The 131,632-nt window shown below is 40.5% G+C and overlaps 4 protein-coding genes across 6 annotated transcripts in view; 1 reads left to right on the top strand and 3 right to left on the bottom strand.

Moving 5' to 3' along the window:
• neurl1b (neuralized E3 ubiquitin protein ligase 1B) overlaps nt 1-2,225 on the bottom strand; it is a 36,398-nt gene extending 34,173 nt beyond the window's left edge. The window contains exon 1 of the mRNA XM_061834995.1: nt 2,027-2,225. Coding sequence (XP_061690979.1) covers nt 2,027-2,123 — 97 coding nt within the window. The 5' untranslated portion in view covers nt 2,124-2,225. The remainder of the gene's footprint in view (nt 1-2,026) is intronic.
• Nucleotides 2,226-12,220: 9,995 nt separating this feature from the next.
• Nucleotides 12,221-15,118, bottom strand: dusp1 (dual specificity phosphatase 1). The gene is made up of 4 exons (XM_061835677.1): nt 14,477-15,118; nt 14,097-14,242; nt 13,778-13,997; nt 12,221-13,270 (listed from the first exon to the last, which is right to left on the bottom strand). The coding sequence occupies exons 1-4, from the start codon at nt 14,889-14,891 to the stop codon at nt 12,915-12,917; spliced, it is 1,137 nt and encodes a 378-aa protein (XP_061691661.1). The 5' UTR covers nt 14,892-15,118; the 3' UTR covers nt 12,221-12,914.
• A 5,582-nt stretch (nt 15,119-20,700) lies between these two features.
• On the top strand, nt 20,701-45,077 carry ergic1 (endoplasmic reticulum-golgi intermediate compartment 1). 3 transcript variants are annotated; one of them, XM_061835527.1, is made up of 10 exons: nt 20,701-20,867; nt 28,214-28,275; nt 32,030-32,102; nt 34,265-34,359; nt 36,470-36,594; nt 40,378-40,482; nt 40,586-40,646; nt 41,074-41,174; nt 41,805-41,927; nt 43,036-45,077. In XM_061835527.1, exons 1-10 carry the CDS (start codon nt 20,848-20,850, stop codon nt 43,141-43,143), a joined length of 873 nt encoding a protein of 290 aa, XP_061691511.1. In that variant the 5' UTR covers nt 20,701-20,847; the 3' UTR covers nt 43,144-45,077. The 3 variants fall into 3 exon arrangements, with proteins under 3 accessions (XP_061691511.1, XP_061691514.1, XP_061691513.1); XM_061835529.1 differs by lacking the exon at nt 28,214-28,275 and having other exon boundaries at nt 20,705-20,867; XM_061835530.1 differs by lacking the exons at nt 32,030-32,102; nt 34,265-34,359.
• Nucleotides 45,078-48,307: 3,230 nt separating this feature from the next.
• Nucleotides 48,308-109,123, bottom strand: flt4 (fms related receptor tyrosine kinase 4). Its single transcript, XM_061835525.1, has 30 exons — nt 108,936-109,123; nt 82,487-82,583; nt 81,185-81,459; nt 78,329-78,465; nt 78,080-78,245; nt 75,123-75,262; nt 74,855-75,026; nt 71,758-71,875; nt 71,416-71,600; nt 67,751-67,916; nt 66,806-66,932; nt 66,270-66,378; nt 63,928-64,278; nt 62,568-62,714; nt 60,443-60,574; nt 58,596-58,702; nt 58,059-58,194; nt 57,551-57,655; nt 54,233-54,346; nt 53,776-53,864; nt 53,528-53,690; nt 53,335-53,429; nt 50,895-51,017; nt 50,671-50,782; nt 50,367-50,466; nt 49,910-50,015; nt 49,715-49,839; nt 49,250-49,361; nt 48,923-49,008; nt 48,308-48,835 (listed from the first exon to the last, which is right to left on the bottom strand). The coding sequence occupies exons 1-30, from the start codon at nt 108,991-108,993 to the stop codon at nt 48,613-48,615; spliced, it is 4,176 nt and encodes a 1,391-aa protein (XP_061691509.1). The 5' UTR covers nt 108,994-109,123; the 3' UTR covers nt 48,308-48,612.
• Nucleotides 109,124-131,632: the final 22,509 nt, after the last annotated feature.

The following is a 131,632-nucleotide window of genomic DNA, read 5'->3' as shown; positions in this document are numbered from 1 at the left end:
GTTCGGCCGTGCTGGTGTCTGGGAAAATGATGACTTCATCTTTGTCAACCTCTCTCACCCACACAACACTCCAACCGACCCCAGATGAAGGACAGGCATTTCCTGCATGTCCTTAGCTTATAATAACAATGTTTAATTGTGATACCGCTGGTACTTGTCAGAACATGGCCTGGTTTAGATACAGTTTGACTGATAAATGGAATTGGGCGTAATTTCTAACAACAGTTGCAAAAATTCCTAACCCACCATAAAACTGTTACAGACTGTTTATAATTTTTTGGGAGTCATGATATCCCAGGAAGCCATTAAACATTTCTAGTACCATATTTGTTAGAATAGGTTAAATGTAAACTGTTTGACAAAATTTTGATATTAGTATAGGGTTTAAAAAGAGGAAGAAAAGTGATATACAATGGATATAAAAATTTCACCAAGCCCTCTTCAAATGCCAGGTTTTTAATCCTTCCATCTAGCCATTTTCTTTTGCTGCCTATCCTCACAAGGGTCACGGGAGTGTTGGAGCCTATCCCAGCTGTCAACAGGCAGTAAGCAGGATACACCCTGAACTGGTTGCCAGCCAATCACAGGGCACATGCAGACAGATAACAGTCGCACTCACAATCACACATTTATGAGTGTCCAATTAATGTTGTATGTTTTTGTGATGTGGGAGGAAACCAGAGTGCCTGGAGAAAACCCATGCAGGCACGGGGAGAACATGGAAACTCCACACATGGAGGGCCAGGATTGAACCTGTGTCCTCAGAACTGTGAGGCCAACGCTCTCCAGCTGCTCCACCATGCTGCCCCAGGTTTTTGTAATACAAAAAAAGTGAGACCAAGTTGAATCATTAAAAAAAAAACTCCCCCCACCACCCAATAATGTGATTGCTAGCCTGTACAACCCATTTGAAAAAAAGAGAAAAACATTTGTAAAACGTGAAGTAAAATTTATAATGTGGGGAAGTATTTTTGAACGAGTGTGATATGATAAAAGGGGATGTGGCTGTGATCACATTCAACCAATCACATTTGGCCTCATGTTAAATGGGAGTAAGGACATACCTACCACCATTTTAGTGCCTGTGATTAAATTCAAAGAAAGTTCAGATGCTGTGGTAGGCTTTTCCTGTCATTTTTGTCATTATATCTTACAGCACAAGTCATGTGTGGGCTGACTGGTATGTACAATGTTTGTTTTTTGTAGATTAGGAATACAGACAAACTACAAGTTAGAACAGGATGTACAAACTTGCAAAAATTGCTTTTTTTTACAACATAACCAGCTGTATGGGTTAAAGGTCACATTAATGGTGGTATTTTTTTTCAAAACTTTAGTCTTGGTCTCATTTGCATTCATTAATTATAAAAATCATTAGTGTAGTAGTATATACCTTTTAAAAATTGGATGCGATACCACTTTTTATGCAAAAAAAATACTAATTAATGAATTATTAGGAATTAATATAAATGTAATCCACTCATAATGGTTAGTGGAAATTTTAGGGGAAAACAATTAATGAACTATTTGTTTAACCCTTACCGGACAGGGATTGCAAATTTCCAACAGGTTTAATATAATCGAAAATTTTAAATCCAGAGTGTAATTTTCTGAAAGTATCAGATTTTTCTCTCTACAAAATTTTATTTGGTCCAGAGAGGGTTAAAGTATTAATTTTAAAAAATATAGTTGATGTGGTAAAAAAAAAACTCAGAAAATATTTTCATACATATACAATATTTACATAATATTAAATAACGTTGAATAATATTTTCATGATATAATAATACATATTACTTTTGTATACATAGTACTGTATATGCATGCCTATATACGCATTTTATTGATACTTTGTGCTTGATACACAAAGTAAATTTAAGACATACACGGGAAAATTATGACGTGCATGTATTTATAAACAGATAGTGTTGATCACTGCATTTAGCTAAGGCTGAAAATATCTTCAGCACTATTAGGATATGATGAGGAATCCTTTCGTGTACAAATGCAACAAAAACAGACTTACCATCCTCTCTGCATCTGTGCTGCTTTCCTCTGTTTGAAAACAACAGACTGATATGCTGAAAAAGTGACGGCTGTTTCTTTCCCATCTTGTGTCTCATTCAGAATTCGTCCACCAAACGTGTGAAGACGAGTTGTTTTCTTTTTTCCTGCGAGGCTGCTCATAAGAAATGCGGCTTTACCACTGTAAGCATGATTCTGCCCAAATCGCGCCCGAAATTTGAAGATGTGTAAACATGAGCACGTGGGCTGTATTATCTTGGTGTTCTAGCCAATGAAAGGCAAACCCGGAGGTTAACTTGGCACGTGTGTATTTCCTGGGGCGTGTTCGTGAGTGTGTGTGGACCGTTGAAAAAAAGACAGGACATGACAGGCTTCTGTTGTTGTAGTGTTTAAATCTGTGCCTCGGTGCTGCATGGAAGATTCAAATCAAAACGTTTCACCAAAGCGAAACAACACTTAACATTTCCTGCATAACTGATCAATGGTGTGGCTTGTAAAAGTTTTTGATCATTGTTTGACTAAACTGTGTTCTAATGCTTTTAATAGAACCTCCAGAATTGACGTGCAGCACATTTTAATTTCTACAAGTTCACCATGGTTCAGATTCACATTTGCAGTATATTTAAAAGAATAGTTATGACTGAGTGGATATTCAATCCCCATGTCCTAAACACGTATACATCCTGCAAAATGTGTAAACTTGCACTGAAATGGAATCTACAGTCACAAATTATTGAGGATTTCGTTCATCTTATTTGAAATTTAAGGAAGTGAGCCAATCATGTTTAAGAATGGCTCAGGTGACGTTTCCGTTTAGAGCAGTGTTACTTATTAACATTCCGGGTCAACGGTCAGCAACAGTTGGATCACATTCAAAGCCGGATGACCAATCGTAGACCTGGGTCATTTTCATCAACTAATATTTGCTCAATTTGAATTCAAATGAGATTGCGGTTGATGTGAGTCCCCTTTGTAAAAATTGAACACATCGTTCAGAGCAGGAGGAACTAGGTTTGAACTGCTCCAGAGCCCGATCAATCAGAATAATATTGCAGAAAAATGCCGGACTTGAGCCTTGGCTGACTTTGATCACGAGGGATGGGAAATGCTAAAGTCTGGCCATCATTATGTTTGTTTCATGCTATAGAGACAGGCAAAGGATTACAGTTCCCTCGTTTGTCTCATTCATCTTTTTAGTCAATATCACAATATCACACTCAGTCAAACTATAACAACAAAATACAACAGAATCTTTCTTGATTTGGTTCATCTCAGATGCTCAGTATTGTAATTATGTGTCATATTCGACTTTTCTAAATACAGCTAAAACTCTAAAGCCCTATTCATAAATGCATCATTTTAGTGATTTGTGAAGCCAATCTCCCCTGTGAACAACTGTTTATTGCTTTAAAGCACCAGAGCTTCCAGAAGAGGGCGCTTCCGACCCAAAAACTGTGCGTGTTTGAGTCCCAATCGTCACGTGGCTAGCCATCAAATATAACCAACCACTCACCTGATTCAACATCCCCTGCACAACTAGTTTATCAGGAAATGTAGTCTGTATCCACGCGCACTTTTTTTTATCCAGTCAATAGTCACAAAGTGCTTCAAGAGGTCAGTTACACCAGGTAGATATTTTCCCTCACTGGATCTATCTATCTATCTATCTATCTATCTATCTATCTATCTATCTATCTATCTATCTATCTATCTATCTATCTATCTATCTATCTATCTATCTATCTATCTATCTATCTATCTATCTATCTATCTATCTATCTATCTATCTATCTATCTATCTATCTATCTATCTATCTATCTATCTATCTATCTATCTATCTATCTATCTATCTATCTATCTATCTATCCATCCATCCATCCATCTATCTATCTATCTATCTATCTATCTATCTATCTATCTATCTATCTATCTATCTATCTATTTTTTTACAGAAATAGGACATGTAGTATGACGTCAATAACAACTGATTAAACAATCATTTGGAATTTCAAATAAGAAGAAAGGAGTGGTTTAAGACCGAGAAATGTAGTTCAAACATTACATCTCATTGCAGGTATACCAAACAAATAGTGTACACCACCCCAGGTGTGTAAACAGCATACGGATGACTTCAGATCAAGATTAAATACTTAGTCACTGTTTTGTAGTCATTCTCCTTTTCCAACACTTAGTGTGAGATATTGTGTTTATGAAGAGATGATCAAATTTCCATCCATCTACTGTATTTTTATATATATGTATATATATATATATATATATATATATATAATCCTGATCAGGGTCACGGTGAGCTGGGACCTATTCTGGCTGATTTTGGCCAACAGGCAAACCCCACCCTGGACTGGTCCCCAGTCAATCACGGAGTACGCAACCATTCATCATTTTCACTCTTACATCGTTAGTCAGTAGGAGCTGAACCCAAATTGTGCAAGTTAACCACTACATATCAACCTAATCACATACATACATACGCTGAATGTACAAATTTGTCATCAATCGAGCCACGATAATTTTTTCCCTAAGAAATCAATGTAAACTAAATGGTGTTATTATGGTTTTGTGAAAGCTGTGAATGATGATTTAACGAAGGGGGGGAAACTGAACAAAAAGAGCACTTTTTTCCATCTGAGGTGACTTGAATGTTTTGACAAACCGATGCAAGAAATGAATTCTTCTAGTGATCCAAAGAAAAGATTTCAAAGGTGCAAAACACAACAAAAAATTCTTTACCCTGCAGCCAGTGATATACATTTCTGTACATCAATCATCTCTCCTACGCATGATTTTGGCTGTGACATCAGCGCGCAGAAGATGCCAGACATTCCTTGAATGGGTCCGGGTTGGGATCACACTGCCGCTTGTGAAACAACCTCTCGGCCCGTGGCCCCGCAGTGGAAAAATACAAGCTTGCCTCTCCAGTCGAAGGGGGGGGAGAAAAGGCTCTCGTTGGGGTCTACCACAGGTCGAGCGCCTGCGGAATGGCTGTTGAGTTCTCATTGACGTCGTTCTTTTGTCACTTTGGTGCACATTGTGAGATGAAGCAGAGCAATGCGGCTTCAAGTACATATATACAATGATGAAACTGTTGATCAAGAAAGGAACAGTATGTGCATATAAACATCAGACTGCAGACACTGTATACTAAAAATAGGTCAATGACGACCTGTTTCTCTGCATTCATACGTAATGATGTGACGCGCCGCAGGCCTGTTCTTGTGTTGGGCTATCAAGTTCAAGATCTGGCCATACCTCAGGCCCCGTCATGCAATCGCAGCTCGTCTGCTTTCGGATTTATTTCTCCGGAATGTTGTGAAACAAAAGCCTTGATCGTCGGTAGCCAAAGACCTCAGGAAATTGTCCTATCTTTTAGACACGAAACCTGTGGTGCGTTATTGTCTTTCCAGGTTCAAGGTTAACTCTGTCTCGAAGGAGCAAGTAAGGCACAGCTCCGTACATAAATAAAAGCAATTGATTGCTTGCATTTACAGTATGTACATGGCCAAAAGAATGAAACACTCGATATATAAAAACATTTAAGTAATTTCTCACACCTAATGTTATAACTTCGACTCATGTAAATCGTTCATTTAGAGCAACATGAATTTTTACTTCATGTATCATTTTTTAATCTTGGAACCAACTACTTAAAAAAAGGTTTTCTCAAACATTTAAAGCTGTCATAATTTGTGTTTTCCATACAGCCTCATTACACTCAGATTCCCCACGGTGACAATTTAGTCTTCATTGAGCCGAATAGTGGGGCCAGTTTTAGGAGGACATAGGTGAAGTGGCAGTATTAAGGTGATGCCCACTAATGCTCAATTTTTCACAAAAAAAAAAAAACATGTATTTATTTTATTTTATTAAAACCATTGTTTTACTTGCACGGCACAGTGGATCAGCTGGTAAAGTGTTGGCCTCACAGTTCTGAGGACCCGGGTTCAATCCCGGCTCTGCCTGTGTGGATGCATGTTCTCCCAGTGCCTTCATGGGTTTTCTCCAGGCACATCCTAAAAACATGTAACATTAGTTGGACACTATAAATTGCCCCTAGGTGTGATTGTGAATGCGGCTGTTGGTCTCGATGTGCCCTGCGATTGGTTCGCAACCAGTTCAGGGTATACCCCGCCTCCTGCCTGTTGACAGCCGGGATAGGCACTCCCTGTGACCCTCGTGAGAATAAGCAGCAAAGAAAATGGATGGATGGATATTTAACTTGTCGATTCCTACACAGCATTTTTCAGTACTAAGTGTATTGTCATGTGAAATAATGATAATAAATAATGTACATGAACCCAACCGCTTAAGAAAAAAAAAAAAAACAAGAGTACACGAATAAAGAAATGCTTAAGGTATCTAAATTTAATAATTATTAACCCATCAGGCATTGAAAATACTTGTAAAATCACAATTTGTGTGACTTTTTCTTTTTCACTTTATTTTTTTCCTTGAATGGAATTACGGTCTCTTTGAGCACCTACAGGATATGTTTTTTTGGATTATTTTTGTGTCATATATATCATATTCATTTGCTGCCACCTGCTATCATATTACCTGAAGAATACAGTGAACATTTTTTTAAACTGATTGTGATACAACAAGCAAGAAGCCTTCCTGTCCCAGTAGTAATCTGCTTAAAGATTTACTGCAGGTGAGTATTACTCCATGACATCAACGTGTGGATTAAATCTTCTTGGTCAAGATATTACATGTGTCCTCACCTCAGAGTGGAACATATAATCCAGATCCAAGGTCCAGTGAGGTTAATTAATATGAACTACTCAAAAATGAAAAACCACTTCATCCACATGCACCATCGAGCACCGAGGCCCCCCAAGGATGTGTCCTTCCTCCACTGCTTTTCTCTCTCCGCACAAATGACTGCATCCCAACGCTGCCAAACTTAAAATTCCTGCTGTTTGCAGACGATGAGGTAGTAATCGTCTTCATCAAGGACGGTGAATAAACTTCAATGTACGACGTCACTGCCACAGGAGCTGTCATTTTTGGCTCTTTTCACACTTGCAAGCGTGCATGAGACGGTGACGTGTATCAGCGATTCCCGCGTGCTTTATTTACTAAACAAACAGACAGAGTTAGTAAATATTCAGCAACCACAAGATGCAAATCGGACAGATCCACTTATCAAGCTGACTAATGGCCAAATCCTGTGTGACGGCTGTTCCCTTATCGTTCAAGTGTTGCCACTACCATCAAGAAATCATGGGAAAAAAAAAAAGAATCAAAGAATCGTTAATCAATTACACTTTCCTTGATTAAAATTGTACAATACAGACAGATCACTGACATTAGCGGCTAGGTGTGAGAAACTAACTGCTGGACTCCCAGCCGGCAAGGCTTGCCCGTTGTTAGCGGTGAGTGACCAAGTTGTTATACAGAGATTACAAAATGTGCCATTTTTTTCAGTTTCAAGCTTAATTAATTGTGCTTTGTGACTTGGTAAATACAGACACTTCCTTTTCTTTTGGCTTGTCCCGTTAGGGGTCGCCACACCGTGTCATCTTTTTCCATCTAAGCCTATCTCCTGCAACCTCCTCTCTAGCACCCACTGTTCTCATGTCCTCCCTCACAAGATCCATCAACCTTTTCTTTGGTCGTCCTCTCACTCTTTTGCCTGGCAGCTCTATCCTCAGCCCCCTTCCACCAATATACTCACTCTCTCGCCTCTGGACATGTCCAAACCATCTAAGTCTGCTCTCTTGAAGCTTGTTTCCAAAACATCCAACTTTGGCTGTCCCTCTCATGAGCTTGTTTCTAATCCTATCCAACCTGTTCACTTCAAGCGAGAACCTCAGCATCTTCATTTCTGCTACCTCCAGTTCTGCTTCCTGTTGTTTCTTCACAGCCACCATCTCTAATCCGTACATCATGGCCAGCCTCACCACTGTTTTCTTCTATACTTGGTAAATGCAGAGACTAAAAATAATATCTTGAATAATTGCTGTGGAAGCACACATCCAGCTTTACTCTTTTTCAAGTCATCCACAAATGTTTATAAAGTTGAAAGCTAATATATCTGAGAGTGGCAACAAATTAACTTTAAGTTAGTCTGTTTTTTTTTCCATGTTCCGTTTGTTGTGGTACTCTGTGAACTGTAACTAAGAGGCGGCACGGGCCAGTTCCTCATCCGCAATTTTGTTTACGTTGATGTAAACCTAAAAAAGCCCTTTTGCCAACTACAGTTCAGCATAATTTCCTAAAGTATGATCATTTACAAAAACATGTGACATTTTTTTTCTTTGTTGATCTTACAAAATGTAATTTACTCTAAGCCTTTAATATGATTGATTAATGTATGCCTTGCATCATTATGCTTTAGAAAGGCCTGTAGCACTGCAGTGCTGGTTGTTTGGAACATACTGTACAAACAGCTCTTTTTCCACAATGTTTTAAATCCCTTTTTATTATTCTGTGGGGGGAACACATTTACTCGCACCTACAAATCTTAGAAACATTAATTTATCTTGTTAAAACTGTTCATTAACTCAGGGAAAACATGTTCATCAAATGAGACAAGAGTCTATATATGATTAATAGAATGGTAAGTGCTTGAATGTGGCTTTTATTTAATTTTGGAAAAGACTTTTTTCATATTTCTGTGTACAGTAAAATCCAACATTTTAGATGACTTCATGCTAAATTCTCCTGAGAACACGATGTTCCCAACCATCCCCTCTAGAAACCTTCAGGCCTTGTGTCACATTCACATGACATCACCGAGCAACAACATCATGATTCATTTTTTGTGGTACATATCCGTGAATTTCAAATTATGTCACTGGAGGACACGCGAGTTGTTTCACAGTGACTATTCAGTGTACAAACAAACTACTCCGTATGGATGCCAAAAATTGAAGATAGGATGTTAGACGCAAAAAGTCGCCTTCGCTCACTTCCTGTCATGGCTATAGCATCGGACGATGTGTTAACTACAAGGGCTTTGAAGTTTAGTCAGAGGTCTGTTGCAAAACGAAACAACCGCTTTGCGACACTGAAAGTGCCAAATGTCATTCAGACGTCTGACGGAAAAGACAACACAGCGGAGGAAAGACTTAAGAAACAGTGTCATTAGCTTCTTTGATGTGAACCTTCGCCCGGGTGTCGTAGCTCCATGTTGACGGCGTCCTGACACTTTCTCACCACACTGAGACAACAAGGGCGTTGACAGAGGCTTTTTTCAAGCGCTCATCACGAGTTACACACACACACACAGGAAGTTCAAGGGACACAAAGGGGAGTGGGCTTTTGGTTGTTGGGTGCGGGGGTCGTGCATATGTCAGCCATGGAGAGGTCATGGACGTTTCCCACGGAGGCGTCAACACGACTGACGCTCTGTCAGGTGATACACAATTTTTTATTTTAAAAGCGTTTTAGCATTTTTCATCACTCGTTCAGGGGACAGAAAGTGGTGTTGTGACAAATATTAATGTTTTTAAAGTGTGTAAAGCTGATGTTTATGTAAACATGTCAGTCCCATGCAAAGACATTTTTCTACATTGAATCCCACCAGTACTTCAAGTCAAGCTTGACTTGTCATATTCCATGAAGCATTTTTGTAACTTCCTCTTCGTCTTGCCCGATCAAGAGAAAATTTTGCATTCACTTCTCATCATCAGAGGTTGAATTCTATTTAAGGCACAGAACATTTTGGTTACTGTACATTGAGGAAGCTGGCTGAATTTCTATCTACAGAAGATTTTATTTCCATGGTCGCATTTCTTGTCTTTCCTTCGTTGTTAGCTCTTATAACGTCAGTAAGTGGCACACACACGACAATAGACCTGTAGTCCCACATCTATAAATAAGTACAGATCTATAATTGCACGTGAGGCCATCCTCATAAGATTTCATTTATTTTAATGTACAAAAGTTTAAATAAAGGACCCCTGTCGTGGAAAAACAAGTTACTGTACTCTATTCCTGACAGTTTGTGTTGTGAAGTTCATTGCAATGACTCATTGAGCTTATTAAGAAGACAAATAAAGACAAAGATAAACATTTGGGTGTCATGGCATGAGGTTGCCTGCTTTAAATATGAACTTTAAGATGAGTTCCATAAAATGGACATTTTTGGACGTCGAATTATGTTCAGTAGCCTGGGATCCTGCAAAGTAAGCAGAGCTGAAGAAGACATCACAAAACACACACAATGAATTGAAAATGTATGCATTGCTGGCATTAGTGTGAAGAAACTTACCCGTGTAGGCAGTATTGTCTATGCATGATATTTTTAGCAAACACTATGTTTGAGGTCGGGTTGCAGAAGTTATAAGTTAAATGTTTCCTATTTACCAACTGTCTGAAACATAACAAAAACCTGTGCAGGATTATTTCTTCACTATTGGGGATGCACAGAGTTGCTACACCCTGAACTGGTTGCCAGCCAATTGCAGGGCACATAGAGGCAAACAGCCGCACTCACAATCACACGTAGGGGCAATTTAGAGGGTCCAATTAATGTTGCATGTTTTGGGGATGTGGTAGGAAACCAGAGTGCCTGGAGAAAACCCACACAGGCACGGGGAGAACATGCAAACTCTACACAGGTGGTGCTCGAACCCGGGTCCTCAGCACTGTGAGGCGGAGCCAGGATCAAACCCAGGTCCTCAGAACTGTGAGGCCAACAATTTAAAATAAATTCAAGGTGGTTCTACATAGTAGTTCTACAAGACTTAACATCAAATATCACCTTTAAAAAAGCTGCCTGTCTATAATGAGTTCCTTTGAAGTGTTGATATTCTGATGCATCCGATCAGATGTGACCGAGTTGTATCGGTCTTCGGCACCAATGAGTGCAGATGGCCAGTCACTTTTTTCTCACACCCCACGAGAAGTCACAGCCAAAGTTGTGGCTAATTTGCAAACCAAACATATTGTTTTCCCTTTCACGGCCACCTCCCCCCACTTCCACACACACACCACCACCTTCACCCCCACCCCTCACCCATTCCCACCTAACCATTCCCTCTAACGCTATTGGCATGTGAAAACAGCGCACGACTGAGCCCTGAATGCTCTTTAGTGGTCACACTTTTCCCAAACGCCTTGCAGCTGCTCCTATTGTTGCTCCGTAGCGAGGGCTCCTTCGTTAATTCTTTGGGCCTCCTGTCGTTGTCTGGGCCCCACACAGGCTCAAACAGAGGGAGCGTGACCTCGACAATGGAGGACGCCATGACATCATGAGTCTTCTGTGCGTAAATAAATAATTTTAAAAAAATTCCATCGCATGAAAAAAGAGAGGCAGTTAGTTGAAGTTTGAAGGCTTGCATTGATCACGTTAAATATTTCGGTTTGCCTGTGAAAACTGTATTCTCCTTCATTCTCCGGGCATCGACTGGGCTGTTGTGTTTGTCTTGGAAAACGTTTGCCTCTCATCCACGCAACAAGGATAAGTTAGGAAACAGTCTTTGTGTTGAAGACTCAACTTTTTGTGCTCCAATTTATAGGCATGCCACAGATTAAACTATTTAAGTTTTGTTTGAATATTCACATCTTAGTTGGACTCTGTGTAAATTCTATTGACATATATACACAGTATTTTACTTCAGTGAAATATTTTTGCATCTCATTTTCAACTTTGAAATTGAAAATAGCGGCACAGAGGAGCAGCTGGAACGTGTTCGCCTCACAGTTTGGAGGTCCCAGGTTCAATTCCGGACTCGCCTGTGTGGAGTTTGCATGTTCTCCCCTTCCCTGCGTGGGTTTTCTCCAGGCACTCCGGTTTCCTCCCACATTCCAAAAACATGCAACATTAATTGGACACTCTAAATTGCGCCCAGGTCTGATAGTGAGTGTGACTGTTGTCTGTCTCCATGTGCCCTGCAATTGGCTGGCAACCAGTTCAGGGTGTACATTGCCTCCTGCCCCTTGACAGCTGGGATAGGCTCCAGCGCTCCTTGGGACCCTCGTGAGGATAAGTGGCAAAGAAAATAGATGGATGGATGAAATTGAAAATGTTTCGGTATATAATATCATTTTGTTATTCTTTTCTCACTGAGGTGTGGCAACACGATGATCCAAATCCAATCGTACTATATCTTTAAATAATACTTCCATGTTTTGTTGTTGGTTTGTCTTTGAAATATGCATTTATGTGGCTGTTGTGGAACACTGAGAATAATTTATGCAAGTATAAACGAAAGGATCAATGTACAAAGTCAAAGCACATTTATTCAAAGTGGTATAAAAAACATTTAAATGGACATTGCAAAAATAGGTATACTAGAGAAATATATTACTTTATTCAATAAATATGTCATATGGCAATCATTGCAGATGACCTGCCAAATGCAGGGCTTGCAGTACACAGTACATAAAAAATAAATGAGGTATTTAATGTTCACTTTCCCCATCGTGTCAGGATCGTCACAACTAGCAAAGGCAGACATTTGCATTAAAATTGGACTCTTCTGCCACATCAACAATAAACTGGGGATACATTCATTGTTCTTCTAATGAAGCAGTAACTTGTCAGCACGTGTTAATAATTACATTCCTTACCTAGGAAGCAAAATATAGACATTTGGGTTGTCATCCTTCCTGAGACTGCTGTTAGCCCCCTGATTTGTTTTTCATAATTGATTGTGATTATCAAAAGCATTTGCCGTCATGTAGCAGAATCCTTTGAATAATAAAAAAAAAATACACATCCAACTGCCTCGCGTTGCAGTTATGCATCAATACTGCTTGTTGGTAGCTGCCACATCTACCGTTGAACTGACGTTAGGAAAGAGGATTACAAAGTCAAATGCACATTTTGTGCGGTGATACCAGCACCACTGTTTAAGAGTCAGCAGTTGTTGATTTGTTGTTTAAGTCAAGACATGCGTGTCCTGTTGTTTATGCATCAGCAGCTAGGAGAGGTAGTGATGGGACTGTGGAGGAAGGAGAGCTGGCTGGTAGACGAGTGCACCGGGATGGACACCGGGAAATTAAAGACGGAGCTGCCGTTGCCGATGGCCGGACTTCCGGCCTCCGACGAGCAGGTGGAGGAGGCGAGCACCTGAGACTCAAACTGGAGGAGCTGTCCCATGAAGCTGAAGTTGGGTGAGATGATGCTGCGGCGCTGCTTCACAAACTCAAAGGCCTCGTCCAGTTTGACGCGGTTGGTGCGCATGAGGTAGGCGAGGCAGATGGTGGCCGACCGGGAGATGCCCGCTTGACAGTGGACGAACACACGGCCACCGTTATTCCTAACTGAGTCTGTAACGGAGAGAAGAGGCGGCAAAATTAGCACATTGCGATATGGAAGGTTATGCATGCAAGAAACATGATGACCCTCACAGTTGCTATTTAAACTCAACAGCCCATTAAGACACTGGAGCACAGTTAATGGCCCTCCTGGGGTGTCAGCCAGCGGGGGTCATACCCAAAGGGGTGGGGTGGCCCACATACACAAAGAAGGGGAACAACCCCCCACCCGCCCAGGCATATTGATCCAGGAGAAATTGCCTTTTGTGAAGCCACAACAAAAGCCGATCCCACTGTTGCCACCTCATTTAAAAAGGAGGTGTGTATGCGTTGCTACAGTGATGACGTAACCAAAAGGGCCATTGCTGAGCCAGCTGGTCAGTTTTTGGAGGGAACTTTTTCAAATTTAAATCGGCAAGCATAGGAGGGGGAGTTTTGTGGGTAGCAGCTGTGACAGGAACTCACTGTGCTATTAACAGAGCATGAAAGCAGCATTTAAAAAAAAGAAGAAGTACTGACCGATAAACTCAATCGCCTCGTTGAACCAGGAGCTTATATCTGCTTTGTGGTTATCCTCCACAGGGATGCTCTTGTACAAAAATGAGTCCTCAAAGTGGTTGGGGCAGTTGGCGGAGACGTTGATAAGGGCAGTGATCCCCAGCATGTCCAGCATGTCTTTTCGGGACGCATGGTAAGCACTACCCAAGTACAGGAAGGGCAAGATCTCCACAGGTCCTCCCTAGCAAGGGAAAACGTAGACACAATCAGTCAAGGAGGTGTCCAAAAAAAAAAAAAAAAAAAACTCTTCTGTGATAGTGTTAAAAGAAAAGACACAAACCTGGTCATAAAGCGGTGTGTTGCATGGACTACAGCTCGGGTCTGCACTTCCTGGGTGGCTGGAGCTCAAAGGCAAACTGAGCCCCGATGAGGGAGAAGGTTTGGTGCACATGTCTGGATACTCTTTGGAAAATGTGTCGAATCCACCTGAGGATCCCCCCCCAAAAAAAAACAATAACAATAAGATCACACGTTGTGGTAGCAGATCCCCCCCAAAAAGGGAACAGCCGTTTTGTAACAGAGAATCAGGCCTGTTTCTGAATTGTTTACAGCAGCACCAGGTGGTGTGGTGACAGCTGAAAACCGCATTTGTTGCCACGCACACACAAATACAACAAATGCGAGTGAGCCACTTTTTTTTTTAATTATTATTATTATTACCTTTAAGGATAAAGACACTTGCTCCGCAGGGGTCCCGGCAGAGGGCCGCCACAGCCAGCATCAAAGTCCCGTCTTTTTTGGCTTGGCTTAAGTCATAACTGTGATCGTCCAGAAGCACCACCGACTGGTACTCGCCGGACAGGAGCCGGCTCCTGGTGTCCTCGTTGGGAACAATGTGTTCTAGCCCCAGACCGCCCCTGGCTCGTCGTCGCACGATTGTGCTAAAGCGGACATTAGTGGAAGCCGCGATGTGGGACGCGTTAAAGGACAGGAAAGAGCGGCAGTCCAGCACCAGGCAGCCCGGAGCGTCGGCGTCGGCCTCCAACAGACCACGGAGGGACGCACAGTCGATGGCGGGGACCTCCATTATGACCATAGTAGGGCGACGGGACAGAAAAGTTAAATCCAAATACATATAGCTTGAACCTTGAGGCGATTGAAGAACTGCTGGTTTGTTCTCCTTGTTGTTTCGATTTAAAAAAAAATAATAATAAAGTTCAGATGAAAATAGCACCTAAAAGTGCTCGTGTCGTCTGTATCCGCAGTTGCAAGTTCTTCTTTCGTTGCGTGACGCCAAGAGTAGTCTGGGTCTCTGTAACTGCGGGACTCGCGTTTAAGCACTTTCTATATATACGGCCACAGCTTGTGAATGAGAGCCCACTGACGTCAACGAGCCCGCCCCAACTGGCGCGCTGACAGACTTAATGACGTCAAAGGCACGCGCCCGCCCGCAGCGAATTTACCCGCACGGTCGCGCGCATGCTTTCAAGAACATTTTGGCCTGAGGCGCGCGCACGTCGTCCTCGTTCGCCGTCCCAGCTCAGCGCGACCGGCACGTAGCGAGCGAGCGAAGGAGACGAAACTTTTGTCACACGTCTTCCATGCGCCGACATTTTTAGCTGAAAAAAAAAAAACAAACTGAAAAAGTAAAGTTGCTGATTCGACTCCTTCACTTCAAGTAAATGTTCTAAAAAGTACTCAAGTATAAAAAAATAGATACAATACCAGTTATGATTAAAAAAGAAAGTCGCTCGGATTGGCTAGGGCTGTCCTATCAAAATAGTGTTCCACAGCTGTTCCAATGTTGTGAACTGACAAAAATGCTCAGAGAGAGAAAGAGAGAGACCAAGGAAGCTATTTTTTTCCATTCCTTAGGAGATAATATATTGTCACAGCATAATGGATCGACATTAATACATATAAGAATAACCATGAAAAAAAGTTCGCTGGTCCTAATATATATTTATATATATATTGTCTAATGATGCAACATCCTTATTTAATGTGCAACTTGTACTGGATTGCAAATAGTGACACATCTTCATTTTTATGGAAGTACAAGCCTTTCTGTCGTGTTTACTAATATTGTATACCACTCTTTGCCATGATGGCCTGTACCAAGACAATCAGAGTGTGTCCTTTCACGTGATGACTTGGTGACTGAAAGTCACTTTAAACTTACGCCTGCTCAAACCACGTCTAACTTTTGGTATAAGGTAGGTTGCTGATATTAGGGCATTCTGAAAAATTTGCTCAAAATGGTATGGTAGAAAAACTGGTTGGAGCATCTGTCTCACAGTTCTGAGGACCGGGGTTCAAATCTCTGCCCCACCTGTGTGGAATTTGCATGTTTCCCCAAGTGCCCACGTGATCTCTCCAGGCATTACGGTTTCCTCTCACATCCCAAAACAAATGCGACACTCTAAATTACCCCTAAGCGTGATTCTAAGTGTGACTATTGTCTGTCTCAATGTGCCCTGCGATTGGCTGGCAACCAGTTCAGCCTGCCTCCTCCCCGATGACAGCTGGGATTGGATCCAGCACTCCCTAGGCCCTCATGAGGATAAGCGGCTCAGAAAATGGATAGATGGATGGAGAGTTAGGATTACACAGGACAATAAATACACCATAAATGATTGTTGCAGCCTTAAATCAGGCCATGGGTGGGGAATATCTTACTTTTCCAAATTTGTTGTCCTGAATGAGCCCAGATTCATGTTCTTCCATGTCACTGCTATCTGTGCTGTTTTTTTTTTTTATTTTGTTTTTGTTTTTTGTTTTTTTTTTCGTGTTATAAAACTTTCTCATCTCAATTGGTCAGGATTTCAATTCTGCTTGACTGTACAGGTTATTTATTTATTTATAAACTGGTACACCATGGTGCCATCTATGGAGGTTGATAAAAATAATGATTATTTCAACAAATTAAGGAGTGGAAAGTAAAGAAAAAGATGAAAAAATGAATGGTCAAAGTACAGATAAAAAGTATACAAAAATTCTGTTTATGTATAGGAATGAAACATTTGCATATGATGACTTCCCGCATCTGGCATTGACTCTTTTATGGTTAGTCATTTGATTCCTTTGGCGGTGACGTCATATCACGAACATGCTCGTTGTTACACAACTCGTGAAAAATACCATTCGTAATAGAATAGATCTGTTGTCTATGGTTAGTTGAAGACAAATATTACATTTACAGATTCAAATATGTAAAAATATTTGCGCTGGAGAGTTTTACACCTAATATAATCCAACTACACCACATTGTTTTAAGATACTGTACTGTATTTACTCACTGAAATTGATGGTTGTACAGTATGTATAGAATGAGAGTAAGAGTATAAACAAATGTTTTCCTTGACTATGAGGTAAATTATCCTATAAATGCAGTTACTTTTATGTGACATTGCTTTATTCATAGTTGACAATTTAAGTAATGTATTCCTTCCTCTCTGTTTTTTTTTGTTTTTTTGTTTTGCTTTGTAACTGGATGAAATACATACATAAATACACACACACACACACACACATATATATATATACACACACACACACACACATATATATATGTATATATGTATGTATATATATATATATGTATGTATATATATATATATATATATATATGTATATATATACATATGTATACAGAGAGAGAATATATATAGTTAAATTATATATATCTTATATATACAGTATTTTATATTTAAAACATTATATATATTTATATTATATATTATTATAATAAAGCTAAATGTTTTTTAAGTTGACGATTCTAAAACTTTCTTTTCCTATCCATGTATATTAACAGTTGTATAGTGACTATATGCTGTCCTGAATTTCGATGTTACAATCAGCACACCAGTAAATGAATTTTCCATGATGTTACTGAATAACTGGATTTCTGTTTCGCCTCTTGACAAATAAGAAAATAATATGTAAATATCTGGCACGGGGGCCATAAACATTAATTCTTTGTTTTTATTAGTCAGAGGTAAATAATGTTCAATGCCCCGAGAGGGAAGGCAAACCATAAAAGTTAATCACTGTATAGAAAACTCAAGTCCAGTAAATTTCCACACCCCGAGTACCAAAACATGGGTCTTCCAGGAAGACAACAGCAGATGGATATGTTTTCGACCTGTCAGCTGTGACCTAATTGAGACAGCCGAATGTAACCTCATTGTCCAGAATGAAGTTTTATTTAACATTGATGACAGTCACTTGGAGAAACCCTTTTCGTTTGCTGCGTCGATTACTCAGACTGAGCACTACTGTCTCATCATAGAGGAGGTTCATTTGTTGACAATAGCTGGAGGGTGTGTTTGATTTCATTATGACTTGAAACTGCATTTTTTTTTTTTGTAGTTGTGTAATGAATGTGAAGTGAGAAGACTCTTAAAACAGGTCTTGTGGCTGTTCATTGACTCCCTTTCAGCATAATTTTCAAGTTGTAGCTCAACGTGCCTCATGGATTGGTTCTGGAGTCATGCACCACTACTCATCCACCAGATGCCAATCCTTCCAAGTATTGAGCAGTATTTGCTATTGATTATCATCCCTGAATCAGGTGACATCTTGCAAAAGAAAACAATTACCTCTTGCCCATTAACCTCCACAATGAGCTATTAAGAAACATATTGCGGCTACCATATGTACAGTATAATATCGAAGCATCTACAATAATATTTTTCTGCAATTCTGTATTTATATAATCTACGAAATAGATTTTTATGTTCATTTGCTTTCCTGTATAATCATATTTTTCTTGCATCTGTCTCTTTTTATATATGTTATTTACACTAAAATACCTAAAAACGGTGGCGCTGTAAATATTACAAATGAAAAATGAAAAAAAGTGCAACATCAATTTAAAGCGAAAGAAGACACAAATTCAACAAATTGCAACGAAGATAAACACTCATGATTCATTTTTTGTTAATTCTGATTGATCATGAACATTCAGAATGAAAGTCTTAACCAAAATCCAATGATAAACTGGAAACTGTTGTTAATTACAGTTTAAATTCTTGGAGGTATTTTTCATTCATATCTTAATGGACGTGTACGTGTCTCAAGTTTATCTTATTTTTTCAAAGACTTAGGGTTATGACCACATTGTTACTTCAGAGAAACCCGAGTAGGAGTATCAACCCTCTGAATCCACATCCATTCTATATGACCCTGGGTTTTACCTCAGCAAAAGAAAGGATAATAGACCTGTTTTGTGAGAAAAGGGATGTGGGCTGGAAGGAAACCTAAAGGCCAAAACGGAACTAATCACAACAGAGTGCAAAAACTCTCTAGCCGGTTTAACCTAACGCTCCCGTGAGATGAGTCAACAGCAAACCAAATGCAACAGAGTAGGAATGTTACACAGTTTCCAGGGGAGGAGGGGCTGGAGACAGGCTGTATCCAAACATTTTGTCCTAAATGAATGTCTTCCGCCAAGTCATGATGATTTGGGTACTGTAAGCAAAGAAAGAAAGAAAGAAAAAAGAAAATGTATCCAGCCACAGAGTGCAAAGTTTAAATTAGCTTTATGTTTCAATGAGAAATAATAATAAAAAGGAAAAAAAAACCCATTGAGTTTAAACCAAGGTCTGAAAATTGAGTTGATCCTTCCAATCCTAATAATTACTGTCCGTAAACTCAAGTCTTCAAAGCAGAAAGGGAAGTGAGACAGGCGACAGCCCCATTCTTGCAGTCACTTGCTGTCATCCCAACTCGTTTACTGACATTGTCGCTATAGGCAACCCCTGAGCAATCATGGGAAAGCACACAGCCTATATCCGACAAATGACACTTTTTCTGGTGGGAATGTGTTTAATTCCCTGCATTGCAATTACGTAGAATTAAACAAATAAATAAATAAATTATATAATCTTTTTTTTAGATAATGAAGAGGATGACATTGTTTGGTCATTTAAATCATCACAAGGGAACTTTTTACTTCTGCTTCGTGGTGGTAAAGTGAAAAAGTATACATCTGTACATATAAAATACAAGCAGCACATGTCATTGTTTAATACTGTAAAGTGAACAGTGATAATGTGAGTATTTAATAGGAGCCTGGATACAAGATTCCAATTAAAATGAGTACTATCTTATTTTTTAGATGAATATTCACAAAAAATAAAAAAGTAAAATCGTCAATGGCAGCATTTCCCAACTTGAAGCCAAGAACACATTTCACATTTTAAAAATCTCAACTATGTACTGTGTACAACTATGGGAAAATGGTAAATGGAATGCACTCATAGGAGCAGTTTATCTACACTATACAGTGTCCAAGGTGTTTTATAATGCCTCAACTATTTATACTTACATTCATTAACCAATGAATGGAGAGTCCCATGGAAGAAAAAAGCAAATAATGTTGAAACAAAAATGTCACAAAAAGCATGAAAACAGTGATCATGATGATCTTGCCTCGATTCCCTGCAAATATACATTTATTTACTGTAAAAGCTGGGCTCTTTTAATTAACACATAACTTAGTTATTCACAAGAAGCCATGAATGATTCTGCTGTGTGAATGGCAAGGTAGACATGTAGCTTTCGTGCACATTCTGCCATCTAATGAAATAGAATTCAGTTGTTTTATGTCACTGTACATCGTTGGCATAGATTTGAAAATATGTCATAAAAATTGTTTTAATTATTATCATTGAAAATAATTTTACGGGGGAAAAAATCTGTGTCATTGGATTACATCACGGAATTGATGGTCCATTGATCTAAAATTTACATTAAAAAAGACATATATCTTCCTCCTTGATACTGATGACACAAGATCTACTTCAGTCAGTCGTTATGTAGACGAGCTTTATTTACATATTTATTTTTGAAATTGACATCATTTTATAATTAGAGTTTTAGTCCCGAGTTCAGCGATCCTTGCCACAGGAAGTGAAATCGCGACCACCCGGAAGCAGCCCCCCGCCAATCACATCGAACAAAGCGTCCTAAGATGACGTCATCCCCGGTACCGATGAGCAACCGGTAGCTTTTGAGAAGACTAGTGTGCTTTCTGTCGTTTCTGACTTTGTCCGTTAATACCCCTACCCGGAGATTGTGCAAGCATCATGCCTTTCGATGTCAGAAGGTGAGTATTCGGCTTCCGTTTCTATTTTTTTTTTTTTGGATGTAAGGCTTTAGTTAGCATCCCTGGAGCTCCTTGAGAGAATGAACGGTGAGCAACGACAGAGTCAACGTTCCTCCGGTGGTCACACCTGCCACCAATATGCTTCATTGGGAGAATATTTGCTTGTTTTATTTATATGCTTATCTTTCCCTTCGACCACTATTTGGTTCACCAGCTGTAGAAAAAAATGGATTGGACTAGCCTCAGGACTCAGGCTAACGTTGCTCGCTCCAGCTGCACATTTAGTTTGTATTTAATTCTGCATACTAGTGATTAAATTGTCATATCAAAGCCTAAATGTTTAGCAGCACACAAAGATTTTGCAGCAACAAGCAGTTTGTTGCCATTGCAGAACCTTCACACTGATACCAGAGCAACAGACTTAATGCTTAGTCAGTAATGCACGTTGCACACCTTCAGTCAAATCAATACGGGTGGAATAAACTAGAAAAATGGTCACTAAAAGTATAGGAAATCATCATCAATGTGTTCTGTCATGGCACCCCTAGTCGTTCCTTACTTTTGACTGACTATTTTAATTATTAAAGTTGGCTTACTGTGTTGTGTAAGTGGTTACGTTTTTAACCACTATCATCTGAACGGCTAAAGGTAACACTAACGATGTTACCTGTATTTGCATCTGATAACTGGTGTAAGAGTATAAATGGCCCCCAATGGATATGGAAGCAGGGGTCCATGTTCCACAATGCAATGGATCGGTTTCCAACGACGTCACCACCGACCTTAGACCAATCGTATAAATTAACGATAGAAAAAAAACTTCACGCTTCACCTTTCGCCCGTGTTCTTTGATCTCCATGACACACAAGATGGGGTAATCGGAAACCTATCCGTATGGAGTTTTTATTCATTGATCTTTATTTTTGAACTGTTACTGTATTACCTTTTTTTGTTGTTGCTGGGAGACATCACAGCTGAATCCCAGCCAAACTTAATCCATTGGGTGTTTTTAAAAATGTCACAGAATTGTTAAAGTGCCTGAAAACTGTTTTCAGTTGTGAAAAAGAAATCCATGCCATTTTCTTGAAAGCAATGTACAGTAATATATGTACATACACACATTAAGAGTTGATTAACAGCCATCATAGGGGTATCGTTAGACAATGTAGCAATCTCGTGTTTCGTTTTGGGTTGTGACTGAGTGGTTGTGTAATGGGTGTTATCAGATGGTCGACCCTATTTAAATGTTTCACAGGCTCGTACAAAACTTGCATTACACCACTGGGCCTGAACTCCATTGACCAACTTATGTTTGAAGCCACCCACTTTTCATGTGATAAAAGTATTGCAACAAACTTTATTACATTAACCTAAAGTGAATAACATTTAATATTTGGCAGCATAACCCTTACTTGCAATAACTCCATCAAACCCTGCGACCCACTGACTTAACCAGACTGTTGCATTCTTCATGCTTTTCTAGGCCATTACTGCAGCCTCCTTCAGTTCTTGTTTGTTTCTGGGGGTTTCTCCCTTCAGTCTCCCCTTCAGGAGGTAAAATGCATTATCTATTGGGTTAAAGTCCGGTGATTGCCTTCGCCAATCTAAAGGCCTCTTATTACTCGCGCATGCGACAACCGGATTGACGTCACTACGGCTATTGTGCTCTTAGTTTGCCTTTGTACTCCCACACAACACATGCCCGCAGTGTTGAAAATGCGCTGCAGTTCTTCTCCAAGTCATAGGTGGTATTTGGCTACGACGCCACCGGGTGGAGTTTCCTCAGCACACTTTGGTCATTTCCGGTAACCATTTTTACTTTCCTTTCTTGTAACCAGGAACAAAGCAATAACAATAGCCACTGCGGAACAGTGTCTGCTTGAACAGTTGAACATAAATGACCACAAAATTGAGAAAGAAGGTGGCAGTGTAGGTTGAATGTGGAGCAATGGAAAAATGGACCAATCACGAGAGATGAGCTCCCCGGCTTCCTCCGCACAGCAACTTTTTGACGTATGTACGGCAAATTACGCAGAGGTGTTGCACGGGGCAATGCGTAAGTCTCGAATCCGAGAGTATAAAGTATAAAGTTTTTATAACCTTATGACCTTCCAGTCCCCACTCCCCATGAAGTCTGTCTTGGGTCATTGTCTTGCTTCATGATCAACTTTCTCCTGATTATTTTGGATGCATTGTTCTTTAAATTGTCTGGCAATAACTTTTTTTTTTTAGAATTCAAAATTCATTTTGCTGCTACTCTCATGAGTTTAAGGGGACTGTAGTGTACTGCATGTGCCACAATGCCAATTCACTCTGAGTGGCAGTTTGCTTCAAGGCTGAAACAGCTTAAAACAGTCATTTTGGTTCTAGTCATTTATTTAGATGTCAATGGCGCAGTTTTTTTTTTGGAGTGTAATATACCATATAACCATAGACTACTAACAGCTACTGGCCCTTGAAAAATATATGCTTTTAACCACATCACTATTCATTCACACAAATTGGCTTGACATAAATGTCACTCTGTGGTGTTTAATTGGAGGTGTGCCTTGCTAACTACTGGCCACTTTTGCCAATCATTTCTGTTGTGTGCTTTTCTTTTTTTAAAAGATGCAATTAGCTCTGAGGTAACCAGCTCATGTCTATAATTCAAGAAGCCTTCTGTCTTTGTCGCTGCAACTAAGATAGTGTTGGTTGTGTGCAAAGCTAATGAACAATTAATAAATAAATAAAAAATACATTGACAATAAGATGATAGGTTCTCAAATTATGAACTTTCTTTTCAATGCCAGTGTGGTAAAGCTCATCTTCCATGACAATTGACTGTTAAGCCTGTCCTGATTTAAGTAATATTTTGTATCATAATCAACATAAATTTGAACCCTTTACCATTACATTTATCATAGCTACAACATTAAGCAGACATGATGATATGATTAAAGAAGCTAGAATACGATGCTCTGTAAATAATATAGTACAACATTATTTTTCAATTGAATGATTGTGCTACATGTTCTGGTACACTCACCCCCTCTGGGGCTTGACGGCTTTGGATATACACATATAATGTTTGTCTTTTCCTTAGGACAGTTATTTACGGAAGTGATTAAACTTCAGTCCTCTTTCAAAATGTTCTTGGAATAATTTTCTGTGCCGTTTAATGTAATAAGCTAGTCAGTCACAAAAGTCAAGTCCCAATCCACATTCAGTGTTTGATTTGTTTTATTCTTGAATCGTATGTGCATAAAGTCCTTGGCAAATGTGTTGCTCAAGACATATGGGGGGAGGGACCGGGGTTTTTTTTTTTTTTTTTTAAAGACTCGTGAATAAGTGAGTCATAATGAGTCATTTTCTTCGTATGAAGCGTTTGATAATGTTCCCCCTTGAAAAAGAAATGCTGTGTTTTCATTTGTTGGGATCAGCATAGAGTGGACAGTACACAATGTCCTCACTAATCACAACACAAGTGAGCCCTCCGCACATGAGAGCAAGGGGAGAGAAGTGACGGAGCGAAGTAGACGCGCTGACCGCAATTCAGGAAATTACAAGCGTCAAGGATGGCCTCTCAGAGTCAACATTAATATTCATGATTACATGGTGTTCCCGGGAGAGAAAATGAATGAGCGTGTCAAAGATGTCATCTCCCTGAAGAGAGTACTCAACGCACAATGCACAGATGATCTTAATCGTGAAAAATGGAAATGCACAAATGCTGAAAAATAGGTGCAAAAAAGAAACGTTCTGAAAATTGTGACAGTAATCACTGGTATTAAAATGTTGAGCTGTTGACCACAGACATAACTGCTGTTGACATAGTCTTAATTATGTCTTCAGCAGAACATTATAAAGGAACGTATTGCTGTAGCACGTGCAAAGTGAGATCAGTTTAACCTTTTGCTGGTTTGTCATCGACTTTTCTATTTTCCTTTTTTCGTTGCCCAATGAATGGTCACAGAATTGCGTTCATGGATTTATAATAAGACTTGTAATCAGAAGGAGTGACCCGAGACATTGTCACATGACACATGATTCCTGATGATAATTGTTACACGAGACAGATACATTCTCTAACAACCCATGCTGTACATTAGCTGGTGTGGTTCATTGATAAATTAAGTTTTTGTAATGTAAAAATACATTTCACCAAGAAGTACAGTTTTATTGACCACCGTATGGTCCATTTAGGACCACAAGTGCTCACATTGAAACCCACGTTGAAACATGAGATAGTTAAAAAGAAAGATGGTACACAGAGTTGAAAGGTAACGCCGCCACGCCAACGCTCACGGTTTAAAAAAACAAAAAACAAAAAAACCCCTATAAAAATCACTGAGACACGCAGTAACACACTAGTGCAGCGCTTCCTCGGCACATATATTCCACCGCTCTCATTCTTAACTTTTCTGCTTGAGTCCCCCCTTGTGGCCATTAAAAAATCCACAAATTAGCCACATCACTGTATAAAGCGCAGGGTTGAAAGCGTGTGAAAAAAGTTGCGGCTGATAGGCTGAAAATTATGGTAATCGACTGCTGCATTTTTTTTTTTTAATGGATCGGATGATGTTTTCTCATTTTTCTGAACGGTTTTACACAGCAAAATTATTTTTGCACAAAGGCATTTCCATATTTTGCGTGTTGTTCAATATAGCTAATGTTTTGTCGGAAGTCAACAATGTAGTGTAGATTGAATCAGCAGTACCTCTGCTGATTGCAGCCAAAGACTGGACTCCAATATGCCTCAATTGGTTTAAAGCCCGAAAACTCAAAACCTTACAAATGAATGAATTCTTAAAAGTTTTTACAACAAATTATTATTCCCATCCCAACTGAACACCCTCTTTGTGTGTGGCCCTCTTTATAGTTTTTAAGATCTGCACTTGGGACCTGGCCTCCCTTGTCCGTCTACATTTATGCATAATGAGGAATATTTAGCAAAATGCTATAACATTCAGGAATTGTGTGAGGATTCCTGAAGTGTTCCTGCCTTCTTGCCTGACGCTACACAATCATCAATGCAGTCTGCTCTTCTAATGTGACCTGAGTACAGGATGTTCTCAGTGGAAGTGACCTCAATGAGAGGCTGAACCTCACTTAGACCAGTATGCATAGAACTAAAAGGGAAGGGAAAACAAAGTAAAGTAACAGAGTCCAGCCTGGACAGGAAGCGCCTTCCTCCCACTTCCTCCCCCACCCTACATTGCCTCAGCCATCATGATTTCACTGGCAGCTCTCAGTGGAAAAAATGTCAACAGATGACTGTTTTGGTAGGAGATGAGGAATGAGTGCGAGAGGTTGTGTGCTGTCAGTTGTGCAGTTTGGCGTGACAAATGTATCACAGCCAAAAAAGAAAAAACATCTGCGTGAGCTCATGAATCTAATAGGTCTGATGTTACATATTTTCCCTCCCCTTTCACTCCTCAAATAGGCTTAAATAACACTGCCTGAGGAGTCAGTGCATGATGATAAGTTGTTCCAATAGTTACATTTTTGTTCTTTTTTTTTATCTGGTGCTGGTCAACTTTACTGTAGGGGTGGGTGTTAGTCCTCACTGATGCATCATCGACAAAGTATTATTACGTACTCAACTTACTTGCAGTGCCATTAAATAACAGGATTGTAGGGAGGCACTCAGGAGAGTGTAATCCAGACCTCCACCAAAGTAGAAAGATTGTGTTCTGCATGTCAACACAAAGGATTGTGGTCAAAATACAGTTTTTAATGTTAAATCAATAGCATTCAGAAAAGGGTACAAGATTTTGGTTGAGAGGGTATGGGCACATAGCAATATTGTACAATGTATGTACGAAAGCTTTTGAGGACTGTATGTAGGGGTGCGTGAAACAGCTCCTCAAACAAAAGTATCAGTCCTCAGGTTATGGTATCGATGTCGTGGATACGGAAAGTATTCAGACTCCCTTAAAATTTTCACTGTTATATTGAAGCCATTTGCTAATAATTTATTTCCTCATTTATGTACACACAATATAATTTTAAAAATTTAGAAAATTGATTGCTGTGGAAACAGGATTTTTTTTTTCACTAGATGCTAATTCTCAGGAACTTGATTGGATTTGGTTGAAACTCACTATGCACCTACGTATAAATCTATTGTGTGCAACTATGATGTTTGATGCCACACAAATAATTCTACTTGTTATAGATGCCCAGAGTTGTAAGAATCTGTCGCTGCCCCACAAAGATTTTCTAACAATGTCTTGGGAAATAATTGTAAGCAGTCAAAAATTCTGAATTGCAATGAATAACGTATCATGCAAAATACATAAATTAGGTTCTTGAAGACATAGTACAGTATAAAGATTATATAAATATGTAATCTTAGTGATTTATGCCTTTTTGTCTTTTTTTTGGCAGTGGTGAGAGGTAACAAAATACTTATACTCAATTACTGGATTTAAATGGATTTTTAAGCTCTATGTATTTGATTTTCTGATGACTTACTTTTACACCCAATGTTTTCAACTGAAATTCCTTTACTTTCTACTCCTCATGATTAGAAAATAATAATAACTTGGTACTTACTGTCCCATGAGTTAGTTTTTAAAACTAACATTGTTGAATTGTATTTTAAAAGCAGTCTCATTTTTATTGGTTGACTGTTACTACATTTTTGTTTCTTTTGTCAGTTTCAACTTAGCCCTATGACCACTGTTGGTTTTTCTTGCATTACTAGACGGATACCCACAATTTTTCAAGTTAGTTTTTCTAAATAGTGGTGAAAAAGATGCAGCAAAGTGTGAAAAATAGAGAGTATGGTACGCAATTCACGACTGTTTATTTTTTAAAATTACCATTCTTGGATGCATCAACATGTTTCTCCACGGAATGTCATGGAAATTCCTTTTTTTAAATGTTTGTTTAATGTTAACTCCAAAAAAAAGTGATCAAAACAAGAGCTTTCAGTTTTGGGCAGGTCATCTCCTTTTTCCAGCAGCTCAGTTATTATGTTTTGTAGCTAATTGCCTTTCAAAGCATTTTATCACACTGGGTGTATCCTGATGCTGTCATTGGTTTGGTCAAAGTGTCATGATCTTACAGTGATTTTGTTTTTGTCGGTCATGTGATTTCTTGTCTAAATGTTTTTATGTGTTAAGGCTCTATGTTGAGGTCAGGTCAGAAATATAATGCAAACAGCTGGCTGTGTGTTGCAGCAGGCTGTCTGGGCCTGTATAAGTAATGGCGGCGTTCCAGTGCTAACATTCCAGCAATCCTCTGTAACATTGCACAGCCCAACGGGTACAAAATGTTCTTCCCAATCTCAGCACGTAGTGTTTACTTTTTCAATATTTTTTCTGACACCCCTCCTTCTACTCACTTTCTCTTCTCAGGTTCGATATCTACAGGAAAGTGCCAAAAGATCTCACCCAGCCCACATACACAGGCGCTTTCAGTGAGTGCAAACAATGAAGTTTGTTTAACGATGCTTTCGGTTAAATGCTTCTTTCTTGTGAAAACAATTGAGGTGTGGGCCCATTGCTTCACTGTTAATTTCTTTGCAGGTTTACCAAATTAAAAAACTTTAAATACAACAAAGAGGTCAGCACAGGGGAAGACCAAGTTAGCACATCTGCCGCACAGTTTTGAGGATTCTGATTCAAATATGGCCTCTCCTGTGTGAACTGTGCATGTAAATAACAGGGGCCAGTTGTAGACTGAACAGATTTTCTCAACGGCAGTTTGAGGGACAAATGGAAACTATTTTTGACACTTGTTGTGTCCCGACGGTCCGTTTTATATGTTGTTATATTGGGGTACATTTTATTGAGGTCCCACTATTTTGAAAATCACACTGGTTGAATACATTTATGAAAGGATAAAAAGCTTTGACAAGTAGTAGTACCGTAGTCAAAACAACAATGGTGTGATCATAGTCCTGTTGTGGCTTCTGATTTCACAATACTTCTCCAGTAAAATGTACATGTACTATTACAGCACTCACCTAAACTAAACTAAAATGAACAGGATGAATGGTATTCTTTTCTTTCCTTTGTTGTTGCTTCTCTTTGGAAAGACCTGAGAAGATAGTGACATTGCCAACTACTGGCCTGATAATCATACTTTTGTTGAGCGTTATTTTTTTTTTTATTTTTTTTGCCTCTCTCCAAGATTCAAAACAGGGACTGTTTTGACAATGTCCTCAAAACTTCCAGGACAAAAGCTTTTTGTTGTTTTATGAGCTCTTGGTGGTGTTCACATTGCCTCAAGCTAAATGTGTGAGTCCATTTTTTGCATCCGTTTAGCTTGGTTTTAAAGCACTAGTTCTGTAATTAGCCTTATTAAAGACCCAATAATTAAAGCACAATGCTTTTTGATTCAAATTTCTTCAAGCCTAGAATCATGTTGCAGCTGAGTCAGAACATGTCATTGTAGCTTTTTAGTTAACTCGTATGACAACAATGTTAATGATTGCCTCGGGCACTGAAATTCTGAATGCTTTCCGTCCACATCATGTGTTTGTCACCAGTAAGTCATCATCTAATCATTTCGAATTTTCACCAATTCAGAAGATCCCATGACACATTTTGGGCCCCTCAGTCATCTTCTAGTGTCAGTCACCTGATGAAAGCGCCGTATGGAACAAAAGGCCAGTCTTCCGCAGAGGCAGTGACATAATTACAAACACCTTCCTGGATGACAGGGAGGAGAATGCAGCTGCTTAAATATGTCAGTTTCCCACCTAAGTCGAAAAGGATGCGAGTAGTTCCTGCGCCCAGTTGCCACCCTTCCTGTCGCCATCCACTGTCTGGTCGTAGAGGCCACTGGGGTGGTTGTGGATATTGGGCCGACTGGCCTCATAGGGAACTACAAACAACCCCTTTCACATCACAAAAGGCCAAATATTTGACCCCTACTATGGTAGTTGGTCTGCTTTTAACACCACATTCCTTTGGGATATGGTATTTGCTGTAACAATACGACCGTTTTTAACCACTGTTTTTTCCGGAGGACCCCCACCCGGCCCTCATGTCATGTAATATTTTTTAGGACTGCCTGAGCTGATAGAAAACTCTCATTGTTCTAGTTTGGTGTTTAAAATGGGCTTCAAGCAGTGCAAGCGCAGAAAGGTCTGTTTACAAAAGCGCCACAGTATGGCGTCAGACTGTGAGACCTTGTTAATGTACATTTTCAGCTTCTGTGATCTCATGCATGAAAAGCTAGGAATGATGAGCTCATTTTATATTGCTCTGCTTGTCACTGTTTCCAACTGTACAGTACTTTTTCCTCCTCCCTCCGCTAACTTCAGGAAGTGTAACTCTTGGAGTGTTCACTTCGAGCTGAATTTCTGACACGTGTGTCATTACAACAGCTTTGTTTGGGAGTTAAACATTACCCAAAGCAGATCCTCTATCAGCAACAAGTTTGAGTGTGACGTCCTGCCAACTTCAAGGTCATGTGACTGTCATCCTTTGAGATAGTTGCTGTGTAAACATGCCTCACCTGCTTGATGAGAGTGTTCTGGCCAAAGCTTCTCACCTTAGCGGTTAGACCGCTGAAGTGAGAACCAGTTCCGCAAATGCGTCAGTTCCTTCTCGGTTCCTTGAGCATTTTATAGCAGCACTTGGCTGATTAGTTCTGCTTATTAAATGAAGTGGTCTGACTGTTTTACATTTTAGGCACACTTATTTATATTTTCCAAAAGAAAATACGGAAATAGAAACACAAATATGGTTCACAGAAAAAAAATCATGACTACAGGTATTTTCAAGTAACGTTAATTTTTTTTTTACTGTGATTCAAGAAAAATAAATTGGATAGTAAGTCTTGAATGTTCTATATATATATATATATATATATATATATATAACCTAATTTGAAGGCATAAAGCAAAACTATAAGCGTGGGTTTCTGATTCCATTTGAATGCTTATTTTTTATGTTTAAACTCTTTCCAAGTACTTTTTAGCTTACACACCAAATATATCTGTTTTCCTTCCTTTTTCCATTTTCTGTACTGCATTTCCTCACTATGGTCGTGGACTTGCTGGAGCCTATTCCAGCTGATGGTGGTTGAGAGGCGGGGTACACCCCGAACTTGTCACCAGCCAATCACAGGGCTCATATAAACCAACAACCATTCACACTCCTTCACAATTACAGGCATTTTAGAGTCTTCAATTGACCTACCATGCATGTTTTTGAGATGTGGTAGGAAACCCATGCATGCCCCAGTCCTCAGAACGGTGAGGCAGATGTCTCCACTGTTCCACCACGTACTGTTGTAGTTTGCTTATTTAATGAAGATACATCTAATGGACCATATTTAGACCAACTTTGTCAATGCTCTTGCTGTAGTTAAGATTAACTCCACTGTGTTTGTGTGTTGTTTGGACAGACACGAGTGTGTATATTTTTGATGATCACCAATCAGTAAATGTCAAGCTTTCATTGACCGAATATATGTGAGCTGTGAGTTTACACTAAACTTGCGTTGACAGATATGTGATGCACATCAGTCTTTTTTTTCCACATTATGAAGGAGCCTAATTCGGACTTTTTTTTTTTTTTTAAAGCAGCATGCTCCATTCAAACTGTGTCATTCAAGAACAAAAACCCACCCAAAAAGTTGTAATTTTTAATTTGTTCCCAGATGTGTCGGCCACTTGAATAATAATAATAGTACTGATGATAATCAATAAAGGTCCCTGGCCACTATGTGTGTGATATGACACCTGTTTGAACACTGTTTTGTGTGACTTGAGAAGGTTCCATTGCATAGGAAAAATGATTCAAGCAGAATGTGTGAGTCACAAGTCTTTACATTGTCTCAGAAAATGTAAAGATGGGCGTTTTGCCTTACTGAATGAGCTCACCCACTTCTTGGCGTTGTGATGTGTTGGTATTTAATCTGGAATTAGTGTAGGAGGGTGTCTAAAAACAGTGTAACGGCAAGCCTTACCAGCAGCCTTAGAGCTGCTTTTAAGGGAGACTGCTTACAGCCTCAGTGATTTCATTAATGTCAGTGCTGCAACTCATCCTTGGCTCCTCCGTGGAGCAGACTGACTGGCTCATTTGGTTTGCATCATCTCTCAAAATCAGTCATGTCAATTGAGATTGATAGGTGAGAGGTGCCATGTGTCAGGCACTGTTCATGTGTTTGGGTGTAGCAAAGGTATTCATTTACACTCTGCTCCCCTCTGCCCACAGTTTCCATCCTCTGCTGCGTCGTCATACTCTTCCTCTTCCTCTCGGAGCTGACAGGATTCATAGCCACTGAAATGTAGGTAGCTTGGCTTTGTTTTTCCCAAAATATATGTAGTAACATCCTGTAGGGCTGCAACACACGCCTCGACACGCTTGCCACTGTGTTGTGACACATGTACACAACCTGCAGTCCAAAATGCACATGACCAGAATGTCATCACAAATGTTGTTTCCTGCATTTTGATGCTTTGTGTCATCAGAGCCAATGAGTGGGGTCTATTTTGTCACAGGAAATGGGCTTTGTTGTGCGTGCATCAGCCCCCAGGTGATGCGTAATCAAGCAACTCATGAAGTGGGTTGTGACAACACAGACAGACTGGCGGGGAAACATAAACGTTAAAAATTTGAGTTGAGACTAACCTCCAGGGGATTGATAAGATACTACACCTGAAGCTATCTGTATTGGACCAGATTTTTGTAATAGTCCCATGAAACACGTATAAATTCAAATTTTAAAAAAAGAAAATCTGATATCGATCATCTCCAGTTAAAAATTCATACCCTTAACTTAACGGGAAGTGATGGAAATGGATAATATACAGCTCCATTGGCAAACTATAGCCATTATAAAACTTAACTGTACAATCAATATTGGAAAGTAATAATTTATCAGTGACACATGGAGGAATATGTTATCCTCTGTACATGTAAAACAAAACTCGTGAAAAACACACAAAAAAATAATAAAAGATGACAAAGGCACCTAGCTGCCTACAGATCTACCTTTGGAATGTTCTTCATGATATACAGTTAAAGAAAGAAGTTGGGCACCATTCACATGGTTTAAAAAAAAAAACATGCAATTGCTGATAGTGATGTGGTACACTTTGGTGCAGCCAGCGTGGGTTCAGTTTTGACTCGGTGAGTGAGTGAGTGACTGGCAACCGGTTTAGGGTGTAGTCCACCTTTCGGCCGAAGTTGGATGTGATAAGCAGCTTGAAAAATGGATGGATGGATGGATGGATGGATAGACAAAACAGCTTTAAGTCTGAACATGTATGGTGACAGCTAAGTCTTAGCTTCCTTCCGGTGTTCTGAAAAATGAGGACACTGCGGCTGCATATGAAAAGTGATTCATTTGCAGTAATGCCTGCAATCTAGTCAGCCACCACGGGGCGAACACATGGTCAAGGCTTCATTAAGCTCCGGCACTGCGCGGCGGTGCCAACATTGACACAAAAATTTAAAATGGCATTGATGTCCAATGTAGTAATATATGAAACTTTTATTTTTAAATTAACCCTCTCAGCACGTAGGTGTGCCGAGAGGCTTCGCATCACTATAAGTCACTTTTGACAATCGTAACGGTTGCCTTGACTTTGACCTTTAGGCTGCCTTGCCTTTAATGAAAAAAGTCTGGGAGTAGATAGAGGGAAATCACAATTGTCGAGTTCTTAGCAGTTTCTGAATGGCAACGACATTCAACAATGTCAGTGAGAATGAACAACAGAGACATATCAGTCTTGATCAGTGATTCCCAAACAATGTGCTGGGGTACATTAGTGTGCCGTGAGCGCCATTCAGGTGTGCCGTGGGAAGTTATCCAATTTTATGTAATTGCGAAAAAAAATAAAACATTTCCAAGAAATAATGTATCTATTCATCTATTTATGCCAGTGAGGCACAATGACAAACAGAACAAAAAAATACTCTTAGATTAGATGGCAAGAAGTACATACAGTAATTAATCTATCCATTTTTGGTGACAATTACTTTTGTTGGTGTGCTGTGGGATTTTTCAATTGTAAAATATTTGCCTTGCCTCTATAAAGGTTGGAAATCACTGGTCTTGACACGTCACTCACTATATTCACAACGGGGATTTTCAAATTAAATGTTGGTGCTTGAATTGCCTTCTATGTATTAACTCTATTTGCTTCCATTATATCGGCATCATGATTGCATTTTGTAATATCACATTTATTCAGTCAGCTATATTTGAAATTTTTGGGTACATTATTTTTTTAAATTATCTATCCTTATTTCTTTCCTGAAAAAATAATTTCAGCTGATACTGTTTCCTATTGTTTGTTAAAGTAGTGCGTTAAGAATATTTTTCACTATTGGAGAAATTCTGATTAATAATCACGATTACAACATTGATCAAATTAATTATTATTTTAGCCATAATCGTGCAGCCCTACATTTGACCATAACTCTATCTTCTTCCATTCTCAGTGTAAATGAACTGTATGTGGATGATCCAGATAAAGACAGTGGTGGGAAGATAGAAGTGAGTTTAAACATCAGTTTGCCAAACTTACACTGTGATTGTGAGTATAAACACAATATACATATACACACAACCCCCTAGACACCCACACCATTTCTTTCTTACGCTTGCATGCTGTCCAATTTCACACTGTCCTTATCTTTTTTTTCTTATTCTTGTCTTTGCCATGCTCTTTATTGAGGCCGGTGTTTTGGCATGCTTCCACTTTTGCCACACATATCTTCGTCTGCGCCTGTTTATGTCCCCCATTGGCGGTGACAGGACGAGGAGCATTGTCTGTGTTTTCTCCTCATAAAAGCCCTGAAACTATACGGCCTGCCACAAATCAAATAAGCAAGTACAAGAATCAAGCCCGCAGTCTTGCAAAATGGTTACTTGACTGAAAGAAAATGAATAATTGGGTCCAGATTGCGATGAAAGAGGTTTTTGGCAAGCAGAAAAAACAGCTGTTGACCTTCTGTTATGACAAGATCACTGATTACACGCACTAAACAAAAGCCAGACTGAAATCTTGATGATTATGTTGGTGTTTAAATTTTTTTTGCAAGTAGAATCGAGCAGTTTTTTCAGCTTGAACTTCCTGCACTTATTGAATTAATAAATCTGGTTCTCTTGCCTGATACATTATATTATTTATTTTCCAAGCTTCTTAAAAAGTCCCTTCCAAATATAGTTATGGAGTACCGTATTTTGAGATCATATTAGGAAATGGCAGTAAATGGGTGTCCAACACGTCTCCAATGTCAAAGGTCATACAGATGGCATGCAATGCCTACGCTCACAGTCAAAACATAGCCAGGCGCTGAAAATAGCCCACTGCAAGTCTGCCAACACACACCAGCCTGGAGGGTGGTACATAAGCAGTGGCTAGTGACGACGGAAAAACACAAACAGAGGTTGGCAGTGCCGTCAGTTAGGCCGGGTCAAAAGTTTTCTTGTCACTCGCCATATTGGTCAATTTTAGTATGTGTTACATATAGAGGAAAAAAAGTAAGTTTCTTTCGGCTTGTCCCTTTCGGGGTCGCCACAGCGTGTCATCTCAGATGAACGCACATATGTTTGGCACAATTTTTACGCCGGATGCCCTTCCTGACGCAACCCTTCTCAGGGAGTGGAAAATAGATTTAAAAAAAAAAAAACAGGTTAAAAAAACTGTGCATGGAGAAATAACTCAAAAGAGCATTTTGGTTACTAGTGAGGAGACCCTTTTGACATTTAAGTTCCTCAGACATGCTTTTAATGTCTATTAGAGTCAATTAGTCAATTAGAATGAACATACAGCTGTCCAATTTCATTACAGCTAGTCTTGTTCAGGGTCACTGTGTGCTGGAACTGATCTCAGCTGATTTTGGACAAATTGCAGTCTACGCTTTATACTGGTTGCCAGTCATTTGCTGGACACGTGTAAAAGCAGACAATCATTTGCACTCAGATTCATGCAATCACTCAGTGAGACTCGCACCCAGGCTGCCTGTGCCAAAGTCATGAAAATGTACCACTACCCAGTGAATTTTGTGTAAAGATTTACTCACTCATACAATTTCTGTATGGCCTGCAGGCTGAAGTGTCCACACCGAATATTTAAACATACAGTTAGGGCAAAGTATTTTCAAGTTTTTCTGATTTTGCTGATTTGTCAATAAATGTTAAACATGTTAAAGTCAATTTGTAATTGAAGTGAAGACTTGCCACAAAGTATTGTGCTCAAAATTTAAGAATCACAGACATTTTATGTTGCTTAACCTTTATTTTCAAGGTCTACAAGTTAATTGGGTAAGTGTCGAAAATTAAATCTAACCAGCATCGACACGTTTCCACGCCTAGTTCACAGCTTCCTAACCGGCAACTGGTTTGTGGGTCTGGGTGCTTTAATTTTTGTCTTCAGTAAGTAATCTAATAAAGCCACTGACTTTGGCTTAGAAGAATACTTGTTAAAATGTAAATTTATGATAAAGAACAGTTGATTTACCATACTTTGCCTAGTTCTGCTTTACTACAGTATATACGTTGTCTAACATTATGTCTACCACATTTCATCATAAAATACCACATGAAGTTGATTCAAAGGTTTTAGTCTCTTGTGATTTGATTTTGATTTAGTTTCCCACTTTCTGACGCTGCTCCACCATTGTTTGTTTGTTCTCTTCCAGTGGTGGGTTTGGACATCCAAGATGAAATGGGCCGCCATGAAGTCGGCCACATTGACAACTCTATGAAGGTTGCCCTCAACCATGGAGCTGGTTGTCGTTTTGAAGGGGAATTTGCTATCAACAAGGTAAAGTCTCGCTACCAAACCACACACGCACTTCTTGAGTACTTCGAACCTCAGCTTCTTTTGCAAGTCTTATGCGTCAGTTTCTCCACAAGCGTTAGAATCATTAACCCAGCAGTTGGACATTTAACACGTTCGCTCGTGGAATAATTGTAGATGTGTCAGGGGGAATGATTGTCTCAAGGTGAGTTAGGAACATTGTTTCCCGTCCCGTAAGTTACTGATGTTTGCTAAACATCAGTACATTTACTGTTGAAACATTAGGTTCATCTGTATAATATAAGGATTATCAGTTTAGAAAATTTCATACTGTTACCACATTTGGAGCGATAGTCAATGTTGTCATTGCTTACTACATTTTAGAAAATAAAAAAAATCCATCCCCAACCTTATTAATAATTCTCAAAACAGCCATATTGATCCATCAATTTTTGATGCACCTTATCATCGATAGGGTCACAGGTGAATTGGAGCCCATCGCAACTGACTTTAGGTGAAATGCTGGCTACACGCTGGGCTGGTCATCAGACAATCACAGGGCAGAGATAGACAACCATTTTAACTTTCACTGAGGCACAATTTGGAGCCCTTAATGAACTTGAAGGGCTACTGTCATGAAATGGATGATTTTTGTATGTTATTAATGAAAAAACGGCAGCCAATATGGGCCCATGCGTTTTTTCACCACAAAACATGATTTTGACGTATACAGCTTTTTGTAACTCCCGCCATGAAAATCCTCTCGAGGAATTTGTTTTCGAGAAGAAGCAGGAAGTGACATAAAGGAGAAAGGCGCCCCCAAGTGGACTCGTTTTTTTCCATGAGTTTTACCTCCGGGAAGGTAGCTCGTTGTTCCTTCGTGTTAGCCAAAATGCCGGCTCTTTGCTTTGCTGGACATTGCTTGACCACTCTTTAGAATGGATTTAGCCTTCATAAGTTTGCAAGAGACCCGGTTCATCATGAAAAGTGTATTGCACGGGTAAAGAGGACGAGAGCTTTGTGGGTTCGAAATTACAGTTAGGTGTGTGTATAGCTACAAAAAAAATAATGGTTTGGGGCGGACCACGTAATCGGTCTCTCATAACGTAACAAAAGATCCACGTACGAAATGTGTCTGTGCGCGTCGGGCTGCTGCGTCGCTTCGCCAGCGAAGGCTGCACTTCGGGTTCGCGGACGACGGCGGATCTGAAGAACCCAGCCAAGAATGCCTCACTCAGCTGCGTGCGCGCAGTAAAGCGCCCCGGCTCGAGGGTGTTGTTCATCGCGTACTGCGGCGTCTATGAACCACCCTCTAAAGCAGCACGGCTCGGCTCTCCCTCACTCAGCCGCGTGCGACCACAACGCAGTAAAGCACCCTGGCTCAACAGTGTTGTTCATCTCGTACTGCGGCGGCGATGAACAACCGCCTAAAGAAGCACGGCTTGGCTCTGTCATAAGCCACACCGGCCGGCTGCCGCGATGGCTCATCTCCGACGCGGAAGTGGATCGGACGGGGATGCGGTTTGGCCGTGACCACATATCATCTGAATATGGCTCGAAACAATAGTGTCATATTGCCCCGGGGGCTCAAAACAATAGTGTAATATTACCCCGGTAACTTCACTCGGTTGTGTGGTGTTCTCCTTTTCGAAAAGAGCTTCCGTGTCAGAAGGGAAATGTTCGTCTCCCATAGTTAGGGTGCATCGCATGTTTTCATTGGCACATGTTCGGGTGACGTCACGTACAGAGGATGCGGCCAATATGCCGACCAATTGGATATTGTCGAATGAGACTTCTGCAACTTTGCGCATGGATGACGCACGCGCTCTCCGCTCATTTATTTTTTCCTGTAGTCATTGAAGTGAATAATGTTATGTGTTTTTCATTACAATATCTATTTTAGAATTTTTATTAGGATGACACTTGGGCTTTAAAATTTATGTTTTTGGAGTGTGGGATGAAGAGTGTGGAAATCCTACTCAGGCACAAGGAGAAAATGCAAATGCCACAAACAGATTTGAATGACCGAACCCTGAAAATTGTGAAGCTTCATTCTAACTATTTAAAAAAAAAAAAAAAAAAAAAAAAAAAAAAAAAATATATATATATATATATATATATATATATATATACACACACACACACACACACACACAGAGCGCGCGAGAGCTCTACATTAGTTTCAATGGACCTTTCCGACTGGCGAGCTTCAGCTTCCCCCCAGCTACAGTTGCCATGCCCCACAATATTCTAAAATGGCGACTGATCATAACAGGTTCGAACTGGATTCTCTATTGCGTATTCCAGATAATATTGGGGTATGTTTTTTGCCAAATGCGTCAGACTTGTTCAAGAGACTTCTACAGAGAGGTCTCAACTATTTCACGCAAGGATATGTACACGGAATTAAGATTTTGGATGGAGCAGGACGCAATGTCAGAGTTACAGCGAAACATTGGCGATCGATGCAAAAAAAGTTTGACTCCTCACAAAGTTTATATTGAAATCCAACGACATAAAATTGTGGAATCATACTGCGCATATAAAGCAGGGTGAGTACTTTTTACTTGGAAAGATCACGAGTAATATCGTTGTAAACTTTGTAAGTGAGTGGGTGTATTCATTTGACTTGGCTTGTAATGGAACCCAATACTGTCATGATCCTGCCGCTCCAGCACGAGCTGTGCGGGTGTCCGCGCAGGTGCGCTGATTGGAAGGGGCACTCCTGCGCCTCATGCAGCCTGATTATGCTGTGGATTTATATGACCGCGATGACAACTGGCCGGCGCCAGTTCGTAATGATCTTCATGTCCCATTCGTGTGCTCCGGTATCCCTGATTGAACCTGTGTGTACCGACCTTCGTCCGTTCTCCGACTAACCTTGTAAGCCTGACTCCTTTGATACTTCTGCCTGCGTTGATTGTTCTCCCGTGTACCGACTCCTGCCTGTCCGCTCATCTGCTCTCTTCGCCCGACGTCCCAACTACCGCTGCTGCACCGGACTGCCTGCTCGATCCCCTACCTCTGCATATAATAAACGTGTCTCTTCTTGAACTGCCTTGCGTCTTCCGAGTTCCTGCATTTGGGTCCTTCTCTCGTTTCCGATGGGACGTGACAAATACTCTGTCTTAAAACTCTGATTTGATACACATAGGCAAATAGATATTTCTCTTGCATGACATCGCGCATTTACGTATCCCTTCCGAGACCCTTAATCCATTGTAGACACTTCATCAACTGTGTTTTTGGCTTTGGAAAAGGAATCAATCGGGGCCCTTGTAACCTAGCAGGATATCTTTCATCAGAATTGCGCATCTGAGGACCATTTTCTTCGTAGCATTAACTTTTCCAAGCGCACGCGACCGATAACCAGCATTGTTTGTGGGACATGATGACAAAAGGGGCGGGTCAAGCCAGGGGTTAAGACGATGTGGCTATCTGATTGGCTATTATTGTACGAATGATTGACAGGTCGGAAAGGTCGATTGTTTGACAGTTTTTGTTTGCGCACAACACTGTTGTACAACTGCACTATCATACAGAACTGAGAGATGTTTCTAATACTGTATTTTGGTGCGCCCCATTACCTACTCAGGGAGGAGGACACAATATTAGGGGAAAACACGAGTATTATAAAATGCACTATTAAACCACTACAGCCACAATAATAAACCCATAATGTCAAACAACTGTTTATTGCAGGCGGGTGGACTGAGTTTTATGATCAAGTGTATGTGTTCCGATTTAGTTTTGTTGACACACAAACTGTTGACACTATTTGCATACTGTATTTGTCTGTGTGATCAGGTGCCAGGAAACTTCCACGTGTCCACACACAGTGCCACAGCCCAGCCCCAAAGTCCTGACATGACTCACACAATCCACAAGCTGGCATTTGGAGAGAAGCTTCAGGTGGACAATTACACACTGATGACACACGAACAACTCAATATGGTAAAAATAAAGCATAAAATCAACACCAAAAAAACTCAACCCATCTCTGTATGTCCCCCAGGTACAAAAAGTCCAAGGTGCCTTTAATGCTTTAGGAGGAGCAGACAAGCTGGCGTCTAATCGTATGTAATTACAGCCCGCACCTCTCTTCCTCACGTATAATAACACTGATTCAGCGAGATGGAACGCAGGCAGATTGAATGCAAATCGGATGCAACTAAATCACAAATATCAGGAAGAAGGGAAGAAGCTCTCGTTGAGCTCCCCTCAAAGCGATAGTACAAAATACAACCTGGTCCAAATCTACAAAATATTTACACAACGCAAGGGTTTCTTTTTACAGTTGTGGTGTTGTCCAAATATTTTAGAGCACCTGAAAATGGAGATTCTCCATGCATTGAATACCTAAGTGGTTAATTTTATGTTTTTGTGAAACCTCTTTTTTTTTTTTTCTTTAATCAAAGACAAAATTGTGAAAACCTGAAATCCATCTGGATCAAAGATTGTCTGTGAAGAATGAGTTTCTATGAAATATAATTTTCCTTGCAGCTTTGGCCTCACATGACTACATCCTGAAGATCGTGCCAACAGTTTATGAAGATCTGTCGGGCAAGCAGAGGTTCTCCTACCAGTACACGGTGGCCAACAAGGTGCTGTTGTCCTCCCTCTCTCATCTTCTGAAGTTCTGTTTTCATTATTTTTGAAAGCAATGTTAAGAAAGCAGTTACATTTATGGTTCACTGTACAGAAATGAACATAGTTTTTTTTTTCCTTCTTTACGTTTCTGTTATTTCCTCCAAATCTACTCTATAAGCTGTTTTTTGCTCTGGCCATCACAAGAAAAGTTTAACCTATTTCTGGATTGTTGTTATGTTAAATTTATTGACAGTTTTTTCATCCCCCTTTGAGATGTTCAGTTTTGTTGGCGGTCTTTCAATGCACCTTGCTCACCAGATTAAGTGAAAGTATGTTCCAGCTTCTCCCCCGCTGCTGTGACTTTATAGCCTGTGTTGTCTACTTTGCTGTTATAATTTTCCTGTACAGTATTCCCAATTATTTACTTTTGTGTGTGAATACTTTAAAAGTGACTGAATGAGTCAACACTGTCAACATTGATTTGAACTAAGAGTTATTCAAAATGAATGGCAAGTGACCTGGTACTTCTCTGACTCCAAACAAGGATGCAATTGCCCACCATTTGCCGTGCATTCCACAGCACACTGTTGATTCATGCGCATCTCCCACAGCATCTTTATATGTAACATGGACTCTTTTCACAGGAATATGTTGCCTACAGCCACACAGGCAGGATCATACCGGCCATCTGGTTCCGATATGACCTCAGTCCAATCACAGTCAAGTACACGGAGAGGCGGCAGCCCCTTTACCGGTTCATTACTAGTGTGAGTACTGCGACTATAAGATGAGAACATTCATCCAAGTCACTTTATTTACATTTTCTGTCTATAAATGATATCATCATGGGGAGACTGTAAACATTTAGGTGGTAAAGAGTAGAATGTTTTTTTTTCTTCTCAAATATTTCTGTTTTTTGTTTATGCGTATACAATTTTCAAATATAAATCAACATTTGCTGTTGCAATGTGATCGGCATGATTAGCAATTTGTGCTTCAAAGGGTATAAGTGCACCGATTTGGTGCAAATTTCTGTTTTTCTATGTTTCTGCACTTTCATCCAATGTTACGTTGCTCTAAATTAATAATTTTACATAACTTTTACAGATGAAATGCATGTCACTTCTTTTTTTTTAATTGTAAAAATTGGACTTGTCAGTGCTGTCTTTATTGAGCTTTAAAACACTTTAGTAGCAGTCGTCAAATGAAGAAAATATTATTTGATCATTTTTAAACATTCCGTCATTTCTGTTTATTATGATACGTGGTTTACTGCATTTAAAAAAAATATAGTGAGTCACCTTCAACTTTTAAAGCTAACCTCAAAAGCCCATTTAGATTCCTTGGCTTTTAACACAGCTTGAGACTGCCAGTTTTTGTTGGAATTAATTAATTTAAATGATACATAATTTGTATTTTAATGTATTTGTGTCCAGCAATTTGTTTCAGCTCCTGATGTGCTTAAAATACTATATAAATAAAATTTGATTGAGTCAAAAGCATGTTATCAATTTGCAGTTTAATTTTTAACTCATCGCTGACCAATGAAGTATATTGAATTAGTTTTGAATTGAATTCAAAATTGAACCTCTGTTATAGTGAAAGTGTGACTTTCAATTAAAATGTATATTGTACTAAACGAAGTTATCTGTAACAGGGTTAATCTTTTTCCGTAAAAACAACTCCCCCCACCCACCCCGGATTCTTTTCTTTGGGCAACGTTATAGATTTAAATTTAGTTTCTGTCCAATGTAACACACGTTCATTCATTCAGAAAGAAATGTACTTATTTTCCTTGTCTGTAAAGCATGACACAACAGTATCTCCAATTGTTGTAATGTTTTTTGTTTTTGTGGTGTGCCACGTTGTGTGCAGATCTGTGCCATCGTTGGAGGGACTTTTACAGTGGCGGGCATCATTGATTCATGCATATTCACCGCATCAGAAGCCTGGAAGAAGATCCAGATTGGAAAAATGTCCTAGGACTGAACTTGGATCCGACCCATCCCCACACCTGTCTACACCCCTCCGTGTTTTATTTATAAGAGCAAAGTAGCCCGTTATCTAAATCCAATCCTGCTTCTTTGTAGAGAATGTATCACTGTGACCCGTGAAGGGGTACAAAGCACAGAACCATCCGCCTCCCGGTTTCCATCTCAGTTAGCAATACTGCCTTCAGTGGTCTCTGGTGACGCGGGAATCCCGATGATCACGTCTGCTTCCTCTGGCCAAGCTTTAGAGAGTGGCGGGGATCAGCCGATGAAGGTACAGAAAGTCTTTATCCATTTGGTACTTCTATATATGTTAAGTTTTTGGATTTTGTTTTGTTTTCAAGCCAAGCCCATTTGTAAACAGTTTTTCAGTCACTGTAAAATATGATGTGTGCTTTTAAATGTTTCCACAATCATCCTCACGTTGAGTTGCCGCCATAGAAGCTGTACTCTTCCCACGCTATTCACACAGAATCGAAAATCTGCAAGTAATTTTTGCCCTTCCTAAAATTGTTGACAGTCGCCTAGCCAATGTTATTTTGAGATAGGAGTTGAATTCATTCCGTGACCACACTCGTAACTACGGAGCACGTTCCAGCGGAGAATTTCCCATATCGTGCCTGACATATTGTCGGGAATGACAAAAAAACGATTTTGCACCAGAGGACCCGGACCATGCCAAAATGAAAAATGTATCATGTTTGACTTTTAGGATGTTTTCCATGTAGTATGACTCCTTCCACCACAGCCCCGTGACTTGTACTAACAGGATTGTGTCTCAGTCTTCTATCTCAAAGGTTTTGGGTTCAACCCTGAGTCTCCTCTGACCATGTCCTAGTGTACTTGAGCAAAATATTGAACCCCCGGTTGCTCCTGATGCGGTGTAGTTGGCAGATCAATGAGCAGCCATTGTTTGAGTTTTGAGTACCATGAATGTAGAAAAGCGCTGTACAAGTGAAACCCTATTTACATTTACATACATAGATGTCACACGACAGGCCTGAGCACAATAACCGTGGCTATGTTGGTTTTTCAGTAAATAGTGGAGAATAGGACAAAAAAAAATCACCAGATAGGTGAATTTGCAAATTACAATAATACAGGGATTGCTGTACTTCACAGTAAATGTGGCGCTTATCCCCCTTCTCTTACACACACATTCACCAATGCAATTTTTTTTAAAAAAACATTTTACCAGCCCATCATTTCCATTCAATGTTTTTATCTTTTTTTCAGCCGAATTTTCTCAACATTTCCCAGACATTAAAAAAAAAGAAAAACATTCTAACACTAAGAATGCCATATTAAGTCGTTGCATTCAGATGAAGACTTGACAATTAAACGGCATAAATATTGCCTTTTTTGATGATCTAAGCAATTGTTTATGACGTGTTTTTTTTTTCCCCATGAGGATATGGAAAGACTCCAGATGTAGAAACTGCTGTTGCATCTGTTGCATAAATGATCATGTGAGAATTTTGGCACAAAGCTGTTAAAAATTACTTTTCCTCATTGTTATTTTACTTCTTTTTTTGTTCCATTTCTGTGGCCACAGTGCTCCTTCAGTTGTTTTTTTAAGTTCCCTCAAAGCAAACCAAGTACTGTTCTGCTTTTGTTTTTTTTTTTTTTTTTTGACAGATCACTTCCTATGTTACAAAAACACTGAGGTCACCCATTTCCCAATTTGTAGTCAATTCTTGTATTTGATAAAGGTGGCAATGAAGTTACTGTCATTGACAAAGATTGTTGATGAAATGATATATTTATTTTTTGACATTTAGGGCCCCCCAAAAAACCCTAAACTTTTCGTTAGTTTCTTTAAAGAGACAATTTGACTCCTGGTCCCATTCACAAATAGGTACTTTTGTAGTCTGGAAAGCAGACAATATGTTTGTTCATTTCATAATAAAAGCTCAGAAGCTGAAATGTGTGTCCATTTTGTGTTACCATGGGTGATGTACAAACACAAGATGATGCAGGTGAATAAGTTACAGATTTTTAACACCACTGGAAACGGGTGTCACAGTGAAAAAACAAAAAACCATCCAAACAAACAAAAACCCCAAATGAAAAGAGGATACAAGGAACCTTTGCATCTCATTTGCTGAGGTGGACCTTGTTCCTCTTTTACATCCCGTAAATTGTCATGCGTGATGTCAGCTTGTAAGAGGTTGATAAGCTGTCAACGTGCATATGCGTGGTGCTGATAACAGCTTCTAAGTGTGACTCAACCGCCTTTTTAGTCACCCGACAACTGTCAGCCTCAGGTGGCCTCCTCCGCCACTTCACTCAAGGTGCTGCATCCACCATAAATGACAGCTCTAGTGCATATGCGCTTGCAGTGCGACGTGAATCATAACTGAGTGTGTCAATCAACAACACAAGCTCGCTAAAGATCAAGACCTTGAAATAGAAGCGTACAATGCATTTGAAAACGATTCATGTTTTCCCCATTTTTGTGTTTTAAAATGTTCAAAATTTGAAAATGAATTACAATAGATAATCAGAGTTCTACACAACCTGAAACATAAGTACTTTATGGCACAAAGGCTGTCATATTAACAGGTTTGAGCTCCAGAATGTAACTACAAAAATGGTCATGAAAAGCATACTACAACATCTGAATTTTACTTGTCAATCAGTGGCACTTCAAATGGTGGCAGGTGTGTGCTGACTACTATTAAAAATGAGTTTGTGAGGGGAATTCTGTAAACAGCCACATCACCAGTACAAGGGTTCCACACAATTTCTTTATATCAGCTGTTTGTTTTTCCTTCCCCTCTAATGAAAGACTTCAGTTCTTTTTCAAATGTACAGGTTATAGATCCTTGGAGGTGGGATCTTTCAACACGTCTGTCTCAATATTTTTTTTTAACAGCACCAAAACCTGTCATGAGAACTGGGGTATGTAGACTTTTCATATGTGCTGTAGGTACGTTATTTCTTGAAGGGCCACTGCCATTGTTGTTTTCATTATCGTTCTCATTTTATTGAGTTTGCAAGATAATTTGGGAAGATGTCCTTTTTCAAGCCATTTTGATTGGTAATTTACGCTTGGCAGTTGAAACTATTGGGATTTGTCATTGATATTCAGTACGTAAATAAGCTTTGCACTGATTGTATCGCTATTCTTCTTACAGGGTTCGCACGCGTCCCTAAAAGTCCCTAAAAGCCCCTAAATTTTCGAAAGTGCATTTAGGGGCTCCTAAAAGTCCTGAAAAACCGCGAAAACCGGTCAAGCCCATAAAAAGGCCTTAAATTATAAAAAAAAATCAAAGGGAGGACCTCTACCGCCAAAATTCTCCCGAAAAAAAAAATATATTTTATTTAAAAAAAAAAAAATAGCGATCCGTCTGGCGTCTAAAACAGCCGGAAATTGTCAACGGAAGTCATTTTGTCATTGATATTCCATTGTTCGTTTCTGTGAGTCGGCATTTCACTTTGTAGTGTTTACATAATTCACCCGCGGGACCTCGAGTTGGGGTTCGGGATTCCGCACTGACTGTTTTTGTTGTTGCGCTTCCGGAGTAAAAAGGTTAACAGAGTTCCCGCCGTTATGCGAGTAGTGTTTTGATGTCGAACAATAAAACAAGTTTTGTTCCTGTGTTCGACACTCCGCCTCCGACTCCTTTTCTCCGGTGCTACAACTTCGTCTTCGTTACGTCTTTCATCGATCCAACTTGTATCATGGGGAAGTGCATTTTTCAAGATGCTTGGGTTGAAAGTAAGGAGTTTGGAAGTTGGGTTCGTCGAGATGCAAAAGATCGGCACGTGTTTTACTGCCATCTGTGCAAGAAGACCTACCAGCTAGGAAAGACGGGCGTCAAAGCGCTGGAGTCGCACCGGAAAAAAAGGAGACACGCTGATTTGGCGAAGACTCTCTCATCTTCCGTTGGTAATCATCTGTTTCTAAAATATCAAGATAGTGAAGCATCAACTTCAGGCAGTGGTACTAGCAGTGCATGCGCACCTACAGTTGTCCAGCCATCAACTTCAACCAGCCAGAAGTCAGGCTCTATGAACGTAGTTCAATACACGAAGGCGGACTCGTTAAAGGCAGAGATCGTGTAGACTTAAAAAGTGATCTGCAGCCATTACAGTTACAAATCTTGTGAAAATAATTCAAAAGTGTTTGCAGTCATGTTCCCAGACAGCGACATTGCTAAAAACTACCACTGTGGGGAAATGAAGACTTCGTACCTGGCTACATTTGGCATCGCTGCCCACTTTTCATCTCTACTGCCTCAAAGCCAAAAAAGCCAGAATAGAGACTGACATATCAACGCTTATTGAGAAGGCTGACAGGCTGTGTGAGGAGGCAGAAGAAAAGAGGAAGCTGAGGTTTATCACCGAGGCCAATGCACTCAGAGGCAGAGCAAAGGACAAGAGAGCCACTTTGGCACCTCTGCAGCAACAAATAGAGGAGGCACTGGGTAGGCTCAAGGAGCTAGAGTAGGGGTCCTGAGACAGACATCAGTAGAAGACATTTGTGTATATAGTTGCAATTGTAGTTAGAATCTGTTTTTCTGTATACTGTTATGTGAAGACGTTGACAATGGTCATATCAATGAGAACTACCACAAGGGGCGACAGGTCATCACTGTCACAGGTACTGAGGTACTGGAACCTTTGATGAACCAAGAACAGCCGATGGCACCATTGAGTGACTCTTTTTTCCTTACTCTTGATTTCCCACGATTCCCCTAAATTTTTTCCGTGTCAGCCCCTAAGAATGGCCCTAAAAAGCCCTTAAATTTTTTGGGTCCGACTGAATATGAACCCTGTCTTAGTTTAAATATGGAAAGTATTTTTGATTGGTCCTCTATGGTGTCTTGTTGCAGTGAAGCGATCGTAGCAAGCTAGCTTTTCGGTCCTTCTATGTGGGTTCTATCATTGTGAACCAGAATTCACCAAGCGTTTGTGGTGTGTGACCACATTCTTATATAGGTGCGTAAACATGTTGATAACTTCAAAATGTCATGTTGGTACCGCTGCCATGCGAGGATCCCTGTATATGCTGTGGGACTGCCTGGCGACCTAGGGCGTCCTGATCCACCTGCCCAAAGTCTTCTGAGAAAGACTCCAAGTCAGCCATAAATGTGATATCAATACAATTGCTGTACATCCCTGATTTGGAAGAAGACTGAAAACACAGAGAAGTGAGGAGATCTTTATATCTTCCCATACAAGGTAAACAGTGGCACAAATGAAGTACTTTGAATACAAAAGCTAAAAAATATACAGTAAATGTGGTATGAAAATACTTTGATTTGTGTTGAAATCATACTGCTGCCACCCAGTGGCTGCTGTGCTACTCTGCAAGTGTATTACTGTCCATAGCGAGCCCAGGCTAAAGCTTAATGTATTAATTTACACTAACATAATACAATGTAACACATTGGGCTGCCCCCTTTATTCCCCACTCCCAAGCCTTTTCTCTTGTCCTCCATCTTTGTTTCGATCACATATTGGAGGAGATGAAGCAGGATGCATTTGTGGAGGAGAAGAAGTCACTGCTGCAGAAACCCTCCTCAGACAAGTGTCCGTACTCGTTGTTGTAGAAGGTCTGACCAGACAGCTGCTTCAAGAAACTTGCATGCGTGGAGCTGGTGGAGCCAAAGCTCCGGCCCAGAGAACCGTGGAGTCCCGTCAGAGGCTCCGTGCTGCTGCTGCTGCTCATGCGCCTGAAGGTGGGACCCCGGGATACTCAATAAGTACACAAATGCGTGTCAGAGTTGTTTATGCAGCTCCATGTCATTAAAGTGCGTCACCTTTTTGACACTGCTCCCCTTTGCCTGTGTTCAAGTCGCTGTAATTCTTCAGAGGCTAAAACCATCCCACTGTCTGTTTGGTTATCCTGAAGCGACAATGTTGCATGAAATGCCGCCATCAGATTTTCTCAGAAAGAGCGCAGCAGTCGCACCCTAAAATCAACTTTCTGTGTCATTTGGATGATCAAAAAGGTCCTCTTGAACATTTATATATGAGCTTAAAGTTCCTCACCTGTTCCTCCTAAAAAGTGACTTAACTTTTCGGGTGAACCGAGGCCACCGATGCATATTTTGGAAAACTGCGATCAAACCGATGAAAGTTCTGACCTGAGTGGTCCTCTGAGGGTTTGTCTCTAAAGGCAACTCTTCAAACGTCTCCACTCTCTGCTTCGTTGCTCCCACAATCACACAGCCGGGCATGGGGATGCAGTTGTAATACCTGCTCCAAAGACGACAGAGGTCGGCATGCAATGTACACGACGGAGCTTCAATATTTTAAGACTCAGTTACTACACTAGCGGATCTATTCCGCTCGTTGAACATTTTGGGAGCATCAAAAGGATCTCAAGTCTGTCACCAAAGGTTTTATGATTCCCAGCGGTTAGGTCGTGCATGCCATAAGATTGTTTAATGGCCGGGAACTCTAAAGAAGTTAAAATCTCACCTTTGTTCCTCCAGTGTGGAGTTTGTATGTTCTCTACAAATAGCGTCTAACGAGATGTGCCGCAACCGGTATAAAGCGACCTCAATGTAGAATGGAAGAGGAAGCAAGGGATGAGGTTTTGTCAGTACCTTGTGGGCAGCGTGTTGCAGGCGAGCCTCAGTTCCTCTTCAGATGGAGGACATGATGAAGCTTGAGAAAAGCCATCATCCTCTGAGCTCTGGGAGTGCTTCAGAGCATTGCAGTCCTTCCCGTCCTGGGGAAAAAAAGATTGAGAAAGTATCAGAAACAGGTCGGAAGCGCTTTCGCTGGGTTGATGATCTCACAGGCAGACTGTTGTCCTGCAGCAGGTCTGCCAGGGTTTGCACTAGGGTGGGGAAGGGGGGCCTCTCTTTGGGCTCGCCGTGCCAGCACGCCAACATGATGCCATATCTACCAGCAGAGGGCAGAAAAGTCATACAAAGCAAACTCAATTCATGTGATTTTTTTTTTCTTTTTCTTTCTTTTTTTTTAAATGAAAAAAAAAAAGAGGGGCTGTCAGTAAACTTTATTTTCAATAAAAATTCAAGTGTTTACAATTTGGAATTACAGATGTGCTTCATTAAGTATTGGAGAACTGCACAATGTGATTATTACCATCGCTTTGATCAACCTATTGTGATATATGAAAATCAATCAATTCGAGGGGAGAAATTGTTAAATTAATGCAAAAGAAACTATTTCATGACTAAATACTCTTAACTGCTTGGGCCACATGCAGCCCACCATGGATTTAGATCTTACATTTCAGGGGAGGCCGTTTCTGGTGCTCTCATCCTGACGCCGTCTTTCAGTCGTTTGCAAAACTCTTCATCAATTTGCACTCCGGGATATGGAGATGCACCTGGAAGATGGAACAAAGCTCGAGCTCCATGAACAAATTCGATTTCATCTGCTTCTAGAAATCAGAGGAACATCGCAATTGGTTTGTGCAGATGGAGTTTTCCACTTCAATGGCGAGCGACACCACACAGTCAGAAAAGGCTCCGTTTGAATCCCCCCTTTCTTCCACCTCTTTTCAAATCTTTTTCTTGATAAGTTATTTTACCGAGTGAAAAGATTTCCCAGAGGAGCACGCCGAAAGACCACACGTCACTCTGGCTGGTGTACACTTTGTCAAAGATGCTCTCTGGAGCCATCCACTTCAAAGGGAGTCGGGCCTGTGACGGGGGCAAAGCGGCCAGACAAATATTACAGCCGAGGCATAAAAGTAAAAATGTGAGAGTAAATCGTGGTCACGCGGCAACGAATTGGTTTGCGGAATAGTCGTACATTTCCTTTCCTGACATAGTCGGGGTCTTTGTATATGTCTCGGGCCAGGCCGAAGTCGCAGATCTTCACCACGTTGTTTTCTGACAGAAGAATGTTGCGGGCCGCCAGGTCTCTGTGGATACACTGAGGATACACGCACACACACACAGAAGTCCGCATGCATCAACATTTATGTGTGTGTCCGTGTATGTTTACAATGAGCTTTCACATACAGCACAGTCAACTGCCACAACGTGTTTTTCTCTGTGAGTGATATCATGTGCAGTGTAATCATCTGTTAGTTTTATGTTGTTTGATTGCACACTGATGTGTGGGACTGGACTTTGTCTGCCAGCCCTTGGAGCTGCCAGCACGTTAAAAGAGCCACTGCGATGCTGGACCTGGTTGGAAAGTTCAGTGTCACTCTATTATTAGAAGTGTAAAGCGCCACAGTTTGATCCGTTCACTGTGAGCAATTAAAATGAGATACATTTGATACTATGAAGCCAGACCTTTGTGAGCAATGTTTGAAGGTCTTAAAAGACCCAGTGAGATATATTTTTGATTATCTCTTCACTTACATAAAGACAAAATGGACTGAGACCAAAGCAAGCAGAATTGACAAAATTACAAGCAGCTGCTGACATAAGTATTTCACGCGTGATCATTTTTCCCACGAAAAACCTTTCCAAAGGTGCTTTTGACGTGAAAGTTTCGCCGGAGGTTGGGAACATCCCAAGTATTCCATCCATAGAAATGAAGTAAAACAAATAAGATGAGAAATTAATTTGGGTGCAATAATGTAAATGTGGAAAAAGTATGGAACAACTAACAAAAGGGAGGTGCAGAAAGGGCATGGAAAGCCAAGACAGCACCTAAAATCTATCAATATTCAAACATTAATCAAGGCCCTTGTCAGTGCAAAGTGCAAGAACTTTTTGTGCTGTTGGTTGTTACAACAGATGAGACAGATATACAAAGAGATCATTTTATGGAATACCAGCTGAAAAGACCAGAAAAGATCGATGGATTTCGGCAATTAAATGTGATGGATTTGTCAGTGCAGATGAATATCGGATGATTCAGTCCTCATGGATGGCGTACAAAGGGGTCTCATTGCCAAGGTGTGAGTCAAGACACGTCACATGAGTAAGAGCTGTCTTATGGCCATTGAAAAGTAATTGCCGCACAATGTAATGATGGCATAGAGGACAGGCGCATATCTACATTTCTGAACAGTGAGTACAAACTGCATAAATTTGCCTTGATCAAGTGCTCCTTATTCGATTTCTGACAAAGGAGAGCAAAAAAAAATAATAATCAGAAGAATTCTCCAAGAGCCAAGGACAATCTGTAGAGAACTTCGAAATTCATGGAATTAGCATGTACTGTTGTCCCAAGGAAAACACTGAGCAATGTCCTCCGCCGCCACAGGAGAGTGGAGGCATGCACTGGAAAGGAGAGGAATGAAGGTTAGCCGAAGTAAAACTGAATATATGGGCATGAATGAGCGGGGCGGAGGGGGAAGAGTGAAGCTCCAGGGAGAAGAGATAGCGAGGGTGGACGACTTCAAATAGTTGGGGTCAACAATCCAGAGCAATGGTAACTGTGGTGAGGAAGTGAAGAAAGCAGGTTGGAACAGCTGGCAAAAGGTGTCAGGTGTATTATGCCATGGTTGTGTGGGTTTTCTCCACAAACTCTGGTTTCCTCCCACATTCCATAAAGCATGCATTAATTAGAGACTGTAAAATGCACTAAGGAGTGATTGAGAGTGCCACTGGTTGTTTGTCTCTGTGCCCTAGGATTGGCTGGCAACCAGTCGAGAGCGTACCCTGCCTCCTGCCCTATGATAGCGTGGATAGGCTCTGGCACTCCCGTAACCCTTGTGAGGATAAGCGGCTCAGAAAATAGGTGTATGCATATTATAAGCTCACCTGGACCAATACCTCAGCTATTTCAATAAATCGATAATGCTTCAAATTTTCAATCGACAACACTAGAATTGCCCAGCACAATGAAGTATAATTTCATATCTAAGAAGAAAATTGACGTCTTTCACTTTTTCCAATTGTGACAATAAAAGAGACCCTCATAACGCTTTGTAGAAGGACAAAACACTGATATGACCAACTTCAGCTACCATTCATAAATTAGGATTATTCTAGTGTTAAGAAAGGAAAATGATTTGTATTGAAGATACTGTATGTTTATTCCTGACTGACTAAGCTTAAGTAGCCAGGACCACATAGGATTTAAATGGAGTCTAATTGTCAGATGAGAAATCCACTGTACTTGTCTTTAGACACCAACCATTGGTTCAAAAGGATCATAATTTCCAAATGCTTTTTGTAGTTTTTCAACATGATAATGATCTGGGCTGCAATCTTCGTCCTACGTACGCAACCTCGAGAGACAAATCAGCATTGTTCACATGCTAATTGCTACAGTGCTGATAATGAACCTTTCTGGATGCCAGGAACTCCATCCCACGGGCCACTTGGAAACTGTAGCAAATTAGATCTTCTATCGTCAAAGGCGTTTTCCACAAATCCTCCACTGTGAGGGGAGAGAGGGAGGAAGGATCAGAGATGAAAGTTATGTAATCTGTGCATGTAATGTCAACACAAGCCACTCGTTTTCTGAATAGGACTCACGTTTATCCACAGCAGGTTTCTGATTAGCTGTGTTTGGCGATGCAGTTTGAAGGCCGATGAGCGGGGAGGAGGAGGGTGACGGCGGATGGTGGCGAGCTCTTTGGTCCATTTGTCCAGCTTCAATCATACGTCTAACTTGGCTCTGAGTTTTGGGAGAGCGATCCTGTATCGAGAAATGATAGAAAGTGTCATGTTATCAGCCAGAATCATACGAGCGTGCCTCTCTCTAATTGACGATGGGTTCGTACCCTATATGGAAGGAAAAACTCTCTCTTTGCTCGCAGGAAGTTGGACAGATTCCCATACTTGCAGTACTCTACAATCACCATCAGCGGGCCTGTTCAGACAAACACTTACAAATAAGGCATATCTGGCTCTCAAAAATGAAATATAGCATTTCTGCTGTTCTAATCACAAAAAAAAAATACATTTAGTAACAAATTTGACACCATATGGATAACCCCAAAAACTTTGCTGTGCTCCCATGCTGTGGTTTTAGAATACCCCCGACAGAGTTATTTACGCCTTCGGCGAAAATGGCACTGGAGAGAAACAATACTATAGCATCCACCCCAAAAAAGCGAGTTTTGCTGTGAGGTTACTGAGGGACAACTAACAGCAAGGAGTCCCATGAGCGCAACGCATCTGTTCCAACAAAAACAAACAGCACAGCTCAGTTGGTGCGTTCGTGCACTTCTGACTGACCGTTTGGTTTGGTGCAGGCTCCCAACAGGTTCACCACGTTCAGATGGTTGCCAATGTGAATGAGGATTTTCAGCTCAGACATTAAAGCCTTGTGCTCGCTGGCCGTGGCTCCATCTGAAAGCACAGAATGGAAGGGAAACAAATCTTGATCGAAAAATGGGAGAACTGAAGTGCACCTAGAAATTAAGACAATTCGCATGCTGAACAACATTATTGGTACGCCTGGCAATTACACCTACAGGTAGCAAAGTTAGTATATATTTTGTGAGAGCGGCAAGGTTGAGAAAATGGATAGAGCGTAGGCCTCACAGTTCTTCGGGCCAGATATCAAACCCTGCCAGTGCGGAGTTTGCATGATCTCCTCGTGCCTGTGTGGGTTTTCTCCGGGCACTCTTAATTTCCACCCACATCCCAAAAACATGCATTAATTGGAGACTCTAAATTGCCCCAAGGTGTGATTGTGAGTGCGATCGGGTGTTTATCTCTACGTGCCCTGCGATTGGCTGGCAACCAGTTTCAGCGTGTACCCTGCCTCCTGCTTGTTGACAGCTGGGATACGCTCCACCACTCCCGCGACCCTTGTGAGGATAAGTGGCTCAGAAAATTGATAGATTTTGTACATACGGTACATAAACTGATTTCATGATTTTTATTTTTTATTATTATTTTTTTTTTTTTAGGTTTGTCATCTTCAAATGATGTGGCCCAACTGTATAGAGCTCGTGCAAGTAACGTCACCATTTTCACGGCGCCATGTTGCCGGTCAAAAAGAGCTGCTGGACAGTGTCGGGGACATTGAACCGAAGCTGGATATATACAATGCCGGAGACTTGTTGTGGTGTTGGTTATTACAACAGACAAGACAGATATTCAAAGAGATCATTTTATGCAATACCAACTGAAAAGACCAGAAAAGATCGATGGATTTCGGCGTGATGGAAATGTGATGGATAGTGCCCAACCAAATACACACGACTGTGTAGGGGATCACTTCACTTCAGGTAGGAATTATTCTTCTCAATCTCGAATTACCATTTATAATGCCAAATTGGCTCATTTGAGAACAATGCATTTGGAAAAAAAAACAAAACAAAAAAAACACAGGTAGTCTCCAACGTACACGAAAGTGTGTTGCAGCAACACGTTTATCTTCGATAAACGTCACCCTGACAGACTTTTTTTTTCTTCCTAATATGCATTGTTCTCAAATGAGTCCAATACGTATTTAAAAAAGAAAATAAACCATCGGTCCCACAAAGGTTTACCAAAGTTCGTGTGGCTGCAACGCGCTTCCGTGTACGCCGGCTGAAGCCTATCCCAGCGGTTTATTTTCATTTTTCAAATACGTATTGGACTCATTTGAGAACAATGTATATTTAAAAAGAAAATAGTCTGTCATGGAGAATTTACCAAAGTTTAACGCGTGGCCGCAACACGCTTCGTGTACGGAGGAGCCCACTCGCTGTCTTTTTTTTTTCTCCAATCATAGTTGATGAATATGAGTTTGTGTAAAATCAGGGGTCATTTATTTAAATATTGGTATTTGTATTGAAAAAAATATGAGTGGGTCCATCACTATGTGGGATTTATTCTTGTTTGAAAACAGATCCAGCAACCAAGTATTTGTATGAGTCTAGACTTTTCGAGGCTTTCAAACTCTTCCGTGTAAACGACTTCCTCACCAGATACATGTGTAGTTCCAGTTGTCCAAGACAAGCGGAAGCTGGTTAATAGTCCAATTTCTTATCAGTGAAAACATCGACTTTGGCATTAAATATGGGTCCTCTATGCCAAGTGTCTCTCATTTTTCCCATGGACCTTCATTTATTATCACCTTCTAAATGTTTAATGGTATCGGACAAAACTCTGGACGTCGTGCTACAAGATGTATTTTCACGTCGTCTCCAACCGACTTAGCATTGAAGAATACTTTGCTTGACCGACACTTCCGGCCAGTGACGTGATTTGATGACACAGGTGCACAAGCTCTATATTTAAAAATGTAATTATAGTCATTGAGCGGAGACATTGGCCCAATACTTCTCTCACGTGTTGGACTGCAGTGTGTTTGGCCCATTGGAGCCATCGTAACTCGGATAATGGGTTGTCGAACCAGCAGCACAAAACGCAACATATTGTCCTGGTGTTTTGTTGAATTGAAAGGAGCATGATGGCGCGTACACGTGTGGTCGCCGCGGTGATGTGCTCTGTAGTATTAACATGCTGATAAGCGCCATTATAGTTAACATGCTCATCAAGCAGCAATGACGCAGCTATACAATCATTTCACTTGTTAATCTAGTATCTCCGTCTTAATTATCCCTTTGACAAAAAAGTAATCCTCTTGAAAAGGGATTCTCGTTTAGAGCTTCTTCTAAAAAGAACAAACTGCCTCATACAATTAGGGAACAATGTCTCCTGTAAGAGAAAGACAAAACTGTTTAACTCAGCTTTATGATGCTTTTGAAATTCTACCTCCTCAAAGCTTTCCACCCAGGGCAACTACTTCCCAACAATATGCCACTGGGTTGAGACATTGAAATGCTTCTATACTAAACTCTTCCATTCATGGTTTTATGAGCCGTGCTCCAACAAAAAAACCCTCTGCCCACTTCAGAGTCTTAACAAGCCTTCACTCCATCCTTCGAGTGCGGAGTAAGGAGGGTGTCAACCTTGACATCATCATGATTTTTAGTGTGTAATGTCTTTATAATAGCATTTCCTTTATTTATAATATAGGTATGGATCATAAGTAAACTTAGTGCTGGGGCAGGAACGGATTAATTGCATTGGCATTCATTTCAATGGGAAACACTATCTCGGTTTACAAACTTTCGGGGTTAGAAAAGCTCACAGAACAAATACAATTTGTCACCTAAGTTTTCAGAGGCCCCGTAGCTCAGTGGTTAGACCATTGGTTTGGTAAACCAGGGGTCATGAGTTTGCATCTCATAAGGGCCTCTACTTCCTAAGAGGGGTTGCGCCAGTAAGGGCATCCGGCATAAAAACTGCCAAACAAATAAGAGCGTTCATCTGAGATGTCACGCTGTGGCAGCCCCTAACGGGACAAGTTGAAAGAAACTTATTTATCCAAGTTTTCACTGTAAGAAGTATTTATCCACAACTACCAAAATTGGTCCAACAAAGCTGGACAGATACAATTATCTAAAATGTCTTTAAGTTTGAGAAATAAAAATTGGGACTGCCCTGGCCCAATCCCCAGGTGAAGTGCAATGACCCAATACTTGTGTCCTTACGGGGTAAATTGATGTTACCTAATTGTGTACACATTGATACATATGGAAAGATGAATCTGACCTTTCAGCATCTTGACAGCCACAGTGTCCAGCTGTGCGCGCTTGCCGACTCCGAAGATTGACGCCTCAATTACCTTCCCGAAGGCACCGTGGCCTAAAACCTTTCCTGTATCAACAACACACAAAACGGACAGAATATTTAGATCCACTGATATTTACTGGGGCAATTTCAGCATCCTGAAACAGCTTGACAATGGAGGAGTTACAAAATGTGAATGCATTTGGCAGCTACGGAGACAAGCAAGAGAAATCATGACTTCAATTGGAGCGCTTGAAAAACAGTACGCTCCAATGAGTTGCAGCCACGGAGCAGATGCTTTATTCCTCGGTGTCTTTTTAACGAGTCGTGCAATATTAACTTTTCTTGGCAGGGTGCAATCGAAACACATCCATTAAGAATTCACAGGAATGGAAAACAAAATTTTGGCTATGTCCCTGTATTCTCATCTTTTTGTCCTGCGCACGGCTGCCAACCCCATCTGCGCTCGTTCCACTTGCGAGTCACTCACCCAGTCGTAGTCGGTCCCGTGGGATTTCCCAGGACGAGGAGTCGTAAGGCAGGTATTCGCACTGTTCCTCCAACGGGACCTCCAAAGGGTCCATGATGATGGACAGATAGCCTGTTTTAATGTCCGCTGGGTTAATCTGAGGAGGAGAGACGAAACACTTGTAGCTGAAAATGAAAAATGAAGAGCGTGTAATGCTGGTGCGACTGAGTATTCCCGCTGATGACACCATCCTGCTATGGATCAGCTGTGTGGAGATGTAATGTGTGACAGAGTGAGCAAAAAGTAAATGAAACGCAACTTGGGACTCATCATGCTCGTCCTAGTTATGAGGGAAAATAGCTACGAATGGTTTAATTGCACTCCAAGGAGACATCGGGAGGCCTCTGAGTGCACTACAGTGATCAGAGAGGAGGCTGACGAAGAGGGCAGAGCCCTGGTGAGTCAGAGGTGGAAGGAAGAGGGTTTGGTTTGCCTCATTCCGTCAGCCTATCTCCCAAACACACGGACATGCAACGGCGAAAAGCAGGTGCCTCTGACCCGTTTCACATTGCAGAATATGATGATGAGCAAGGCCCAGAAGAACACTGCGATCACTCCGGTGCCGATGAGTATTACGATCTCCACGCTGGCCTTATCACTGGAACCTAAGCAGAAGGAGAGCAAAGGCATCTTAAAACGGGAGAACTTTAAACTCGCAGGGTATACTCAAAAACCAAATGGGGGATAATGTGTATAACAGCTTCCACCTTTCTGGAAGAACTTCCTACAAGATTTTGATTTGTATTTGTGTGTGTAGCTTAAAACTATTCATCAGCAAAAGTTGTTACTGACAGCAGACCATTCATTTGTGTGGGAATGGAAGATGGATCTCAATAAATGTCTCTTAATTCTATATCCTGGTATACAAATATGTGGGAAGATATACTCTAAATGTGATTACCGTAATTTCCAGCCAACAAGCTGCAACTTTTTTTCCACACACTTTCAAACCCTGCGGTTTATGCAGTGATGCGGCTAATTTGTGCATTTTTTCTAACGGCAACAAGGGGGCACTTGAGCGGAAAAGGTAAGAGTGAGCCCGGAATATATGTGCCAAGGAAGTGACTTTTACCGGCCATGTTAGCGCTGTGCTAGCGTGTTGCTGCTGTGTTACTGGTGTGTCTCAGCAATTTTTACTGGTAAGTTTTTTTTTTTTTTTTTTTAAACTAGCCGTCAGTGCCGCGCTAGCGTTAAACTCTCTCTCTGTACTGTCTTTTTTTCTAAATATCTCATGTTTCAAAGTGGGTTTCAATATGGGCACTTGCGGCTTTAACACGGGTGCGGCATATGTATGTACCAAATGCTATTTCGTTTACAAATGTACTTGGTTAGGCTTATAACCAGGTGCGCTCTGTAGGCCGGGAATTACAGTCAATGTTGATTAATCATACATGACTTTTTGTTCCAAGTAAGCCTGTGATACATGTGCTTTCAGATGCATAGAGGAAGCACACCCATACACATATGAAAATAGATTTATTCTAGTTTAATTCCAGAAAGGATGAGAATTAAAGTTGCGTGTGCTGCCAAACAGAAGAAAGGAGCACATGCTCATAAATATCTTGTAGTTATGCTTGCTGGTTTGATCCTGCGTGTTCTGTGGCAGTACCCAGCCTCAAGATCTATAGAGGCAAAGCCTAAAGATACATTTACAAAAAAAGTACAGGAAAAAAATGCTCAATCATAAGCATGAGGAAAAAAAATCGTTTTTAGCCCGCAGTCAAAAACATTCACTTTTGGGGCTGACATAACTTCTGTTGCCAACATGCTTTTTGTGTGCAGTGTCACAAGTAAATGCTGCTTCGCCACTTTTGCTTTGGACTCTGTGCTCCATTATTTGACCTCAGTGTCGGTCTCGGAGCCCTACTGGGTTTATATTTTATTAACTAACCCTGGCGCATGGGTGGGGAAAGATCCATGATGTCCGCTGACATCTTTAAGTCTCCCATGGTTATCACCAGCTCATCCTATTTTTAAACTGAAGGGAATTAAATCATGATATGACAGAGCATTAGCTGTAGAGGGCGCTACTTCAATATAGTCAACTGTCTGCATTCTACTGACATCCTGAAATTAAATCTTTAAAGTGTAGCATTGAGGCAATCATCAATATGATCAATTACCCATGAAGCCCGCAACTGTGAACCTACTTAATTATTCATCTTGGGTACACAATTACACCGTGATTGATTTTATTGCAGGGGCGCGTGTGAACATGACACCAGCGAAGAAGTATGACGCGTGACTGATTATCATTCTGACCTGTGCATTTGGTGTGAGTGTGTGTGTGTCAGCAGCGAGGTACTTTCTTTACTGTGGTAATTTTGTGTATTTGTGTGTCTCACCAATGACGCGGACGGCAGCTGTTGAGTGCACACATCCCCGCAGGTTGCAGGCGGTGCACGTGTAAAGGCCGGCATCCTCCTCCCGAACTCGCTGGATGCTGAGAGTACGGTTTGAGTCCTGCAGCTGGATCCCTGCAGGAAGTCATTTAATGCTCAGTGAGACATGTACACAAACAATGCACTTGTTTACTTTAACAAATGCCCATACTCTCACATCATTTGCTCAATTATAGCCATTCTTTCCTTGCTGGGCCTGCTTCAATCTATATTCATTACTCATGCATCCTGTCTGTTGAACTAGATGACCCCGCAGCGCTTTGGAGGAACCTGTCACTCACCGCTTTATGTTCTGCGGAGAGGCAGGCTGAGAAATCTAATGAGTTATGATGATCAGCAATGTTCGGATTTCAGTGTGTGCGCATATGAATTGGTACAATATAAACATCTGTGGCGGCACGGGGGACAAGTTCAAATCCCGATCCTGCCGTTGTGGGGTTTGCATGTTCTCCCTGTGCCTCCGTTGGTTTTCTCCGGGTACTCCGGTTTCCTCCCACACGGTAGGTTGGTTGAAGACTCTAAATGTTTGACTGTGAGTGCAGATGGTTGTTTGTGTGTGTGCCCTGTGATTGGCTGGCAAGCAGTTCAAGGGTGTACCCCGCCTCCTGCCTGAAGATAGCTGGGAAAGGCTTCAGCAGTCCCGTGACCTTTGTGAGGATAAGCGGTAGGAAAATGAATGAATGAATTAATTAAGAACTGTGGAAATATTCTTTGTTTGAAAATAATCCAACTATATAAATCTGTGAGAGGGTGCTGGGTAGACTAGAATGCAAAAGAAAAATGTCTTTTTTTTTTTTTCAGAATGACGATGAAATGGAATGAGTCACAGATCTACACACTAAATAAATGCAAACTGTATTCATTTTAAAGTATATTGAGGATTCTTCATGTGAAAATGTAGGTTTGTTGCATGAGCCAATATTACACAACATAATCAATTTTAAACTTTTTTTTGTAACTATCTGAGTTCACGATCACACACCTGGGCTGTGTCACTCACGTCAGTGGATTGGTCCGACTGCAGTGAGAAACACAATCTCTGATGTCCTTCCACACATAAGCCATGGCTTCACAGCGCCTTTACAGCTGCAGAGACTTTATTAAAGATAATATTTCCGCCTTATTTTTAAAAGATCTTTTGGAAGGACTTCTTGTTATTAACGATGATGTGACGAACCCGGAAACGATGCTTCGGCCGGTGGCGGCCTTCGCTGTTGAACTATATTGTATGAAAAGTGACTGGTGCGCGGCCAATTTGGATTTTAGCTCGTTGACTTTTCTCAGTCTCGGCTTGCTTTTCGGCAGAATGTCAGTGTCGTATTTTACATAAACAGTTCGAAAATACCGCTAATCATTTCACGACACTGGCAGATGAGGCAAACGCACTTCGAAAATGGCATTGTTAAAAAGTTGGCCCCCTTTCATTCCATATGAAAGAGATAGATTTTTGTCTTCTTTACTGCAGAATCCATACTCATGTTTAAGATTTCTGAAGCAAGAGCTTAAAATAGGTGGGAACTCATTGAAAGCATGTTTTCCTGTAGTGTCATTGTTTGCACATGAAAAAAAGAATACGGCTGTATTTTTTTAAATTTTTTTCTCAGCACACTGTCGCGATGGACCGAAACTGCTTCGCGAACGCCGCATTGAGCACCCCTGGTCTACAGAGTTTGCACTGATATTAGCATGCATGTGATGCCATTGCGATTTAGGTTACAAGTATTCCACTCTGTTCAAAGCATAGCACGAGCTATGATGTCTACTAACTAGAAACTGAGCTGCATTTGTTTATGGACAAAGTCTGTGGCTACAGTGCATGGCGTTTACACTTCTCGTCCCTAATTTGCTCTGTGTGAGCCTGCTAATTACCGGCCCTATATCTTACATAATTGCCGCTGCATTTGATCTATTTTAAGATGATGACTCACGAGATTTGGTAATGCGATGCATGATGGTTGTTGACTGGATTTTCAGGCATATTTTTCTGGAAATATTCAACAATTTTTTTGTAGTCTCACTACTCTTGGTGGTTTTCTAAAGTGAATGCAGACAAAAGTTATTCATGCACCTGACATTTGGTGGAGCGGCTGATTGTCTTTAAACCACGTGAGGTGGGGCAGAGGCCTCCCTTCTACGTCGCACTCCATGTGCAGCGATCCTGTCACGTTCACCGTCTGGTTGGAGAGACTACGCTTGTAACGAGGTGCCTCCAGGCCTGAGGAAAAAAAAAATTACAAATTACCGATTGGCTTTGTGTGATGCCATGTGCTCAATAAAGTATCACTTATGTAAAAACAGGATAAATTGTGGGTAATATGTCCAGTGAAGCCCCCATATTTACTGATTTTTGGGGAACACATCTTGCATTATTCAGTTTTTGTGCTCTGGCAGGTTTAATTAACATATTACTTTAGCACCAAGTGGTGGAATCTTGGCATTGTTGTCAAGTTGATGTCTTTGCTAAATAACAGATTTTCTCTTTGTTATGGGTCCTTATTCCACCACGTGCTGTCAGTAGTGAAAATGGCAGTATGTTTCAACTTTTCTTCTGATTAAGCTACTTATAACCTCTGAAGTCAACTTTGTTGTTCCAAGTTTCCTGTAATTGTGTGTTGATGCCGAAAGGTGAGTTTAAGAACTTGACCTACATGACCCTTTTTGGAAAGTACTTGTAGTATATGTGTAAAGCAGACTTGTATGCTAGGTAATACTGTTGATAAGCCTCTTGTGAAGTTTGTTCGTGCTGAATAATCAAATTACTGAATATAGCCATTTATGTAACGCGGGTCTATGATTGTGGGCGACACAGTGAGCGGCACATCCATGTCACAGTGATAAGCTGGCAACCAGTTCAAGGTGTATTCTGTTCCCTGCCCGTAGTTACCTGGGATAGGCTCGAGCTTGGCTGCAATCCTAGTGAGGATAAGCAGTGTAGAAAATGATGTATAGCTGGATGGGATCGTGAATGTGTACATGCTGGAAGGATGGCCTTGAGGGTTTATGATCCGCTGTTGTATGTGCTTTGCCACCATCTTGTGACATCTTTACCCAATCAGCAACCCCCATTAGGAACAGATCAATTATTTACAAGAGTTCACTCCACTCCGCGTTCATACAGGACGGCTGAGCGGACAGAGGTGAAGAAAATCTCATTACAGTGCACATCCTGGAGGCACCGGAGCAAAGTTACTGTATGCGAAATGGGCAGATATTGTTTTGTTCAGTCAGACGGCCCCCAGCTCTACTTTCTTCATTATGCGAGACTTGCGTGGGCCGCTCGATACATCAGTGTGCATTTGGAAGCCAGGTTCGTAGAGTGTTGTGTGTTTCCAGGGTGCATTTGTGAAGTATCGGGCTGTATCTATCTGGATATATGGCATATAGAGAGGGTTGAGGCTGGCGCCTCCGTCCTTTTATTTCCCCCTCACCTTTTACAGACATGTATCTGAACAGACAATGCTTCTCGCCACTCCGCCTGCTCTGCACTTCACACACATAGTGACCCTCATCCTGCAGCTGTACGGCGGGTAGGGTGAAATCCAGGACCCAACTGTTGGACGTTTCCTGGAAGACGAGCTGTCCGTCAAGGGCGACAGCGTAGAGATGCACGCTTCTGCAATCCAAGTCTTGGGGCTTGCCCTGCAGGGCACGGGGGTCCAGGCGGTACCACTGCAGCCGCTCATAGGTATAATTGTCGGCACTGCAGCACAGAGAGACCTTCTCTTGCTCCAGGGGATTCTCTGATGGATGCACATTTACGCTGAAACCCTCAGGGATGGCTTTGAACACGCGCGCGCACACACACACACACACACACACACACACCACACACACACACACACACACAAATACTTTAAAGTGGATATTTTCTGAAAAATGTTTGTGTAGAAATTACTGGGTGTATGCATTGACGGCAACTTTTCAAATTCCATACTCTAGCAACAAGTCTAACTACTTTTACAATGTGGTTGCTATCAACTTTTGAGAAGTGGCTCATGCTAAAATGACAAAATGAGTTTTTATGTGGCACATACTACATACTAATAATGAAAATAATAGATATAGAGTAGGTAAAAAAAAGGTCTACACACTCGAAAAATGATGGAATCATAACTTGTACAACTCATTAAAAAATATTTTAAGAGGTTAAGCGAAAAAAAATTGGCATCATGGGATTCCACACCTGTGCACACTCATTACTAATACAGGGAGTCCTCGGGTTAAGACTGTCTTGACCTAAGACGTTTCGACTTTACAATGCCCGTCCCCCATCCGCCATTTTGTCTGGCTAATGCTTGTCTGTGTTTGTGCGCCGGGACTATAGTCAAATTTTTTTTGCCCTCCCTTTTAGACATTTTTGCTCCAAAGAAGAAAGCTATGTCTTTTAGCAATGGTTCTGCAGAAATCAGAAAATCAGCAGAAAAGAAAATCCATTACCAGGGAAACGAAGCTCAAGATCATAAAAAGATTGGCGAAAGGAGAGACATCAGCACCACCAAAGCTTCAGTCGGTCGACCGTGGTGACATTTATTAAAGACAAACCCCGTATTTTAGAGCATGTGAAGGGTTCTGTTCCTATGTCGGATACAATGATCACAAAACAAGGTTCTTTGATACTTGTCAAGATGGAGAGGCTTGAGGACCAGATTCCTTTGAAATAGCTAAGCACAGCCTCCACTTCTTCTCCATCCACCTCTCAGCAGTCATGCTAAGTACATCATCTTGTTTATTTCAATGTAAATTCTGACTGTAATGGTGGAATCCAACTTAAGTCGAAATTCGAGTTAAGTTGCTACCGTAGGAACGGAGCTCAGTCGTAGTCCGAGGACTCCCTGTATGTGGCTTTGCTCAGAATTAACCAATCATTTTCAAAATCACATTAAATGGGAGTCAGCAAGCGTTGGCCACTATTTCAAGTGCCGCTGTTTAACCCCCAATACATTTCAGATGTTCTTGGAGGCTTTTCCTGACATTGTTTCCCCACTTTTCCGCAAAAGCCTGAAGGTTTTACACTGGCAGTGACTATTTTGAAGTGTTCATTAGTTCTTCGACCTTACCAGAGGTCTTGTTCCAGCTGAAGAAATACATCCCCAAAGCATCATAAAACAAACCCATGTGAGAAATGTGCTATGGTCTGATTTAAAAAAAAAAAAAAAATGCTGACCTTTTGAAGCTTTGATAACTGTGCTATCTCTGGTACGCTTCTGTTGTGGCATCATTAAAAGCCACAGAAAACGCTTTTGGAGAGTCTAATATTTTGTTTTTCCGTGTTAACTCTTTCAGAGATATTTTTAGTGCAATGAACCACAGTTTACACTACTGAACACTACAGCTACAGTAATACATCCAACAGAGTTGATCAAAACTGAGCATATTATATGTAAATGCAACATTTTTGATGGATGTCATTTGATTGTGCAGGTGGATATGTTGTGGTCTATCTGTTATCTATCAGGCTATCAGTGGATAATGTTTCCCCCCCGCCGTAATCATGAGGTTTCACCAATTACAGGAAGACACTTTTGTCTCCTACTCAATAATACACCATCTTTGGCTGAAAATGACATTTCTGTACATTTTTTTAAGCACCACCTTGCAAAGCTGCAAGCACAAATAAAAATGTGATGCCTTCGAGTGTTATAAAATGCAAATATCAGAAATAGTAACAATTCAGACAAGAATGAATAAAACACCAAAGCAGAGAGCATCTATCACTTGAGGGAAATTTTATGGCAGGAAAAGTGAGCCCAACATACAGTAGCCTACTCACTGGTTACGTAGAAGTAGATGAGACGCTCATCTTTGCCAATTTTGTTCTCTGCAGAACACTTGTACAGGAGAGACACACTGGCGTTGCGAATTTGCAGCCGGCTCACTGTCTGTGATATGAGAAAGAGTGGAGCAATGAAGTTGGCTGTCAAGTGCTTTTGTGAGTAGACACCTGCTTGATTGTGTTGGCAGGTTAGCACAAAGCAAACTTTCCTCAGATGTGACTAAACGCAGCATGACTTTGTGTGTGTCTGTGCGCGCTTGTATTCATACACTCATGTTAATTTATTTTTGTTTTATCTGCAATGGTTTCCTCTTCTGTGCAGAGGACGTGAAAATGTGTGTGTTTACATGTAACCCTTGCAGGAAGCCTGCAGAGGAAGACCGTTCTAAATATTTCTACTGTGGAAATGGCTCTTGATTGACAAATTTGGTCATGGAGCTCAAAAATTCGGGACGCTCCCACAGAAACATTTGACATTCACCACATTTTGCACTGTACATAAACAAGTGTGGCAAGTCACACTTTTTTTTAACCTTTTGTCGTCCATCCATGACTTCTACAGATGTTTCAATGGGCTCCAATTCATTCACAGCCCCTTCTAAGCAAATATCCTGCCAGTCTGGAATCGGGTCACTGCGGCCCTTTCCGTCTGGTCGGACCCTGGAGAGAAACACATTGATGACGTCTCCCCTCATTGACATTCACAGTATAGAGTGGACAGTGGGGGATATGAGACCCCCCCCACACACACATGAATGAGTTAGTGGTTTGAATAAAAGGGACAGGCTAATATGACTGAAGAAAAGATACGTGTCAACTTGTTTGACCAGGACAGTAGAAAAGGGAAGTAAAACTGTTAAGCTCAAGAGAAGGTCAACAAAATTTACTTAGGATTGGCCTTGAAATGAGATGAAAATCTGACCTATGCGGACACACTTGGGATGCCCACGCAAAACTTGAAGATGTATGGTACGGCCTGAAGCCCGTATGAAGCGGAAATGAAGCCTTGTTGGAAGATAGTGACCAAAGGTTAATAATAAAGAAATATAGGAATAGTATCACCTCAGGTTAAAGGAATATGAAAAAGCCCAACAATTTGCTATGCATGGTTGTGGAAAGAAATTATTTGATCATACCAAGGGATTGAGAACAGATGGAGAATGGGGGGGAGCCCAAGGCGGGGAAATATATGCCTGCTAATAAATGTGTGTGAAAGAACAGTTGGGCTCGGTGTGATTTATACTGTAGTAGTCAAATATGAGTTCACAGTGAGGTGGTTGCATTTCCAGCACATTAGCATATGTGTGGTTTGTGTTGTTATAAAGCAGGAAGGATGCTGGATGATGTAATGGAGCAGGGAAGGATCCGAGAGACTGACTCGAGCTTCTGTCTTTCCCCTCTTCATGCACTGCATCCCGCTCTATTTCTTTTCTGTGGACCAGTCAAAACTGTCCATTGAAGATTATGTTTTCTCTTACGCTCGGCTGCGGGTATTGTTGAGGACATACGGGCCCCACTTCCTCCACTGCCAGGTGATGGTGGGAGCTGGGAGACCATCGGCGGTGCACGTTAGCGTCTGGCCACTGCCGCTGGGGTAAGGACTGGATGGCTCTGCCACTTCTTTCTCACTTATCTGTGGGGCAACTGTGGGAGAGGAGAACTGGCTAAAGTAAAAGTAAATTTTAAAAAAATTACAGTAGGCTGTTCTTACAGAGGTGGGAAGTATCGAAGAACGTGTACTTCATTCCTGTACTTAAAGGGGAAATCCAGTGCTTTTCATGAACAGTGTATCCAATAGGTCATGTAATATGTACACTATTTTGACAATGTGATGTTAAATCCTCTCACATTTAATAGTGCTTTGAGAAGATTTTTATCGACAATTATGAATTTTCAGGGGCGCTGCCATTTTCGCGAGTCACATGACCTACGTGTGCGGATGTGACGTGTACTGTGCCGCAACAAAGGCTCGATTACGTGGGACACCATTTATACCCAGTGCCAATTTCTCGTATTTATCCTCATCTGATGAAGAAATAGCAGTATCGGTTGATCGGGAAGACGGAGGAATACTTCCATACAGATTTGAACCTGTTGCTGTAAATGTCGAATATTCGGACGGGAATGACGCGGAGTCTGACGAGCGAGCTCTGGCAATGGGCCGCGAGCCGAGCTTCCAGGCGCCAGAGGCCGTTAGCCCTGGACACCGAAGCTAGGCTAAAGGCCTCCGCCGCCACTGAAGCTTGGCTAAAAGCCTCCCCCGATGTCGAAGCTTGGCTTGCATCCCGCCGCTGGAGCTCGCGGCCTGCCTTCTGCGGCGGCGGAGGCTTTTAGCCAAGCTTCGGTGGGGTCGGAGGCCTTTAGCCTAGCTTCGCTGTCCGGTGCTAACGGCCTCTGCTGCCGGGAACCTCGGTTCACGACCTCGCTCGTCAGACAATGCGCCATTCCCGTCCAAAGAACCATCCGCGGCTGCCGGCCCGGAGCTCCCGGGGGCCTTTGTTTAGGCACTTATGTCGCCTGTAGGCCTCTGAGTATTCAGACTCTGTCATTCCGCCTGACGAACAATCCAAATATTCAACATTTACAGCCACAGGTTCAAATCTGTATGGAAGTATTCCTCTGTCTTCCCGATCAACGGTTACTATTATTTCTTCATCAGATGAGGATAAATATGAGAAATCAGCGCTGGGCATAAATGGCGTCCCGTGTAATCGAGCCTTTGTTGCGGCACAGTACACGTCACATCTACACACGTAGGTCATGTCACTCGCGAAAATGGCAGTTCCCCTGAAAATTCGTAATTGTCAAAAAAATCTTTTCAAAACACTATTAAATGAGAGAGAATTTAACATTACATTGTCAAATTAATGTACATATTACATGACATATTGGATACACTGTTCATGCAAAGCACTGGATTTCCTCCTTTAAGTAGATTTTTTTTCAGTAACTGTATTTACTTGGATTTTTTTCGCCTGACTTTTTTTAATTGTAGCGTATGTACGTTCTCCTCCTGACATTTTAAAAATGAGCTTGTCACTTTTAAAACCTAACGTCAGCGATGACGCTGCATAAAAATCAGAAATCTGCAAAACTAATTAAGCGAGTCAAGCGCATAGACTTTAAAGATAGATGTCCCCTTTGAGCTTCGTGTCTACGGGAAGATTAAGATAGATCGGGCAAAATGTCAGCACACTCCATATACTTAAGCTAGTGGAGGCAATGAGTCGGCGCATTCCATGTTTGATGACTTCACAAAACAACAAAAATAAAATGCATTCACATTGTGTCGTCTATGGTTGCGCACCCGTCGTGCAATCATATCAGGGGAAAGCTGAACTAAGAATAAACTTTCATCGGTAAGACTTATTTTTGGCTCTTGTAAAGCACCTTCAATGAATGAACCATGTTAGCATTTCGGAAAGCTAGCTTGTTGAAGGTTGGAAGTAAATTGTTTCAGGTTTGAGCATTAGTTGCCCACGGCTAAAATGAAACAGTTGGGGGAGGGAACAAAAGAAAGTAGCCATAATTTGATCATTTTAACTTTTTCCCCATCAGACTGTAAGTAAAGTAGAAGTGCTAAGAAGAAACTGCACTACCTGTACCGCCATCTGCGGGCGATTCTCAATCAGCCCGTGAGGAAGTTCGTTTGCTTTGTGAAAATCACTTTCGGCTTTCTCTCACACTCCTTTTCTACCATAGAAGCCCAATCAGTCGAGATAGACGGCCACTCCACACTGAGTCTTGGGTCTGCTTGAGATTTCCTTGCACCTGTCACCTACTGCTTGCTTATGTGGGGTTCAGATGTTTATTTGATAATTTTTTTTATGGGTGAGGAGCGTGGTCTTTGACTTGCTCCATGTGTAAAGCTGTGGTGATTTGGCTCATTATAGATCAAACTGAATTGAATTCTTCAACCAAAATAAACTCACTCCATGGGGAATGGGCATGACTTCCAAAATCTCTTTGTTTTTGTAACTTTGGCTTTCCCACAGTCTGCACTTCTTTTAGTCATTTGTTTTAATTTCTTCCCCAAATGACTTGATCACCCCACAAAAACTAATAAAGCTCACCTCGGGCCAATATCAGTTTAAAAAGTTAATGCGAGATATCGTAGATGATCTCTGGATATGTTCTTAGTCTCTTGTGCTTCAGAAACTGAATTGACGCAAATGCCTTTGAGCAGAGCTTTGGCAGAGTCTTTCCCACTGTGGCTGTTTTGGTTATTTCAACGTTCAGAGCTTTTCAACTTATCTCACCCTGTGAAAAATAATAGCTGTCATCTTGGCTGTAATAGTCCCATAGACTAAGTCATTTCTCTTTGCATGTTTGAAATTGCACTAATTCTGTTGGTCACCCAAAATGCTCAGAACTGCCTGGATCTTGTCATCGAATCAGCTGTCCACCCTCTTTTCCTCCATTCTTACAAGAACTTCTTTTAACGGACACACACAGGCGTACATGTCAGCAGTTAAAATGTGAAAGCAAAATGCCATGACATGTTCAACCATTCATCGTGCATCAGCCCACACTCTCAAGACCTATGAGAACTTACAGAAAGGGCATCGAGGCGAGGAGGAAATAAGTCTGCCACCGAATATGGGTAGCTTTGGTTGGAAATACAGTGGAGTGAATAAAAATACCAGGGTAAATGGGAAGGTTCAAGTTCAGTAAAATAAAAGGGCCCCTTTGATAAAAACTCCTGTTAATAACTGATTAGCGGATTTACTCTAAAAGGTGCTGCCCACTTTTACAAGCCTGTATATAACATTCTCCCACCCAAATAGAAGATAAACTTCCATCAAATTACCTTAGATATGCAGTACAGCATGTTCAAAACAGGAAAATCATAACTTTTGTCATACATTGCTATTGTGATTTGAATAAAAGCTCAAAGTGTGGTGGAGATTTGTCCTTTGTCAACTCTTCCTCTAGGAACAGGATTGTTTTCATGGCCCCTTCATCCAGAATAAAACTGGGGGCAAGGGGATGTGCAACTCATTTCCCCACCTAAAAGGGTATCTATTGCATATTCAGTTTTATTCTCTTGTCAAACATTTTAGATTGAAACTATTTTTCCCACAAATAAGAAAACACACACACAATCTGCTTTGCCACACAACCACATTTGGCGAGCGGTTACCATTGACAACGAGTGTGATGTTGAGTCTCCTCTCCAGGGCAGCTTCACTGTTATAGAGCACCACCATGTAGAGGCCAGCATCCCCGGGACGAACATCCCTGATCTCCAAGGCATGGTTAAGGTGAATCTTCATGCGCTTCATCTTGAACTCGGGTCTCTCGTTAATCAGCTTTCCGTCTCTGTACCTTTTACGCACAACACAACAGAGTACAGCTGCTCCAGTGCCTCCCGTTGAGGTGCACTCCCCTAATTAAGTGGGTAATTCTCAAGGTGGGGAGGCGTAATTATGCTTTTAGAAACTGCTGTTAGACTTAATGGACACAACGGGGAGCCTCAACTTACCATCGTGTTCCAGGCGTGGGGAAGGCAGATACATTAACATGCAATTTGAATGACTTCTGGCCGGATGTTACCTCCACCGAGGGTCCGCTCCTGTAGTCCAGGGTTATAAATGGCTTTTCTGGGATAAAAGAGAAGATATTCTACTTCTCATGTGGTATAAAGTGCAGCGAAAATAACTTTGTTGACGATAACTGGTGAAATAACTAAAGGGAAGGACATGTTTAAATAATGACCAGCAGTTGAAAACATCTGCGGTTGAATTTATTTTCAAGTATGACTCAATTTCTTCCAAAGCAATTTTATATTGAAGTCTTAAGTATCCATCAATCAATTTTTTTGATCGGGCTCGCCCTCAGTAGGGTTGTGGGTGAGCTGGAGCCATTCCTTGTTGACTTTAGGCGACAGGCAATTTAGAACCTCAATGAATGCGAATATGATTTTGGAACGTAGACAGAAGCCGGAGCACCCGGAGAAAAGCCATACAAACATCGGGAGACGTCCAAACTCCACACAGGAAGGCTGCAGATGACATTTGAAACCCAATCCTTGGAACTGTGAAGCAGACGTGCCAACCACGAAGTGTGTGCTGCCCAGACTAAATAACAAGAGTTCCAAGATCCAACCACGACAACAACACATAGTAGAGAAATACTGTAGTTGAAAGTTAGCCTCTTTCTAGGTGTCAGATCCTGATCCAGCCATTTGGATCAGATTACCCCAACATATGTTAAATCGTCTTTGACAGTGTCTGTTTTCTTTTGGTTGCCTCACTAGGATCTTTCTAAATCTATTACACTGATGTTGCAGCTGCATTCACCTGAAAACTAAAGCCTCATTTGTTTCACTTTGTTACACTCTTTCTACACTATTTGTTACACTTCTATGTTGTGTAACTTTTTTTTTTTTTTTTTTTTTTTTTTTTAAATACAGGTTGGTACCCTCTCCAGCACTCAAAAAGTACAAAGGTATGTTTTCAAACTATCAAGCTTTGGTAAAGATAGAGTACCTTTGGCTGTACTGACCACTAAACCCCAAGGAATTCTTTTCTGACGGACCCTTACTATCTTAATATTCAACGCGCTTATCAAGAAGTGTCAAAACAATTGTAAAATGATTCACATTCACACCATTGGGCAATTTAGAGTTTTGTATAGAGTAATCCAAACATTTTGTATTTTTCTTTTAAGACAGCATGCCATGTTTAGGGAATGTCTCACAGTATGTATCAGAACTCCTCTTTCAGATGCCAGTATCATACTGAGCATAATAAGCCAATTTTCCTCAATTGCCTCGAGGCATAGATAATAGGGAATGACAACATATTAATATCACAGCATATCATTAGCTCTCACCATCAATATCAATGCATCAGGGATTAATATTGCTGCTGCTTCATGCTGTCTGTTGTTTCCAAGATCACTGTATTATGTTGTTCACACTATCCTTGGCAAGATAGAATAAAATTCAATGCTCTATACTCCTTATCGTTGTTACCGTTGCAGGTGAGCTGAAACCCAACCCAGATGACTTTCGGTGAGAGACAGGATACATCCTGCATTGGTTGTCAGTCGATTGCAGGGCACATACAGACAGACTGTCATTCACATTGACGCACTTTTAGAAACTTCATTTAACCTAACACATGATTTTGGAATGGAGAAAGCCACAATACCCAAAGAAAATGCCTCACAGACGTGAGCTCAAATTAAAGTATTTGCTTCCATGAGTCCACACTTGGATTGAGTTAGTTACTTCTCCACAATGGACCTTTCCGACCTGTCAATCTCGCGTACAATAATAGCTAATCAGATAGTCACATTGTCTTAACCCCTGGCTTGATACGCCTCTCTCGCCATATTGTCCCAGAAGCAATGCTGGCTGTCAGTAGTGTGCGCTTGGAAAATGTTAATGTTACGAAAAAAATGGTCCTCAGATAGACTTGGGGAACGTGCCATTCTGATTAAAGATATCCTGCTAAGTTACAAGGGGCCCGGTTGATTCATTTTCTAAAGCCTAAAACACAGTTGACGAAGTGTCTACAATGGATTAAGGCTCGCGGAAGACCCCACGTACAACTAATGTGAACAATATCAACAAACACATGGCTGTATGTTCGAAGATAAGTGAGGGAGAAGTAACTTCTCTGAGTTTGATTGAATTATTATCAGTGCTTTATACATAACAGGAGTCCAACTTTCACTTTGTTAGTGTATTGCTGACCTGCTGAATGAAGTGTGTAATGTTTTATGCCCAAGAGTCGCGTTAGGGATATGTAAATGTGCGATGTCATGCATGAGAAATGTCTATTTGCCTATTTGTATCACATCGGAGTTTTAAGACATAGCACTGGCTTCCATTACGAGCCAAGTCAAATGAATTACTTTATTATTATTATTATTTATCACTTATAAAGACTACAATGATATTACTTGTGATCTTTCCAAGTAAAAAGTACTCACCCTGCTTTATATCCGCAGTACGATTCCACTATTTTATCCTGTTGGATTTCAATATGTAGTTTGTGAGGCGTCAAACCTTTTTGCATCGATCGCAAATATTTCGCAGTAACTCTGACACTGCGTCCTGCTCCGTCCAAAATGTTACTTCCATGTACATATCCTTGTGTGAAATAGTCGAGAACTCTCTGTAGAACTCTCTTGGACAAGTCTGACGCATTTGGCAAAAAACATACGCCAATATTATCTGGAATACGTGATAGAGAATTGACTTCAAGCATGTTCTGTTCAGTCGCCATTTTGAAAGCTTGTGGGACATGGCCAAGGGGGTGGAGCTTAAGCTCGCCATCGGAAAGGTCCATTAGATAGTGTATCGGTAAAATTTTATATCTAATGTATATAAACATTTGTCTACATGTACTTGGCTGGCAAGCAGTTCAGGGTGTATCCTGGCTTCTCCCCAATGACAGCTGGAATTGGGTCCATCACTCAAGCAACAATTGTGCGGATAAGCATCTCAGAAAATGGATTAGAAGAAAAATTGTTATCCAAACAATGCAACGGTATGTCAGTTTGGTGATCCAACAATATTTTTTTTCTATATAAGAATGCCACTCCAGCTGTCATGAGTGTGTACACACCGTGAACTATGACCTGCATTGTTTTGGTCTGCGTGGAGTCCATGCTCGTGACGTTGCAGGTGTATGGACCAGTGTCCGTAGCAGAAGCGCTCTGAATTGTCAGGATGTTGACTACTTCTGTGGCATGAGGCAGTGTATCTCGACGGTATTTAATGTCTACGGAGTTGTTGGTCTGAGAAGAGGAAACAAGACGATGAGTTTAGTTAAACATCCTGGAAACTTGGTGATGCGATATGAGGCAACCAGATTTCTGGCAATCTTTGCTAACCTGTTTTCCTGGATAGGACCACTCGATGGTCACCCCAGTGCTGAACTCTATCTGCACTGTGCAGTTCAGGGTGAGGGTCTCCCCCGCTAACATCTCCACAGGCTCCTCAGGAAACAGCTTGACATCGTAAACCTGACTTCCTGTCCGGGAAAGACAGAGGGAGGGATACAGGGAGGGAGGTCACGGTGACATTGTCAGCACTTTTTCCTTCCTCACGCGACCAAAGGAAATGGCTGTCTTTGGACTACAGGAACCATCCTACTCTACACAAGCTCACAGTATTTCCAGTGATGTGTCAAAGGTACTGACATTACGAGAATGATGTGAAGTCTCAATTGAAGATAAAAGAGAAACCGCAAGAAATGCTTGTACACTGTCCATTGTGGTCTTTAGTCATACCATTGTGATTGTTTTTTAGCAGTCTATAAATGTCACGGCTAATCCTCGCTCCCCGTTCTCTCTCCTGACTCAAGGTTCAAAGGACAGCAAGGCTTATTTCATAATTCAGGTTTTTATTATTGACTAAAATTCTCGGCAACACTTGGCCAACATCAGCATGACACATCCTGCAACTAGTCTGGCCTTCAAAACACTCTCTAAACATGCTAGTAAAATAGCATCTCCCCAAGGTGGAAGGAGGGGAGGGGGTAACCTTTTTTTCCCCCAACAAAACAAGCCTAATGGTTGAGTGCCTGTGGAAGTCTTACATTCTGCTTGTCTCACACTCAGACTCCTCACTGTCGACATTTTTGTGTGTCTCTTTCCTAAAAACAATTGTCTCCCAAGTCTTTTAGTTGTCTCTGTGGCATACTCACCTTGCTTCTCTTCACCTTCCTCATCATCTCAATGTCTGCCTCATGCTTTTATTTGTCTTTATAAGGCAATAATTGGTATAAAAAAAAAAAGAAAGGAAAGAGCCGTTGTTCCAGCAAGCCAATTTAGATCCAGTATAACCTTCATTATGCTTACAGTTGCCGCATTTATGGGCTTCCTTAGTATTGTGTTGTGGTAATGCTAGCTAATAGTGGGTAGAATGTACCCCTCTGACCGAACTACTCGCACTCCCCAGGCCCCCTCAATAAGATTCTTCTAGCACGATCACTGCTCAAACCACAAGTGTGACTTTGTTTCTTTCGTTCTTCTCCTTTGAATCTGTGCCGGTAATGGCACACGCTTTTGGGGAAATAACATAAAATAAATGGAATTGGCAGCAATAAGGACTAATTGAGATGCACAATGATAGCATTTTAATTGTTCAACAACTGGTTTCATATTTGGGGAACAGTCATAGAATTGGATCCGTTGTGTTTTTGTAGCTTTATAGCCTAAAATTGGAATGTTCCGTCAATATGTAACTCGTGCTATGAGGCATATTGTTAAGCATTTGACCATTTATTTTGAGGAGGTCTCGCCTTAGACAATACTGTGATCTTACACGAGTTGTCATCATAAACGTCTAAACAAGCATTCCCCAGATTTAGGATTCGAGCACAAAACATGTTTGTGCTCAATTAATAGTGGACGGCTTCTCTTCTTTTATCACACAGCAATATAGGATAGTTCATGAGACATGTCTGAAATTAATGTCTCTTTTCATACCTTATTACATGTTCATCTCAATAAATTAGAGTATTGTAGTAGTAATAGTAGTACTGACCGGGATTTGAACCCCAATACTCAGAACTGTGAGGCCAACGCTTTACAGCTGCACCACTGTGCCTCCCCAATTCAGTGTCATATCAAGTAAATCCAAAAATTTGGTGGTAATGGACCCAAAAAGTGTGTTCCCACGTTTGATAAAGGTATAAAATTCATGACATACATTTTCAGTTTAATTAGTAAAACATTTTTGTACAATATTCGGATTTATGAATATACAACCCTACAGCTGTATTTGATGCATTTTTTTTTTGACCATTTGAGTTTCCACTTGCGTTATTAATCTTTAAAAAAATGTGTGTAATCCTGCTCTGTACTACAGTTACATTAAAAACACAATTAGTATTCCAAGAATACAATAATCGCCCTTGTCAGCACAATGTCTTTTCCTCATATTACCATAACATTGATGAATGCTCTTGAAAATATTTTAAGGACAATTAAGTCTGCAAACAATTATAGATCACTAAGCAGTACTTAATGAGGAGGCAATGTTTTTGTTGTGCGGGTTGCAGTGTCTCATCACAGCTTTCGGCGACATGGCAGTGGCTCATTTTCAGTTGCGTCCATTTTATTGTCTAATCTAATTTCATCAAGATCAGAAGTCTGAGGGATTGATTTCAGGTCACTAGAACGTTGTACAGTTTAAGGTCTGTGGTGATTATTACATATTAGAGAGGAAACGTCACTTTTAGTTTTGTGTCTTGGCCGAACTTCATATGATATCTCCTTGGGTTTTATTTTGCAAGATGCATTCAGACGCACACTTTTATTTATCGGACTTACTGTGTATATGCTTCTGTGCTGCTATTTTGATTAGCAACAGTCACGATGGGCTCTGCAGTTAGCGAGTTAATCTCCATGTATGAACCGAGGTAATTATATTTTTTTATCTCGTTAGATGGAGGTATTTGTCTTAAGTGGACAATGCACCCACCGACTAATTGTGACGCAGCATCCGTTAGATGGTGACTATTTGTGTAAATATGGTACTTTATGTCGAGAGAACTGTCTGTATCAATTTTACAATGGTACCAACATTTGACCTGAAAGACCTTAGGTTTGCTTTTAATCCAATAGTTAATCATTAGTACATTATTAAAATTCTGCAGGTACTTCCCTTAATGAAAATGACATTCCATAATCGCACATTATTCCCCACGCAGTCACCTCATTCTCTGTTATCTTGAATTGGTGCAGGCAGTGCATATTTCACATGCTCTCTTCCAAGTCACCCTCATTCATTGGTATTCCGTTGCCTCTTCCACCATGCACACAGCTCCTGGCTGCTTATTTACCTGCAGTGTGGATCAGGTAGTTAGCCGAGTGGTACTCTTTGCCTCCGAGGACTGCCATGCACGAAAACCCAATGAGCGTTGGTTCGGCGTCAATTATGTCTCTGGGAATGGACCAGCCTCGCTTGTTGTCCCAGGTCAGACCCTTTTTGTCCAGCGGGTTGGGGTACTGAGATCATAGAACAAGAACAAGCTATTAGATGCTAAGTCGGCTGGTATGAGAGTGACAAAAATTTGCATCCTTGCACAAACCGGATTGAGTGTAACATTGAGGTCCGGCACAGTGACCAGACACGGCACTATGATGTCTGTCGAATAGCGTGTGATAAAAATGGTCTTCAGGTTGTTGTCATTACCCTCGTCCCTCCTGAGGAAAGGCTGTTCGAGATCTGGGTAGAGATAAAAAAACACCGGGTCATTATTGAGTCGCCCTTATGGCAGCTGGGATAATGGCAGCCATTACAGTGAGCCAACTATACCGCAGCCTATAAATTACCCCAAAGGGCACACTGCACAGGAGCGCTATTGAAATGACTACAATATGCGTAAGCCCACTGTGTCCCCCTCATATATTTTGATTAAATCTCCAACACCTTGATTCTCTTCCTTTGGTGACTCGGAGCTAATATGCCATTAATGTTATGTCCCCCATTTACTTCACAGCTGTTATTGCTGCAAAAGCTCATATTGCCGCAGCATGAGTGCACACTATCACGCTTATCGCTAGCGCTTTGCCGCCAGCGCCATGAGCTGTTGTACGCCAGCCACAGATAATATATTGCTGCTGAAAACAATTTCTTATTTTTTTCATATCAGCTCCATTTCTTTTATTGCCGGAACCAAATTTGGAGAGTCAAAGAAGGCGCCTGTGAAGGGTTATACACCCGAATAACGCACAACTCTTCAGAGGCAATGACGAAGCTGCATTGTGGAAGAGGGGAAGTGAGGACTTTGAGTGAGTGTGGGTGTATGTTGTCCAGGGCAGACAGGTTAAAGGGCCACCGTCTAGCAGCTGGTTAACTGCGTCCACATGCGCCCCCATCTCATCCCGCCTCTCAGCAGTTTTTAATTGATGGCTGCAGCTTCATCTGTTTCTGATCAGCTCCCCTGCTTAGACGTGTGGAAGCTGTTTTGGCACCTTGTCAGAGGGCATAAACAGACATTTCGCATGAGCGGACTTCCCTGATCCATTCCCCACTTCATCTGTCTTTTCAGTACAAGCAGCACGGCAAGGGAGCATTTCAGCTGGCTTCTGAAATTAATACAGTTAAAACTAATGTACTTCAAGATCTTACGTCAGATGAACACACAAATATCAGATGTCAGTGTTCATTTACAGGGATTCACACTTGTGATACCTGAAATGAACAAATTAATGCTGCAAAGTCAAACTAATTTCTCCGAAGCATCACATCTGAATTAGTCGCCATCGAAACAAAAAGCAAAAGTCTCAAGAAATAACTTTTAACGTGATGTTTTAAAGTTGCTTTTTGTAAAACTTTATTTTTTTTTTGTTTCACTTTTGTAATCATAAGGTTAATGCGGGCTTTGATTTGCTCTTAATTTAAAATATTTTTCATAATAATATGGATTGATTACTACTAATATGAATAATAGAAATCAAATGAATTGTTTTCAGGATCAAATTAAATGTTTACAGTACAGTACATAATCTTACACTTTTTGAGAGAACTTCAAGAAAATTTCAGTCAAGTTTAAACTATCAGTGGGGCACATTATTTTATGTTTGCTATGTTATGTGAAATAATGACTGGACCTAGTAAAATCTATCTTATTTACAAACAACACGAAAATATTACACAAAGTGCAGAGCCACATTGTGCTGACCAAATTTGATAGGTTTGTAGTTAGAAGAATTTGGGGATGCATGAATTAAGTTTAATATTGTGCCAGACAAAGTGAATTCAAGAGAGACAAGGTTCTCAGTGAAAGTCATTTTTCACTCATAATCATATCTGACATTTTTGTCTTCTCAGTAATTCCAATGGAATTGTCTTGAGGGTGATGTATTTGTAGTAAACCAAACCTTTAGATCATGTTATTAATAACATAGAAAATAATCTCCTTTATACAAAATATGATTGGAGCTGCCTGAGCTTGCCTTTATCAACCACGCTGAATCTCTAATTTCCGATCGGTTAGTCCAAATGGTCTCTGGGGTCTGACTGATGCCAAGTGACCAAATGTGTTTCTAATAACGTGGAAACAGCTTCGATGTTGAAACGATATTCAAATGGGAGAAGTGTTTTGGTCGAAGGGCTGATGTTCTTTTTGTGCCCCTTAACTCCCAACGAAACAGAGAAACTAAACACCAGGGCAAGATGGTTCAGCCAAAGATCTGCTGACTGTTTTAGGCAGGAGGATATTTGATTTCCTCACCAAGAGAACACATTTACAAGGAACAGATAAAGTCGTTAAAAAAACATACATTGTGATTTCTGGATTTTTCTTTTTAGATTTTCTCTCTCACAGTGGACATGCACCTACAATGAAAATTTCAGACCCCTCCATGATTTCTAAGTGGGAGAAATTGCAATATAGCAGGGTGTTCAAATACTTATTTTCTTCACTGTATCTCAAGGCACCATTGTAATATTAGAAAATGCAAAAGTCTCATTGCTTTGCATGGGCCTATCAGAACGAAATATGCTTTTACCACTACATTGGACAAATTTATTTTAGCAGACTGAGGGCAGCAAAAACAGCTGCAGCAAAGATGAGACTGGAGAATATAAGATCACACCTAAGAAAACCTAAGCGGTATCAGGGTTGGTTAATTGTGTCCTGTTCTTGTCATTTACGGATACTGTCTATATTCAAAAGTAATTACACAGTGACAAGCAGTGAGTTTACATGACCTATATAGTATAAGCTTGGTCTACTTGGAACTGTTTCTGAACAGGTACCAAAAGTAGCGTCAGGTGTGAGTGGAAGGTAATTAACCCCTCCCCTCCACACACACACACACACACACACACACACAACACACACACACACAACACACACACACACACACACCTGAAAATGAATCCATGCATGTCTGTGCATATTTGCGTGTGCTTGTGACAGTGCAGAATGGAGACTCACCCCTGACAAAGACGTAAGTGCTAACAGCTGTGGTGCCGTCAATGATGGCCTTTACGTCCATGTAGTAGCAACGATAATAACCGGTGTCCCGTGCCTGCACTCTGGTCAGGATCAACGTCTTGCAATATGGCATCCCACGTTGACCTGGACACTCCTTGACAAGGACTGCCCTCTCCCCCTGGGGCCTGGAGAGAGGGGCCTGGTCCTGACGCTCACTTGCCTTCTGTCCCACCAGAGACACGTCCGGCCATGCCCAAGTTAAAATGCGTTGCCCCCTGAGGAGAGCCCAATAAAGGTCATATGCAAGTTCACTTCAAGGTGAATGTAAAATAACAATGATGTTAATTTCAACAGCATTGAAGTGTCAGTTGTAAAATGTCGACGGTTTAAACCTACAGTAGTCGAAATGGTTTGCATGTGTGAGTGGATGCCTGTCGGGTGTGGCCTGTAATTTCCTCTGTGCATCGATCCATGCATCCCTGTTTGTTTAATGGCTTAAACTGAGTTACATGAGCACATTTAAACCTGCAGGCACCATGTGAGCGCTCTTTCCGCCTACACATGTCCACATTTGCGGACAGTTCCAAATGATGATGACTGGAAATAACTCTGGAAATGGAGATAAAAGTATTCTTTGGGCTATTTTCCAGGCATTGTGTAGGGAAACTTTCTGGATCATTTTTCTTTATAAAAATGCAATCGACCCTGAAGACTTTCCCTGAAGATGCAGAAATTTTGCAGGAGAAAGACCATATAAGATCCATGCTGGGAAAACCAAATGATTCCAAAGAAGCCGATTTCCAAACTGCTAAAGAAAAGGTGAACAATTGACAGCAGAATGCATCGATATAGAATGATAACTGTCCTGTTGTTCGAATTAATTCTCATGTTCATTGAATTTTAGGTGGAAAAAGTATCCATTTTGAAAATATTTTTGTTTGTTTGTTTTCTGTCAGCCTTGACTTTCTATTCAGGCCATTTTCTTCCTGATAAAGAGTAGACCTGGTCATTTCTGTGGACAATGGAAATTCTATGTCGTTGCTCAACTGATTGTCATGGAAGGATGTAGTACGCAACCAAATAGCATGTCCAATTACAATGCTTTCAAGGGTGGATTCTGTCTAACGCACTCGCCATTTGACTGAAATAGCTGGAGAAAAACGGTGATAAAATTGCATGCCTTGAATAATACATTGCATCACTGGATGTTGATGTGAAGTCAAAGTCTGATGCAGCTGTCATGTAACAAAAACAATTCATACACAAATACTGCTGCTGCCAAAGCGCAACACACACACATACCTGCATGTGATGGTGAGTGTTTGATGGACCGGAATCACAAGGTCGTCTCTGGTGCTGTCAAGGATAGGTGGTGTCATAGAAAAGCCGATCACTAGGACTGCAGAAGGGAACAAGAAACCTCTGTTGGATTCACGTCACCTACATGTAGGATCAACTGTTTTCATGGAACTGTTGCAATGCTGTCAAATGTCAGACACACTTCAAGAACCTGACAGCGGCCCAGATGGCAAGTTGTACAATTACATTTACAAGCTTTGAGGAAATTTAGGGTTAATAGTTTCCGGGCTTTCGCGCCGAGAATCATTCAGATGGACAAACCGTTGGTCACACAGCACTCTTTGAAAAGATCCCACAGACCGTTTTGCCAATGGCAAGAACAGAATTCGTTACTACGACGATGATGATGCAGCAAATAAACGCGAGCGCAAACTGCAAAGCGTATGGAAACTCCCACCAAAACGACTTGGATTGTGTTTTCCTTGGTGGAGTTCCTCACCAAGCATTGAATTACACTTGTCAGGTAGCGGCTCAAGCAGCACATACTGTACATCACTGAGCACAAATACCGCTCAGCCCCCACCGTGTCGACAACGTCACTGAGCAGTCTATTTTGTGCTGCTGATCAGAAGTTAACTCTGTTAGCAAATCCTAATCTGTGTATTTAATTCCTTTCAAAGCAGATCGGATTACTTTTTGTCTTTTACATAGTGTTTCAGACGAGTCTGGCTGTGTTTAAAAGTGGCAGATTTTCACCCAACCGAGCTGCTAATTCATAGAGAAGAAACTTGGCGTGGGATTTACTTTTTGGTATAACTTCACACTTCTACAATTTATTCACTGTAGCATTTAAAGTATATCAACAACAACAGCAGCAAAATTCCTTTGAGACCTCTAACCTTCCGTGTGGGCTCAGGTGTGTGCCATAAAAAGTATACTGGCACTCTTTGTCACTCGCTGGATGAATTTTAATCAAAAAATGGGAACATGAAAATCAAAGTACAGCACGTAAAGGACTCCACTTCTGCATGAAAATCATTCAATCTCCCAAAAAATATATAAATATACGCTATGCAAATTCAAAAAAACAAATATACTCCACAAAGAAGAAAGGACGTTCTCCAGCCTTTTCTGCACAAAAACGTTTAGACCCTGTATGAATCCTCACTGTCACATTATTCCTATTGTTGAAAAAAAACACAAAATTTTCTTTTTTTCTGGTTTTCGTGAATATATTTATTATGGACTTGCAACAAAGCCAAAGTATCATCCTTGCTTCGAAGAGTCTTGCTCACAGGACGAGCTCCTACACACAGATGCAACAGTATCTTCCTACAAGTGGCCAAGGACAACTACATCATAACCAAAGAATATGCTAAATCATCATCGTACGATGTGCCACATCATCACCAAAACTGTACCTTTTTTCATTTCATCTGATCACCACTCCTTTTGACCTTGTGTGTTTTCTAATAAAAAAAAGGGTACATGAGAGGCTGGTTCAGAACGTGTTTGGAGACTGTTACTAGCCTGTCTCTCACATCCTCCTGATCAGAAGAAAGACGACTTCTTGTCCGTTATTTGTGCAACTATTCCAGCAAGTTAGGTGATAAACCTAACAAGAAGCCATGAGACTTTTCAAATGATAAGCTATGTAGGTCCTGCACTTCCATACCAGTACATTTGCTAATTCCACATCTCCAGAAGTTGAAGATGGCTTCATTTGTAGCTTATTCTGGACAAAAAAAAAGATATTACACAATTGGTGTCAAATGTACGGCCCAGTGACCACAGATGGCCCATCAGGGGTCTAATTCAGCACTTGGGGATTGAACATGTCAGCTGTAATTATTCAAGAAAACTAACTTGTTGGTTATTAACAATCCATACTTTTTTTGCTTAACTTGAATGGCGGGGTATTTGAAGCTTGTTACCAAATATTTGGCTCATAACACAAAGCTAAAAAAAAATGTAGGTGGGTTACTTGGAACTTACTCTAACGCTCTATTTGAAATATTTTGAATGTATACAGTGAAGAAAATGAGTATTTGAACACCCTGCCATATTGCATGTTCTCCCACTTAGAAATCATGGAGGGGTCTGAAATTTTCATCGTAGGTGCACGCCCACTCTGAGAGAGATAATCTTAAATAAAAAATCCAGAAATCACAATGTATGATTTTTTTAACGATATATTTGTGTGATACAGCTGCAAATGAGTATTTGAACTCCTGTCTATCAGCTAGAATTCTGACCCTCAAAAACCTGTTAGTTCGCCTTTAAAAGTCCACCTCCACTCCACCTGTGTGAGGTCATTAGCTGCATAAAGACACCTGTCCACTCCATACAATCATTAAGACTCAAACTTGTAACATGCCCAAGACCAAAGAGCTGTCCAAAGACACCAGAGACAAATTTGTACCACTCCACACAGTTGGAAAGGGCTACGGAGAAATTGTCAAGCAGCTTGGTGACAAAAGGACCACTGTTGGAGCAATCATTAGAAAATGGAAGAAGCTAAACATGACGCTCAATCTCAATCGGAGTGAAGCTGCATGCAAGATATCTCCTTGTGGAGTCTCAATGATCCTCACAAAGGTGAGGAATCAACTCAGAACTACACGACAGGACTTGGTCAATGACCTGAAAAGAGCTCGAACCACCTTTTCCAAGGTGACTGTTGGTAATGCACGAAGATGTCATGTTTTGAAATCAAGCATGGCACTAGCCAGTCTCCAAACCTAAACCCAATAGAAAATCTTTGGAGGGAGCTGAAACTCCGTGTTTCTCAGCGACAGCCCAGAAACCTGTCTGATCTAGAGAAGATCTGTGTGGAGGAGTGGGCCAAAATCCCTCCTGCAGTGTGTGCAACCCTGGTGAACAACTACACGAAATGTTTGACCACTGTAATTGCAAACAAAGGCTACTGTACAAAATATTAACACTGGTTTTCTCATGTGTTCAAATACCTATTTGCAGCCATATCACACAAATAAATCGTTAAAAGAAATCATGCATTGTGATTTCTGGATTTTTCTTTTTATATTATCTCTCTCACAGTGGACGTGCACCTACGATGAAAATTTCAGACCCCTCCATGATTTCTAAGTGGGAGAACTTGCAATATAGCAGGGTGTTCAAATACTTATTTTCTTCACTGTAGCTATACTCATTGCACATTGTCAGTATCTACAGTAAAAGATCTTGCCTAAATTTTGAGGCACTCATGGTTAGTGACTTTAGCGTTAGGTTAGCACCTTGCAGAATATTAACTATTTATAATATCAGTCTGGAAAGTTTTTTCCAAAAGCATATGGAATGAAACTCTGGCCCCTTGTTCAAACAGACAACACATACTAGTCTTTTTATGATACTGACCGTAATGTTTTAGTTTTTAAGAACATGCAGTAACGAAGATGAAGAGATCTGAGTGTTTTTCTCACTGATCTGGAGTGCAAGAAACTGTTGGAAAAATCAAGTTGAAGCACTCTGGTACTTTGTAAAAGTAGCTGCCATTATGTAAAAAGGTTGAAGACGCATCCTGAAGGCTAAGAACTATTTGTGCCCAATACTCTCTTATGCCCCTCCCTCTTATAGCGCTGTCTCCTTGGCAACGAAGCCACTGCCAAATAATGTAAAAATGAAAAGAAGCAAACACACAAGAAACATAGTCAGACAGTACTTAAAATCAAAGTCACTGTTATTCTGTAGACAGTATGATTTCCATTTGTTTGTTGATTTAGGAATACGGTACAAGAAAATTTGTAAGTGCTGAACTTCAAAAATGTGAGGCAGAAGTGCCCAATTACGCTTTGCTGCTCAAAAACTGTTCCACCCGATTTGTATCGCCAGTGCTTGAGCCTGTCAATTTAAAATTTTCTGAAAATATTTTGTTATTCACCACAAACCTGCTTACTAAAAAACAGACAAGAAAACACACACAAATACACTTCATGTTGTTTTCTCACTTTGATTAGAGGAATTTCCTTTTTTCTTTGGTGTTTCGGTTACATTTCTGCCAGCCCAACCCTAGCATTAAAATTGGTTTCATCCCTTCTATTTACATTATCAACCTGGAACCAGGACCTGGATGGACAAAGCAACATAAACGTAGTAATATTTATTTTTCTAACTTTTTCTTTCAACCTTGGTGGTTGCCATTGTATGAAATTATTCAACTTGTTTGGCTTTTGTTGACAATTAAGACAAGACCATTCTGTAACCACCTTCGCAAATATATCAAAAGCCTTCGAGTGGGAAATGGTGACAGGCTGTGAGTCTTTCCCAGCTTGAGTCCCGGCAGGCAACCCCCGCTGCTCCCTCACCAAATCCAAGCTCTGCTTCTGACAAGCAGAGCGGACCTAACTGTCTCTGGGCCGATGTGAACTTGCCACCAACCGGAGTCCCATCAGCACCCCTTTGCCATGCATAAGCTTTGTGTAATCTAATTCACACCAGAGACTCAGACACAAATGACAGACTGCCATTTAAAAAAATCATTCATTCGGGTAAATAGTCCCCACCACCACCACCACCACCACCACCATACCACTTCAGTCTTTTTAAAGTCGTGTTATTCAGTCGTTGCAGTCCAGTCCCAAATAGGAAACCCCCAGGCTACATTTAAACTATGTTCCCAGCGGCCCCGCCAATCTTGTTTGCTCGAAATGTACTGCACTGTGGTAGTCTATCACAGTATCTGTGACAGGGTGTGGGGGGTAAGGCTGTTGGGTCGTGGAAGCTGAAAGGTGCACCAAGCATTGGTCTGCCCTTTACCACAGACAGCAGTACACCCCTCTCCCGGTTCTCTGAATTTTCACATGTGCTGTCATGGCACATGCCGACACTCAAATATTGAATAACAGCGCAGTCGACTAATTCAGTAATCCATCTCTTGTATCAAAACATACAGAAGTTTCACATTACTATTATTTCTCATCTGCATCGTCATGACTTAAGCTTCAACTTTAAAGTTTAAAAATCTCACCGCCTTCCATTGCAATCACACAGCCTGTTACGTTTGGCCATCCCATCCCCCATGATTGATTCATGACCATCCCATTTTGTCTTTGGAGTCCTGAAACAGGGCTGCTATGGCCGCTGGGAACATAGTGGAAAGGTAACCTTAATTAGACCTGGTAAAGTAACTGCATAATTTTGGTGTACAGTGCCATTGGGAGGCTATTTTTGAACACAAACCTATTTTGTGGAAGCTTTTCCGCTTTAGTGCAACAAACAGCTTTCCTCATCACTTCCTACCGATTTCCACCATGCACTCTTGTACCCTTAAGCTTTACAGACTTCTTTAAAGAAATCCCAATTTACATGGTGTGAAATGTGTTAAGAACACAAAGTAGAATGTAACTGACCCAATTCTCCCTTATACCAAACAGTACTGGGTGTATTTTGGCTAATTATATTTTAAAGTAAAATTGGTTTTGCTGCCAAGGTAATATTAAAACAAAAACAGTCAGAAGTGCAGGCAAGAAAAATACAGAAGTATTTGATTCTTTAAAAGATAAAAAAGCAGCAAAGCCAAAGTTAATGTTGATCAATCCCGAACTGGCAAAATCCCAAACTGCAAAGGAAGGAGCAATACTGTACTACAGGAGATACTTGAACCCCAAATCTAGCAAAGGGAATGTGACAGAAGTAAAATAATATTAATAATAAAATAATAAGTAAAAAAGTAAACACTGACAGAAAGGAAAGGAGGTTGCTAATTGGTTAATATGGGTGGGCAAATTCAAAATAAAGCCCACACACAAACACAAAAATAGAAAGAAAATTCACATTCCCATTTTACAAAAGCTTTCACAGCATACCATCACACAAAAACTTTTATAAATAATGAAAAAGAAATTACTGACAAATTGACTTGGTACTCATTTTGAAATCTGTGCCTGTTTAATTGAGACAAACCTGACATAGTCCGTGGCTTATTGTAGTGTAAAATCACATCAGGTTTATTGTACCTTCTGTCAATCAACCAAAGAGCACCTAATTCTTATGCCTGTCATTATAGATTTTCAAAGCTACTGTATATTAGGTATTAATAAAAGGAAATGTATGACAAATTAAGTGAAAGTTGATAGTTTCCCGATCGGATGTAGTCGTTAGTGTCTTTTTGTCGTAAACCGAAAAGGTATGTTGCCAATTTGTCAAAGTGGGAGAAGTTTCCAGACACAAAATTGAAGCATACATTAAAGGAAGCCTGCACCGACTGACAAATCTCGACTGTTAAAGTATTCCCGGAGTAAAATGAGCTACCCAGTGTCAGAAAACGTCCCTTAGCAAAATAACAACCCAAAATAAATGAGTAAAAATGCCCAAATCCGCCCACTAATGTCTGAAATCAAAACTCTGGACTATTCTGAACATGTATAGGAAGTTAAAATATTGACTCTGGAGTAGGCACCCTTCAAACCGAGAGAAAGCTTGCAGTTTGTCACAAGTCAAATGAGAGAAATAAAAAAATGATTGCAGTGACTGCATGAAAAGGTTGTGCAATTATATGAAGTTTGTTTTCAAAATGAGACATATCCGTTTTTTTCATTTTGAGAAAAGGGCTTGGTATTGAAGTGAAAACAATAAACTCAATTTATGTTTCTAACTATTGGGGGATGGAAAGAGATGCTAAAAAGTAACTAAACACCATACTACAAAAAAATATTGGCTTTAATATTCACCAAGTTTTTTTGATGACAAATTTCATTTTTTCTCCAAAATGAGACATATCCAAACATTCTATTCTTGGCAAAGTGAGACATATCCAAATTTTCACTTAAACCTTCAGGAGCAGCTGTATTTTTTTAAAAAAATCAGTTGCTTTTGACTCATGAAAACTATTTGTCTTTCAACATTTCAAGCATTTTAAAATAATATTTAAGACCATGACCACCACATTTAGAGAGTTAGGTATCAGAAATAAGGGTCAGTCACCAGTCACAATTTTCACAATTAGCTCACTAATGTCAGATGTTGAAAAAGGAGATGAAAAAATGGGAATTTCTTTTAAAAAGGTGTTTTTCAGTTATTTAGAAACTGTTTGTTTGTTCAGTATGAGGTCGTGGAAAGGCTGAGTTTACATCATTGTAATTTTGTGTATCTGTATGCGATTCTGCAATCCGACATCTGCAGGCATTGTGTCACTCAGTTGATTAATTTTGTTTATAAGTTGATGTGAGATCATTAAGAAAGTAAACTGCTTCAAACCAGTCTACCAAGGTTAATATGGGTTGCGAGGGATACCAGCAGAAAAAAAAAAATAGGTAGTCGATCTCATACACACATCTCCAAAATGAAATCAGTTTCAAACTCACAAATTCACTGTTTGAAATCTGACTCATTGAGTCTGCTTTCTTTTGATTTTATTTATAGCTGTCGCTGTCGGGGGAAAAAAACACTGCAGAATAGGATATAAGTCTGTAGTAATAATAACAGTATTCATAATGCTCACAGACAGAAATTGAGTCTACTCCAAAGGTGTTGATTTCCTTTTAATGTCAACGTTTCTTAAGTCAAAGCCGATAACTTTCCTTATAAAAAATGGCAAAAAAAAGATTGCATAGAATTATAAAAATGTATTCATTCATTAATGATCGTTGGTGAAATATTTTGAACAATAAAATTACTATTCAAGCATTACACAATCATAGACAAAACAGTATGTTTATTACATTCAGATACAATGGTACTTGGATAAGAACTGAAGTATTAAATTGCAATAATTTCATAAAGAATTAAAATTAAATAGGAAAAGCACCCTCACAATGGGACAGCCTGCAAGTAAACCAGCACAATCACTGATTCATTTATTCGATATTATTAAACATGGATAAACAAAATACAAGATTTAGTTCAGCTTGAAAGCAAGAAACACTGTAAAGATAAAATCGACAAAAATGCATGCCAAGGATCCAAATAAAAAAACATGGTAAAATGTATCACATGGCAAAACAATGAAAAGGTTTGCTACTGACTGTACTGGATATTTTTCAGTGTAAACAAAAACAATCTACAAAGATCAAAAGTCTTTATTTTCTTTCAATTCATAAGTAGAAAAGAAACATTACTGATTCACACATCAGTAGATTCTATTAAAAATAGAATTCATGTAAAAGAAAATCCAAATGTGATAAAAAAGGAAACAATAGGTCAACTTCACAAAGAGGAAAAATAGGGTCTACTATCATAGCAAGCGCTTCTTCTTTTCTGACCCCGTTTCCGCTGGGTTTCTTTTCCTTCCCAGCTTCATTCTCTCTGGTGTCTCGTACATAAAATCAAACTCGGCAAACGTGGCCGCAGCCATTTTGGATGATGATGTGGAAGATACCGGAACTTCCCTCTAGACGAATTCTGATTGGATGCTGCTTGCTTCAGCAGCGCGCGCTGATTGAAGGAAATTATGTCACATTTTGCTCTAAATAAGATAGAAGATCAAGATATGTCGCATTTTGAAATAAAACGCGATCTTCCTTGGCTGATATAGAACGATATGTCGCACTTTCAACAAAAATCAGAGTATCCCGATAACTACCATTCGGAGCTGGATAATTTTGGCGCGACTCTTCATATATTCAACATGGGGGTACCAGCATTTTTAAGTCCCGTTTCATGAGTTTGTTTTTTAAAAAAAAAAATTCTGTGCCAGAAAATAATAAATGGCTGATTAAGATTTGTTCATTTTTGGGATGTTTTCATTTCCAGTGTCTTCTGCCAGTTTCAAAATATATCAGCGTTCCATTTTGTTCTTTATTTAACAGAAGCAAACCAAGAATTTTCAACGTCCATTTGTGTAAACAGTGGCAATGAGCCAGTGGCGAAATACTAAACAAGCATCTTTGTGGAATCCAAACCTTTTGTAAACCAATGCCAATGTAGTTGGGCGGTTGTGTAAAATTTCCTTTACACTGTGATGGCGGCTTTTAATGCAGTGCCGCCTGAGGCGTCGAAGGTCACGTCCATTCAATGTTGTTTTTCGGCCTTGCAGCTCGCTTGCAGAGATTTCTCCATATACTCTGAATCTGAAATTTGATATTCTGGAGCGTGGATGATGAAGGCTCCAAATTACTTGCAATTGTACACTATGTTGAAGATCATTGTTCTCAAACCATTGCACAGAGTGATGAATATCGTCCGACTCGTGCTTGTGAAAAACTGAGCCTTTCAGAGCAACTTATGACATTTACCTGTTTCTAATTAACCTGTTGATTCCTTTGGAATGTTGCAAACAGGTGTTTCTTTGTTGTTGTTGTTTTTAGCATTTCTCAGCTTCCAAGATTTTTGCACCCCCCCTCCAAAAAAAAAAAAAAAAAATCAGCACTTGGAGCAGTAAATCTAAAATCATTGGATTCAGTTTTTAATTAAGTTTTACAGAACATCCCATCTTTATTGGAATTAGAGTTTGCACTACTGAGTAAATTCCAATGTACATACACAAGTGTTGACATTATTACTCATGCCGAAGACGTGTACTGATAGATAAGCCTCAGACGTGACAGTTTTTGCGATTGTTGCTTGCCGTCGCAATCAGTTATGAGTTCTTCCACTGACAGACAAGATGCAAATTGTTCCGATTTTTAATGCCATGACCGACTCGCGTGCTCTCGAAAGGTCATGACCGATCAGGGCGGGGACACAAAAGCAAAGACGGTCTTGATTACCGTATCATTTGAATTTATGTTCACTGGAAAGAAGGCAGTGTAAGACTCCTCTCATGCTGGAAGTTTCTCCCATATGATGGGATGTCAGAATTGTGGAAAAATGCATAATGCCATTTACATCACGTCATCCATCAAATATGAGCTAACCCTCCCCGGACCTCATTGTTGAGTCATTTGAAGCCCGAGTATATCAAATGCATCACTCGACTTTTTGTGTTAATGAACTTTTTTCACATCATGGCCTTTCTTGGTTTTTCAATTACTGACACTTGCATCTAAATTTAGCGAGATAAATGCATGCGATGTTGTTTTTGGAGGGATGATTTCATTTGGTGTAGCGCCTAAATATTTGTTTAAATAAGAATAGTTAATTTTATCATTTTTAGTAAATCATGAATTCATCAAAATGTGTTATTGTTTAATCACTCACTTTACACAATTTATCGTAAAAGGCCAAGCAATGTCGATTTAATTAACTTGCAGACTCAAAGTAAAAGTCAGGACCTAATTAAGCTTTGCTATCTGCAAGCAGTTTGGTCTTCATCGCAAAAAAAGGATGTAATCATTTAGTGATGAGTAGCACAATACTTGACATTATGATACTCAATCATAAAATCAAATATTAGAGGTCACTAAAATGTGTAAAGTTAAAATATATCAGCTGACTGGAATATAATGGAAGGTTTAGTTTTAAAGTCTCTCGCTATTGCAAAATTACCACTCTACAGTATTGCTGTTACTGTCAATAAATTGTGAATTATGTCATGAGGATCACTGTTGATCGTTTCTGATGAACTAGGTTCATCCATTTTCTGAAAATATTCTCCTCAACAAATACCAATAAGTAATACTTTTATCATGTAAAAAGTCTCAGATGATGCAAATGATATTGTGATCTGATGTGAAAGCAGAAAGCAGGCAGAGGAACAATTAGAAAGATGGAGGCACGCACTGCAAAGGAGAGGAATGAAGATTCGCCGAAGTAAAACGGGGTATATGTACATGAATGAGAGTGAAGCTCCAGGGAGAAGACATAGCGAAGGTGGATGACTTCAAATATTTGGAGTCAACAATCCAGAGCAATGGTGAGTTTGGTAAGGAAGTGAAGAAACGGGTCCAAGCGGAGTGGAAAAGTTGGCGGAAGGTATCTCGTGTTCTATGTGACAGAAGAGTCTCCGCTAGGAGGAAGAGCAAAGTTTATAAAACAGTCGTGAGGCCGGCCATGATGTACGGATTTGAGATGGTGCCACTGAAGAAACTACAGGAAGCAGAATTGGAAGTGGCGGAAATGAAGATGTTGAGGTTCTCGCTCAGAGTGGATAGGATTAGAAATGAGCTCATTAGAGGGACAGCCAAAGTTGGATGTTTTGGAGACAAGGTTAGAGAGAGCAGACTTCGATAGTTTGGACATGTTCAGAGGCATGAGAATGAGTATATTGGTAGAAGGGTGCTGAGGATGGAGCTGCCAGGAGAAAGAGCGAGTGGAAGACCAAAGAAAAGGTTGATGGATGTGGTGAGGGAGGACATGAGGACTGTGGGTGTTAGAGAGGAAGATGCACGAGATAGGCTTAGATGGAAAAAGATGACACGCTGTGGCGACCCCTAACAGAACAAGCTGAAAGGAAAAGAAGATATAAGCGTCTCGAATTTTGTATAGAATGGGCTCTATTTTCCTGACTGGCATAAATCTGACACGGCAGACAACGTAAATATGCAAGGAGGTGGGCCAGAACATGTTTCTTTCATTTTGCTGACACGTGCAAACTGGCATATTTCAAAGAAGGATGTCTTCTCCGTTGCGGCAGTGAACACAGTCGACTTCATCCGGCGTCAATCAAAGCGGCTCCTCTCATTCTTTTTGAATGTGGTGCACTCACTGTCTCGCATGGAGATATTGCATAATCGCAGCAATCCACCCATTGTCATTGCTCTTGGCCACCTTGCCAACATACAACATGAGTGGGTACCCTCATTAAATACAGAATGAGCTAGTGATAATTGCTGGCGACTTAAATAAGTTGGTGGACTACATGTATCTATTCCCACCCCACTCTTCGGGTCCTCTCCTGATCAAATTCACCAAAATGGAATCAGACCAACTGTCTAAATACTTTGGCGGAATTGGATACAGCTCTACATTGAGACTGACTCTCTGCTACCAAATTGTCACATTGCTGGGCACGTGTCAAAAAAACACAGCTTTGCTGCACCGAAACACTCAAGTTGCGGCAGACCAATCAGCGAGTCTTGTGATTGCTCGAAAATGAAGAAACCCAAGAAATTCCATCCTGCTGCAAACACGTCATCAACAAAAACAAAGCTCTTTATCTCTGAGACGTACTCAACAGTAGATCCTCCCTCTCCTCTGAAACGCAGATGACTGAGATCACAACGGGAAAACTTTGCCGCAGAGCCACTCGTTGATTTGCGGAAGCAATTTTAGGTTGAACAATAAAGGAAGAACCAGGCCTATAAAATTTATTTTCCTCTCCCCGTCCCCCTCCCAAAAATATACTCATAATAATATGGACCGTCAGCATGGTAGCAGCTGCATCAAGTTTTAAAACCCTGTGTCAAAAAAACTGATGTCCATGTTTAAAATTAATTTTATTAAATTAATTTATTTTTCCTCATCTTTAAAGAGCAGTATTTTGTTTGAATTGGTTTTCAGTGCTATAGGAGCAGTAATTTTTTTTTTATGGGTGAATGTCCACGAGACTTAACCAAAAGCAATTGTTTAGTTTTACCAATTTTTAATGTTATGAATATGAATGTTTTTCTGTTTTGTCCATCCACATGGTGTGACAAAAATTAACAAAACAAAAAACACCCCAAGAAGTTATGCATGCAGACAGCGCCAAGCGCCACGATTTCAACCGAGAAGTCGCAACTTTAAGGCGCACTCACTTCCTTCCACCTTTTTCAACTATTTAAGTGGAACATATCAATACTATACTGTATATGAAATCTAACTCTGCCTCCACAGTGGGTTTCAACTAAATTCCACTTCACCAGAACTACTGTAATTGCTTCCTGTTGCTTTCACAAAGCTGCAGTAAGGAGATCAGCCTCAGGACTGGAGCTGAGCTGGCCAATTTGAAGCTGCACGCTGAGGGAAGGGTTTGGTAAAGAGATGAAATAGATAGAGAAACATTTTTTCTTTTCTTGTCTTTTTTAACCATGAAAGGTATTGAGTAAATCTGTATATAGAAGTGTTTGGGCAGTTATTTTTCCAATGAAAACTTTTTCAAATGACCATTGATTGTATTAGCATTTTCAGAGAACGTTCTGCAGAACATCACATCACAGCTCAGCATATTCCAGGAGGATTCCCTAAAAAAAAAAAAAAAAAAAAAAAAGTACAGCGGGTGGCTTGTTGACAGCCATGTTATTAATTGAACATGTGGCAGGGGGCCCAAAAAAAAAAAAAAGCTTCACGCTCTCATTTTCCACGCATTACTAGAGCTGTTACAGAGATGAGCACGCGGTCTTTCACATGTTTGACCAGTAAATACTCTAAAGAATGATTAAATCAGTGGCATAAAAAAAACAAAAAGCAGTCAGGTTTAGTATTTCTTTGCAAAATCCAGACATTTCTCCCGCAGCATACGCACTCTTATGAAAAGCCACTCACACTGTGGAAGTAAATGCGCATGTTGCCGTCACCAGCTGGCCCAAACAAATACAAAAAAAAGCCCCGAATGGCCTATAAAACTTTTCAGGCTGAAGTAAAAGCAAGAATAACATTATTATAGTACGTCTCCAAGGCTTGATATAAGAATGTTTTGCCACCACATGGAGAAATTAGTCCTGAGAATTACTGCAAATGTTTAGGTCTTTAAATATGGTATATTACAAACAATATTTAATGCTACATTAGAGATTTTCTTTTAGTTTTATGTAACGTTTTGGTTCTTGGAAAACTCCAGCTAACCTGCAATCCAAATTACACCAAGCGCTAGAGAAAATGGATGGATGGATATTGGTTGAACACATTCCCTCATATAGGGGCCTCCACTTTAATGAAATTGAATATTTATTTGTTGCGACGGCGTCATGTACTTGAACAAATATGTGCCTCTCGGGTAAAAGCTGAAACAGGGGGAAGAAAAGCATGAATTTATGAATGGCTGGAATGTTCAGTTCATTAATATACACCTTAATTTGGTGAGCATTTTCACAGGTGCACAGCTCCTCTGGGTAGCATATAGATACATGAGTCAAATACTTTGTTACATGTCAGTACTTTGCTTTCTTACTTACATATATTTGCGTGTCACATTTACGACGATACATTTCCTAAAAAAAAAAAAAATTGCATACATTTACTCTGACACATCTCCCTTAACCATCTTCGTTATTGATCACAGTAAAATAAAATTTGAAGGAATTGCGTTGTGACTTGTTCCCTAAACCACGGAGCACAAAGTTCCTCAAATACTTCTGAAACAATAAAAATTGGTGGAGTGTAGAATTATAGCGAAAGTAATTTTTGAAGCATGACTAATAAAACTCATCTTATGGCCACCTAAAGTGACAGGACAGAATTGCTGACATTCAAAAACTCCCGCAAAAGAGCACATGAAGGTCAGTTAAATTATTTGGCATTAATCCAGTTAAATCACAATGTCAGCATTGTTTCAGTTAACATGAGCTTGTTTAAGTCATATCGTTAACGTGATGGTCAAGGCTAACATTTGCTAGCTAATGTTAGCCAACACAGATCTTTAACTTAACCAATGATGTAAACTAATTGGACACTCTAAATTGTCTTTTCTTATAATATTCATGTTCATTTGACATTAGAACTTTTTTCATCCTTAAAATGTCATATACTGAAAATTTTTACCAAAGTAGCATTCCTCAAGATGAGTTGAACTTATACTAAAGTTATTTTAACTTAAGTATCATCATCAAGTACATTAATCTATACAGGATTGCAAACCTGAAAAAGTTGTTCGCCCATAGTTTGGACGTTTCAGTAACGTTTAAGGTGTTATTAAATATAAACACATTGGTATTGGTCACTTGAAACTAGATTTAAATGCACTTTTTAAAAAACTAAGTATTGGTGCTTAATCGGCATACATCAATTATATCTGCTTCAGTGGTCGTTTCATTTTTAATATATATCAGGGCATGTGGAAATGCGGTAGAGATTATTATTATTATATAGAGATTATTTTGCGGGCCATATATATGTATATATATATATATATATATATATATATATATATATATATATATATATATATATATATATATATATATATATATGGCCTGCAAAATATGCTGAAGCATACTTCTGGATTGATTGGATTCCTTCTTGAAAATTGTGAAAATCATTAATCACAGCTTAATTTGCCAATTCCATAGCTTCTACCCGCAATTTGTAACCTGCTGTGATGTCTTATCCTGTCTTTTTTGCCATTACAGTCCTGTCTGATTGCAAATCCAATTAAAGATGCACGCACACAGCATGCACACACACACACACACACACAAGCGTGCGCACGCACACAGAAAACAGACATGCATTTTAAATATCATCCTGTTTCTTTCACTCCTCCTCTGAAGGAACAGAAAAGTCAATGAATTTTAAAACTTACAACACACGAGCAAAGGTTAAGCTGCTGAGAAAATAAGATCATTGGATGTATACTCATCACGGATATTAATGCATTTCATGATAACAATGGGATTAAAAATATATGTATCAAAGATGCTATCGTTATTTTGAAAATGTGCTGTTGTGGAAGGTTGAAACATAATACGATATATTAAGAGAGGGCAAGAGCAATTCACAACACAAAATAAATGGAACAAATTGTACAAATAAAAATCTGCAATATAGCGAGACCGCAAAGCAACAGCAGTCATACAGCAGAAGATTTCTGTATTTGTACTCCATGATTATAAGTTCCAGGGACTTATTGTTCCAGGGATGAGTATCATTGTTTCCAGAAATGTGCTTCCTGGGACTCGCATGGTCTCAAATGTAAAAACATCAACGTAGGGGTGAGTTATGGTATGAGCTTAACATAATGTGGCGGGTTGACACGCTCTTAACTGCTGACTCTGAATCTTTGCACAATTTTGACTTTTATAAGGAATATCCATCCACCCATTTTCTTAGTCGCTTATTCTCACAAGGGTTGCTGTACTGCTGGAGCCTACCCCAGGTGTCAACGGGCAGGAGGCGGGGCACACCCTGAACTGGTTGCCAGCCAATCGCAGGGCACATAGAGACAGACAGCTGCACTCACAGTCACACCTAGGGGCAATTTAGAATGTCCAATTCATGTTGCATGTTTTTGGGATGTGGGAGGAAAACAGAGTGGCCGGAGAAAACCCACAGAGGCATGGGGAGAACATGCAAACGCCACAAAGGTGGGTCCAGGATTGAACCCGGGACCTCAGAACTGCGAGGCTCTTATAAGAAATAGTTCCTTATTAATTGAATGTCTATTGCTCTTCATTCTTGTTAGTTTGTTTGTTCTTCGTATCAGTACTCAACATGAATGTCGTACCACTGACTGCCAGAGACAATTCCTTATATGTTGTTACATACAGTACTTGGCCATAAAGGTCAGTCTGATTCAGATTCTCATTGAGTACCCCATCACCAAGGTGCTGATTCAGAAGTGCATTTGTGTGTGTGTGTCTGCGTCTACGTGTAAAGTGTTGGCATCACAGTTCTGAGGACCCGGGTTCAATCCTGTTCCTCTCTGTGTGGAACTTGCATGTTCTCCACGTGCCTGTGTGGGTTTTCTCCGGGCACTCCGGTTTTCCTCCCACATCCCAAAAACATCCAACATTAATTCGACACTCTAAATTGCCCCTAGGTGTGACTGTGAGTGTGAATGGTTGTTCGTCTGTATGTGCCCTGCGATTGGCTGGCAACCAGTTCAGGGTGTACCCCGCCTCCTGGGATAGGCTCCAGCACTCCCGTAACCCTTTTGAGGATAAGCGGCCAAGAAAATGGATGGATGAATGGGGCTGTATATATATTCTCTGTAACGCTTACCCTTATGCCTTCAGGGTCACGGGTATACTGGAGCCTATCCCTGCTTACTTTGAGCGAAAGGCAGGGCACACCCTGAACAGGTCGCCAGTCAATTGCAGCTGTCTTCCAAGTTATTATTCCTAACAGTTTCTTACTCCTGCTAAGATTTAAACATATACAGTATGTAAAAGTGCAAATATTTTATTATAAGACCATATTCAGATATATGGACACTTAGCATAACCCGAGAGAGATACTTATGCATTCGTTTGCATTTTGTCAGAATTTGCATTCATCTTTTATATTGCCGAGTTATCTTCCCGGTTTATTCTCAGACAAGGAGTACTGACCCCTGGATTCAAACCTATGGCAGGCGGGGGGAACTGCTGACTATAGATAAATCACACCTACAAATACGCATACATTTGAACACACGTGAAGGGAGAAAGGCTGCCACAAGGCACTCTAAGTCTGTTAAAAAGGTAAAGCTCCTTTTGACAGCCAGATAAATACGAGGCCAGCATCATCAAAGGTGCACATGAAGGGAAAGAAGTTTTCTCTTCGTGGGAACAGAGGATGGCACATTAAAACCTGTGTGAAAAGCAGTGCTCATGTTTTTCATTACGAGCAAATTTCCTGTTTTCTTTATCATAGTCACTCGTCTCCCACTTCCCTTTTTCATGGACAGTGAAAGAGATGTTGCCGCTGGCGTTTCCGTGCTCCTCCGTAGTTTGGTCCCTGAGCACTCATACGACAGGAACAGGAAAAGAGCAGCATCGCGTAAACAAACAGCGATAAAGGACGCGCATCGTGAGAGTCATTCAGGGATATTTTTAAATTTATGGTTTAGCGCCTTGCTGAACAACACAGGAATTATTCCTACACTGACAGGTTTGGCTCTTGCTCATGTACACTACTGGAGGCAAACCATGAGAATGAGAAAGCGTTGAATGCATTTCTCAAGTTTCCCATTGAGCAGAACAGGAATGACAAGGATTGCTACACATTCATTCATAATGATGAGAAATCTGGCCAAAAAAGGGCCAAAGATGGGGCACCCTGCTCGTCCGGTGAAGGACGGGAGGCCATGTAGGCCACAGAGCAGACCCGCTCTCTGGATGTGGAGTCACCCACCCTCGGGCTATGGCATGCTCCCTCGCGCGCCCCAAAAAGAAAGGGTGCACTTCCTCCGTCATCTGGACACAAGGCCAGCCGGAGCGAGGCGACGGCCTGACTGGCAGTTCGGCTTTGATTTCATTGTTCGCGTAGAGGGGGATGACATCCACTCTGTCCCTGTCCCCTCTACTACTCTGGCAGTTTGATCTTTCCAACTTCCTCCCATGGGAAGGGTGCCAACTGAAGGATGCGGCGACAAGCCATCTGGGCCTGCTTCCCATGTTTAGATGTTCTGTCCCCGTCTATTTTCTTCCTGTACCTGCCTCACAGGAACACCGTTCCATTTTTTGCATGCCCATCATTTTTTGCCCCCTCCCCTCCTGAGGACACATCCAGCGTGAGTGATGACATTTAGATGATGAGGCAGTTAAAGTCTCCCTTTGAGCACAAAAAGAACTTTAGAGTCGGGCTCCTGCGATGCCTCCAAAGGTCCTAATACTGTCAGACTGCAGCAACTCACCAAAGGTTAAACTTTCAAGTGTGCTTGTGACCTCCTTCCCGGAGACTGTCCTCACATAAATAAGTATACGCTACTGAGAGGTAAATCACTGCAGCGGGTGCTACTGGAGTGCAGGACCGAGGCCAAAGTGAAGTATGCTGGGTCAACAGCATACTTAATGCCTAAAAGGAGGGAGGTTTTCCTATTGACCCTTACCCATGAATACCAAGTGGCAAGCCAAGTGGTATGATGGGTTAATTGTGCAAATGGAACCAAACTACAATCCCGCTGCCTGAAACTCGGAAGCAATTGGAACACAATATAAAGGTGGCTCTTATTAAGATTTGGCGTCTTGTAATGATGCTTGTTGCTAAGCAACATTGCACTTTGGAGTGTTGTAATGCTCACAGACAAGTCCCTGTGTCCCATATCCAGGTTCCAGGTTCCATTTGAACAATTGTGGAAGGAGTCAGCAACAAAGGCATCAGAAACACGTTGCTTGGTGTGTGATGGTTTGACTCAAATACTTCCATTTTCTTAATGAAACTAGGAAGAGGTTCCGACAACGACAGCTTTGTGGTAATTTTTGTTCATTCTGTCGGAATAAGTTTTCATGACATGCATCTCTTGAAGTTGTTGGGTGTAAAATCACGTGAAAATTGAATGGAAATATTACATGCATTGGAAACAGAAAATCGTGGAAATCAATAATTAATTTGACTAAATGAGTAAAAAAGATGAAGGGAAACAAGATGGGATGGATTTGAGGAAAAGAGATAAATGATTCATGAAGGAAGACCCAATGATAGAGAAGCAAGGATGGATGGAAGAAAAGAACTGTGGATAGAGTCTTGTGGAAGGAGGTGACCAAGCATGGATGATGTAGAAAAGGAAAAGGGACACAGGACTGATGGAAGGGAAAATGACTGGATGGAAATAAGGGAGTAAGGATGGATGGAAGGAAGGATAGATGGAGTGTTAAGTATGAATGGAAAGATTGATGGATTGGTTAATTGAACTTGGGCAGAGGAATGAATCTCTTATTCATTCCTGTAAAGTTTACTACCTGCACAGAAGATATGACGAACCACACCCGGAATGATGAGATCTGTATACAATTTTTTCCAAATATGATGGGGTGACAGATCTGGCAGCCGTGCAGCCGGCGATGTCTCTTTTTCCTTTTTCAATGCGGAATGGAACTGTCACGCTTAAAATGCCTTATTTCCAAAATCCACACCGGCTTTCAACATTTCGATGCACAAGAAAATACCTAGTGTTAAGAAAAATTAAAACAAAACAATAATGCCACAGATGGTTTCCATCAATTATCTTCAAACGAGGGCAGATTTTTGGCCTGGCCTCCAAATTCCTGCAGTTGAAAGAGCTTATCTCTCAGCTCCGGTCGTGTTTGGGCTCCTCGATCCTGATGTGAAAGTGACTGACCAGACATGTATATGCCCAGAGAGGCCTCGCTGTTCCGTACTAATGATGAATGAAGTGCTAGTCTCCATTTATTTGGACTGTAGCGAACTTCACATGTGGAGCAGCGGAATTCCTCCCTATTAAGTTTTACTCTCCAGCTGATGGAAGAAAATATTTGAGGACATGGCCCTTGTGGGGTCCTGTGACTGCATTGTGAGATCAGTGTGGGGAAAACTTGGTTGTTGTTGGCTCAAACGAGCCAACCACAAAATTCAGCCACCGCAATAACACCCGGAGTTGAGAAACACGAGTCGGGTATGATCTGATCAAGTGCAGGCATGCGTACTTAAAACATCTTAAAGCAACATTGACACTGTTCTCCCAAGACGCACACAGTCAAAGATCTTTCGGTTTTGGAAGAAAATATCTGCTCTTTCTCGTCTGTCACTTCTTTAATCAGTATGCCTTTAAGAGGCTAATTATACTCCAACACAAGGAAGCTGAGCAGAACTCAATCTAGCATTTACTCAAGACTCAATGGCATTTCATCTTTTACAAAAGCCAAATTCCACTTCTTGCACGGGAAGAAATCCTGCAGCACTTTTAATAGAAGCACCATATTTCAAAGGTAGAGAGGCATGAAAGGGAGAAATTGGAAAATAGGCTTGGGGTTTAACACTTGAAGCTCCAGAAATGTAGCAATCATGTCATTCTATCGCTCTAAAATGATGAGGTCAAGTAGGCCCTCAACCAGCAACCTCAAGGCCTCTCTCTCTCTCTCTCTCTCTCTCTCTCTCTCTCTCTCTCTCTCTCTCTCTCTCTCTCTCTCTCTCTCACTCTGTGATACTAATGACGCATAGCCAACGTCCGCATAATGCTGGAAAAACAGTCACACATCGTCTGGCCTTTTGATTTCATGCGTATGTTGGTTGAAAAAGCACCAAAGTATTAAAGGTTTTAGGAGAAGCCCAGCAGCACAGGATTATGTTTCGGTAAACTGTGTAGTTTAAATACTGGAGATTACAGATGACACATTTCATATATAAAACGAAAAACAAAAACGATGGACTGCTAATCCACTAAACTATGCACGTGTGTAGGAATAAAGAGTTACTTTGATTGGCTGACCAACATAGGGTCGAGCCCGGCTCTCGCCCAAAGTCGGCTGGGATGGGCTCTGGTTCACCCAGGACTGTAAATAAGATAAGCGCTAAGGAATAGGGATGGATGGATGAACATGTTTCATAAACACATCAAGAAGGAGTTGCCATTATAATGTGTGGGGAAGCATTAAAAAAAAAAAATTGGTGCTTGAATCACGTGGTCATTTGTGGGAAATGCTGACTTCACACAGTAAGATCATGCAATGACATGCTTGTTGGTGCGTCCTCTGTTGACACACCGCTGATATAATGTTCATATTCAAGGTTGATATTTTTGTCGTGGTTAAAGGCCACCGAAGACACCTAAGTCTGTCTTTACATCAGGCAACATTATAAACATTGCTCCTTAGCAGCCTGTAAATTTGCATCTTCATTTTATTTATTTTTCCATTATTTTATTTTACAATGGGGTAATTATGTAGGCCATGACATGGGGCAACAACATGGCCTGGTACACAAGAACTGCGGCGACAGGACAAATGCACATGGCCCAACTCACTTTTAAATTTGCACAATGTCACAAACAGCAAAAATATAATTGCTGCATTTCCATATGTGTTTGGTGTCTTTCAACTCTCTCTGTCTTAATTGTTATTGTTTAGCCTTTGTTGTTCTACATTATTACCTATTGATAAATTGCCTTAACTGTATTTTTATCCAGTCTGCAAGAAAAGGTTGATCAACTGAACTGAACTAAACATCAAAACTCCTCCCAAACTTATTTTTTTCTTGGCTGTCTTTTATCAAACCACTGCCCTTTTAGATCAATTTATTTTGCAATTTCTAAGAAATTTGGGCAATAACGTACATAAAACACCTTTTCTCGGCCATCTGTAAGATTTGCCTTGTGATTTTTTTTTTTTGTCTTTTAGTTTGTTTTTCATCCTTTTTTTAACCCTCTTTCATTTTGGCAAGTGGTTAACTGAAAAATAGTTCCTATCCTTATTTTGCCACAAGTCAACATTGTACAATACCATGTCATGGGTTTGTTGATGACATTTTGTTTAGAAAAAAAATCCAAACATTTAATCTGTAATTTATATAATCGAGAGTTCAAACAAACAAGCCACTGTGTGTCCGAAGCGCGTTTCAAGATCCCTCCTGACATTTTCCTTTATCTTTTTCCCCCCTTTGAATGTTTGTTTTGCATCGTACCAACATTATTATGTTCTATTCTTCATAAGCAGCTGGACAGCCGTAATGAGTAATGCTGAACAACACCAACAACATGTGCATGAAGTCTCTCTGAGCAAGACTGCAAATCACCTCATCTGTACTCCCACAACACAGTCAGTAAAGGGGCTTTCTGGCACTCATTTTTCAGCTACACTTCACAGCCAAATCACAAAACAAAACAAGTAGGTGACATCCTCTCGCTTTTCAGCAGTATAAGACAAAGCTAGCACTCTGTACCTCCTCCACATGTCAGTTCAGTCTACATCACTCCGACGCGATTTCCAAAGTATGACCTACATGCGCAAGTTACGTGGTCCTGTGGTGTAAACTCACTTAACACAATTGGACAGTCTTTTGTAAACAAACAACAACACACATGACAACATCGCGCCTCCCCCGAGTGCCTTGCTTAATGCTTGGACACACATCCTCGGATCACTCTCTTAGCTTTAAAACACAAAGATGGAATCGTATGCTGTGGTGTATCGTGATTGGAATGCTTCAGCGAGACCTGTGCTGTATACCAGGGCTGCCAAACTTGTTCTCATCATGGACCACAACGTAGTAATTGTTGTTCTTAGTGGGCTGGACTTAATGTATGTAGAATTAATAGGGGCGTAACAGTAGTTTAAAAAAATTATGGTTTGGTATATATTCCATTTTAGGTTTATGGTTGTGGTCTTGTTCACATTAAATACTACAAAATGCAAAGAAACAACTTGCATATCTGTTGTCTAAACAAAAAAAAGTTTGCATTTAAAAAAAAAATAGCTTGAGTCTTTTCTTTTTCGAAAAGTACACCTTCAACCATGTGCCTTCATTTTGAAAAATTCTGACAATTTTAAAGCAAAGCAGCGCAAATGTATTTACATAGCGCATTTCATACAGAAGGTAACTCAGTGTACTCTACATGATTAAAAGGATTTGAATTAAAAAAAAAACGGGGAAAAAAAAACAATAAAATATCAACTATATATACATGCCTGTACATAAAATGAAGAATTAAAGTACAATTACAAACAGCGTACAGTGCAAGAAATGTACAAGTGGAAATAAGAAGCATGACAGTTTTCAACCTGGATTTAAAAACATTCACACTTGGGGATGACATCACCACTGTTGGCAACTTATTCTATTTTTGGGAGCATAATAGCTAAATGTTGCTCCACCATGTTTGCTTTAGATTCTGTGCTTCACTATTTGACCTGAGTCTGTCAATCTCGGAGCTCTACTGGTAACAGTTATGGTAGCAGTTGGCAGCGTGAATAATGTTATCAATAAATAAAATATGAATTGTGTTATAAGGACAACAATAGTATTTGTTATTGCGTTACATTTATCAGGAGATCCCAGCAGACTTTGTACAGTGCTACATTCCACAATAACTACTTTTTCCACACTGCACACATTTATGTGCATGTGACGTTGTTTCCAATTAGATCAAATTAAGATTGTGCCAAAAGTACATTACAAGGATTAACATTTGCTATCCTGAGGCTATGCTGCAATGTTGTTTTACGGACTGTGATGAGAGCGCGAGTCAGTTATGCTTTGTGTTTTACCGAATGCACTGGTTGCGGAAAGTAATCAAGAGCCCCTCAAATGTTTCACTCTTTGTTATGTTGCAGCCATTTGTTAAAATCATTTATGCTCCTTTGTCCTCTTTAATGTAATAAATGTAACGTAACATGAGCGTAAATCTGAGATGTCACGCTGTGGCGACCCCTAACGGGACAAGCTTGAAAGAACCTTTTTTTTTTTTTGTCCTCTCTAATGTACACACAGCACCCCTTATTGACGGGAAAAAAATAATTGTTGAAATCTTTACAGATTCCAGGCAAGTTCTGGAAAGAATTAGATGAACTAGCTCTGAGCATCCCAGATACAGAGAGAGTAATGATTGGTACAAATTGTAAGTGACATGTTGGTGAAGGAAACATGACTGGGCGAGGGGAGGAAGATTAAGAAGACAATGGTAGGAGCAGAGAATGATGTGGTGAAAGCGAAAGGAAGAGTGTTGAGTGGCTTTTGGGGAAGAAGTGAGACAGGCTCTCGGTGGACAGGAGGAGCTCTTAGAAGACTGGACTACTACAGCCAAGGTGGTCAGAGAGACAGGCAAGCATGTACTTAGTGTATCTTCTTGTAGGAAAGTGGAGAAAGAGACTTGGTGGTGGTACTTTAAAGTACAGGAAGTAATACAAGGAAAGAGGTTAACAAAAAAGTGGGACACTGAGAGGATCAAAGAGAGGAGAAAGGAGTACATTGAGATGCAACGCAGGGCAAACGTAGAGGTGGCAAAGGCTAAACAACGGGCATATGATGATACGTACACCAGGTTGGACAGGAAAGAAGGAGAAAAGGATCCCTACAGGTTGGCCAGACAGAGCGATAGAGATGGGAAGGATGTGTAACGGCTTAGGGTGATTAGGGGTAGAGATGGAAATATGCTAGACAGATGGAAAGAATACTTTGAGAAGTTGATCAATGAAAAAATGAGAGAAAAGGAAGAGTAAGAGAAGAGGCAAGTGGAGTGGACCAAGAAGTGGGAATAATGAGTAAGGGGGAAGTTAGAAAGGCACTAAATGGGATGAAAAATAGAAAAGCAGATGGTCCTGATGCCATACCTGTGGCGGTATGGAAGCAATTTGGAGAGGTGAACTTGTTTAACAGATTTCTAGTGGGTGAGAAGATGCCTGAAGAATGGAGTCAAAATGTGGTAGTGCCCATTTTTAAGAATAAAGGTGATGTGGAGGAATAAAGTTGATGAGCCACACACTTAATTTATGGCAAGTAAGTACTTGTGAGCAACAGCATGGGTTCATGCCTACAAAGAGAGCTCCAGGGAGAAGCGATAGCAAGGGTGGACAACTTCAAATACTTGGGCTGAACAATCCAGAGCAATGGTGAGTATGGTAAGGAAGTGAAGAAACGGGTCGAAGCAAGTTGGAACAGCTGGTGGAAGCTCTCTGGTGTGTTATGTGACTTTCTGTTAGGATGAAGGGCAAACTTAATAAAACAGTAGTGAGGACTGCTATGATGTACGGATGAGAGACAGTGGCACTGAAGAAACAACAAGAAGCAGAACTGGAAGTGGCAGAAATGAAGATATTCAGGTTCTCGCTCAGAGTGGATAGGATTAGAAATGAGCTCATTCGAGGGAAAGCCCAAGTTAGATGTTTAAGTTCGAGAGATCAGACTTCGATGGTTGTGGACATGTCCCGAGGTGAGAGAGTGAGTACATTGGTAGAAGGGTGCTGAGGTTGAAGCTGCCAAGCAAAAGAGCGAGAGGAAGACCAAAGAGAAGGTTGCTGGATGTTGTGAGGGGAGACGTGAGGCCAGTTGGTGTTAGAGAGGGAGATGCATGGAAAATACATAAAAAAAGATGATGCGGTGTGGCGACCCCTAACGGGACAAGCGGACAGTAAAAGAACAAGTGTGGCTTTCCATCTCAAGGATGACCACAACAAATGGACAGCACCCAAGTTAAATATATCAGTGTCACACGAAATGCTCTAAGTACTTATGACTGTGTGATATTTCAGTTTTTCTTTTTTAAGAATTCAAAAACAAATTACGCAATTCTTTTTTTTTCATCAGTATGGGATGTTGTGTGTACATTAATGTGGGGGAAAATTTAACTTAAATGATTTTAGGAAATGGCTGCACTATGGCGAAGAGTGAAAAAATTTAAGGGAGTGGAAGCTTATTATGTACCCACTTTATTTTTGTGTGGGAACCCTAGTTATTGGGTCATCAAATTAAATAACTTCTCCTGCATTTGATTAATATAATATTTTTTTCAATAGATAACTAGGTTTGAACTGCGGACAGGGAAAACGTTGAGAAATGACATGAAATATCTAGACCACAAACCTTGTGTTTTACAACTATTCTGTGTACGGTGTACTGCTTATAAAAGACTGCTATATAGTCAGAGTAATCAAAAATCTATTTATTTAGAGATGACAAATTTTCTATAAAAAGGTCTAAATCTAAATGTTTGTTTTACATGAAATTAGTATGGATAAAAAATGTATTTGATTGAAAATGTCTACCTTATTTTCCTTATCAGAACAGAAAACTTTGATTTGTTGGCATTAATTAAAAATATTTACATAAAAGTTGTTGCATACAACATCTATCCCGGGTATCAATGTTATTCACTGAGATTAGGGAAATCTATCTATCTATCTATCTATCTATCTATCTATCTATCTATCTATCTATCTATCTATCTATCTATCTATCTATCTATCTATCTATCTATCTATCTATCTATCTATCTATCGATCGCTAAAGGTGTCAATAAAAAAAGTATAAACGTCTTAAACATTGAAACTTTGCCAACTTCACATACTTCCAAGGTTTAGTGCGTTGAATGTAGTTGCCAAAGTCCTCTCACCTGCTGTGTATGCAACTCCAATCCAAGTACGATAGAAAAACTCCAAAGACGTCTTCATCTCTTAAAAACTCCGTCAGACCGGAGCAACAGGTTTCCACCAAATGTCTATTTTTGTTTTTTTAATTTTATTTTAAAAAAAAAATTGCAGTATTTTGAGGGGAAGGCTGCTATGTCCACAAGGAGGACTAAACTCAGGTGAAACTTGGCCAGCCGGCGTGTGCGGTGCATGCATGTGGTCTGGCCACAGGGCAGATCCCAAATGTTGTAAACGTGTGTGCGTGTGCTTTTGCATGTGGGGGTGTGAGCGAGTGGGGGCCGCCGTGTGGAAAGGATGCATAGGAAGCAAATGAGTTCCCTTTCCTATGCTCATGACTGCGGCAATCACTAAAGTGTGCGGATCCAATAATGGTGACATGCTGAAGCTTAAAAAGTGTAGATACTTGTGTAAATTAGAAAAAGAAGATGACACAAAAGAGGTTGGGTGGGGCCTAATTTCTCCACCCAGAAAATGTTTTTTTTTTTAAACTTGCACAACGCTCATCCTGAGGAGAGGAAAAAAGGAAAATCCCTGGACATAAAACAAGATGTTTCCAGCTTTGCTAATGTTGTAAACTAAAAACTGATAACATCTTTATCAAAAAGTACAGCTTCCTCCCCCGCCTGCGTTGTTTCAGATTAGATGGACAACTCTTGCCGTGCCAGAAGATGTTGTTTTTCAGGCCTTCACAATTAACAACACATTCACCACAAATAGGTCTTGTAAATTAAATAAGGCCAAAGATGGAGAATATCTTGCTTCTCTGAATCTTTTGCAACTGTAGTTAGGGTTCGGCATCATTTGAGTTTGAACGGTTTTGGTCCTGATTCTGGTTCCTCATTTCGATTGCAGTTCCAAATGACTTTCAATTACGATTCTTTAGGAGGACTGGGTCAAAAAAAGTTTGCACAGTTTAAATAAAGGGTGTCCAAATTATAAACATCTATTTTCGTAGGAGCCTACAACATAAACTAAAATGAACAATGTAAAGAACCAGTATTAGTATGAAACTATAAACTAATAAGCAATGAATGATCAGCTAACCCAATTGTCTTAATAATCATTCATTACTCTTTGAGCTAAAAAATTAAACATAGCATTGCTAAAATAGTTATTTGGGGCTGGTTTATCGCATTCAAATACAATACAAATTATTTGTGGAGCATTTTGACCTGACCTCCTATTTCAATCTCAACCTATTATTTTGAAGTACGGTAGGTATGCGTCGGAGCTCAAGATTTTGGCATGAAAAGTAACTTCCCATAACAGCAGTGAGTTTTGAAAAGGAAAGTAATAGAACCAAATGCTGTAAAATGTTGATTCTTTTACCTATTCACTGATGAGGCACAAAATTAGTGTTTGTGATACTGTGGGACGTTTATGTGAATTTTGTCTCAATTCATTATGGTTTAAAGTTGATAGCTTGACTGTTGGTGAAATGATCGGCATAGATGCATTTTATTGTTTCCCTCACCCATTTTGACATGACTGAAGTTTCACAGAGTGTATGTTGAGTCTTGGAACACGAGGGAGCATGTCAGATTTCCACACATTATGAAATATTCCTTTGCACAATATAATCTCATTCCAAGTGTACCATTGATCTGACTGGTCATTAATTTTAACGAAAGTTAAGACACACTTTTGTTCGGTACCACCGTTGGGCACAAGCACGTCTTTGGATACATTCGTTTTCATTGATTTTCGCCAGGTTCTTTTTCAGGATCGGCAGATTGGAAAGCATCGAAACTGGCTAATATTTTTTTTTTAAATGTGAACGATTCTGGGAGCACCAGAACATTCTGGTTCCAATCAGTTCTTTATTCTCAATGCCCCATCCAGGATGTCTTTAAGGTTCTCTGCCTCACATCCATGTGTGTCACTGCGGTCCCTGTTTTTTTGGGGTTTTTTTTTAATTAAAGTATTATTTTTTTTATATCCCGCCGCTAATAATGTAAAATAGGGTGTGTTTTAGTGTATGTTTTTATTTTTATAATGAAAATACTACTCTGTAACATTGTACTTTGTACAAAAATAGTTATAATATAATTCAATAAAATTAAAGAACCAAACACAATGGCATTCACGATCAATTAATTGGGGCTCCTTCTGGTGTGTGTGATTTTGCAATAATACAGCCATAAAAACTTAAATGAAGAAGAGTTTATCTGTTGTGACACAATAAGCTGCAGTACTTTAGTCATTTTTCAGAGGAGATAAAGAATGTGTGCCTGTGAGTATTTTCTGTCTATAAGTGTTGCACTGTTTATGTTCGAGTATCCCTTCCTTGAAATGTTAGATCGCTACATCGGTGGTACTCATTATTGGCTTTGTTTTATATTGAGTTTGACAGATAATTTCAAATGATAGTTGTATTAAAAAGCTTGAAGACTTTTTTTTTTTTTTTTTAAGAAATTCACCCTACTTATCAATCTGGTACTTGTTAAATGAGTTGTTGAGTTCAATGCGACCATGTGACACATGTATCTTGAGTTTGCTCAAGCCAAAGCAAAGAATCTGTGACAAGCTGGAAACTTGAAAATTAAGTTACTCATATCTCAAGTCACCGCTCTAATCCGATACGAGGTCAAATAGTCATCATCATGGAACCTTAAGTAATATTTTAACATAATTATCTGTCATTCAAGTGTTAAAAAGATTAACTGCTTTTGTAGTAATATCTAATTTGTTAACATTTGTAACTGTCACAACAATGCAAAAATAATTTAAACAGTGTAAATAGTAAACTGTATAAACAAAATGGGCAAAACTGATGCATACATGTGGTTCACTCAATAAGAGGAAATGCCAAAATACTCTTTGCCAGAGGAAGTGAAAACAAAACTCTTTATTCAGCTCTGCAACAATAATGTTGTGTCATTCCATCAAAATGGTATTTATTGTCCCACGACTTATCACACACACAAAGTTAAAGTTTTTTTTGTATCACTGTTCTTTTTATTCAAGAAATGAATGCAATGAAAATATCACGTCCTTGGCTGAGGTAACTATAGCTTACGTCCTTGTGCTTGTGCCAGAAGTGTTTTGCGGGTCTTTATGATTGCGGAGCATTCCCAATGTCAACAGACATTTGTACAGAGTTACCGCAGGCATTCACAAGATGCAAATAAATGCAAGATGAATCACGTTGTGCGGCGTCCATATTGTGAGGTCGGCTGTTATTTATCCACAAGGTAATAAAATCCATATAATATGCTGACAGATTTATCTGTGTAGGTCAAAATGTCTGTTGCTGCATTTTTTGAAAGCAGACAAACATTTGTAATGTACATACTGTCTCGAAACAGTACGAATTCCAGACAACAGAAACTAATTTAAAGGTTTTTCATGCTCAGAATCAACACAATATACCGTATCTCCTCCACCCACTTCAAGGTGTCCCCAAAATGGAAATGAGTTTTGTTCGGTAATACTGTATCTACAAAAAAGTCCAAGCTGGTCACTCTCCGCTGTCTAATTGGTTTCTCCCCTGAAGGGAAGTGAATCCCTTACCTGTAAATGTGATTGCGTAAGAATATAGATGCTGTCATTATTTATCAAGCAATTCTGCAGCTAGCAGTACTATTGGTATTGTCAATGTGTAATTCCCAACACCGTAAGTGCTCCCACCCTCGTTTTTTTGGGCCATATTTGAAATCCTTCACACTAATATTGAAGCGACGTGACTCCAGGACGAATGATTCTGCCTAACAGTTCCAGTACAGTACAGGCCTGGGTGTCCTTCTCAATTATGTTCTTATCGTCAGTGTTCGAGAGTTAACCACAGGCACAAGGCAATTACTATCAAAAGTGTTTGGAATAACAGCCAGGCAAATCATTGTGGATGTTTTTTTTGTTCACCTCCCCGTCCATCACAGCAAGAGACCTCTGTAACCTTAAAGCACAATATTGAGATTGAGTGGTTGTAATTAAAATCTTCCCTCCGCTCGCCCCCCTAGGCTTTGTAGCTTCAGACAAGATAAACACACTAAATCTCGCTGATAGTTTAGCAAAGCGTTACACTGGGAGTTACCAAATTTCATCCCAAATATAAAACGAGTAATGTCATAAAGTTGAGAAAACACTCAGGTGTCCAATGGAATATTGTATTTTGCACATCAGCATTTCGACAAGCCATTCGTTCAAAAACGATAACAAACAGCGGCGGTAGGGCAGGGCTGTGTGGTGGTCCTTCTTGTGTCATTTCCAAAACTTTATAATGCCGCAAGCTCCTAAGAGACAACTTAAAGAGTCAACGACTCGTCCTTGAGGTGCCAACACTGCATCCAGCTCATCTCCAGGCCAGGAAACACATGAGGGATCCACAGCGAGAAGCATAGGAAGGATGTAGCCCACGCTCACAAGCGGCTTACTCTGAGGTGCTTGCCAGTGGGTCGGTTCAGCTCAGTGCACCGTGCCCAGCCCCCTTAAAACATTCCTGTATATGCAGAACATTTTTCTTGTGCTAAGATTGCAGCAACTTTGGCAAGAGGATTTAGTGGGAGTAAACCTTTCACTTTATTACATCCACCCAGGGCAACAAACGCTAACCTGGTACTGATAATAACGTGCCTTTGATGTGCCAACAGACTTCATATTTTGTCTTTTTTTAAAACCTCTACGAAATGTTGCAACAGCCTCTTAATATCTTTGTCTTTGAGCAGGCAAAACAATGCTTGTCAAAAACCCAAAGAAATATGGCGTTCTCCCAATAGCCTTATAATCTACTATTTGGTGCATGTTAAGTAATTTACACACATTTTTTTTTAATTTTCATAAGCCACACATGAGTGTGGCCTTAATGCTCTTTTAGTGTTGAGATGACCAACACATCACACCACACACATAACAATGTCCACCCCTCCCAAAAGCAGATGTTTGACGTTGTTGCAACATTGACCTACAAGAGGCAATATGGTGCCACAGAGCATCAACATAGCAGCAGCGATGTAAGTACAAAATCCTTCCTATCGTGGTTATCAACTTGGGAGAAACGTTATGCAAACACTCAACATTACCAGTTGTGCGTCTATTTGTGTCGCGCAACACTCATGCTTCAGGTCGCTTCTTAATTGGCTGTCACTTGCTTCCACGTCAAATTCACAGACTCGAGTGTGTGGTTCCGCTGAACTGTGATGAGCAGAGACACAACGATTTGCGATCATTAATTTTGAATAGGTTTCCCATTTAGAATATTTTGGCCCCGTCTGCTTTCCCAGCAGATCAAAGAGAGAGAATAAAAACTTTCTTTCCACAGTCCACTCCACAGGATCGCACGATCCTTAAGAATAATGTTTTAGAGACATCCGATAATGGGAACTTGGTTCACTTTAATTGGAAAGAGGCCCAAGTTCAACCCCATTATCAGTATATGTGTACTCCATTATAGAAAGCACAGCGCACAAAGTATTTTGTGGAACAGGGTGGTGATTATTCAATCATGCTATGTAAACAGGTTCAGGATTTTTCTTTTATTTATTTATTTATTTATTTTTCAGAAAATGAGAGCAGCGCTATCTATTCACTGTTTTCATTGTTGTCAGCGTTCAAAGCTAATTACTGGCACCTATTCAGGATTGGAGTGGAATCTCATTGCCAGCAACTGATGACAAATTCAACGACAATGTATTGTTGTATAATATGCAACAGTTTAATTTCACCACTTAAAGTGCACAATTGTATTTGTGCTCTTTATCTATCATTCATTATTACACAACCACTAAGGAACTAAAGAATTTACCAATATCTGGCAATATTTTTAGGTAACCACTGGCATTGTAAGTGTTGGGCTTGTGACCGACTCAGAGACAAGAAGTACTACATAACAGGCGGAGCTGCTGCCGTTTTTCTATGACATGGTCCTGACTTGACTCAACGTTGCTTTGCTCACAATAGAATCTTTTCCAACAGCAAAAACATGGACTAGCAATAGTACTACTGTACCTGGTAGTTGGCAACATTTTGGCCCCACTGTCTAATGGTCATTTTCTTCTCTTGCAAAATAAAAAGTCTGTTTTCGTAGCCTTCGGCTCTGAAAGAAACGTGCGTTTTTATATCATACTTGAAGAGATGCAGGAGGCTATTTCAGAGGTTATGAGTACTCGACTTGCCTCAGGCACCATATAGGAAACTGGATAACTAGTAAAATCAATTGTGATTTATTACATGAGTTTTTAGTGCCTTTTATTCATTATAAGATTTTCTCAGTTTTTTTAATACACTTTTTAATCTACTGTACGGTGGCATTAGAAACACATAGATATGGAACCGCTTATGTTAGCCCAGATCCTTGAATACATGTAAAAAACATCTGCATTAATATGTAGTAATAGAGCACCACGCACGTCGGCCACATAGTCACATATTTCTGTGGAACAGTTCCCAAGGGGAACATTTGGCTCTTTGCTGCAGAATTCTCCACTATTTGACAAGGTTATGTGGTGTGTGGTTCACAGTGGGTTATCTGAGTGGTGTAATCTATTTGGACAGGACCGGTGCCTCAGGATATTGAATACTGGTCTTTAAGCACCATGATCAGGGAAAGAGATACAACAGGAAAGTATTGAACATTCATATAAATGTGATTTTTCTTTCTTACACTGATTAAAAAAAATCTCAGTCATAATTCATCAGGACAAGAGTGTGTGATCAAGAAAACAGACCAATGCTTTCCCTCCTTGGAAGAGTGCTGAGTCAGAACAGATGTTTATGTTCCCCATCCTGCCTCAAAGTATTTGTGGACCAGCTCGCTCCAGTTTTCACAGTGATCTTCAATAAAGCTCTGGAACTGTATGAAGTCCCATCCTGTTTCAAATGCTCCGCCATCGTCCCAGTTCCCAAGAAACCTGCAATCACGTTCTATTCCAATCTTGTCCAATCTGTGCCCTATCTGAAACCCCTCCCTTAAAAAAAAACTAAATTCCTGGTCACACCCCTCTCAAATAAAACAGAAAAATTACTAAAAAATTATGTAAGACAAAATTTGATTCAGAATGCAGGGTATTTAACCTTTTTTTTGGTCAATGCAAAGAAGAGGGTGTTTGTCTCATCTGTCAAGAGGCGGTGGCTGTATTGAAAGAGTTGAATCTGTGCTGACACTATGAATCCCGTCGTGAAGACAAGTATGCCAGCTTGCAAGGCCAAATGCAAACAGACAAACTCTCAAACTTAAAAAGTGGACTATTAGCTCAGCAGAATACATTTTTACACCAAGCTCAGTCGAACCAGTCCACCATTTGGGCGAGCTTTCTGGTTGCTCAACTGGTAATAAGCAGTAATAAACCTTTCACTAATGGAAAATTTGTCAAGAAATGTGTGAATACTGTCACGGAATAGTTGTGTCCTGAGAAGAAAGATGTCTTTAATGGCGCAAGTCTGTCAGCGACTACAATCACAAGAAGCACTTAAGAAATCGGGGGATCATGTTTATGCCCATCTGCAGCAGAAGACAAAAGAATTTTAAGAACCCGGCAGTCTCGTTCCCTGCTGAAAATTGTGTGAAAGCACTGAAATTGCTGAAAGCCAAGTTCGGTGCACGATTCCATGAACTACATGTTAATGCAAACGATATCCTGCTTTTCCAGAAGGAGTTTGTTTCCGATATCGATGAATCCCAGCATTTTTATCAGTTTGAGCTGGCCGAGTTACAGAACTGCGATGTCCTGAAAAATGCATTCAAGCCCAACAGTCTCATTGACTTCTCTTGCCTCCTCCCAAACGACACATACCGTGACATTAAAAAACATTCAATGAAGGTGTCCACACTTTTTGGCATACGTATATCTGCGAGCAAACCTTTTCACGCATGAAAAACTCCGATGAGATCAAGATTGACATTTGAACATCTCCATGAGAGTTTGAAACTGGCTGTGACTAAAACGGAACCTGACATCGGATTTCTCACCAGCCAGATGCAGGCCCACAGTTTACACTGATGAACATATATAGGTGAGCTTACTTTCTGACTTGAACGAGTAATTGTGAGTAAAAAAAAAATATACTGTAAAATCCTAATGAAATTTGCTGGGATGAAATCCATTCCACAAGCATACTGGTAGTGAAATGCATTGTATTCGTAGTTGTATCAGTTCGGTTACTTAGCCTGCTTGCTTTCTGATTTTCACAGAGAGGTTGGTCAGAGAGAGACAGAGTTGCAAACAGTAGTGTCTACAAGAAAGTTAATATTCCATGGTCTTTTTTTTGCTGTGAAAAAAATTAAAAAGGGTTACTTGGTTATTATCCCCCCCACCCCACCCCCCAGGTCAAGATCCCAGAAACGGGTAATATTTGGTTTTGTGTGGGTTTTTGGAAAAGAAATGTTCACGTTTAGACACGGATGCGGTCGTCACACTTTCTGTTACAAACTGACCCCTGACCCAGCCCCCTGTCAGAGAAGTGAAAAGTTATTTGGCCCCCACAGGAAATAGTTAGGGGACCCTTGCTCAACAAGAACGTCTGCACCTTAAAGCAGACAGCTGTCAAAACTTATAGATGACACCACAGCCATCAGCCTCATCAAAGTCTGCCTATTGACAGGAAGTGGAGCAGCTGGAGGTGTGGTGCATCTGACCCAACCTGGAGCTGAACACACTCAAGACTGTAAAGATGATTGTGAACTACAGGAGTCATCCTTTGCCACAGCTGCCCCTCACGCTGTCCAACTGCCTTGTGTCACCCATCAAGGCCTTCAAGTTATAGTTTCTCAAAACCTGAAATGAGAGACCAACATTAACTCCATTCTCAAAAGGGCCCGGCAGATCTTGATTGGTGTTTCCATGACAAAGGAGAAACTCCGACTCCAACAGACAATGAAAACAACTGAAAAAATGTCAGAACCACCCTACCCAACATTGGGGACTTGAATGGTGCCAGAACTAAAACCACAACATGGAACATCCTCTTAAACCCTCCACATCCTGGTCGCCACCTCTTTCAGGTTCTTCCCTCCGCTAGCCGCTATCAAACAATGCAAACTAAAACCAGCAGACATTCCAACAGATTCTTCCCTCATGTCATCAACTTCTTAAACAATTTCTGACAATTCTATTGTATTATGCTGCCAATTTTGTTTTGAGATTGTTGTCACATCTCTGTTGAGCCATTTATAGATTTGTGCACTCACTGTAGTAGTCTTGTCCTTACTCATTTGTTTGAGAAGTATCTGCACCATATGCTCGATTGACATTGTTCCAGGTTATTGCACTACTTATCACTTTTAAAAACTGCTTATATTTCTTGAACCCTGGCCCCGAAAAAGTTGTATTGGCATTACCACGTTACAGCTAACCTTTCAATGCTCTGTGACTCAGTGTTTTTATGTCTCAAAAGCATTTTCTGTGAAATGGATGTCTGTTGTTGTACCGTTGTGAATACATACTAGTATAAGAAAATCTGCTCATCTTCTGTGTGGGCAAGCCAAATTCTGGCTAAAAATGAAACATGAGAAAAACACCGAACATTAGAATTCTGGCTTAAATTCCAATGTCCGTAGCATGAGATAAATCCCTTAGCAGTCCGCCCTGATGAAAGAATGAACAGAGCTAAATAACAGGCTAAGATGTCCATCCATTTTCTTTACAACTTATCCTCACTAAGGTCGCGGGTTAAACTAAATATTACATACGCTAAAAGGGATGCCGCCAAAGTCAGAGGTCACTGATTTTTTTTTTTTTTGCTTAAATTAAGTAGCAGATTAATGGCATTTCAATCATTCTCAATGAGCAAAACGGATTTAATTTAATAAAAATTCAAGCTAGCACTCTTAATATTTTAACATGAACATACGTGTAACAGTAAACATAATGGGTCCAGGGTCCGAATTTATATGCGTCTTTACCGTTTCTGCTAAAGTTAGTCCAAAGGTGTTCAGGACTCAAGTTCTTCTTCACTAAAACTCATTTACGTTGTATTTATGAACTGGAGCACAGAAAAATGTTGTATGAGTGGACAATTGTCCACGGGTTTACCACGTAAGTCCATATGGTGCTAGTATTCTGCATAAACAATGCCATACATAATAAACTTAGCAGAAAAGACAGCGACATCCTGCTGCCGCGGAGCATCCGAGAGCCATCCCCACTGTCACTCTGTGTATTTGACCTTTCACATGGCAGGAGGAAACAGGACACGGGCGTCCTGGTGTGTTGGAGCAGATAACCACAGAGAGCGTGCTTACGCTCATAGTTTGTGTCAAGAGATGAGCCTGTGTATCCCAAAGTTCCCATCCAGGTGCACGGCGGCCAAACAACTCGCCTCATTGCCCATTCATGGATTTAAGATTTGATGGTGCTTAATTGATCACTTGTGTGTGCAATGTCACAGCTGCGGCGACTGAAGGAACATAACATAGAATTCATGCGTATGACCCATAGGCGCTCACACTCACTGAGGCATAGCAGTGAACAATTTACACATGATGACAAATCATTCTTGAGATAATTCAACTTGTGAAAAGTACACAAATCGGGGAAAGTTTGATTAAATGAATGGATAACTACTTAAAAAAAATCATTCTCACTTGATTGCACTTGGAGAGGACTGACTTAAAGAGGTAATTATTACCTCCACTGAGCACTCGGCTTAAAAAAAAATTACTAGCCCCCCCCCCCCCCCCACCCTACATTTTCAACCGTTAACGGTCAACTTGCCATAGACCAAGTGGAGTTCTGACCGACCGGAACTTACAGTCCTGGGATGGAACAGGTTGTTTTAGGAATGTTAGCCCCTGGCAGAGGTCCGCCCTCTTCTGACTGTTATTTAACATGCAATTGCTATTTCAAAAGGTAAAATGCGTGCAGCTGTCAAATGAATTTCATTCATTCACTCACTTTCCGTACCGCTTATCCTCACTAGGGTCATGGGCGTGGTGGAGCCCATGATGGGTGGATGGATGGATGGATGGATGATAAATTATAGTACAATATAGTTCTAGACTGACTGTATTTATAAAAAATGAATGTATTTACTTGATCACTTGTGCAGCACTTTATGGCTATTAGTGTTGACTTTTTCTCATGCCGAAAACCAACAATACCCTGGAAACAGAAACAGAAAATAATTTTTCTGTTTCACCCCAATGCATCTTTGGGTATACTGACTTTCTGGTGAACATTGGTTGTTCACTACCTTTCAGGATGCATTGTGGGACACATTATGGGCATAATATTGGGGATAACCTGTACTCAATAAATACTCGAGGACCACTACAAATGACTAATTCAATATATTGTACCATAGAGGACGATAGTGATTCCGAATGACGGACCCTGAGTGACAATGTAGTATTCACGAGTAGGCTGCTGGTTTAGGTGAGCTTCAAAATTGGAATCACTGGTGAACCACATTGCGACACGGCAGATGTAAGTCATAATTACATGACCTTTCACAGGAGCAAAAAAGTCTCTGGGTTTTAAGCACAAGTGAGACCCAGCCGGGTGACTTTTCAATAATAATTAGTTATATTTATTATTTTATTTTGTATCCGTGGGTCGAAAGCAAAGTACAGTCTCTGTTGCACTAATGCACTGGGCCAGTCAGTGAATGTGGCCATCAATCATTTCCAACAGCCTCTCAAAATATCCACACTCTTACCTTTATTGTGTACTTTTTCATCTTTTTGTCGAAATCTACTTCTTTTTGTGCTTGAATCAAAAAATAATGCAGTTCATACAGGACAGTACAGTTTATTGTATGTGGAGTCTTAAAATCTGATACACGGGCACACTTTTTCCATTACAGCATGCTGGTAAGGTGCGCCAGACAATATCCCAGCTATCTGTCGGCGTGAGACCAGGTAACCCCTAAACTGGTCGCCAGCCAGTCGCAGCGCACATACAAACAAACAACCATACACACTCACATTCACAATTTAGACATTGCAAAATTACCTACCATGCATGTTTTGGGGATGTGGGAGGAAACCGGAGTGCTTATGGAAAAAAAATACGCAGGCATGGGGAGAACAGGCATATTCAACACAGGCGGGGCTGGCATCTGAACCCAGGTCGTCAGAACTGTGAGGCAGATGTGCTGATCTGTCAGCCATCATGCGGGTTCTTAAATAATCAATGTTTTCAATATTTAAGATGGATGACAAAACCTATTTGTGTGCTGGTATCATGATGCCGTGGAACGGAATGTAGCTTATCAAAGAAGCACTCATAAATCAAAACAAAAATGTCATATATCAACGTTGGTTTATGAATGAAAGTGCATTCCCCAGATAGCAAAAGTATTTTTCAAAGCACGTCTTTATTTATTTACACTGTATGAGATTTTCTTTATCTTCATGCGTGGGGTCTGTCAGTGCAAAAAAAAAAAAAAAATTGGAAAAATACTTGTGTGTACCAGGCGTTAGCTGGATGCTTCAGTACAAGACCATCTCCGCATTGCTGCAGACGTCTGCTTTCCTTGCTGCCCTCAGACTCTTCTCAAAATCAATTGGTCTTCTTATCCCAATAACTTAAAGAAGAAGTGATAACAGCTTCTGATTGATCAAAGAAGCAGTAGCTTCATATCGATTGTAACCTCATTATTCTTGGAGGGCAACAGCTGGGTAGTGGAAGAGATTGATAAGATAAGCCCTCAGGCCACTGTCATTGACCTAGGCAGGGGGTGAAGAAAGACAATGCTTTGCTTTATGGCCCAGAGCCAAAAGAATAGAACAGGCTCAAGGCATCAGGGTTGAAGTACAATGTCCTCTCGTTGCAAATAAAGAAAACTCAAATCTTAGGTGAGTAGCAGAGCTGTCCTCCCGGCCTCCCCTAATACTTGATTATTTGTTATGAAACCGCAGCTTCCAGTGGAATTTTTCGGTTCTCAGCTTGATCCAAACATGTTCATCGACACATTCCGCAGCAGCGGCCAGTTCCTACATGTGCTTGGAGCAGTGGTGTCGGCCCAACTGGAAGCCCGCGGTGGCAAGGACGTAAACGCACTCCAAGAAGCATTTCTTGTGGTCGCTGTGTGCATTGATCATCACATTACACTGGCAGTGTTTTGTCTTGAAGAAAATGCTCCACATCAAAAGTTAATGGCGAGGGACCTTTCAGGTGAAAGAATCCATTAACTTGCAGCACCGATAATATTTTATATAATGGCTTTCTAAATTGAAAACATCACCAGTCAGTGGAACAATAAATTCATTAGTGTTGTCTAGCTTCCCCTTTCCAGCAATTAACTCCCTTTGTTGAAGCTAAGACATTTCAAATCTGAATTGGGTCTAATGATTCACAAAAAGGATGATCACCTAATTGCAGCGACTGGAACAATATTCTCAATGCGACGTATTGTCGCGGAGGTCATTGACGTACGGTTTGTGCTGCTGAAATCACTCATGCGGAACTCTGCGGCATCCGCCACCTTCACAGGCTCACTGCTCCGTAAAATACGCCGAAGTAACATTTCCTCAAGCACATGTGCCACTACTGCAGTATGAAACGAGACGGAAATTAATTAAACAAGTGTGACGGCAAGCAAACAGGCCAAAAGCGATCCATTAGTCACTGCAACAAAATGAAAATGCACCTGAGCTGTGAGGGCTTGTGAGGAGACAAAGAAAAAAAAATAATTCCTTTTGATTGACACCTCAAATTGCGATAAAATGTTCACATTGGTCATTATTTTTACAGTATCAGGAAAGCTCTTTGCCTAACATACAGTTTTTGCAAAGACCACAAGTAGTTTTACCAACACATTAAAACTAAGAAAGCCTTATATTCAATAAATGAGACTTGAGTCCCGTCTGCTCATTTATTGCCATAATGTTGATGAAGCGACTATTTTCACAAAGTGCTCCATTTCCCACAAGGAACGCACACATTTCTTTTTGACCTTCTTCAAGGCAGGAGAAATTCTTCGTTGTTCCACTCCAGCAGTTTCAGATCAGCGGGAGGCTACGCTTAATTTGTCAAATCTTGCTAATTGTGATCCTGACATGGAAAGCTTGTATTTCAATTCATTTTTCCGTTTTAAACCTAAATTCAGTTGAATGCATGGCAAAGACAAGATATTTAATTTATAAAATTATCAACTAAATTTTGATTGTAATGCCTGCAACACGCCCCAAAAAAAGATGAGTCATGGCTATGTTCAGTTGCGGCGCTGGCTTGAATGCCACCCTGTAAGTTGCCACTAGATGGTGATGTTGTGAACCTATTGGCCAACGGGAGAACGAGGTGGGGGGTGGGCTGGGGGATGAATCTTAATAGTGGATTCACCAGACTTCAAATATTTCCACTCCGCGTCACTCCATCTCAGATGAGCTCGGGCCCAGAGAAGCTGGGATGTTTCTGGCTGTTGTTCATGTATGGCTTTCGCTTTGCATGGTAGAGTTTTAACTCGTATTTGTAAATGCAAGGATGAACTGTGTTAACTGTCAATGGTTTTCTGAAATGTTCCCAAGCCCGTGTGGTAATATCCTTTACACAAAAATGCTGTTTTTTAATTTATTGCCGTCTGAGGGATTAAAGATCACGGCCATTCATTGTTGCCTTTCGGTGTTGCCTCTTACATGCAGATATTTCTCTAGATTCTCTAAATATTTTGATGACATTATGATTATGAAATTCCTTAAATCCTTACAACTGTACATTGAGAAATGTTGCTAAACTGTTGGAAAATGTTCTCACTCAGTTTTTTTACAAAGTGGTGAACCTCACCCCATCCTTGTTTATGAATAATGGAGCCCTTTGGAGAAACTTGTTTTATTTTCACTAATCTTCTTCTTTTTTTTTTTTTATTTGGATTTGTAGTAAAGATGGGTGAATGGAATATTTTTAAAACCCTAAACGACGGAGTAGATGACAGTGTGTTGTTACCACAAAGCCATTACTTGCAAGGAGGGAAATTGCCTCTAGAGAAGCATTGGAGAAAAACCATAATTATGCAGAACATTTTGGCTATTGGCCACCTTCCGCAGATATTTTGGAAACATTTATTTGGACAAACTGGTCTACTCTGGTTTCCTCCCACATCCCCAAAACATAGATTAACTTGATGCAAATGGGTGTTTCTTTCAATATGCCCTGCGATTGGCTGGCAACCAGTTCAGGGTGTATCCCGCTTTTTGTTCGAAGAAAGCCAGGATAGGCTCAGCAGTCCCGTGACCCTTGTGAGCATAAGCGGCTCAGAAAGTTGATGGCTAGATGGATGTTTTGATAGCATAAAATTTTAACCCACGCTAGCTATCTTAGCTATCTTTATGTGATGCTTTCAAGCATTGTGAAAGTTAATAAAAGGGAAAGTATTTTGTGTGCAAACTTGAATGTTCTAAACTCTTTCCTTACCACTGTCACTTTGAGTCAGATATTCTGATTCATTCCATCCCTCCCTCCATCTTTCATATCACTTATGCTTTTCATGGCCACAGAAAGTTGGAGCCTATCCCAGGTTACTGAGCATGAAAGGTAGACTCCACCCAGGGCACATCAAGAGAGAGAGGCAATCTTTCCCACTAATATACATATACTCATATACCCCACAGTGCCTGCACGGAAGTCACAGAACAGAGTGAACCGTTGCACCATCAGCGAGTCCATTCAATTCCATTCCAATTATTTATGTTACGTTGTTGTTCTTCCTGCATCATCAGCACCTCAGCTGGTTGTATCCAAGTAGCGCACTCAATTCTCTAGAATTTTGGAAGCCTGTGTATGTTTTAAGGCAAATACTTTGAGCTCCTTGAATGGAGCATCATTCACCATCAATCGGGTTCTTTCACAGGTCCTCAGAGAATTGTCTGAGGGGTAACATAGAAAAGGAATTTGTGCTAAATAAAGCTCTTGCTTTGACATTGAAACATTATCCCTCCAAAACTGAAAATAAATAAAGGATTTATTACAAATAATCCTGTGAAATCCAGTATTGTCACGGTGGGTGATGCACTTGACTTATTTTAAGACCCAATTTGTCCTCCAAGCCTTGCCTCTGCTGTAGTTGAACCCGCAATGGCAGCACGCTCCCACGGAGGGCCATCATATTTTCCTCCAGCTCTTTACCTGCATGTTAAATGTGCTCCACATGATGCTGGACTTTCCCCATCTCCTCTTCCCGCTCTCTTTAAGTGCTCCAGCAGAGTGGCTCGGAATTCCCCACTGATGCAGGTAGGCCTGCAGACCTTTTCTGACTCATTGGTGTAAAGGAAGACCGACAGGGATCATTTATGCAGCTCATCAAAAAGCTACTTTAAATACTTTTTTTAAATTGTGCTGCAAGAAAACAAGATTGTATACTATGATGTAATTCCATGAGAGCTTTAAACACACTTCTTCAAAAGTAATCATGTGAAGAAGTAATAATAAACTTGTCCTTAGACTCATGGGTCTGCTTGTCAAGCAACTAAAGAATGTTTACACAGGGCCGGGCATTTCCTGGTCATCATTTTGAGCCCGTGCACTTACCACTCATCTGTATGGTACATGATGTGTTTTCGTTTCCATCAACTGCTCCTGTGCCAGTGTAATGCACCTTTGTCATTTAACTGAATGACAGTTTTATTTTATTTTTAATTTTACCATTAATATGCATTATTTGAACAATGCAGCAGGCATACATGACAATGTCACAGTATTTCTTATTTGCTAAAAAACAAAAACCATCCCAAACAATTCCTGAGTGCCCTGAACCCGCTAATAGGATTTCTTTTAGTTGAACCTCAAGCACAATTCAGGTTCTCGATAATCAAATTTAAAATTGCCTTTGAAAAATGAAATAAATCAAATACTGGTGATTTATTTTCCAAAGTTACAGAGAGCCACAACAGACTGATGCAAGGTCATGCAGTATGTGGCCCTGGAGCCACAGATTGCAGACCACTAGGCTACACAAAAAGTTTTTTCAATCACTCCATTTTCCATTATATGTACATTATTGTACATTATTGTGTTTTCATGCATTTTATCACAAGTACTAATTAAGATTTTTTCTATGTTGTAAAATCTATTCCTTTTGTGAACAATAAAAGATATTCTAGCAATATTATCATGACAACAATCTTTAATTTTGAGCACTGAGTCCGAGGTTTGCTGTCAAGTGTTGGCCTCACAGGTCTGAGGTCGAGGGTTCAATCCCGGCCCCGCCTGTGTGGAGTTTGCTTGTTCTCCCCGTGCCTGCGTGGGTTTTTTCCGGGCACTCCGGTTTCCTCCCATATCCCAAAAACATGCAACTTTAATTGGACACTCTAAATTGCCCCTAGGTGTGATTGTGAGTGCGACTGTTTGTCTCTATGTGCCCTGCAATTGGCTGGCAACCAGTTCAGGGTGTACCCTGCCTCCTGCCCATTGACAGCTGGGATAGGCTCCAGCGCTCCCGTGACCATTATGAGGACAAGCGGCTAAAAAATTGAATGCATGATGGATGGAGTCCGAGGTTTTGCGAATACAGCTCTCAAATTGGGCTGTGTGTACAATTTAGAGAAAACCATAAGTTGTTTCACGAAATGTCCGAGGGATTGAGAAAAACTAAGTGCGCCTGCACAATTCAATGACAATGAAAGTAAAACCTGTCATCTTTGTACATATCAAAGCACGCGTCACCTACTGCATCCGCAAACATCATTACATATACTATGACATACTGTAATCGGCTATAATGGAGGGACACATGCATTCTTATCTACTAAGTGTTCTGCAGGAGTGCACCATTATGGTACCCACCTTGTCTTTGGGTCTGAGAATCTGACTGAAGAAGTCGTCTTTCCTCAGGCTGAAAATGACCACCTTGTCGAGGTTATCGCTTGATTTATTTTCTGTTTTTCGTACAAATCTTCATCCCGACTGAGTGAAAGTATACACGACCATAGCTGCAAAAAGTTTTTCAGCTTGTTATTTTTAGCCCTCTTCCTGTGTCTTAGTGCCTGTGTTTAAGTTATGATGAATGTCTGTCAAACAAAAGGATATTTTGGTGAACTTGGTTTTAGCAAACCAGGCGAGCTATGTGCAGATGAGGAATATTCAAGATCCAACAGGACAGGGGAATCAAGAAGTCAAAATCATTTCATTTATTTAATTTGAGTTTTCATGTCATGCAGCTTGCTGGCTATTAATTTCAAAACAATTTTTACTATAGGAGACCATGTAAAGGGAAATTCTAACAACATGATTGTCATTAGTGTGAATATCAGTAATTGCATTCACTTTCACCGTGTTATGCATGTCCTCGTCCGTTCTGCCGTCTTGTGAGCAAGCTCTTCGCCTGTCACTGGAGGCGAGTCCAGTCCCATTCCCCTCGTTTTCAAGTGAACGCCTTGTGCACACCCGGTTTCAAGGGTTCTACACCCCTTCATCTCGGAATTGAGATACCCCTTCACTCGTGCAGGGTAAAACAAGGCTAAGATGGGGAGGGGCTAAAGAGTAGAGTTGAGTGGGGTTCATGATGGATTAGGGTTAGGTTAGATATGAAGGAGCGAGGATATGAATGCATAGAAAATATAATTTGGATCATCTAATGATGCTTTAATTTTCTCAACTTCTTTACACTTAGTGTTGTTTATGTTGTTTTCTTTTCCCCAATTATTTTGCTACCTTTTCATTCTCTCACCTTTGTGTTTTTCTGTCACTTACCTTTAAAGACTGTTACGTTCGACTGAATGATTGTAATTCACAATAAATAGCCATCAGAATACAAAGAAACCACAGCGGCATCTTAAGTAGTTTTTATTGTGAACAGTAATACTGGTCCAGCATAAAAAGGACACAAGACCTTCTTTTCTCGTTGACCTAGCAGCCAAACAGGACAAAAAAGAAGAGAAAAAGGGGGGAAAAATACATTTTGAACATGTTTGCTGATGAAATCCTGACACTGTGGCCCCATCGGTCACAGGCCCCTTTGTTACCCTCCAATATCTGGAGATGCATGCCTTGCAGTCGTGGCAGGCTTTTGGAAAAGGTTGCAGCAATAGCAGGTCAGCTTTATTTCTGCTTTTAGTTGACGGTGGCATTGGCCGTGGTGCACGGGCAGCCATGCTAAAGGCACCCTTTTTCCAAGCCGAAAAAGAAAAAATGAGAGAGAGTGAGATTTTATTTTGGAATTGCCAAGACCGGGTGCTTAAATCTTGGATAAATCTGTAGATAGCACAGCAAGAAGTGCATCTTTATAACATAAATATATATCTGCGTACACTATAGGTGACAACTTAAAGGAAATCAGGAGAAAATCCTTTAAGTCCCTGGGATTGTTATGACTTTTTTTTGTCTGTTTTCTTTTTTTTTAGTTGGCCCGAAGACCACCGGGAACCAGGATCATGAGGATCATGGTGATTGTTGATGCATCAAGTGACTAACCCTGTCAATAGTTTTGGAGACATCCATTCATTTTCTGTACCACTTATCCTCACTAGGGTCTGAGCCATCCGCAGCGCCACACCGCATCCATAGATCTGAAGAGAAGACTGGATACACTAGGGTGCTCTAGCATCCCCGCCAAGGTTTGTGACTAGTTGGCAGCCACATTGGTGGGGGCAACCTTACCATCAAGGGCAATGCACATACATTGAAAAATCATCTTTTGAAGTTCTCCCACAACCCTTGTGAGGATAAGCGGCTCAGATAATGGATGGATCTTTTAGAGTTGCTTGGGAAACGATGCATCTGGAAGGGATAAGTGGAACAGCCATAAATCTGCCTAAAAAGGCCCAAAACGATTTGAGGGTCACACGAGGCAATGCCGAGAATGGAAGCAACATCCATTCATTTTCTGAGCGGCTTATCCTCACATGGGTCACAGGACTGCTGGACCCAATCCCAGCTGTCATAGGGCAGAACGCGGGATACAGGTACATTGGGTGCCAGCCAATCGCAGAGCACATGGAAACAGACAACAGTCGCACTCACAATCACACCTAGGGGCAATTTACAGTCTCCGAGTAATGGATGTTTTTGGGATGTGGGGGAGGCGGAGAACTTGCAAACTCCACACAGGGGCGTCTGGGATTTGTACCCTGGTCCTCAGAACTGTGAGGCTAACGCTCCATAGCTGCACCACTGTGCCGACTAGAAGGAACAAAGCAGCCATAAACCATGTGATGTACGTTTTACCAACTTGGAGCAATGTGGTGAGTACACAGAGTATCTTTGTATCTTTTTGATTAACCTATTGTTCAAATCTGTCGGTGCACCGTGCTGGGGGGAATACAAAGTGCACTACATGTACATTGACACCAGCCCTCCTGTTATCGGCCCCTTCGGGTGTCATTCAAGTTCTTGTCATTTTTTGTTGTGCTTTTTTAGCTTTTTTTACTTCCATTCTTATTACTTAATTGGATCATTTACTTGATTGTTGTGCTCTGGAATGGTCTTTATTATACACTGTCCGTGATTAAAAACATCAGTCTCACACAGATATCCCCCCATATTCTAGGTTCATTTATTTGAAAAGCCCACAAGAGGAAATTTCACCTGGCAGTCTGCAAAGTATTTTTGTGTTGCACACAGAGAGGACCAGATCACCCACATGCAGGCACACAGGAGGAGATGAAAGGTGGCATGTAAACAGTGCTGTACCTCTTGAGTTAGTGGCATTTCTGGACCGATGTTACTGAGGGGACCTGACTGGGGCCATGCATGTTTTTTGCCAGAGAGAAAAATTCAATCTGCCTCTAGCTAACATCAGATAACCTTACCATAATACAAAACCGAGTAAGCCTATTTTAGTAAAACCACCAGGTCACTGAAATCATGGGTATTCCTCACCATAGCTAAATGTCCAGTTCATATGAAAGAGGGGGGGGGAAGACATTTCTTTAGGGACCATAAAGACAAATAACGACGATGAGGACATTGTGAAAGAGCCACATGATGGAGCTGGAGCGACGCAAGCGTGACACAAAGTGAGAGCCAGAGGGCTTGGAAGAATAGTTTTAATAGAGAGAGGCAAAAGAGCCAGAAAGTGAGATACAAGCAGAGTGCGAGGCAGAAACCGATAGTATACAGTTTTAAAGGGTGATTTTATTCCAGAAAACTCAAATATTCAAAGTTACCTGGCCCTGTTTGCAAACATAATGCCCCAAACCCCCACCCCCCTAAACTGATTGGTACACCCTCAGCTGCAATAACTGAAATCAAGTGTTTTCTATTACTGGCAATGATTCTTTCATATCTCTGTGGAGATATTTAGACCCCATCTTCCTTGCAAATTGGTTTCAAAGGGTTTTTGAGCGTTAATGGCCTTTTTAATGTCATGGCACAGAATTTCAATTGGATTAAAATCCAGATTTTGACTAGGCCAACCCAAGATCTTATTTTTTTAAAAGCCATTCAGAAAAGGTTCCATCTATCACGGCAGGTCATCCAAGTCCTCGAACCTCAGACCATCACACTATCACTACCATGTTGAATGATAGTATCATCTCATTTTTCTGAAGCGTTTTGTTACATTCACGCCAGATGTAACAGGACACACAGCCTTTAAATGTTCACCATTCCTCTCGTCAGTTCATAGATTATTCTCCCAAACGGTAAGGGACTCATTCAGACTCTCTGTTTTTAGCCTTTCTGATCAGTGGGGTTTTTTGCCTTGAAACTCTGCCACTGATGCCATTTTTGTCCAGTTTCTTAGTTATTGTTGTGTCATGAATACTAATCTTGACTGAGGCAGGAGAGCCTTGGAGTTCTTTAGTTGTTCTATGTTGTCCTGTGTTCCTTTGTGACCTCCTGCATTAGTCATTGCTGTTCTTTTGGGGTCATTTTTTATCAGCTGGTCATGCCTGGGAAGGTTTACCACTGTTCTGTGTTTTCTCCATTTGTGAAAAGTCGCTCTCGCTATTTGTGACAAATGACTTTTTAACCCTTTCCAGACTGATAGAGGTCTACTACTTTATTTCCAAATAGTTTTTCACAGAACTGTATGTCAATTCCAGAACCTAGCCTCATGTGTTGAGGTTTTGGAGGGCTTCAGAGGATTATCAGATTTTAAACTGAGGCCTGATACTCTTAAAGTTTGTTTTAGCATTCATGCAAAACATGTCAGAAAATAAGATAAAACGATCAGTCCACACTGATGTCTATCAGTACAAAGACAAGAAGCTTAAATAAGGGGATTTGGACTTTTAAAAACAATATTTGTGTGCGAAATGCTTGGTGGTTGGAGTCATGTTTCACAGAATTTTTGTGTTCCGTGGCGTTACTGGACATTTATTTATCTGAGTACGTTATTGTCTTTGTTAGGTCCTTGGTGACTACGGAAAGGAGTGCTTGAATGCAAGATGCTAATTATTTGCTCATCAAAGTTGACATATCCAGAGAAATTGTTCACCCCTCCCCCAACCTCTGAAATAATAGTTATGCCCTATTTCTTTAACAGTTTTAAAAGCAGGTGTATTGTGCCACTCCGGAATCTGAAAAGTCATTATGATTCATTGTGGGACTGACACCTCTCGTATGAGTTCATTGAGGGCAACTAAAACCATGTTAGTAAAAAAAAGAAAACTGTTAAATTTAGCCTTTCAAATCCATCCATCTATTTTCCATACAGCTTACCATTATGGGGGTCGTGAGCTTTCTGGTGTCTGACCGAGCCAACTCTGGACCAGAGGTGGGATACACCCTGAACTGGTCGGCAGCCAATCGCAGGGCACATACAGACGAACAACCATTTGCACACACCGAGGGGCAATTTTACCATTCACAATTTACACTTTGTAATTAAACTACCATGCATGTTTTTGGGA

This window comes from Syngnathoides biaculeatus, chromosome 11 (assembly GCF_019802595.1).
Source record: "Syngnathoides biaculeatus isolate LvHL_M chromosome 11, ASM1980259v1, whole genome shotgun sequence".
NCBI classification, from domain to species: Eukaryota; Metazoa; Chordata; class Actinopteri; order Syngnathiformes; family Syngnathidae; genus Syngnathoides; species Syngnathoides biaculeatus.
Note: the sequence above shows the minus strand (reverse complement) of the source record. Positions and strands in the feature narration are given on the sequence as shown.

Excerpts from the sequence above, each read along its gene's own strand:
- dusp1 (XM_061835677.1), bottom strand. The coding sequence starts at position 14,891 with ATGTATTTGGATTTAACTTTTCTGTCCCGTCGCCCTACTATGGTCATA. Across the intron at positions 14,243-14,476 it reads AAGTGTCTTTATCCTTAAAG|GTGGATTCGACACATTTTCC; the intron begins GTAATAATAATA and ends GGGGATCCTCAG. Across the intron at positions 13,998-14,096 it reads ACACACCGCTTTATGACCAG|GGAGGACCTGTGGAGATCTT; the intron begins GTTTGTGTCTTT and ends TTCCCTTGCTAG.
- flt4 (XM_061835525.1), bottom strand. The coding sequence starts at position 108,993 with ATGAAGACGTCTTTGGAGTTTTTCTATCGTACTTGGATTGGAGTTGCA. Across the intron at positions 81,460-82,486 it reads ACACTCACCATCACATGCAG|GGGGCAACGCATTTTAACTT; the intron begins GTATGTGTGTGT and ends GGCTCTCCTCAG. Across the intron at positions 75,263-78,079 it reads CTACCTGATCCACACTGCAG|GAAGTCAGGTTTACGATGTC; the intron begins GTAAATAAGCAG and ends TTTCCCGGACAG.
- ergic1 (XM_061835527.1), top strand. The coding sequence starts at position 20,848 with ATGCCTTTCGATGTCAGAAG. Across the intron at positions 32,103-34,264 it reads GGATTCATAGCCACTGAAAT|TGTAAATGAACTGTATGTGG; the intron begins GTAGGTAGCTTG and ends TTCCATTCTCAG. Across the intron at positions 36,595-40,377 it reads GGGAATTTGCTATCAACAAG|GTGCCAGGAAACTTCCACGT; the intron begins GTAAAGTCTCGC and ends CTGTGTGATCAG.